At 35.8% G+C, this 144,179-nt stretch overlaps 2 protein-coding genes across 2 annotated transcripts; one reads left to right on the plus strand and one right to left on the minus strand.

The window, feature by feature from the left end:
* The first annotated feature begins 857 nt into the window (after positions 1–857).
* Positions 858–100,366, plus strand: LOC149806527 (intraflagellar transport protein 74 homolog). The gene is made up of 23 exons (XM_089954196.1): positions 858–953; positions 8,301–8,359; positions 9,655–9,701; positions 12,477–12,531; positions 13,611–13,688; positions 15,550–15,598; positions 20,640–20,738; positions 22,710–22,770; positions 27,629–27,688; positions 30,239–30,300; positions 31,653–31,731; positions 36,946–37,068; positions 38,977–39,010; positions 58,024–58,174; positions 60,682–60,761; positions 61,361–61,414; positions 62,927–62,967; positions 63,323–63,379; positions 67,493–67,613; positions 74,851–75,014; positions 83,696–83,821; positions 90,589–90,649; positions 99,754–100,366. Coding segments are annotated over exons 1-23 (1,782 nt in total). The 5' UTR covers positions 858–951; the 3' UTR covers positions 99,873–100,366.
* Positions 100,367–112,208: 11,842 nt separating this feature from the next.
* On the minus strand, positions 112,209–137,484 carry LOC149806528 (uncharacterized; the record flags this gene model as incomplete). The annotated part of the gene is made up of 7 exons (XM_089954197.1): positions 112,209–113,100; positions 113,562–113,799; positions 119,143–119,217; positions 124,863–124,895; positions 128,067–128,138; positions 132,531–132,707; positions 137,177–137,484. Coding segments are annotated over 7 exons (1,119 nt in total), but the record flags the coding sequence as incomplete, so codon positions are not given.
* Positions 137,485–144,179: the final 6,695 nt, after the last annotated feature.

Genomic DNA, 144,179 nt, shown 5'->3' on the forward strand with positions numbered 1-144,179 from the left:
GATGAAAATACCTTTTTTTTCAATAAATTGACCATCACAAAATAGGTTAAAATATCCATTAACTGTGGGGGAAAAGAATTATTAAAATAACCTTTATCGTTAAATAACTATGTTTGTTTTGTTTGTTTGTTTCTTTTTTTTTTTTTTAAAGTTGTTAATTGCTGGACGGAGTGGTTCAGGCAAAACTATCCAATGCTTGATCAAACACAAAACACACTTGTTTGATCATCCACCCTAATATATCGTGTGGCATTCGTACACATTACTCCAAGAAAGTCAAGGATAATCCATTTAGTTTCCTTGCAATGACGATGATGTCGTGTTTGACTTTGGTAAATACAGCAGAAATAGTTCCAACCATGGGTGCCATCACATAGGAGTCTTGGCCTACATCCGTAAAACTTAATAGCTTACCACTACACAGTTGCCCTCTCCCTCTCTCCATGGAACCGCGGGAGCCCGTGATTCCATCTAACTTATTAAATCCAAAATGTAAAGAAATATTATTATTTTTCTGGTTTGTAGAAAGAAAGATTTTATTATATTTATTATATTAGCTACACAAAATTAATTATCTTAAGGTAGAAGCAAATTCTAGTTCTAAAGAAAATCCCACCCCCACCGACAATGAAAAATAGGGTCAGCATATGAATTAATCGGTCAATAGTTGTTCGTTTGACTTTCTATTTACTATTTTAATGTAGCTTCTTTTCTCATTAGCCATCCAATACTCGTTATACATAATTTGTCACTATAAGAAAGCATATAGTATTCAGATCGGTGACGTTAAGTACAAATGTCCGTTCGTTAAGATTAACAAGGGAAACAACTCTTGCGAAACTCTTTAATTCTCGCGTCTAACATTTCCGCAATTCCAGAAAACATTCCAGTCGACTGTCGTTGTTCGGTGTTAATAGTTGTGAAATTTTTATGTTTAGAACTTGAGAAACCATGTAAGTCGTGCTCAGAAACTTTTATTAGTATGGCTTTAATGTTTATCCATTGTTAAACATGTTTAGATTGACATGAATCTTTTTGTTTTAATTGAAAAAGTTTTTTGAAGTGACACCTGTTTCCGTTGCTAATGAAGCTGTGTCTTGCTTTTCCCTGGTCCAGTAAATAAGACATCACCTTGCAGTGTTTTACAGGGGTGCACCACCACCCCGCCCTTTTAAATATCATTGCGAAAGTCTTATTTATAGGGCTGTGTGTTCTATCTTCACAAAATCGTAAAAATAACAACCGTTCCATCTCGAGAGAAAAGAGTGAGATGGTGGTATTTACCATTGACTATTTCTGGCAGAATTTCCACACCCTCAGTACGGTGTTTAATTTGGTATGTGGCTGAGTCAGGCTTTGTATAGGTTGAAGTGACTACAACACTTGCTGGTCATGGAGTTTATTTATTTTTATTAATAAACAGGAAACATACGGGTTAAACCTAAAACAAAACAGAACAAATACTAAATGTACAGTACTACAAATGAGACAAATAGAATACACAACCCGCATGCTAGTGTATGTATGTATGTATGTATGTAAAATGATTATTGTATGGTTCCTCTGAAGATGAGAGAAGTGCCAAGGGCTTTTGTTAGTTGGCGCATGGGATCAACATTAGCACCCTCTTCATGCACAAACGTGATCAGTCACTTGCTCACTTACATGCTCATTCATGACACACATGTACCAATTCCCAGATCCCATTCTGGATGTACCAGTTGGTGTTTCCAAGATGCCAAAGTCTGTGTAGAATTATGCATACTTTTAATTTTTTGGACAGCTGAGTCTGCATGGTTCACGTGTTTTTTGTTTTTTTATTGGGGAAATTCTTTCTAATTTGATCCGTTTCTGTGATGCAAGCATCATGTAGCATACAAACTTTCAAACAATGTTCAAGCAGTTGTAATGGAATTAGGTAAAGCTGCATAGAAATGTTAGCAGCCAAGGAGATTAAGATGCTTTTTTAATTGATTGTCAGTTCCTAATATTCATTTCATGAAAAGATTAATTTCTTGTTTGTGTGATTTTATTAACACTTTGTTAAACATTACTCAACAGAGTTTTAATCAATCATGTCCTGGCTCCTTGGAATTTTACCTTCCTTTTAAGATGTATACTCGCTGGAATTTTACTTACCTTTTAAGATGCATACTCATTTCATAGTGCTATGAAATATAGTCTATAAAAAGGATTGGTTATTTTAGCAAATTCGGTATGAGAAATGACAGCATATATTCCCTAATGCTCTTTTTGGCATGCTTTAAATCAGATGACCCCATATATCATTTAGTATGACAAATAAACTTTAATTTAGCATTCCTAAAGCTTTTCTTATATCTATCATGATTTGCTCTTTTTATAAAATAATTTCTCAAAGTGAAAAGAATTCAGTTGGGAAAAATAATGATGACATTGTAATAGCTTTGTTTACTTGTAAATAAAAGAATATTAGATTTAGCTTATGACTGTTTTTTTAAGCATCTAGTTGCCAATGTGCATATAGAAGGCTTTGAGGCACATCTACTAGATATGAAGGCCATTTTGAAAGCCTTTCACTTCTGCCAGGAATATTTTAATGGAAGAAGGGTCCTCTTTCTATCAGACAATTCCACTATTGTGGCTTACCTCAAATGGAAAGGCTGAACCAAGTCCCCAGATCTTTGCATCCTGGTTTGGTACTTTCTAAAGTGGTGTCATCAAGGATGACTAAGCATACAAGCAGATTCTTTGTCCCAGGACAATCAACTAATAAAGACAAAATGGTCTCTTCATCACTCGGTTTTCACTCAAATATGTGCCTAATGAGACTGTCCATTGGTGGACCTGTTTGCAGCAAGGTGGAATAATAGACTCCTAACTTGTCTCACCAGCGCTGGAGCCAAAAAGCCTGGGCAGTTGATGTGCTATCTATAGATTGGAACAGTCTGGATGCATATGATTACCCTCCAGTATTTCAGTATTTTTTATTCCAGAGGTGATACAGAAAGTAAAAGAGTGTCATCTCATCCTCATTGAACCATTCAGATGAGAGAAGTCAATGACTTCATCAATCTTGCAATGATATTTCTCAAAAAATAATAAAAATTTCCCTGCTCAAAACAACCACAACAGCAGTTGTTTCATTCCAACCCAGAAATAGTTAACCAACATATCTGGATCATTTTACACAGACCCTAAAAAATAGACTGTTCTTACAAGCAGTCATTGAGAGAATCAAGCAAGAAAGCCCTCACTTTGAAAGCATGCAAAGGCAAATGGCAAAGTTTAACACAGTAGTGTACAAAAGAACACATCATACCACTCCAGGTATCTATTACTCAGATAGTTTATTTCCTCTACTTGCTCTTCAAAGAGAGAAAGTCAGCACAGAGTATGATAAAAGGTTACTGCTCCACAATCACTGACATGTTTCACCATCATTGAAGAGTGGATATTGGGCAAAACAAAGACTTATCTGACCTTCTCTCCAACTTCGGTTATACATGGCCAAAAATATTGGCTCTATGCCCAAAGTTGAACCTATGGGTAATAACCTGGTTAAACAAGGCACTGTTTGAACCGCTTTTAAGGGCATCACTGTGTCACCTTTCATACAAGATCCTGCTTCCTCATTGCATGAGCAACGGTTGACAGAATTAGCAAATTACATACCCAGTCATGGACCCAAATTACATGCAGTTCCAACAAGACAGGTCAGTGTCACTCATGACATCACCCTCTTTTATCGCCAAGAACAGGCTTCTTTCCTTGTGTAGCTTGACCTTTATAATGAAACCACTGTCTCTTCTGGACACTTCAGCTCAAGGCCATGTACAAGGCCCAGTATGAGCTTTAAAGTGTCATCTTAATAGGACAGAGACTCTTTGTTGATGGAGATCATGACTATTTTTACCTCTCTAGAAAGAACAGGAAGATATATCAGCACAAACTCTTCATTCTGGATAAAGTGGGTTATTCACTTTGCGTATTGAGAAATAACCCGAGCTTAAATTAAATTATTCTGCGTTTTGGCTCACAAGCAATGGACACCAGCATATCATTTGACCAGGACTGTTCTCTAACTGACATTGTTCAGGCCTTAGGATGGAGATTGGAATCCACATTCTCCAGCTTTTGTCTCAGAGATCTTTCACCCCAAATCTTGATCTGGTAGGACCTGTATCCATGACACAGCATGTAACCTTTCCAGGTTACTTGACAGCTTCTTAAGACATGGCTTCATGATTCTGCTTTATTTGCTGGAGGAAAATTTTTCATTATTTGAAACCGCTCTGAGACAGATGGAGTCTTCCCCAGTTGGGTTATCAAGAAGCTGTCTCTGGGGTAAGGAGATGTATCTCCCTCCACCTTTTACCTATTATCCTAAGATATTATGACTGGGTAATGTATTTAAGAAGAAACCAATTTTTTCTAGTAAATGTAGACATCAGCACACACTGTATTTGAACAGGGAATACCTTACCTTTTCTTTTTTTCTGTCCTTTTTTACTGAATTGGCTGTTGGTGATCTCTAGTTATGCATGATTTGTTTGAGTGGGGAACTATATACAGTAATGCTCTGGTAGAGGTTACATTTAGAAAAAGCTCTAAGGCAGTTCACACCAATGTAAATCTAAACCATGTGGTCAGTACCTGTGTATGAGTTACGTTTAGAGGGATTGATACTGAATATATGTTAGGTTAATAACTTGTGAACTAGATTGTTTATCAAAAGAATTAAACATAATAAAATGCATTTGGTGTTTGCTGAAATTTGAATACTGGAACATTTAGTGTTGTGGAAGTTGAAATACAGGTATTTTTGTAATGTCAGTATGGACTTGTCTATGTTTGTTATATTAGTGGAAGTTATCTAAGTCACAATACTGGTGCTCTAGTATTTTCTATATAATAATGCTCGCTACCTAGTATTATTCACTGTACCAACACAATTTCACAGTAAACTGTACCCTACTGAATAATACTAGACATTTAGTATAATTGTACCATACTGAACAGTACTAGACATCTGGTATTGTACCATACTGTACAGTACTATACATCTAGTATTGTACCATACTGAACAGTACTATACATCTAGTATTGTAACATACTGAACAGTACTAGACTTTTAGTATTGTACCATACTGAATAATACTAGACATCTAGTATTGTACCATACTGAACAGTACTAGACTTTTAGAATTGTACCATACTGAACAGTACTAGACTTTTAGTATTGTACCGTACTGAATAATACTAGACATCTAGTATTGTACCATACTGAACAGTATTAGACATCAAGTATTGTACCATACTTAACAGTACTAGACTTTTAGTATTGTACCATACTGAACAGTACTAGACATCTAGTATTGTACCATACTTAACAGTACTAGACATCTAGTATTGTACCATACTGAATGATACTAGACATCTAGTATTGTACTACACTGAACAGTACTAGACTTTTCGTATTGTATCATACTTAACAATACTAGACATCTAGTATTGTATCATACTTAACAGTGCTAGACTTTTAGTATTGTATTATACTTAACAGTACTAGACATCTAGTATTGCACCATACTGAACAGTACTAGACATCTAGTATTGTCTCTGGAGCCATGAGTACTGGTTATAATTGTAAATAGTACTGGATAATACCTCATAATATTGTCTAGTACATGTATTGTCAATATATCCAATTGTAAATGAAATACTGGTAGACCCTGCTCTGCCATCGCATAACATACTGCCAGTTCAGGAACTGGGTTTTTATTCTACTGACTACTAGTAACATATTGTATAGACCCAGATCTGCAGATACATTATACATGTCAGATCTGGGTCTATGCTATTTACAGTTGGATCTGACTTATAAACAACTATACATGATATGAGTATTTGTTGGCGAGATTTTGTTTCTCCAAAAATACTGGGCTGGAGTTATTTTTAGAGAAAAAATGTTTCATTCTAATATTTCAGATGTGTCCATTCTGAAATGGGAGACAAAGTGGTCATTGAAAAAAAATGCTAGAATCTTATATTTGATAACTGTTGTAATAGTTGTATACTTGTATGTCCAGTATTGTCAGTGATACTTGTATGTCCAGTATTGTCAGTGATGCTTGTATGTCCAGTATTGTCAGTGATACTTGTATGTCCAGTGTTGTCAGTGATACTTGTATGTCCAGTATTGTCAGTGATACTTGTATGTCCAGTATTGTCAGTGATACTTGTATGTCCAGTATTGTCAGTGATACTTGTATGTCCAGTATTGTCAGTGATACTTTATGTCCATTATTGTCAGTGACACTTGTATGTCCAGTATTGTCAGTGATACTTGTATGTCCAATATTGTCAGTGATACTTGTATGTCCAGTATTGTCAGTGATATTTGTATGTCCAGTATTGTCAGTGATACTTGTATGACCAGTATTGTAGCCATGTGCTACAGGTAATTTGTGTTAGTGATGGATAACTTGGGTTTGAGAGACTGAGGAGAAATCTTGTCAGACATTTTGGAGGGTCTCTTTCTGTTTAATTTTTGTTGACACATTTGAGAAATCTTGTAGTGGAAAAGTAAAACTTCCTTAAAAATACCTCTTGTCTTTGAGACCTCTTTCAGAGATGCCACTTTGATCCACGTTGTCATTCTTTGTTGACACATGGCATCCATATCTGGCCAAAACAGTATATATCAATCCTCCATCTGATTGTATGAAACTGAAAAATGCTGATCAGATCAAATGGCTCATTTACATAAATAATTGTTAATAATCACAACAGCCTCCATAGCAAATAACACATATTGCATGTCAGTTTATCTGATTCAGACTGTTCACACACTGATTTTTTAAGGAATGTGGACTTCATAGATGTTGTCATAGTTAATACCAGTATGCAGTCTAGCTGTTTCAGTGATCAATTGATTTAGGTTGCTAAGGGCAGTAACTCTGCAAGATGGCACTTTTCAGCATGGAATACAATAATCAACTTTGGCCAGCAAATATGCCTTGGTACTTGTATTTTAAAATGCTCATGGTGGTGCTCTATAGTTTCGTATTTTGCATAGGGTTAGAATTTTGATGAAAAAGAATTTTCCTGGGTTTTCTCAGTGGTTATACTAGCTATTTAAAAAAGACCTTGTATATCTTAGGTATAATTCAAAAGACCTTTAATTCCCTTTATTTTGGTGTATGATTGATGGCTCTAATATGGGTTATAGAGTATACAGCTTGGCCTTACTCCTGAAGTGCACCTTTCAAAAAAGTGGTCATTTTCACTTCCTGAACTTCAGAGGTAAATTGTATTAAAACAAGAGCTGATAACTTTTTTTCACATTATATATGTTTGGTAATTCATTCATTGCACTTTCAGAAGATGGTATTGTTTAGTCTGGCAAAATTCATTTTCCCTATTTTAATAGCTGCTATGGATAGTGTACTTTAGACTAATTCAGTCTAATTTTTTAGCATAAGGAGCACTCATTTTAGTTAGCAGCATGCTTAGATCATGTACAATTTCCAAAAGTACAATATCCAAAGAAATATCATCCACATTACATTAATGTAGCATAGAGGCATGCCAGATGCAAACAACTTCACCTTATATACATCACTCTTTCAAAAGTACATAATAACTGGTGAGCGCCCCCCATGTATCCCCCTTTCATATTAATGATCTCAGTCAATGTATGGCTTTTTTGTAGTTAAATTTAAATGTTTATACATTCATACAGTATATGAATAAGAAGAAATATGGATCAAACCATGCACAAAATAGACTCATCATGCCAGTAAACCATAGTGTTAGCCTAGCTAATAAGGATGATTTGCCTATTCCAGCATTTTCTAAACTTTACTTATAAAGGTCTTGCAGGCTTTATTTCTGGAACTGTTAAAGCTTCGGGTTTGTATAAACATATGGTGAAATAAGACAATGTTTGTGTGAGACACAGAAGAGTATTGTAGACTTTTCTATTTTAAAGGTGAGACACAGAAGAGTATTGTAGACTTTTCGATTTTAAAGGTGAGACACAGAAGAGTATTGTAGACTTTTCTATTTTAAAGGTGAGACACAGAAGAGTATTGTAGACTTTTCTATTTTAAAGGTGAGACACAGAAGAGATTGTAGACTTTTCTATTTTAAAGGTGAGACACAGAAGAGTATTGTAGACTTATCTATTTTAAAGGTAGCCATTTGATGACTTAATGTAGATGATTTTCTAAAACATTTTTTACTGATGTTTAAAATATTTTCATTCCCCACATTTCTGTCCACAGTTTAATAGTTACTGTTTTCTTCTCTCTCAGGAATCTACCACCAACCAGTGTAGGTAGGCCCAAGACGGGGGCCAGGCCTTTGGGTACTGGTAAGCAGTTTATCAATCACAGCATGCTTTACTACCCTTGTTGTACTTACTTTTGTTTTCACTTTATTACATATGATGTACTTGCTTTTCTTTTCATTTACTACCCTTGTTGTAATTGTTTTTCTTTTAATTTACTAAAAACATCAGTCATTAGTAATCATTGTTATTTTAATGATATGTAAGATGATTTATTACTAAGATTAACTACCATTATTCTACTTTATAACCCTAATTAATTCAGTTAGAGTTGTTATTGGAGAGATTTCTCAATAGTCGCCACACTTATTGTGAGAAAAACCAGACTATCACGTCATACTGCCTATGCATGTGTGTGTTTGTTTATAATGCCTTGGTTCAAGATAGGAACATCAGGCCTTTGGAACATGATTGTGGGGGTAGGTTTGGATATGTACACATTGATATTAGAGATGGGTTAGGAGTAAGGGTTAGTTTTGGATTTAAACTTGAAATAACTCCAAAATTATGTGACCAAAATGTCCAAGAAATGGCTTGTTTTGTGATCACTGAGCATGATAACTGACCAAAGTGTCAATACATGTTGGGGGTGCATGGGCAGGGGGTTTAGAATGAGACCCCATGGTCATGCCTTGGGTGTGGTGGAAAGGGGCAGCGGGTTAGAATGAGGTGCCTTGGTCATGCCTTGGGTGTGGTGGAGTAGTGCAGGGGGTTAGAATGAGGTGCCTTAGTCATGCCTTCTGTCCTACTTGTGTGGCCTCAGGGTGACAGCTTAGAAATCATTGAGACCCTCAATCTGTGATCACACTTACTGAGTATTGAAAAGTGAAAATAATATGTCCATTATATTAGCTTTTATAAAAGATTGTCAGGAGAAAAATAAATATCCAGGCTTGAAAGAAAAGTTGAAAGGAAAAAAGGTTTGAAAGATACTTAAAATGTAAAGTTATGCTATGATAGCTTGCATTTATTCCAGCACATTTAAGTTCTATGTGAGTTATGAATATTTTAAACTTTCTATGAAAATATTGATTGATGACATTATAATGTAATTATATTATGATGATGACTAAGAAATATTTGCTTTACTTATGTTCATACAATTATCATCCACCCATCCATCAGTATATATATCTCTCCATCTAAACATAAACACTTTCAAGTTTGAATACAATGAATGTGATTTGGGATTTGAATTTAGGGTCATCGATTTTGAGTTGGGTGCACGGGACACACCAAATGTCTTGTTATTATTATCTGATTACTGTTTTCATTTTTGTAATCACTTTTACATATCAGATATATACATTTTTTTACAGCTGCAGGGAGGCAACCTGGCACAGCAACAAGACTGACAACTGCAATGGTAACTAACTGCCAAAACTTTCTAATTTATACTTACCTTGATTTGGTCTTGTCCAGATATATGTCACTGGGAAGTTTGTCATCAGAATTGCTCAAACATTAGATGGTGAGAAATAACATTTGGTAGGCATTTCCCTCTGTATGTATATGGTACATATAGACTTCATTCTATTTCAAACATTATAGATTTTTCATTTATTTTTTCTTCTAATCTTTGGACATGGATTTTTTTCAGTGGAAACCATGTTGGCATTATTATGCAAAAATTCATTTGGTTAGATTGAATTTTCATGCTAGCTGAATGAGTTTCAGAGATTTAAAATAATGCATGTATCGTTTTACTCATCTTGACTGAGTGCAAAACCACTTGACCTAATGAAAATTAAGTTTGATACGCACATTTCTGTTAATATGAATTTTTTTCCCAAGTTTTTCAGAGTTTTTGGACATAAGAGTTCATTGTTTAAATTTTGTTACTACCATTACACAAAAAACTGCTTACCAAAGGCAGATGAGGGTTGGAGTCAATATATGGATGACATGGTTAACTTTGTGTGGTATAATATGACTTTTGGGAGTTTTAGCACTGTTTTGGATATTGGGACTTTTTTATTTTTTATCTGCGGTGAAGGCATTCATAAACACAAGTATAGTCCCATATATTTTGATATAATGTGCTGTCCAGATAATGAATTTTACAGAACAAAATGGGGTGTTTTCTAGAACTTAAATATTGAGGGAAAATCTTCCTTCCATGCCAAAGAAATGCCAGTATGTCTTTATGTTGGACTGATTCATGAAGAAATATATATGCTGCTAGTAAATGCATGGGAGCTTAACAAGCAATAGAATCTATATTTTTAAGAAGATTTGTATACTGTTCATGGAGGTACACTCTGTTGGTACAATTTTCATTGTCATGACAAATAGTACATTATCAGTTGTCTACTTTCCATATGTACAAAACTGACATTGCACAAACCTAGTTATCACTCACAAAGCATTGTGATAGTCCGATATTGAATACCATATATTTATGCAAGGAAAACCAAATACAAATATTGCATGGTTTATTAGCTAGAACCATAGATGAAGATCAAGCCTCATTCTGATGCAATGTGAAGATGACAATTGGTCCAGAATTACAGATCTCATCAAGTTGACAATTGGTCAAGAATTATAGACCTCATCAAGATGACAATTGGTCCAGAAGTATAGATCTCATCAAGTTGACAATTGGTTCCAAACTATAGATCTCATCAAGGTGACAGTTAGTCCAGAAGTATAGATCTCATCAAGTTTAGGTGAGAAACATTAAAAGGATGAATGACCATGCATCAGATTAAAACTGAAGTAATCAAATGTATGGTTCATAAGTTATGTATGATTGCCAATGCCAGTGTTTGATTTGATTTGAGTTGGTGCTGCAGTTGTTGATAAGTATTACTGAGTTTGACTTAAGCAATCCTAAGTCCTAGAAAAGACCCTTAGTCAATTAATTATTTTAATAAAGGACTAGAAATGGGTCCATAAGACAGGGATGTATCAGGGATATTCTGATTGTCATCCATTCATGTTCTAACTCCTATTAGTAGACAGTGTTTGGATGAACCTTTAAGAAAATGAATGCACTATCCCCCCCCCCAATGTTTAGTGGCATGACATGCATTTTGTTTCCAGCTTGTAATGGTGTCTTAATCTCATACAGTCTCATTCAGCTATTGGCTGCACATGTGTGTGATGGTGTCCTAATCTCATACAGTCTCATTCAACCATTGGCTGCACATGTGTGTGATGATGTCCTAATCTTTTACAGTCTCCTTCAACCATTGGCTGCACATGTGTGTGATGATGTCCTAATCTCATACAGTCTCATTCAGCTGTTGGCTGCACATGTGTGTGATGGTGTTAAAATCTCATACAGTCTCATTCACCTATTGGCTGCACATTTATGTGATGGTGTCCTAATCTCGTACAGTCTCATTCAACCATTGGCTGCACATGTGTGTGATGGTGTCCTAATCTCATACAGTGTCATTAAGTCATTGGATGCACATATGTGTCATGGTGTCCTAATCTCATACAGTCTCATTCAACTGTTGGCTGCACATGTATGTGATGGTGTCCTGATCTCATACAGTCTCATTCAGCCATTGGCTGCACATGTGTGTGATGGTGTCCAAATCTCATTCAGTCTCATTCACCTTTTGGCTGCACATGTGCGTAATGGTGTCCTAATCTCATAAGTCTCATTCAGTCATTGGCTGCACATGTGTGTGATGGTGTTCTAATCTCATACAGTCTCATTCAGCCGTTGGCTGCACATGTATGTGATGGTGTCCGGGGCCCCGAGTGGCCGAGTGGTCTAAAGCGCTCACCATTCCGGATCACTGCCATCTCACCTCTGTCTGCGTGTGTTCGAGTCCAAGGCTCAGCTAACATGGGTATGTGGGAAAGCCTGCCAGTAGCTTCTCGTGGGTCGGTGGTTCTTCCCTGGATTTTCCAGGGTTCTTCCTCCACCAGTTATACTGGCCGCCATGTATAGCCTATCTTGTGCTGAAAAATAGCATTAAACACTAGAACAACAACAACAATGTGATGGTGTCCTGATCTCACACAGTCTCATTCAACCATTGGCTTCACATGTGTGTGATGGTGTCTTAGTCTCATACAGAGTGTTACTATTTATGACATGTCCAAATAAAGTATCTTTTGTGCACAATTCATTTATTGTATGATGAGATGAAATGGAGTCATTCTAGGATTTGTCTTACAGAACCCAGGAACTGCAAGACCTGGTACAAGGGGTGGACAAGCAGCTGGAGGAATGGGTAGGTAGTAATAATGTCACCCAGAAATAGGCCATTGTAAATTGAGTATGCCAGTCATCTATTACTATATAACTAGCAATTTACTAGAAAGCCTGTTTCTGAATTATAACTTAAATTTTTTGTAGTTAAATTAAAATTAATTAAATTTACTCTTTTAGGTTTGATTGATTATGTTTAATGAATTTATGAGTAATTTTATTCCTTTCTTTAATGAATCCTGCTAAAGCTGTAGTAGTGAGTAGTGTAATTAGCCGCTTGTCATCATTATAACCTTTTGCCTCAACTTTACTAAAGTATGGCTTTTATTTATAGTGTCATTACTTGTAAGATGCATAACTGTCCATCCAAGGCAAATGTTAATGGGAATTCATTTTTGTTGTTTTGGTTGGCATGAATTGTCATGATTTTCTGAACAAGGAAAAAAATGAATGCCCTTGGATTAAAGTAAAAATATACTTTGGGTTCTTTCTTGTTGAATACTACCAGGTTTAAATGAGAATTGTTTTAATCAAAATAAGATAATCACTATATATCATATAATACTGCATGGATAAAAAAACAGTTCTTTGCATATTTTGCAACACTTTGGTCCCAGACCTGATTCACAGGTCTGGCTCATTCGAGGCAAAGTGGTCATACATACATGATCAAATATCGTTTCACTTAGCATCTGAACTATTTGAAGAAAAAAATTTGTAAAGGTGGTATAACTTGTATTATCCGAATTAAAGACATAAAGATTTTACCATTATGATTTTTAAAACTTAAAGCTGTTGGCCTAAAAACTTGCATTGGGACTGAGTTGCTTGAAACTTTTGTGGTTTCAGGCAAAATGAAGCCTTATGATGGGACTGTATGTTATTTTTCAGATGTAGATCATTTGAGTGGCTGATGCTTATGCTGTCAAAGTTTTTACTGCATTTCATTTTTTATTACTAGTGTCATAGAAGCTTAGCTGGAAGAAACAGTTTGGATTCCAATTCTTCCAGTATTTTACTGTATGTGACAGTAGAGAGTTTGCACTCTTTGCATTTGGGTGTGCATTATACAAAAATAGTATTGCTTTATATTCTTACCAGCCTTGAATGCCCAAGTGACAGTGGTAGACAGGCCCATGACACAGCAGGGATTAGGTGGCATGAAGACAGGTGTTAAAGGTAAGTCATTTAGTCTCATCTGCAAAATATACAATATATATGCTCAAGTTGGATCCAGTATCAAAAAGCATAGATCCAGATCATCCATAGCTTGATGTGCAGGTATATCTGGTAATTTTAAATCCAGATCATCCATAGCTTGATGGTCAGGCATATCTGGTAATTTTAAATCCAGATCATCCATAGCTGGATGTGCAGGCATATCTGGTAATTTCAAATCCAGATCATCCATAGCTGGATGTGCAGGCATATCTAGTAATTTTAAATCCAAATCATCCATAACTTGATGTGCAGACATATCTGGTAATTTTAAATCCAGATCATCCATAGCTTGATGTGCAGGCATATCTGGTAATTTTAAATCCAGATCATCCATAGCTGGATGTGCAGGCATATCTGGTAATTTTAAATCCAGATCATCCATAGCTGGATGTGCAGGCATATCTGGTAATTTCAAATCCAGATCATCCATAACTGGATGTGCAAGCATATCTGGTAATTTCAAATCCAGATCATCCATAGCTTGATGTGCAGGCATATCTGGTAATTTTAAATTCAGATCATCCATAGCTTGATGGTCAGGCATATCTGGTAATTTCAAATCCAGATCATCCATAGCTTGATGTGCAGGCATATCTGGTAATTTTAAATCCAGATCATCCATAACTTGATGTGCAGACATATCTGGTAATTTTAAATCCAGATCATCCATAGCTTGATGTGCAGGCATATCTGGTAATTTTAAATCCAGATCATCCATAACTTGATGTACAGGCATATCTGGTAATTTTAAATCTATATCATCCATAGCTTGATGTCTCAACATAATCATTGTCAAGAAGACAACTAACTGTAAAAGGTCTCAACATATTCATTGTCAAGAAGACAACTAACTGTAAAAGGTCTCAACATAATCATTGTCAGGAAGACAACTAACTGTAAAAGGTGTCAACATATTCATTGTCAAGAAGACAATTAACTGTAAAAGGTCTCAACATATTCATTGTCAAAAAGACAACTAACTGTAAAAGGTGGATGTTTATTATCTTATAGTATGTTACTGTCCTTTTATCATAAAATATCAATTATTAGGTTATAGTTTTTGCATAAATCACCATTTGTTTGTACCCTTGTACCGATTTCAATAACAAAAATTATTAATCTGATAAAAACTGCACAGTACTTAGTCATTTCATTCATTGGTTTATTATTTATAACCTGACTGTAACCAGGGTGGCTCTAATACTGTCATCATCTGCAGGTTTATGCTTAACAGAGTTTCCATACTAACACAGCACCATAATGCATACACTATGGGCAAGTCTATTTTCCTTAGACAACAGAGTTCATCCTATTCAGTAACTGCCAGATATATCCATAAATTACTATACGGTTGAGAGTTATATCCCTTTGCACACATGTAATTAGAAATTACACTGCTTGTAGTTGTCATTATTTTCCTATGCTTGATTCAACATTGTATATATCAGAAGCAGACAGCATAGTATTTTCCTTCTATATACATACATGTGTAGTCATGCATCAAACCCTTCACTGAAAATGGACTTGTCCAGGAACTCTATAGGACTGTTGAGCAGGATCATCTTTCATGCTAATAGCTTCCATTTGGTATGAAATGCACAGACAATAACTGTGTTAGGGCTCCCTGGTCATAATCAGATTTGAAATCATAAATCAATGAATAAACTAAGTTCTGTGCATTTTTTATATCTCATTCTCATTTTTTAAATCTGTATGGGGGGGGGTTTTACAAACAAATGGAGAGGTTTATTGAGACTAATGTAACTTTTAAAGTTATTATTTTACTCTTATATGTATGTTATTTTATTTTCTTCTCCAGGTCCTCAGAGACAAGTGCAAGACAGAACATACTATCTTGGACTCATCAGGTTGTTTATGAATCTGTGTTCCTCACTTTTTATAGAAAAGGGTAGACATTACATTGGGCCTGTTCATACATCCTGCCATATTTCTGTCCTTCCAGACATCAACTCATCCTTTCTTTTCAACTTTTGGGATCAAGACAGTAACTCCCGTAATTATTTTTGGGTTTCAACTAATTATTTTATACAGCTCAGTATTGATGTGGCCTTAGCTGAGTTCAGTTAACATGGTATTGAAATGGCCTTGGCTGAGTTCAGTTAACTCAGTATTGATGTGGCCTTGGCTGAGTTCAGTAATCTCAGTATTGATGTGGCCTTGGCTGAGTTCAGTTAACTCGGTATTGATGTGGCCTTGGCTGAGTTCAGCTAACTCAGTATTGATGTGGCTTTGGCTGAGTTCAGTTAATTCAGTATTGATGTGGCCTTGGCTGAGTTCAGTTAACTTGGTATTGATGTGGCCTTGGCTGAGTTCAGTTAACTCAGTATTGATGTGGCCTTGGCTGAGTTCAGTTAACTCGGTATTGATGTGGCCTTGGCTGAGTTCAGCTAACTCAGTATTGATGTGGCTTTGGCTGAGTTCAGTTAACTCAGTATTGATGTGGCCTTGGCTGAGTTCAGCTAACTCAGTATTGATGTGGTTTTGGCTGAGTTCAGTTAACTCAGTATTGATGTGGCCTTGGTTGAGTTCAGTTGCCAGCATTCTGCACCATCATTTACCAGAGTTATACCTCCAGTTGTTGGATGGTAGTGATTGTACAAGGGTTGGACAAGCAGCAGGAGGAATGGAAATGTAGTAATAATATCTGCCACCCAGAAATGAGTATACCTGTCTGTCATTTATCAATATATAACCAGAAATGAGTAAAGCAGTCTGTCATTTATCAATATATTACCAGCATTCTGCACAATAATTCACATAGTTATTTTTGGATTTCAACCCTGTTTGGTTTGCAGCTAGATATGGATGAGACCTTGGCTGAATTTGATTGTCAGCATTTTGCATCATTGTTTATTGGATTTTTAGAACTCAGTTGTTGGACCCACCCTCCTTTTTCTGAACAATAACTTCCATAATTATGATTGGATTTTACCAAAATTTGGTGTGAAGGTCATTACTGAGGAGATTGTGGTTGCACATTAAATTGTCAGTGTACTGAATCATATTTAAGAGTTATAGCCCCTGATTGCTGGATTCACCCATCTTTTGTTCCAGCCAGTAATGCCTATAATTATTATTGAATTTCAACCGTATTTAGTATGCAGTTAGACATTGATGGGACCTTGGCAGAGTTTGATCATCAGCATTCTCCATCATTGTTAGTAGAGTTATGACCCCTGATTATTAGAACCACCCATTTTTGTTTCTCTGCAATAACTTCTTGTTGTTTGATTTCAACTGAATTTGGTATGCTGCTTGATATTGATGAAGCCTTAGCTTAGTATGTTTGGAAGAGTTATAGGCCTTGATTTTCCAACTCACCCACTTTCTTTCCTGCACAATCAGTCCTTTTATTGTTTGATTTTGACCAAGTTTGGCAAGCTGCCTGATACTGACAAGACCTTGGCTAAGTTCACATTTTGTGTAATCCTACTTTGATGTTATAGCATCTGATTGTTAGACACACCCCCACACACCAGTTTTGTTTTCACACTATACCTACCTTGATTATGATCATTATTTCAACCAAATTTTGTATGCAGCTTGATTTTCGTTTGACCTTATCTGAATTCATGTGTCAATATTTTGCATTAATTAATAGTCAGACCCACCCATTTGCTTTTCTGTACAAGAATCTTGCATTGAAGTTGGGAGGGGATATAGTGTATTACCCACTCAGTCATGTATTTTGTCATTGAAGTTGGGAATGGATATAGTGTATTACCCACTCAGTCATATGTTTTGTAAATGAAGTTGGGAGGGGATATAGTGTATTACACACTCAGTCATGTTTTTTGTCATTGGAGTTGGGAATGGATATAGTGTATTACCCACTCAGTCATGTTTTTTTGTAAATGAAGTTGGGAGGGATATAGTGTATTACCCACTCAGTCATGTGTTTTTTAAATGAAGTTGGGAGGGGATATAGTGTATTACCCACTCAGTCATGTGTTTTTTAAATGAAGTTGGGAGGGGATATAGTGTATTACCCACTCAGTCATGTGTTTTGTCATTGAAGTTGGGAGGGGATATAGTGTATTACCCACTCAGTCATGTGTTTTGTCATTGAATTTGGGAAGGGATACAAGGTTTTACCCATTCAATCATGTTTTTTTGCAGTTTATTTGTTTGTTCATTCATTCATTACCATCTCAGATGTTCACTCCCATTATCTCAGATCCTATTTCACCTACACTTGTGAACGTTAAAGTAAACACCTTGTTATTATTGGATTTTAGCTAGATTGTGTATGCGAAGCCAAGAAAAGTGGGGGACATCAATTCTTGGAATTCACTGTTTTTGTTTGTTCTGATTTCAAAAGAATCACAGGAATTATTTGACTCTGCCAGTGCATGCATGTAAGCAGGTGTGTGGGTGTTTGTGTCTGCATGTATATATGCAGGTGTGTGGGTGTTTCTGTCTGCATGCATGTGAGCAGGTGTGTGGGTGTTTGTGTCATCATACATGGGAGCAGGTGTGTGGATGTTTGTGTCTGCATGCATGTGAGCAGGTGTGTGTGTGTTTGTGTGTGCATGCATGTGAGCAGGTCTGTGGGTGTTTGTGTCATCATACATGTGAGCAGGTGTGTGTGTGTTTGTGTCAGCATACATGTGAGCAGGCATGTGGGTGTTTGTGTCAGCATACATGTGAGCAGGTGTGTGGGTGTTTGTGTCTGCATGCATGTGAGCAGGTGTGTGGGTGTTTGTGTCTGCATGCGTGATCATGATATATCATGCAACCAAATTTTTTAAGTTTGAAACCTTGTCTCTTAGTCACAAAATTCTCATAATACTAAATCTGCTCAGTGTTAGAACTCCAAATTTGAAACCAATACTTATTTTTGTATCTCAGTATCATAGAAAATACTGATACTTATTTTTGTATCTCAGTATCATAGAAAATACCGATACTTATTTTTGTATCTCAGTATCATATTTAATTGGCTCCAGGTATTCATATCAAGATGCATCCATTAAGATCGTTACAGTATATTCAGGACTCTGCTCTCATTTACTTGGACATATAGAAGATCTGATTTGTTTAAATTTGAGCTTACCAAATATACTCACATATAAGTCAAGTCCAAAAGCAAGCAACATAGATCCTCAACTACTATACATAATGTGCCAGCAGATCAGGGTCTGTATTATATGTTCTTTTAATTACTCCTAACAAAATCAGGGACCCGGATCTGCCAGCACATTAAGCAATGTCAGATCCTGGTCTGTACAACTTGCATTTGTACTTGAGATGTGAGTATACATGGTAAGTCTATAGTTTTGCTTAGATACATTCATGATAATGGTGTCAGGGGATTTGTTGGAGAGTAGTCCTAGAATTTTGATCCATAATTTATGGTGGGACAAGCAAGTCAAGAAATGCTGATACATAATGTCCTAGAATTTTGATCCATCCTTTTATTGTGGGACAAGCAAGTCAAGAAATGTTGATACATAATGTCCTAGAATTTTGATCCATCCATTTATGGTGGGACAAGCAGGACAAGAATGGCTGCCAGGAATAAAATAAATTAGAGAGTGTGGTCAAATGGTTGCAGTACTATACTTATTTGATTTCATGTATAACACCCACCTAACAGCATCAACATCAATCTGCTATTGCACAATGTGTCATTAGCACATTATCTTTGTTATTTAATCTATGAATGAGTCTGAATACACAACATATTTGAAATAAATGTTTTCAAAAATGAAATGGGGCATCAGTAAATTTATTGGATTCATGTGGTACTGATTTTCAAAGATTTCATGCACGCAAGCAATTCAGTAAATTAGTACCCATAATTAAATGTCTTTGTGAAAAGTGACCTTTGTGGTATGCATGCAGATATTGAAGTACCAGTAAAAATGGAATTTTCTAAAATCCATGAAAAGGAATCCCCCCACCTTTACCAATATTATTGAAAAAGAAAAAAGCAAATTAATTCAGAACCTTTTTTCTCACATTGTATTGTCCAATATAATGTAAGTATTGTCCAATATTATGTAAGTATTGTCCAGTATGATGTAAATATTGCCCAATATGATGTAAGTATTGTCCAATATGATGTAAGTATTGTCCAGTATGATGTAAATATTGTCCAATATGATGTAAATATTGTCCAATATCATGTAAGTAATGTCCAATATGATGTAAATATTGCCAAATATGATGTAAGTATTGTCCAATATGATGTAAATATTGTCCAATATGATGTAAGTATTGTCCAGTATAATGCAAGTATTGTCCAATATAATGCAAGTATTGTCCAATATGATGTAAGTATTGTCCAATATGATGTAAATAGTGCCCAATATGATATAAGTATTGTCCAATATATGTAATTATTGTCCAGTATGATGTAAATATTGTCCAATATGATGTAAATATTGTCCAGTATCATGTAAGTAATGTCCAATATGATGTAAATATTGCCCAATATGATGTAAGTATTGTCCAATATAATGTAAGTAATGTCCAATATAATACAAGTATTGTCCAATATGATGTAAGTATTGTCCAATATGATGTAAGTATTGTCCAGTATGATGTAAATATTGTCCAATATGATGTAAATATTGTCCAATATCATGTAAGTAATGTCCAATATGATGTAAATATTGCCCAATATGATGTAAGTATTGTCCAATATAATGTAAGTATTGTCCAATATAATGCAAGTATTGTCCAATATGATGTAAGTATTGTCCAATATGATGTAAGTATTGTTCAATATGATGCAAGTATTGTCCAATATGATGTAAGAATAGCCTAGATGAGGTTAAAAACCCAAGAATCAAACACCTTAGAATCTTTTATAATATTCAACACATCTGTTTTTTATTCTAAATGTTAATTTTTAATGTAAATGTTTTAATTGTTTTTCAGAGGTAAGATAAATGACCTAAATGCTGAGATAACCCGATTGAACAAAGACATTGAAAATACTACAGATGAGAATTCAAGCTTCTTGACTTATGAGAAGAGGTATTTGCTTTTATTCAAAGCCTTGAAAGTACTCTGCAGCATCTATTATATAGTATTCCCATGAATAGACTGAGATAATTGCTTTTATTCAAAGCCTTGAAAGTACTCTGCAGCATCTATTGTATAGTATTCCCATGAATAGACTGAGATAATTGCTTTTATTCAAAGCCTTGAGAGTACTCTGCAGCATCTATTATATAGTATTCCCATGAATAGACTGAGATAATTGCTTTTATTCAAAGCCTTGAAAGTGCTCTGCAGCATCTATTGTATAGTATTCCCATGAATAGACTGAGATAATTGCTTTTATTCAAAGCCTTGAAAGTACTCTGCAGCATCTATTATATAGTATTCCCATGAATAGACTGAGATAATTGCTTTTATTCAAAGCCTTGAAAGTACTCTGCAGCATCTATTATATAGTATTCCCATGAATAGACTGAGATAACTGCTTTTATTTAAAGACTTGACATTACTCTGAAGCATCATTTATATAGTATTCCATTGACTAGACTGAGGTAATTACATTTATTCAAAGCCATAAAATTACTCAGCAGCATCTATGATATAGTATTCCACTGAATTTATTGAGATCATGGGAACATCAGTATTTCACTGAAAAAAATTAAATGGTTTCTCAACATGGTTCAAGAATGAAACATTATATTAATAGGATTGTCCATATGCTAGCATCATGTTAATTATTTACTTAGTATAGTCAGAATGTCTTCAGCCAGCCTCCATATAATTGACTTTTTTTAGATTAATATTATTAATATATCAAATGTGTTTAATTGTTAACAGTTGGGTCAATTCAGGGTATTATGGTAAACTTTCATTAGGTTTGGTATCAAAGTTTTCACAAAATTTCACTTCTCACATGTATATTGTCTTCATGATGTTAAATCTTCATGGCAAAAACTGCAAAAAATGGGGACCTTTTCATCTCTTATGATCAGAATAAAATTATCAGTTTAGCTGATTGTTTGATTTTGTTTTTCAGTCAGAATTATTCCACTCTTATTAAATCCAGCTTGTGAACTTGCAAAAATTCATTAAAAAAAGAGCTAACACCCATATGGATGTAATTATCACAATTAGCATTTCTCTAGACATAAGTTTTTAAAAAATCTGACTGGCAAGCTTTCTTAATTTCATCTAAAACAATTGATGCACATTTTTGCTTTTTATTTATATTTGACTTACCTAAATCCTTTATGTATATTTGACTTACCTAAATCCTTTATGTATATTTGACTTACCTAAATCTTTTATGTATATTTGACTTACCCAAATCTTTTACGTATATTTGACTTACCTAAATCCTTTATGTATATTTGACTTACCTAAATCTTTTATGTATATTTGACTTACCTAAATCCTTTATGTATATTTGACTTACCTAAATCCTTTATGTATATTTGACTTACCTAAATCCTTTATGTATATTTGACATGTTCTTTGTCTGGGATGAAGATTTGGCTACCCATTGACGGATGGATTAAAGATTGTTATCCATTTTGTATTTTCTGTATGCATCTCATTTACTCTAACTCAGTAAATGTTTACAATTTTCTTTATGAAACATAATAAATAAAGTATTGGCTGAAAAATGTTTTGTTTTGGTACCTTTAGCTTTGTTGCATCTAGAGCGAATTCAACATTGACAAAGTTACTTAGGAATGCATTATATGTGTGAAAATCGAGGGTTTAGTACCTGGTATATTGATGACAGTTAAACACAGAATTGAAGGTTTAAAATCCAGGTGAGAACCCTAATATTTCTTATTTTATTTCATGTTTTATTGGGGGGGGGGGGCACATAGAAGATAGAAAAGGCATTAAACATTTTCTGAAACTTGGGGATAAAGATGTTAGCTTATGTCTCATTGGCATGCAAGTAAATGGGTTTTTTTGAGGAAAACACATAACTATGCATTGACTCAAAGTATTTTCTTTTTGATTTAATAGGGCAGAATCTCTTGCTTCAGAAATTAAAGATCTACAAGGGGAACTCGGTGATTACAACACTGTAAGTGATGTTTTCATTAACACTAAGTGATGTTTTTATTTTCACTCTGGGATCTTGACCTGGCAGTCTGTTTACTGTGTTTGCTCATGTATAATGTACACACAGTTAGACCATGAAAAATGTACACACAGTTAGACTATGTATAATGCACACACAATTTGACCATGTCTAATGTACACATGGTTAGACCAGGCCCAGTAATCATGAAAATACCAAGTAAAATTGAACTAAGGCTCAACATTCCAAATTTTAGAAACATACTTAGAATTTATAAAGGTATCACTACACTAATTGAGCCAATCAGTTTCTTATTGAATCCTGTTGTAGCTTCTAAGAAAATCATTCATATTGTTTCTCTAATTTCTACAGAAGATTTGCTAAGCGTTGTAGCTTCTAAGAAAATCATTCATATTGTTTCTCTAATTTCTACAGAAGATTCGCTAAGTGTTGTAGCTTCCTAGAAAATCATTCATATTGTTTGTCTAATTTCTACAGAAGATTTGCTAAGCATTGTAGCTTCTAAGAAAATCATTCATATTGTTTCTCTAATTTCTACAGAAGATTTGCTAAGTGTTGTAGCTTCTAAGAAAATCATTCATATTGTTCTCTAATTTCTACAGAAGATTTGCTAAACGTTGTAGCTTCTAAGAAAATCATTCATATTGTTCTCTAATTTCTACAGAAGATTTGCTAAGCATTGTAGCTTCTAAGAAAATCATTCATATTGTTCTCTAATTTCTACAGAAGATTTGCTAAGCCATGAAGAATATTGCTGCATTCAAAAGAAAAAAGCATTAAAGCCTAAACAGAAAATAAAATGTTTATTGAGCTCAGGCTTTTGTTTCAGATGACAGGATAAACAAGCATGGTTTGGCTGGTTCTGAAAATGTCACTTGCATAAATAAATTCCAGTTATTTCTTTTAGATTTGAGAACTATAAGCAAGAGATAATTTTTATGCACAGAATGTTTTGTGACTGTGGAATCAGCCTGACCCTGTACTCACAGACCAGTGCAAAATTTGAACTTGGGTCAAAGCACCAGATTGAAAAATCATATGTAGAATATCTGAATGTCATTGAAATTTGGTGAATATATCTATTCAACTATGCCAACATTTTATTAGCTATATATCTATTCAACTATGCCAACATTTTATTAGCTATATATCTATTCAACTATGTCAACATTTCATTAGCTTTCTATCTATTCAGCTATGCCAACATTATTATTAGCTATATATCTATTCAACTATGCCAACATTTTATTAGCTATATATCTATTCAACTGTGCCAACATTTTATTAGCTATATATCTATTCAACTGTGCCAACATTTTATTAGCTATCTATCTATTCAACTATGCCAACATTTTATTAGCTATGTATCTATTCAACTATGCCAACATTATTATTAGCTATATATCTATTCAACTATGCCAACATTATTATTAGCTTTATATCTATTCAACTATGCCAACATTTGTTTAGCTATATATCTATTCAACTATGCCAACATTGTTTTAGCTATATATCTATTCAACTATGCCAACATTTTATTAGCTCTATACACTCTTCACTGTTAACCAATCACAGATGGCATTACAAAAGTAAAGCTCATTTTGTTTTGCTGATAAAATCTCATGCTCAAACTCAAAACTCAAAAGTTTTATGATTTCCAGGAGTGACCCTGCAGTCACAGAACAGTCAGTGTGCAAGAATTTAAAAATTCTGTGAGATTCCACTTGCTGCAAATGAAGCAGTAAGAATGATATTCAGATATCACTATCTGAGGAAACATTTTGAGTCTGAGACTGAGTTTTGTTCTTCAGCTAATTAAATGTGATGTTACAAATGTAAAGTTCTTTGTGATCAGCGGACACAAAATGTCAAGCTCAATCTCAGTCTCAGAAATGTTGTGGTTTCCAAGCCTGGATTAGAATTCATATAACTTTGGCTTGAGTTTGAGCTTGAGATTTTGTTTCAACCAATCATAAATGATGTTACTTCTGAATGTTTGTTTCTAATTGGCTAATGGTGGAAACTCAGTTTCAGAATCAAGCTCAGAGTTTTATGATCTCATGGCATATGCCATCGCCTAATGTGCCAGTATGTGGCACTTAATATTATTACTGTTCATTATTCATATGACGTCAGTTAGCAGTATATACCCTCATCAGCTGGTGTATTGTACAACAGCAGATTAGATCAACACAGTATGCAGTATGATGCATTTTATACATGAGATAATATGGTACTAAGTAAGCAGTGATAAACATGATATAATATGGTAGTAAGTAAACAGTGATAAAATATGCTAGTAGGTAAGCAATGACAAAACATGAGATAATATGGTAATAAGTAAACAATGATAAAATATGCTTGTAAGTAAGCAGTGACAAAACATGAGATAATATGGTAATAAGTGAGCAATAATAAACATGTAATAATATGGTACTAAGTAAGCAATAATAAACATGAGATAATATAGTAGTAAGCAATGATAAACATGAGATAATATAGTAGTAAGCAATGTTAAACATGAGATAATATAGTAGTAAGCAATGATAAACATGAGATAATATAGTAGTAAGCAATGATAAACATGAGATAATATAATAGTAAGCAATGATAAACATGAGATAATATAGTAGTAAGCAATGATAAACATGAGATAATATAGTAATAAGCAATGATAAACATGAGATAATATAGTAGTAAGCAATGTTAAACATGAGATAATATGGTAGTCAGTAAACAATGATAAATCTTGCAGAGCTTTAGGTTTTTTTATTATCATATGAGCATGTTCCAACAAACATACAAAACATAGATGGCTGTATTGTACAAGAAACAAAAAAGGAAAACATTTAGATGGCTGTATTGTACAAGAATGTTTTCCATGGCTCATAATTATAATGCAGTTGTTGACTTTTCATCTGTTTCTTTTTATGCTGACTTTCATGCCTTTTAGAGCATTTGGTATCATGAAACAGTGATAGGTGTTGTGAGTAAATAAAATCAACAGCTGGTGGATATCCTATCATTTATTAAATTGTTCTATTATGTTTACAGCTGGTGGATATCCTATCATTTATTAAATTGTTCTATTTTGTTTACAGCTGGTGGATATCCTATCATTTATTAAATTGTTCTATTATGTTTACAGCTTGTGGATATCCTATCATTTATTAAATTGTTCTATTATGTTTACAGCTTGTGGATATCCTATCATGTATTAAATTATTCTATTATGTTTACAGCTGGTGGATATCCTATCATTTATTAAATTGTTCTATTATGTTTACAGCTGGTGGATATCCTATCATTTATTAAATTATTCTATTATCTTTACAGCTGGTTGATATCCTATCATGTATTAAATTATTCTATTATGTTTACAGCTTGTGGATATCCTATCATTTATTAAATTGTTCTGTTATGTTTACAGCTTGTGGATATCCTATCATTTATTAAATTATTCTGCTATGTTTACAGCTGGTGGATATCCTATCATTTATTAAATTATGCTATTATGTTTACAGCTGGTGGATATCCTATCATTTATTAAATTATTTTATTATGTTTACAGCTTGTGGATATCCTATCATTTATTAAATTGTTTTATTATGTTTACAGCTGGTTGAAATCCTATCATTTATTAAATTATTCTATTATGTTTACAGCTGGTTGATATCCTATCATTTATTAAATTGTTGTATTATGTTTACAGCTGGTGGAAATCCTATCATTTATTAAATTATTCTATTATGTTTACAGCTTGTGGATATCCTATCATTTATTAAATTGTTCTATTATGTTTACAGCTGGTGGATATCCTATCATTTATTAAATTATGCTATTATGTTTACAGCTGGTGGATATCGTATCATTTATTAAATTATTCTATTATGTTTACAGCTTGTGGATATCCATTCATTTATTAAATTGTTCTATTATGTTTACAGCTTGTGGATATCCTATCATTTATTAAATTATGCTATTATGTTTACAGCTGGTGGATATCGTATCATTTATTAAATTGTTCTATTATGTTTACAGCAGGTGGATATCGTATCATTTATTAAATTATTCTATTATGTTTACAGCTTGTGGATATCCTATCATTTATTAAATTATTCTATTATGTTTACAGCAGGTGGATATCCTATCATTTATTAAATTATGCTATTATGTTTACAGCTGGTGGATATTGTATCATTTATTAAATTATTCTGTTATGTTTACAGCTTGTGGATATCCAATCATTTATTAAATTGTTCTATTATGTTTACAGCAGGTGGATATCCTATCATTTATTAAATTATTCTATTATGTTTACAGCTTGTGGATATCCTATCATTTATTAAATTATTCTATTATGTTTACAGCTTGTGGATATCCTATCATTTATTAAATTGTTCTATTATGTTTACAGCTGGTGGATATCCTATCATTTATTAAATTGTTCTATTATCTTTACAGCTGGTTGATATCCTATCATGTATTAAATTATGCTATTATGTTTACAGCTTGTGGATATCCTATCATTTATTAAATTATTCTATTATGTTTACAGCAGGTGGATATCCTATCATTTATTAAATTATGCTATTATGTTTACAGCTTGTGGATATCCAATCATTTATTAAATTGTTCTATTATGTTTACAGCTGGTGGATATCCTATCATTTATTAAATTATGCTATTATGTTTACAGCTGGTGGATATCCTATCATTTATTAAATTGTTCTATTATGTTTACAGCTGGTGGATATCCTATCATTTATTAAATTGTTCTATTATCTTTACAGCTGGTTGATATCCTATCATTTATTAAATTATTCTATTATGTTTACAGCTGGTGGATAAACTAACTACAGATGAGGATATCCAAGATGTTGAATTTGATCTCAAGGATGTAAGTAAATTTATATAATAGTCATTACTGTTACCTTGAATACTTTCAGTGTCAAAATATTTCCCAGCCAGACAGAAAATTGAACTTGAACAAACATAGGCTCTGGCAAACAGGTTGCATTGCCCATAATTTTCCATTATTTTGGGTCCCAAACATATTATCTTGCCTAAATGGACATGGTGAGACATAGGTATCACTGTGAGACAATAGGTATCAGTGTGATATATAGGTATCACTGTGTTGATGGCATTAGTAATTGTTTTGTGTTTGCAAGTCAGATATAGGCAGGGTACATTAATTCAATTAAGCAGGTGAGACACCAGTTTTCTGGAACACTATAACATAGTACCTGTCATAAATTGTACTGAGAATTGTAAAGGTGAAATTATTTCCTGCTTTGCTACAAAATAACTGTAATGACAATGACATTATTAATAATCATGAAGTCCTATTCTTGCCAAATGTCAGTAATCATATATTTTCATAGATATGTGGATGAAAATAAAGCTTTTTTTTGTTAGTGACTAGCTTTGATGATGGCTTTAAAGATGGATGTTCTCCATTGCCAATTGTTATACTGTGCCAATGAAAGTTGCAGGGTATTATGGCTTACCATGCTCTGCCCTGGTTTGCTATGTGGGTGGGCATCTATTTAGATTTCTAGATGATAAATTAAATTCTGGTGAGATTTCAGTGCATTTTGGTACACATTTTCCCATGGCCCAATGAAGAACACTATTGATTTGGGGTCACTGTTGGTAAAAACAAAGACAGCCAATGCATTTTGTTTCTGGATGAGAACTTAAGTTCCAAAAAAAAAGATTTCAATGAAATTTAGTTCATTTGCTACTCTTAGCCCCCAAAAGAACCCTATTAATTTTGGGGTCAGTAGCTCCTTTGTCAAAAGTCACTGATGCAAAAAAATGTTATCTTTCTCATTCATTTCATTTCTGGATGAAAACTTAAGTTTTAGATAAAAGTAAATTGTGAAATGTAGTACATTTGCTCATTTTAGGCCCAGAAATAACTCAGTTTATTGATTCTTGGGGATGGAGCATGTTCTTTTAGCAAAATATATTTACACAGTGCTCCTATCACTAATCATGACATTTCCACTTTTGCACAATGGCAAACTTTCACTGACTAATATGATCAGCCTGGCAAAAATATTCTTTTTGTTTTGTTGATATATTTGTCTGTTTTGATTTCCCTTCCACTCCTGACTGCTGGAATTGGATCAATTTTTTATACCAATACCAGTAAGATTTATTTTTCAAAAGTTCATCAAGGCTGTCAACAGAGCATCAAATTCTTTTGATCCAGTTCAAGCATTTTTACCTGTGTTACAGTTTGCATCTGTATTTTTGTTTAATCTTTGACATTGTGAGTAGTGCTTTTTCAAACAGCAAAACTATAATTATTTTGTATTGTCTCATCTAATGCTGTATACATACTTATCAATTTTTTTTTATATAAAACAACAGTTTTTGAATAGCAAACAAAGATCTTTAATGGGAGGCTGAACTTTGAAATTTGCCACACTTTTGTTTTTCACTAAAGGATCAAGTTGCCCTTCTCTACCCCTGTTTAACCAGCTAGATGTCAGCATTATAGCCATCGGGTAGTTGGACTGCATCAAGTTTAGTCGGCAACACCTCTGTGGATTGACTAACAAAGAAGCAGTGTGTAAAACTAGAATTAGTCACTCTTGATTCCAATTTAGTCTATAAAACCTTTATTGATTGTCTGACAAGTAAACATTGTGTAAACTAGAATTAGTTACTTTTGATTCTAGCTTAATTTATAACACCTTTATTGATTGTCTGACAAATAAACATTGCGTAAACTGGACATAGTAACCTTTTGAATTCAACTTTGTTAAGGTATTTAATGAATAAATGATTGAAAGTTAGTTTTATATATTGCTATTTAACATATTCTGTGAATATGATGTCCATTTGCTTAGTATGTGCTGGTCCAAAACTGTCAAAAATCTGCCAGTCCTGTCTAGTAAATACAGGTATTTCAGGTCCTGTCCAGTAAATACAGGTAATCTGCCAGTCCTGTCCAGTAAATACAATTAATCTGCTGGTCCTGCCCAGTAAATACAGGTATTTCAGGTCCTGTGCAGTAAATACAGGTATTTCAGGATCCCTGCTTTAGGATCAGTGATACTAAAAAGTGCATAACTTTTTTTTCCAGAAAAGGTAGACTGTTTATCTTTAGTTATGATTATACATGTGTATTTTCATACAGAATAACCTTTCACTTCTTGGAAAAGTTTAGGACAGAAATAAATCCCAGTTGTGTGAAGATTGACCTGGTATGTAAGTGTATTTTCATATGTACTCAATGGATACTGCAAAGCAACAACTAACCTTATATTGATAGGGTATCATTTGCTGTTTGAAGTACTCGTGTTAGCATAGAGTGTGATGTGTAAGCAAAATCAAAAGCATAAATGCATCTGGTGTTCCATTGCAAAAACATACACATCTTATTCATGAGCAGATTATATTAATTCACTTTGCATTTTGTTTTTTCATATAGTTGAAGTCCCAGAATGAAAGAGAAGCCAAAAAAATTGAAGAACTTTTTGAAGTGAAAAAGCAGTAAGTAATTGAAATGTTTATCTAGTTTTTAATTATTTTTATATAAAGATCAATAAAGATAACCCCAGAACACTTAATTTTATCCTTCACCAAGTGCATCTATCTGTTCATACATTCTGTCAGTTAGGATGGCTATTTTTTGGCACACTGGCCAATTAAAAATCTGTAATTTGAAATCACATAAATATGAAATTAATAAGATTCCTATGTACTGACTTACACACATGCCTTGTTTACTATTTACTGACTTACACACTTGCCTTGTTTATATTTACTGACTTACACACATTCCTTGTTTGCTGTTTACTGACTTACACACTTGCTTTGTTTATATTTACTGACTTACACACATTCCTTGTTTACTGTTTACTGACTTACACACTTGCCTTGTTTACTGTTTACTGACTTACACACTTGCCTTGTTTATATTTACTGACTTACACACATGCCTCGCTTACTATTTACTGACTTACACACATGCCTTGTTTACTGTTTACTGACTTACACACATGCCTTGTTTACTATTTACTGGGGGCCCCAAGTGGCCGAGTGGTCTAAAGCGCTCTCCGTTACGGATCACTGCCATCTCACCTCTGTCTGTGTGGGTTCGAGTCTCGGATTCGGCCAATGTGGGTATGTGAGAAAACTTGCCAGTAGTTTCTCGAGGGTCGGTGGTTCTTTCTGGGGATTTCCCAGGTTCTTTCTCCACCATTAATACTGGCTGCCATGTATAGCCTATCGTGTGCTGAAAAATGGCATTAAGAAACAACAACAACAACAGCAACAACTATTTACTGACTTACACACATGCCTTGTTTACTGTTTACTGACTTACACACATGCCTTGTTTACTGTTTACTGACTTACACACATGCCTTGTTTACTATTTACTGACGTACACACATGCCTTGTTTACTATTTACTGACTTACACATATGCCTTGTTTACTGTTTACTGACTTACACACATGCCTTGTTTACTGTTTACTGACTTACACACATGCCTTGTTTACTATTTACTGACTTACCCACATGCCTTGTTTACTATTTACTGACTTACACACATGCCTTGTTTACTATTTACTGACTTACTCACATGCCTTGTTTACTGTTTACTGACTTACACACATGCCTTGTTTACTATTTACTGACTTACACACATGCCTTGTTTACTATTTACTGACTTACACACATGCCTTGTTTATATTTACTGATTTACATGCATGCCTTGTTTATAAAGGTTGAAATCTCCTTTCCTCCTTCTTTGTCTTGTACACCAACAGACAAATGCAAAAGTTTGCAAAATTGCATCTTCCTTATTTTTCCTTAAAATATGTTCTTTTTCTTCATCAGGAGAGAGGATACAATAAAACAGCATGAGAGAGAGCTTGATCAAGAGAAAAGGATGGCAGATAACCTCGTCAATGACATGGTTGGTATATCACAACATGGAGTTGAAAATACTTTAGTCCACTCTTTGCAAGTATCATAAACTCTCAGTTATTTTTACACTATTAAAATCAGCTAACAAACTTACTGATCAGCACAAGTATAAATAGGCAAAAATTAAAGCACTGGACATAGACACATTTAAATTTGGAAAACATCTGTTGATGACTAAGGCTGTAATGTTTACCAAAATGTTTGTACGCAGAATACAATAATTTTCAATATGTACATGGAATACAGTAATTGAAACTACGATATTAAATCGAATCAGTATGAGACTCAGTCCCTCCTTCCAATCTGCACATCAGGCTTATAGCTGACAGCCATTTATATGTAAGCCACTGTCAATATGAAAACTGTATCTTGTTGACCTTGACATTCTTTTTTTGGATGTAGGTCATTTACATCATAATATGACAGGATTCAGTTTATAATACATGTCTTTGTTGAATATATTGGACAATTTAGGTAAAGCATCCATAGAATTGTTGAGATTTTGCTGCATATACATACATGATGAAACAATCAATGATGTAAGGAGATGAACTTCCTTAACATTTGCATAATCCCCGATGTACTACTGGGGGAGATAACAAACAATGAATTTAATTTTCCCCCTGTCCCTGTAGCAAACATAAGAGTGTCTGCTATAACAACATGGGTTATCTGTATTTTGAAGCAAACATAAGAGTGTCTGCTATAACAACATGGGTTATCTGTATTTTGAAGCAAACATAAAGAGTGTCTGCTATAACAACATGGGTTATCTGTATTTTGAAGCAAACATAAGAGTGTTGCTATAACAACATGGGTTATCTGTATTTTGAAGCAGATTCCCATTTAACACTGATTTAAAAATGTTACTACAGCTATATAAAACTTCAAAAGAGCATGCAAATGAAATTGTATGCAGGAGAAATATTTTCATGATTATTTAAATTGACAAACAAGCAAATGATATTTGCATGGAATATAGGAAACTAAAGGGAAAATACTGGATCTGGTTAAACTTTTACTTTAGGACTTTAGAGTTGTTACAAATTGTTTGATTCAGTACAATTCCAACGAAAGTTATAATTCTTGTAAAGTAAATAAAAAGTGTCTTATTCAGGCCCATTCAGTAAATTTAAGATCATTCTTAGATCTTGTGCTAAACTTTAAAGTGAAATAAAATTAAAATTTTGAAATGAATGGATAATTTGTGGATTTCCACTTAAAGCTCTGCACTTTTGATGGATTAGGAAGCATATAATTGTACTTTAACTTCAACCGAATCTGGAACTACAACAGAACAATCATCTCCCACAGAATAGTCCCCTGAGATGGAAGCCATATCATCCTGATTCTAGTCTTCCTCTTGAACAAGAGAATGTACACCCTGTCTGGTTAGTCTGCTTACTTGAACAAGAGAATGTACACCCTGTCTGGTTAGTCTTCCTCTTGAACAAGAGAAGGTACACCCTGTCTGGTTAGTCTGCTTACTTGAACAAGAGAATGTACACCCTGTCTGGTTAGTCTGCTTACTTGAACAAGAGAATGTACACCCTGTCTGGTTAGTCTGCTTACTTGAACAAGAGAATGTACACCCTGTCTGGTTAGTCTGCTTACTTGAATGAGTAGGAGTGGAGTTTATGATGCTGTCCGAAGGAGTTAATGTTGCTTGAATGATAAACATTTATTAATCAGCAGACAGGATGGGTTTTTGGGAGTGTGTTATTTCGCTTTGCCTTAAAAGGGAGATTTATCTTTGGGGTTAAGAAATGTGCACATTACTGCAATGTTTTGAAACATGTCACCACTTCCAAGATTTTTGTATGTGATACATGTTTAAACTAGAGATGATTTGCCATTCTGCCAGTACTTCCCTTACTGTATGAGAGCTCCAGTTGGCACATGTTGCATTTAACCTTTTTCTTCTTCCCATCACCAAACTCAACTAAAGAAAAGTATTTACACACTGCAAAATGTCTTGTAGTATTGTTGATAGCTGTTGGACATGTAGTACAGTTCTTTCATCACATGTGTATGAGATATTTTCTGCATCACTGACAGCCAGCCACATGCATTTCATTTACACAGTTACTGCTTTTGTAAACATTACTGTGTAAATGTTGCAACTTTTATTGATGACCTGACTCAGTTTTCAGGTCGTTACAACTTTTCTTTTTTTCTCTTCATTTTTTGAGACCATTTTAGTGCAGTGAAACAAAAACCCTGTGAGGTAGACAAATTAAATTCTCCAGGTATGGTTACCTGTACATGTAGATGACCTGAATAGATTTTCTAGGTATGGTCACATGTACATGTAGATGACCTGATTAGATTTTCTAGGTATGGTTACATGTACATGTAGATGACCTGATTAGATTTTCTAGGTATGATTACATGTACATATAGATGACCTGATTAGATTTTCTAGGTATGGTTACATGTACATGTAGATGACCTGATCAGATTTTCTAGGTATGGTTACATGTACATGTAGATGACCTGATTAGATTTTCTAGGTATGGTTACATGTACATGTAGATGACCTGATTAGATTTTTTATGTATGGTTACCTGTACATGTAGATGACCTGAATAGATTTTCTAGGTATGGTTACATGTACATGTAGATGACCTGATTAGATTTTTTATGTATGGTTACATGTACATGTAGATGACCTGATTTGATTTTCTAGGTATGGTTACATGTACATGTAGATGACCTGATTAGATTTTCTAGGTATGGTTACATGTACATGTAAATGACCTGATTTGATTTTCTAGGTATGGTTACATGTACATGTAGATGACCTGATTTGATTTTCTTGGTAATTTTATATGTACATGTAGATGACCTGATGGACATATTTTAGATTTGTTCAAACTTCTTAATGTGCCCAAGTGTTTGCGATCTCCAGGGGCATAGTTAGTTTTTGCTTTATGTATGCCATGTCTTGCAGAAGGGGCATCTTGATTTGATCGTGTTCATCCATTCCAAAAAGCTTGTTATATGATTACACACAAAATCCATTTAATATAGACAAATAATACTTGTCGGGCATATTTCTATGCATATGTAGATCACTAGACTAACTTTCCCAGCCATTACAGCAGTTTTTAAACATTTTAACATATTTCTGAACTTTTGACATGTATATCTTTTTTACAAGAACTCCCTTGTCATGAATACTCCAAAACCACTAAATGTAGAAAAATTTCATTTGACATGCATCTTTGTATATGCATGCAAATGACCTGAATATAATTTAAAAGCATTACGTCAAGTTCTGAGTTTTCTTTATAACTTTTTAATATTTCATAATCCTCCCACAAGGCAGAACATATCATGTTATGACGTTGTCCATCAGTCATTATGTCCAGCCTTATGTTCCCTATTATGTTTCCAGCAAATAACTCTTCCAAACTTTCAAATAGCTTGCATTTGGTATATGGAAGAAGCCATTTGAGATCCCAAGGTCAAGGTCACTGTGATTGAAAGAAGAGAAAGGGTATGGCACAGTAAGATTAGTTCAGCATCACAGACTTGGACCAAAATAAAAATGAATGGCTTGCACAAGGGTTAAAAAAATCATATTGATTTTGCAGTCAAAACTTAAAGGGTACAATATCACTGATTGAAACAATAAAATTGGTTTATGCACAATAACTTTAGTTTCTGTATTACAGACTTGGACTAAATGTTCGGTTTGTGCTTGGTGTAAGGCAGAAGCCTATAAATTTGGGGGTCAAAAGGTTAAAAGTCATGATTATTGGCTGAAAATGAAAAATTTGGGTTCTTAACTACTACACTCCTTCAGCAAAGCATGTGTATGGTTTACACTTTATGTAATAAGGAAGCCTATTTATTTGGAGACCTACATGTTTCATAAATACAAATCCAGTTGTATCTTAACATGTACATTATATTTTAAATCTAATGTTTTCGATGCATCCACCAAAATCTTACCATGGCTGATACAGGGAAAATTCCATTTTGTTTTTAATTTATGCAATATCAGATCTTGAAAAATGTTTACATTTACATTTTTTTATTTTGCAAACTTTCGATGTTATAACAGCTACAACAAACTATTTGGCAATTTCCCTATACAGTATACATTAATTTACACAGCTACCACAAACTACTTTGAAATTTACTGTGATAAATACAGTATACTTTAATTGACATACCACATTTAAATTTCCCTCCATAAATACAGTATACTTTAATTTAGCTACTGCAGACCACTTGGAAATTTCCCTAGATAAATAGAGTATACTTTAATTTACAAAGCACATGTAAATTTCCTTCCATAAATACAGTATACTTTAATTTACAAAGCACATGTAAATTTCCCTCCATAAATACAGTATACTTTAATTTACAAACCACATGTAAATTTCCCTCCATAAATACAGTATACTTTAATTTACAAAGCACATGTAAATTTCCCTCCATAAATACAGTATACTTTAATTTACAAACCACATGTAAATTTCCCTCCATTAATACAGTATATTTTAATTTACAAAGCACATGTAAATTTCCCTCCATAAACATAGTATACTTTAATTTACAAACCACATGTAAATTTCCCTCCATAAATACAGTATACTTTAATTTACAAACCACATGTAAATTTCTCTCCATAAATACAGTATACTTTAATTTACAAACCATGTGTAAATTTCCCTCCATAAATACAGTATACTTTAATTTACAAAGCACATGTAAATTTCCCTCCATAAATACAGTATACTTTAATTTACAAAGCACGTGTAAATTTCCCTCCATAAATACAGTATACTTTAATTTAGCTACTACAGACCACTTGGAAATTTCGCCTCGATAAATACAGTATATATAATTTACAAACTACAACTTAAATGATGCAAATGGAATATCAATGGCTACTCTTAGCAGTGAACATTATTTTCCCCCATGAAGCCTGGAAATTTTAGCAGTATTGATGTTGCATTTAATTGTTGGCAGATTTATGTTTGAATGTTTATAATGATATCATACATAACAATATTTCAGTTATTAATTGTGATATTGTGCATTGCTCTCCATGTTCATCTTGATAAAAAAAAGTTCTAATAGAATAATATGTTGATGTGAATTTCTTTGCTCCTTTGGCTTCAGTATGACAGGAGTTTACTGTATTTGGCTTACCATGTCAACAGCTTTTGAATTTTCTGTTTTTCAGAACCCTGAAATGCGTCAGAGATACTTCCAGCTGAAGGACATGAACGAACACATGCTAAAACAACTGGAGAGTGGACAGCAAGAGCTTGATGTTCTAAATTCTAAAATTGAAAATTTGCAGGATGTAAGTATGGTGAAACTACTCCCTGAGTATTCAAGATCCCTGTTTATAGGAACTGCAATGTTTAGTCTGTCCTACCCTAAAAATTATGGAATTTACACAACCTATTCAGCTTTACTGTCCAGTCAGTTTGAAATGTTTGGTCCCTTTTATATTCAGATTAGGCAGGTTCCACTTGTGAAAAACAACTTATCCATAGTAAATAACAACTCATCCATAGTAAATAACAATTCGTCCATAGTATATAACAATTCATCCATCATAAATAACAACTCATCCATAGTAAATAACAACTCCTCCATAGTAAATAACTGATCCATAGTAAATAACAACAAATCCATAGTAACTTATCCATAGTAAATAACAACTCATCCATAGTAAAAAACAACTCATCCATAGTATATAACAACTCATCCATAGTTAATAACAACTCATCCATAATAAATAACAACTCATCCATAGTAAATAACTGATCCATCGTAAATAATAACTCATCTATAGTAAATAACAACTCATCCATTGTAAATAACAACTTATACATAGTAAAGAACAACTCATCTATAGTAAATAACAACTTATCCATAGTAAATAACAACTCATCCATAGTAAATAACAACTTATCCATAATAATTAACAACTCATCCATCGTATATAAAAATGTATCCATAGTAAATAACAACTCATCCATCATAAATAACAACTCATCCATAGTAAATAACAACTCAGCCATCGTAAATAACAACTTATCCTTAGTAAATAACAACTCATCCATAGTATATAAAAACTTACCCATAGTAAATAACAACTCATCCATCATAAATAACAACTTATCCATAGTAAATAACAACTCATCCATAGTAAATAACAAGTTGTCCATAGTAAATAACAACTCATCCATAATAATTAACAACTCATCCATCGTAAATTAAAACATATCCATAGTAAATAACAATTCATCCATCATAAATAACAGCTCATCCATAGTAAATAACAAATCAGCCATCGTAAATAACTACTCAGCCATAGTAAATAACAACTCAGCCATTGTAAATAACAACTCATCCATAGTAAATAACAATTAATCCATAGTAAATAACAACTCATCCATGGTATATAAAAACGTATCCATAGTAAATAACAACTCATCCATCGTAAATTACAACTCATCCATAGTAAATAACAACTCAGCCATCGTAAATAATAACTCATCTATAGTAAATAACAACTCATCCATAGTAAATAACAACTCATCCATAGTAAATAACAACTTATCCAGAGTAAATAACAACTCATCCATAGTATATAACAACTCATCCATCGTAAATAACAACTTATCCATAGTATATAACAACTCATCCATAGTAAATAACAACTTATCACTAGCAAATAACAACTCATCCATAGTAAGAATATAAGATAAACTTGGTTTGCCATAAAAATAATAAACGCTTATCACTGAATTTCTTTTACATTATTCATTAGGAATACTGTGGTCCATCAATGTAACAAACACTATTTGGTCCAGACTAACCATTTGTTTTGGCAAGGTGCTTGTTATTAAAGGGTACTCTATTCACGTTTATTAGACTATTATTAGACTTATAGAATCTGAGTAGGGCATTTGGCATCTCAGGAAATTCCTATAGTAAAAGTTTGTTTTATTTGTTCAGAGCTTATGTATATTGGAATAAATAATGAAGCTTTCAAGTTTGACTTTCATTTTGATCCCATGATTAATGTAATGTAAGTTTTGTTCTAGATACTTTTTCTTTATGAATTTTAAAAAACCCTTTTAATGGAGTGGTTGTGAGTCAAGATTCTTTTCTTAGTACTTGTTTACCAGAATTCCCATCATGATTAAAAGTAGTGTTCTTATGTAATTAGAAATGCTTTCCTTAATTTTATTTGCAGGAGTTGTCTGTGTCACAAGTAAAGCAAGAGGCAGGTAGGTTTAACCTTTCAAAAGGGTATTGTCATCCCACGTGAATATTTTTTGCATATAAAATGTCATGCATGTAAAGCCTTAGCTGCCATTAGAATATTACACATTAAGAAATCTTTAAAAGTATAATAGATTTAAAATGTTGAAATATATATATTGTATACTTTCAGGCACTTAAATATGTACAGATTTGAAGTTGGGTGGAATTGTCCATAGATTAACGTTAAAGTCTTCGTATTTGACAATATATTTAACTTTTCAGTTACATGCACAAAAGAATAAAGAAAGCTGACCAAGAAGCTTTTGTCCTTACGCTAAGGATTTCATCAGCAGACTGATGTGACCTCTACTGACTGTTAACATCACTCAGTGGAATGGTGAGTGATGTTAACAGATTGTCCCAGATATGCAGCAGGTTGTAACGGCCCCCATCCCTGTTCAGCATTGATTTGTGCACACAGGTGTAAATTGATTCCTTAATCCACCGCACAAACCAGGCTTGTTCTTGATCTAGGTTTTTTTATGGAGTTCCAAGTTATAATATGGCCATAATATGGCCAGGGCAAACATTGTGGATGTGTCTTGATACCTCAGACGAGCTTCAATGTTGATGAAGTCCTTAGTGTAAGGATGAAAGCTTTAGGTTAGCTTTCTCTATTCTTCCATGTATGTAAGTGAAAAGCTTTTTTGTTGTTGTGGGGTTTTACGCCATTTTTCAGCACATGATAGGCTATACATGGCGGCCAGTATTAATGGTGGAGGAAGAACCCGGGAAAACCTCAGAAAGAACCACCGACCCATGAGAAGCTACTGGCAAGCTTTCTCACATACCCACATTGGCTGAATCGGAGACTCCCTTCGCAGACAGAGGTGAGATGGCAGTGATCCGCAATGGAGAGCGCTTTAGGCCACTCAGGGCCCCATTTGAAAAGCTAAATACATTGTCGTCAGATATGAATATTACTACACAGTAAAGTTTTCACCAAAGTTAAAGTCTTCAAGAACCATATGGCTGAAGCTCATAGGGCAGGACAACAATGGTCAGGGAAAGATTTTAACCCTCAACCATCTGATACTAGTTCTGCAGATTTTAAATAAAACTAAAACAAGATTTAATGTACTAATAAAACTTGAATGACATTTCAAACCGCATACAAGTCATTTGAAAATGATAATTATATGTTTCAGACTTTCAAGTGTTGCTGTTTTCAAACAGTTATGATCAGTAGGTACTGTTTAAAGGTTACTGTGCATTATATGAAAAATTAGCAATTTTCATTTAGGTGTTTATTACCATAAAACAATGGGCATTTAGGTATTTATTACCATAAAACAATGGCCATTTAGGTATTTATTACCATAAAACAATGGGCATTTAGGTGTTTACTACCATAAAACAATGGGCATTTAGGTGTTTATTACCATAAAACAATGGGCATTTAGGTATTTATTACCATAAAACAATGGGCTTTTAGGTATTTATTACCATAAAACAATGGGCATTTAGGTGTTTATTACCATAAAACAGTGGGCATTTAGGTTTTCATTACCATAAAACAATTGGCATTTAGGTATTTATTACCATAAAACAATGGGCATTTAGGTATTTATTACCATAAAACAATTGGCATTTAGGTGTTTATTACCATAAAACAGTGGGCATTTAGGTTTTCATTACCATAAAACAATTGGCATTTAGGTATTTATTACCATAAAACAATGGGCATTTAGGTATTTATTATCGTAAAACAATGGGCATTTAGGTGTTTATTACCATCAAACAATGGGCATTTAGGTGTTTATTACCATAAAACAATGGGCATTTAGGTGTTTATTACCATAAAACAATGGGCATTTAGGTTTTAATTACCATAAAACAATGGGCATTTAGGTGTTTATTGCCATCAAACAATGGGCATTTAGGTGTTTATTACCATCAAACAATGAGCATTTAGGTATTTATTACCATAAAACAATGGGCATTTGGGTTTTAATTACCATAAAATAGTGGACATTTAGGTACTTCGTAGGGAGAGTCATTGCTTCTGGAGTAGTTTGGGATATAATTTTTAGCTCACCTGACCAGGAGAAGGCCAAGTGAGCTTATGATATGGCCTTTAGTCTGTCACATGATTTCTGTCAACAGTTGCTATTTTAATTTTCTTGTCAAAATAAACCAGACTACAGTGTCCTGACATGATGGTTTTTCAGATTTGTAGAAATTACACTGATCTACCATTATATATGGCCAGCATTATTAAAAGTTTAATATAAAAAAATGACTACTTTTTCAAAGCTGATGAACAGAATATGATTCAGTTTGAAAGAAAAGCACAGTAATAAAGGGATTTCAGTTTTGTATGAATGATGCCAGTCACCATCAAAAATGGACACAGTTACTAAAAATAGAAAACCCATCTGTCATTTGTCAACAGTTGCTATTTTCACTTCTCAAAATGAAAGACCTAGCAAACCAAACTTTGCATAACCCATCCCTGCATAAAGTCCTTTAAAATTTGTACAAATGATGCCAATATGTCATGGCATATGGCCACCATTGCTAGAATGAGAATACCTTCCAATGACTTCTCAAAAACATCTGAACAAAATTTCAACAAAATTTGACAGAAAGCACCGTGGCTTTAGCAGCGGGGGGGCGAATCCGACATTTTGTCCAATCGTTATTTTGCTTAATTATTACTTTCTGCATTCAGCGGATCCGGTGTAGTCAGCGCCTGGTAAAAAAAAAACGACGACGGTCCATCCTACACGACGGTAACGTCATTTGGTTTAATACACTTTTCTGCGCGCCGATCCCAGCGTCGTCAGCGTCCGGTAAACACAGCGACGACCGCGTCGATGTCATTTTCCCCCCTGCTGCTAAGAAGTTATTTACAATGAAAATTATTTACAACTAACCGAATATTTGGTCAAGTCCGATACGATATCGTGTCCGAGGATCATGTAAATTTATCGTTACAAATCCATGTGGGGTCGACTGAGCATGACTAAAAAAGTTTCGAAAACCATTAAAGTCCATGTCACCGCCACACCAAGTTTGCCAGATATTTCGTAGCGTGTGTGTATCAACGCCGTTGAATACAGCAAGAATATTACAGTTGTCTCTGATTACTTTTGGAATCTGAGTGTATCGTTGAGTGACATATATCACGTCGGTGTTTTTATGCCTGCCTCTGGAAAATATCCTAGCTGGGTTTTTTTGATTGTCTAACATAACATCATCGTACACGACTAGATTGTTAACGTCGCCATCAATATCATCAATACCTGGTGCATCATTGATATCTGTAATAAACTCAATAACATTTTTTTCAGCGATCGCTGATGCATTCTCGTTAAAATCTTTCAACACCTCGTAGCATCGTTGATCATCCATGCTAGGGGCGATTAAATACAACTTATCCCACTTCATCCATCTCATTATTAAATTGAGTAACAGTTGCGTCTTGCCGGATCCAGATGGTCCGATGATAATCATCCGGATCGAGTTTGGTAACGCTGCAACATGCTTAACTGGTTCTCTCGTTTTAGTCGCCGAAAAATCAATTATATTCATATCTCTATACATAAATTATGGATTTATATTGTGTGAAGTGTAGAGTGCGTACTGGCACAAATGATATGACAACCGTTACAACAAGAAATAACAGATCGGCACTTACTGGTAAGTGTGTACAATGCGGTACAAAGAAATTTAGATTTATTTCTGCTAGACCCGGGGATGCTTTAAAAAAAAGCGAGGAGGTGATATTGCAGCCAAGTTATCAAAACTCCCCGGAACACCGTGGGCAAAGTATCCAGGAGAAAAGCACCTCCCAGGATATAGCTACTGTGGCCCCGGAACACGATTAGATATCAGACTCGATGATCAAAATCAGCCCAAACCCGGTGAGTATCCAATAAACGCTATCGATAAGGCGTGTCATGCTCATGATGTTGCTTACTACAAAAGTAGCGATCTGCAACAGCGTCATATCGCGGACGTAAAATTAATTCACGCGTTAAATGCTATTCCTGATAAATCATTCAAAGAAAAATTGGCTTCATGGTTGGTAAAATCGGCTATGAAAGGTAAATTAATGATTGGAAGCGGAGCTTCTCGCGCTGGTAATTGAAAACGCTAGCGTTTATAATAACAACATGGAATCCATCTATTATTCTCCGAGAGGATACTGGAAAGGAAAGGCCGCAATTGGTAAGCTTGCAAGCGCTGCAAAGGTAACAAAGGCCACTGCGGCTAATTGGTTATCCAAACAGGCTATATGGCAAATTTATCTACCACCGCCTAAACAAATCAACTTTTCGCGCTTTGATGTCAGCGTACCTAATGAAGTTCATCAGGCTGATATACTATTTCTGCCGCATGACAACGGTTACAAATACGCGCTAACCGTAGTTGATGTTGTGAGTCGATACAAACAAGCGGAGCCGTTAAAAACAAAGTCAGCAACTGAAGTAGCCGATGCGTTTGAGCGGATTTACCGAAGGGGTCCTCTGCGCTGGCCAAATCTATTACAAGTTGATCCTGGCAATGAATTTCGCGGTGCTGTTTTATCAGCGTTGAAACATCATAACGTCGCGGTACGACGAGGTCATACTGCGCTACATCGTGATCAGGCAATTGTTGAACGATTCAATCGGACTCTTGCTGAACGGTTATTTGGGTATCAATACGCGAAGGAATTCATCCAAGAAAAACGATCTCGTGAATGGGTCAAAAGATTACCAGGTGTAATTGCAGCGTTAAATAACGAGATTACCCGAGCAATCAACATGAAGCCCAGCGACGCGATTAAAAAAAAGTATATACCCGGAAGATCAAAAATAGATAGCGTTTCCAAGCCGATTCTCGGCGATGTCACTGTTAGATATCTGTATGAACCAGGAGAGCTTGAAGGCGGTAAAAAAAAGAGCTACTGATCCTATTTGGAGTGTTACCACACATAACATATCAACGATAACACGATCAACTGGTAGACCACCGATCTATAGACTGGATTCAACTGCCCCACAGCGGGGGTTTACACGCGAGCAACTACAAGTGATACCTGACGATACTCAATTGCCCCCACGTGGCCTTAACTAGCGCCGTTGCGTCTATTGCACTCAAGACAGGTCAACCTTACATTGTTTTTGACATGACCGAGACTGTTATCGATCCTGTCCACGGTAAATTGGCGAGCGTCTTTATCCGAATAACGCCAGCGCATTACACAATTGCAACTCGCGCAGTGATTATTCTGTTGTTGTCGTAACGCAATTATTAATTCGGCATCAATATCAAAACGCCGCTGTTTTTTTTTATCCTGTTGGCGGTAACCCGAGAGTTTTCTATCAATGACGCTAGCATCAATAATGTCATCGTTGTCACTGGCTTCGTCAATAACAATTCTTCGAAGCTGATTCATTCTCCGTACTCTGAACACTGCAAGATAGACTAGATTTGACCATTCGATGCGATTATCAACTATCCAAACAATTGTATCCGTGATAGTCAATCCTTGCGAGGAATGTATTGTCGTTGCGTATCCTAGCGTCCACGGGGATTTATCAGCACGTAGCGCGTGCTCGACGACGCTGATATCAACGAGCACAATATCATTCAGCACAAGAATTTGTTTTTTTGTTCCTGACGCTGTCGGGCCCGGGATTTCAACTTCAATGTTCTGCCGCCGTGTGTCCGCGGGTCTATAACATAACGGCACTGGGCGCGTTGAAAACTTTTCCTTATGCAACGTAAACAACTTCCGCTGAAGTGTGTCTCTGACTATCTTTCTGCTCGCTACAATCAAATCGTTTGGTCTCCATGTTTCCCAGAATTCATTTAACGGCGTTTCCGGAATCACCTCGCGGATTATTTCACATTGAACTGTATCCGGCTGTAATCTGATTAATTTTTTAACCTCGCGCAGTTGTTCATCAAGTGCCCGGTAATCAGTATCGGTTTCTTCATAATAGTCCACAAAACCCTTTAACCAATCATGTGGACCCTCGCCGACAAATGGTGGTGGTTGGCCATGATCCCCACACATGATTACCGCTGTATTCGCGCGCAGCAACCACTCAATAAACATTTGTAAAGTATCTAACGAAACAGTACATATCTCATCCCAGATGATAACCTCAGGAATAAATTTTCCCCCCATTCGATCAGGAGTCCACTCACCGCCGCTGTATCGAAAAAAGCTGTGATAAGTAACGGCGTCAACATTTCGTTGTTTTATCTCTCGCGCTAGTCTATGGGTCGGTGTAAGCACGATTATACTTGCCCGCGTTCGAAATAATTCAATTGCCCGAGTCGTCTTTCCTGACCCGCCACAGCCACTTAAATAAACTGTTTTATATCTACAAATTGGATCAGAACACGGCGGTGCATTAGACCATTCTGACAATTTATCACCGCGTAAGTAATTATTTTCAACGGTGACATCTGCTGACGGGGAATAATCGCGTCGTATTTCATTTTTAATTCTCCATATACCCCAACTCTCGTCCGGACTAGTAAACTCGGCTATGTTTCCCTTGTACTTTACGTCTATGTAAAATGAATCAACGGCTACTCTAACCGCGGTGTCGGGAAATCTATTTATCATCGAGAATAAATTGATAGCGGCGTAACCCAGCATAGACGCCCTCAAATGTGGATATGCCGGGCTGTCTCCATCGGCGTAAGTAACAACTGTACCCAACTTTGTTCCATTGGACAAGAAAGCTGTTTTGCAGTTCACGTATCTATTTTTTGCCACTGCGTCCTTGATTACGAAATCATATTCTGCGTCATCTATAATCAGCCGTGAGCAATATCGTTTGTAGTCGCAGTTTTTTCCACCTTGTGTGAACTTACCGATTATTCTTCTACCGAGATCTTTTGCCTCGCGGTTTCGTTGGTTGAATATCTTTTTGGACCATTCGATGATATATTCCTCGTCGGCATCAATGTGTTTTCTGGACTCGTCAATTATGCTATCTAGACGCTCTGGTTCTGGTAACCAGACTTCAGTCTGCGACCGGTATGATATAATCGCGTCACTGACAATCAACGATACAAGCATGCTACAATCAATCATATACCGTAGCAGCGCTATTGGCAGCCACTTCTTTTCAGCCATGTGTCTACCGATCCAAATATAACAACAGCGATGAAGTCCTGCCGCGAATTCAAATGATACTATGCGAGCGAATCCGGTTAAATCAAAATCAGGCAGTGGTCCATTAATAGCAACACGAGTCATTTCATGCCTGGGGTGTCCAAATCGTTTGAAGTACACAGTGGCGGATCCATACCCGAGAAAACTCGCTGGATAACAGGCAACCATATCAACGGAAATCATAGCGTCGCGGTTGTATTCAGTGTTCCATAGTCCACCGTGATAATATTCCAAACAACTGGATTGTACATCCGGTAGAAATTCCTTGCGCGTTGGTCTCCACGCATTTTTCCTTGCTGCAACATGAGCCGCAACCGATGGAATCGTAAAACAATTTGTTAGCAGTTGTTCATCATGCTCTTCAGATTCCATGGCGGTTTTTTTCATCTTGTTGTGAAACGCTTCAGTGCGATATAATTCACCGTTTGGTCTTGCAAACTGATCAAAGGTATCCACATCGTTTTCAGCGCTGCGAAGTAACCACACTGATACAGGGTCGTTTTTACACAAGCAGGCAATAGCATCAAATAGTTTCCTCTCTGCGAGAAAACCATCCTCTCCCAGGAATTCCCCCGGGATATACTTTACTGTTCTATCCCGTGGAAATATTGTGACCGCGGGCGTCCACGCGTGTTCGTTATGATCAATAATTTTGATTGGGGCTCCATTTGATTTATACTTTGATTCGTATAATACTTCACCGGTTATCGTTGTAACGGTTATTGGAAATCTCAACGACGTTTCTAATTTCGCTATGTCGCTGATGGTTGCTCCTCGCTCGCGCACTGTCTCCTCCCATTGGTTTATTTTACTACGTCGTAAATCGGTCAGTTTATTTCCTCGACACGCATTTGTAAAATGCTCTATTACTCGTTCTGCTACACAATTTATCCCCGTTGACTGTTTCATCGGCGCTAGTTTTCCGATATCAGGTTTCTTATTTAACGGGTATATTCCATAGACAACTGCTGTTTCAGGATACGCTCGTTCATAGTATGGTCTGTCAATTCCGGTTAACAGCTCCGGCTTGGAGTCGCGGCTAACAATGACTGTTTTCTTGTCGCTGAGAACTGGTTCAAATTTATCACGTATGATCCAATTACCTGATTCCACCCGGACAATGAATTTTACTCTGAAGAAATACTTGCTGGAGCCAAGTTGTGATATTATCGTTGATGCGCGGTTGTCGTTCATGGTAGCATCAACAACGCCATCAATTCGAAATGTTGACCAACTATGAGATGCACCATCACGCTTGAATTCATCGATACAATCGCGTATTTTATTCAACAGGGTTTTATCGTTTATTAACGCTTTTAGCGCGTCCTTGAGGACTCTATCGAGATTGAATTTAATATTTTTCCAGGGCTTAATTGCTGCTAATCTCTCGAACTCATCCATATAATTAAAACAAGTATTTAAATAAAAGAATATAGTATAATGAATCACTGCAAATGGTTGATGATTGGGTCGACAACCCCGTGCAATAAATCATGTAGAGGTGAATTCTGCGGGTATCATTTACAAAGCGTTCGTAATGGTTCTCTTGGCCCCCTCCCGTGCTTGGTTTGCCACGTTGGTGTAAGAGGAAAATCGCAGTTGTGTATTAATTGTGGCGGCAAACGATACAGGGAACTAAAACGCTATTATGACAAGCGAATTAAAAACGCCGTCATTGACCCCACCGCTGACTCAGTCATCAAAACTCCTCAGGACTACATTGCAAGGTTTATAATTAAACCAAATAATGAATTAGACAAGTAGTATTATTATACAAATGAACCAAGAATTTCAGCCGCATCCCGTGCTCGTTAATTACGAGGCATCTCGCGACGGCGTTGTTAGAAATTGTAGACTGAAGAAGCCGGTTGGTACCGTAAATAATCGCGGGTATTTGATGTTTACTGCGGGAGGAAAAAGCTATTATGTTCACAGGATTGTATTTGAAGTATTTAACGGATTAATCGAGAATGGGGTTGTGATTGATCATATTAATAATAATAAGACTGATAATTCTCTTATAAACTTGCAAGCTATCTCGCAAAGTCAGAATACCAAAAAAGGCGGAACCGGTAAATACTCAAAAAAAGCAAAACCCGTAAAGTCATTTGATACAATAACGCACGAAGAAAAAACTTTTCAGTCGATGAATGAAGCCAGTAGATATTTTGATATTTGTGTGCCCGCAGTACAATTTGTTGCAGAAGGAATACAAAATTCAGCGATCTCAAAAAAGACCGGGCGCAGAATTCAATTTTCATATGTAACATAACTCGTGATGGTATATCACCGAGTGACAAAGTTACCGACAGTGTGAACGCTACAGTCTATTACAATTAATAAATTGTTTCTTCCGGAAGAAAACTGATGGAATAAATTGTCTTTACAAACAACTGTAATATTCTGTTTTATGTTTCATCGAATGTTAACACACCTCGGGATTGATACGCGGGGTTCATTTTGTAAAATAATTTTTTTTTTGATATTAGAAATAAGATGTTTTATAAGAATATGAATATCGAAGACATCAATAATATATTAACCGAGATTTTAAAATTAAAAAATCAAGGAATTGAATTATCTGATAAGCTTGATAACCAAAAAATATTGTCCGATTATGAAATTATTAACGAGCAATCAAAGAAAGGTCGATATACCTTGCCACGCGAGTATTCTTTTATAAAGCGATTACAATATACGATCAATGAAAACTTGTATGGCAATGACGTAAATACATTTATTGGACTATTTACTGCCGTTGAGACAGTACGAAAAAAACTCGGACAGGCTTTTGAACGACGTCGAGAAATCTCTAATAAAATTAAAAACATTAGAAGGATTATAGATGAAAACTCCCTGGAGCCCCTGGGACATATCCCCCCCGCCACACTCGGCGGGAAATTAGAAATTACGGAGCAATTGCAATAATGGTAGGCGAATCACTTACTACTCGGCTAGCCAGAGAGCGGCTAGTAGCGCTTAAAAAGTTCATACCGTTACGAGACAGGGTCCGAAAACAACTTCAAACGCGGCAACAACTACAAACTGATTTTGCTGTTGGAAGCGAACAGCTCTTTGCTCCGGTAACTAAAGCGACCAAAGATGTTACGGCGGCAACTGTGCCCGTCCTCGGTGCGCTTGAAAAGATAGCGGCTCAGACCGAGCAAACAAAAAAGTCTCTGGAAACACTCCCTGCGAAAATAGCGGTTGCTACAACACGGAGGCCGCCACCACTCGCTATAACAGACCCACAAGAACCTTATGTTACAATAGCCGATGAAGAAGAACTAGGCGCCACCGCAAGAGAACCAGAAGAAGAAATACCAGAAGAAATACCGGAAGAAATAGAGAAAGAGGGGAATATACCCCGTAATGTGCTTAAAAAGAGCACAATAGACACAATTAGAAATCTCGGCTACGAAGAATTAGTCGATTTTACTGTGACAAATTTTGCTAAGGACACACGAGATGAGCATATCAATAGCGGCTACGAGAAAAATATAAGGTCGTTAAAGGACTGGACAAGAATAGTATATTTGGCAAGTAAATATAAAAATGAAATACCACCGCGTGATAATAATTATATAATATTCCACAATAAAGTAAAAAGTGAAAGACCAAAGCACGGAAAAGGATACTCTGTTGGTAAAGACGTTACTTGTCCTGGTAATGTTCTCAGTGATATATCACGGCTAGAAATACTAATCGGAGGAAAACGAGCCGGAAATAACTCTCCGGAAATAATCAATGAGGCCGCTGATATTTGCAGGCGGTTATTTGCCGGTGGTATCATGGACATTAATGTATATCGAACGCTCATAGACGAGTTAGTGGATGATTAAAAAAATTATAAAATTGTCGTTTTTTGTCAGTTTTTGGTCGTTTTTTGTCAGTTTTTGGTCGTTTTTTGGTCGTTTTTTTGTCGTTTTTGGTCGGTTTTTACGGGTGAAAACCCCAGGAAATCATTTAGAGAAAATCGATGTTTTTTACCAAAAACCGGCAAAAACCAACCAAAAACGACCAAAAACGACAAAAATTGACAAAAATTGACAAAAAATGTGGATTTTTACTGCCGATGAAAACCCCAGGAAATCATTTAGAGAAAATCGATGTTTTTGACAAAATTTATGATTCGGTGGTGGGGAGGGGGGTGATCAACCACTAATTGGAAAACACTGGTGTTTTTTATAATAAAGATGATTATACACTACAACCATGATAAACCAGTCAGCGTCTATGTGGTAAACTCACGATTGCCCGTATACCGCGCGTGGTACGGAGACGGTCTCGGTAGCACCATTGCGGGGTTATTTACAAGAATGGCTCCAAAAGTGGCGCCATTAGCCAAACAATTAGGAATGAAGGCTATTGATGTTATTCGTGATAAGGGAATCAGCGCTATTGGAGATGTCGCCGGAAGGGCGTTTTCTGCAGCAAAGGACAAACTAATGTCGTTGGTGAGAAAAAGAAAACAGAAACCACCGGCGATGCCATCAACGACAGTGATGCCTGCAAATGTCAGTAAAGTAATAAATAACGCCGTGGAAGAAAAACTAGCGTCGTTGGTAAACAATAATCAAGATGACATCGCAAACATAATAGCGGGAAGTGGTTTAAAACGACGACGATGATTTAGATGCATCAGCGTATTATTAAATAAAATGTTTAAACGAACAGCTGACCCGGCGTTTGATATGGACGCACCAGTGCACAAGGATGATTCTGTCCGTAATTATCAATTTTATTCCTATCATGCAGTACAACCCAACATACGATCGCGAATTGAACTTCAAGTCCATGATACCAGTAAATATTTTTTACCGTGTGAAGCGTTTATTGAAATCGAAGGAGAACTTGTAACAGAGGCCGATACTCCTGCTGTACCAGCACCGTATCCAGATGGTACCAAAGTTGGCTTAGTCAATAACGGCGTAATGGCGCTATTTGAGAGCGCAAAATATCTCATTGATGGAAGAGAGATCGAGTCTATAGAACGCGATGTTGATGTGGCTACAACAATAATCGGGTTAGCAAGATATTCCGACGATTATACAAGATCAGCGGGTCCATCTATGATGTTTGCAAAGGATACTAGAAACACTGCTGGAAACTCGCAATTTGTGGTAAGACGACCAAGAAATAATGCTGATAGCGATAACGCTGATGTTGAGAATATGATTATAAACAGCGATCCTAATTTTAACATCGGAGCTGCAACACGCATATCAATGTTAACAGGGCCGCGTAGATCTTTCTCATGCGCGATTCCACTGCATCATATATTTGGATTTTGTAGAAACGTGCGAAAAGTTATCTACGGAGCAAAGCATACCGTGGTGCTTGTGCGAAAAGGTGATGATAGAAATGCAATTTGGAGAATTCCAGCGGATCTTGCGAATCCAAATAATGACTCTGGTAAAGTCGTTTTAACTAAAATATTATTGTGGATGCCAGTAATGACTCCATCCATTACCACAGAGGCACGATTGCTATCCTTTATGGAGCAGGGAGGAAAATCATTACTAAGTTGGCTAACAACAACAACAACAGATACTAAGCAATCAAATATCAATGGTATATTCACATGGAACCTGGCATCACAACAAGGCATTTCGGCTCCGCGTCATATATTTGTTGCGTTGCGGGATATGACGAGAGTTGATAATCAACTATCCAGCCATATGATATTTGATCGATTAGGCGTTACTGACGTCTCGCTGAGAATAAACGGCCAGCAGGAACCATCTGAGGATATACAACTTAATTACGGTCAAAACCATATTGCACGCGTGTACCATCGGTTGCTGTCGTATATGAGTCGTGATCAAAACGTCGACACTGGTTTGCAAATATCACAACATGATTTCAAAGAACTATATCCAATCTATTACTTTTCGCTGGAACATCTTGATTTAACAAGACAATCCGTCGTTGATATACACTTCCGAGCTAATGTAACTCGCGGCGTTATTACCGATTATAGAGCGGTTGCTGTCATTCTCAGCGATAAATCAATGCTGTTGGAAGGTGTTGGTGGACGAATGAGAATCGTTGATGCACCAGTGGAAAACATGTAATTGAAAACATAAACGCGTTTACAATAAAAATGTCGTATAATGTTGTCGGTGTAGAGTTGACCGATGGTCAAGTCAAGAAATTACGATCAAAGTCGGCTAAACAATGTGGAACCACAATAACGTTAAAGCCGTCACAGATGGCAGGTGGTAATCATAAGATATCGTTGACGGCGCGTCAAATAAAACATTTCAGTGATGCGATGAAGAATAAAAAGGGTGTTCAAATAGATTTTTCAGCTGCAGCGATTAAAAACATGGAAAAGACCGGTGGGATATTTCCGTTGTTAGCTGCGATTCCAGCGTTGATTGCCGCGGCGGCCCCAGCAGTGGCAAAGGCGGCAGCGTTAGGAGCCGTTGGTACCGCGGCGGGAATGGCATTGAAGAAGGCAACCGGGAAAGGCTATAAAAAAAAACGACCCGTAGCAGGAAAGGGTCTAAGACTACCGGGAACCCCGTATTCATGGTACTCGGGGAAGGGTCTAAGACTACCGGGAACCATTTATTAACTCAAGAGTCAATGACTCCAATGTCTAATTTTGATTTAATAGATGCCGCAAACGCATTAGCGATAACAAACTTCAGAGGTGTTTTCATGAGGGATCAATTACCGACACAACCAAGGAATATTGAAACCGGTATAATTAACCTCGATAAATCCTCCGGAGCGGGAACTCATTGGGTTGCATACGCAATTGATCCGCGTGCGATCGTCTATTTTGATTCATACGGGTTAGCCCCGCTAAACGAGTTCATGCGGTATATCCGGGCGTGTTCAGCCCCGGTTTTTTATTCCACGCTGCCAACACAACAATTAAGTGACCCACCGATATGCGGCCGTGAGGTATTGAACGTACTCGCGGCGATTTCATCATCGCGGAAACCATCTCATGTGGTTGTAAACGAATACACTAGTGGGGTCGTAGAGGCCCGGCGGGTTAATTAAAAACACTGTTTTTTTTTACAATAATAATGATTGATATCTGGGGACGACCGGTTTCGGCGCTGAAAAAATCCACGGAAACGCTCGCCACCGATGACATAAAAAAACTAATCGAGAATGAAATCGCTGATACGTTAACTTTAACCAGTGTTGACCCGGGCGAACTAGTTGTATTTCAAGACCGCCAGGGTAAACTGAAATCCAGTAATGTGTCGCTGAATGACGTTTTAATACGACAGCGTGATGCCACCGAGAACAATATCGCGTTGTATACCGATGACGGACGACTTAAATCAGGTGAATCCATCTTGACGATAAATGGAAAAATAAGTACACTTGGCGACAATTATATATCCGTGTCGGATTCGTTAAAAAATTTGTATGATAAATTTAACGCGCAAGCAAATCAGTTCGAGGGGATACAAAAGTCTGTCACCGATATACAACTCACTACTGCTAGTTTTTTTGGAACCCCGACGGTAACCGAACCGAATCTTGTGGGGATAAAAAGTACTATTTCGGAGTTTACAACGCTGTCGGGCCAATTTTACACGTTACGAAAAAATTTTAACAGGGCTGATAACACCATTGATAAATTCTTTGGTAAAAAAAATACCAGACCAGATGAAATTACAATAACTATAAATGATATCACTGCGTATAGACAGGAAATAGAAACAATCAAAACTGATGTTGAAGCGAACAAAAGGAGTGTAGACGCGCATAAACTGGAAATAGAAATAATCAAAACTGATGTTGAAGCGAACAAAAGGGGTGTAGACGCGACACAGGAAATAGAAATAATCAAAACTAATGTTGAAGCGAACAAAAGGGGTGTAGACGCGCATAAACGGGAAATAGAAATAATCAAAACTAATGTTGAAGCGAACAAAAGGGGTGTAGACACGCATAAACGGGAAATAGAAATAATCAAAACTGATGTTGTAACGAACGAAATGAGTATAGACACGCATAAATGGGAAATAGAAACAATCAAAATTAACGTTGAATCGATCAAAGGGAATGTATACACATATGGACAGGAAACAGAAAAAATCAAAACTGATGTTGAAACGATCAAAGCGGGGTTATACGTTCATATACAGGAAATAGGAACAATCAAAACTGATGTTACAGCGATTAAAAACAGACTACCGGAAATGACAAAAATAAAAATCCCTCATGAAAACACCATCAACACAGTATACACGATTCAGCATGAAACATTCACTTGGACTCCTACACAGAATACAGTAAAAATCACCGCAACTGTTAAGGGTATTTATCGATTGACACTGATTTCAATGATGCAGTTTAATATAACATCGTCAAGTTCATTCGGGTTTAACAATACAATATCAACAATTATAGACAAGGACGCAGCTGAACTGTTTACAATTAAAACCGATAATAAAAGTTTAACCAGTGCAATCATTCCATGGTATGTGGAATTTGTAGCGGATCTAAGTAATTAAAAACACTAGCTCTTTTAAAATAAAAATGACCACCAAGGTAATTGAATCAGAGGTATCACCGACGTCACATCAATATCGATTCAATACCGTAAAAGAATTCTCCGCGAATTTGAAAACGCTTTCCGAACAATACCGTATAAAAATTAAAAAATACCGCCGAAAAATAACCACCATCGACGCGGTCGTGTACTCGGTGTCAGGTATAGTAGCCGGTACCGGTGTTATTTTATCCACGGTGACCATGATGGCCCGATCGCTGTTCCAATCGCTATCTCCGCGGCGACAACAATTGCTGGAGTCGCCAACGCAATCACTAGAAAGATATCATCGTGTTCTCAGAAAAAACTCAACAAGTATACAGTAAAACATCAAATAGTATCCAACGCATACTCGAAATTATCCGGGTTGATCTCGTTGGCGATAGATAATTCGTTTATATCCGATGCTGAATTCTCCACGATGGTCCAGTTGCATGACTCCGCGATGTCAAAAATCGAGGATTTTCAACTGGAAGCTGGAAACCACGTGGCTGAAACCACTTCAATGGGCTTAAAACACTCTCCTGAAACCACTTCAATGGGCTTAAAACATTCTCCTGAAAACAAGCAGGTTGTTAATATTCGGTGTTGAAATTAAACACTAGAAACAGCGAATAATAATAATGTCGCTGAACCCCGAAGGGTTGCAATTACTTCAACGGATCGCGGAGAACACCACTCCGGTACAAACAAATATGATATCGATAACATCAACGAAGCCAGAATTCAGTGTAAACTTCCCTTCTCCGATTCCAGTAAAGGAAATAGCACTGGCAAAATTGCGAGTATATCACAGTTGGCCTAATATCCGAGCGGAAGCATTTAACGGACAACAACCTAATAACTCGCTGGTTTTTGCATGGACAAATAAACCCGATGGGACCCCAGACTGGAATGAGGTTACAATACCAACTGGGTCATACCAAGTAGAACAAATCAATAAAGAATTTCAACGCAGGATAAAATCGATCACAGGAAAAGAATCAAAAATCGATATTACGGTTCATGAACCGACGTTATCGTCGACGATTGAAATAAGCACACCGGGGTATATGGTTGATATTTATAACAGTTCAATAAGAACCATACTAGGTTGGCCCGAGAATCCACCTAATGAAATCCCCGCAGACTTGCACACGAATGCGCAATCGTATCATGAAATTAATCCCAGTTATCAAGATAAATTGTCTATTATGAAAAACACGTTATTACCCAGTTGGTTTATATTTCAAAACAGGAATGCCATGCAGTGGTATTTTCGGTATGACAAAACTCCTGAATCGATCGTCATATTAACAGTTATTTTAAATGATATCGATAGTTTTTTTATCGAGATTAATCGTAATTACCAATTGCAACTAGAACAACTACGGAAAACAAAAGCACGAAAACACGTTGAGGTGTTAAATCAACTTATATCAGACATGGAATATATTAATGAGCGAATCGTTAAAATAATATCCGATAACAACGATGATAATAAACAAAAATTCCTAACCGAGTATAATATCACAGAAGCCGATTTACCCGATTTCAAGTTTCCAGGATACAACGCGCCAGAACTAAGAAAGTCTCTTATTGATTTTCTCGGTCCATCAACTATCCTCAAACACGATAACGGAGATGGTGGTAGGCATATTGCTCCATACAATGTAAATATCGCATCGGTGATAGCAATCAATCTAGTGTGTGATGTTATCGAAGGGAGTTACCAGGTAGATACCAAGCAATCAAATCAAGCTCAACAGGGGTATATCCTTTATTCATTTTCGCCAACAGCCCCTCCCGGATTCTTAATCGTTGAGAGCCCGATTAATCCGGTCTATATGCGATGCCATAATCGGTTTTTAACAAGAATTAATTTTAGACTTACCGATCAGTCAAATAACCTAATTGATCTACAAGAGGAGGAGTTAGTGATCACTCTATTTGTGAGATCATTGTAAATAGCCCCTTAGCAGCGGGGGGGGGGAAATGACATCGACGCGGTCGTCGCTGTGTTTACCGGACGCTGACGACGCTGGGATCGGCGCGCAGAAAGTATTAATTAAACCAAATGACGATTGGACGACCCACCGACGACGACGTCATTTTTTTTTTACCGGGCGCTGACGACACCGGATCCGCTGAGTGCAGAAAGTATTAATTAAGCAAAATGACGATTGGACAAAATGTCGGATTCGCCCCCCCTGCTGCTGCTTTCAAGTCTATAAAAACAATTAATTATCAAATATGACCACCATTGCTAAAATTAGAAAAATCTTGAACATCTTCACTAAAACTGCTATACAGAATTTGAGTAAATTTTCTAAAAAGCATTCAGGCTTTTAATTCTTGTACAGATGATGCCATTCCACCATTAGATATGGCCATTATTGCTAAAAGAAAATATGACAAACTTTAAGTAAGTTCAACAAAAACCGTTCAAAGTATTCTTGCATGAAGTTCTTTTAAGTTTCTAAAAATGATGCCATTCTGTTGTCAGATTAAAAAAAGATCTTTCATAAGTTCTTCTAAAGAAACTACTTAACAGATTTGACTAAATATGACAAAACCTTCTAGCTTGGATGTCTTTCAGATTTGCACAGATGATTCCATAATTCTAACAAATATGGCAGTCATTACAATAAATTAGAAAAATGTATACACAACTTGTTTTATAAAAGGACAATAAACAGAACTGGACCAAATTTGACACAAAGTGTCATGGTACAGGGGTCTTTCAATATTGGATAAATGATGCTGATGTTCTATCAGACATGGATGATGGTACAAAAACTACAAAACCTTGAAAGAATTGTTTTCATAATAGCATTGCTATCACATTCAGACTACAAAAACAAGGGAACATTAGACAAGTTCACTATTTACCCCTTATATAATACACACTTTGTTGACAGATTATGCCAGTAGTTACATGGCCATCCAGTGAATACACGGTCACAGTATGTTTGCTATATCCTTCATAATATACACTCTGTTGACAGATTATGCCAATAGTTACATGGCCATCCAGTGAGTACATGGTCACAGTATGTTTGTTGTATCCTTTATAATATACACTCTGTTGACAGATTATCCCAGTAGTTACATGGCCATCCACTGAGTACATGGTCACAGTATGTTTGCTGTGTCCATTATAATATACACTCTGTTGACAGATTATGCCAGTAGTTACATGGCCATCCACTGAGTACATGGTCACAGTATGTTTGTTGTATCCTTTATAATATACACTCTTCTGACAGATTATGCCAAAAGTTACTTGGCCATCCAGTGAGTAGATAGTCACAGTATGTTTGCTGTGTCCATTTCAGTACGACTGTATGAGCAACTCCATGAGTTGGAAATGAAGAGGGACAGTTTATTGGAGGAGACCAAATCCACTGTTAGTCCTGCTGAAGAGAGAGAGAAACTGTTGAAACAGGTTAAGGAGGACAACCAAGAGATTGCCAGTATGGAGAGACAGTAAGTCTTACTTTGATCCTTTACCCTTTAGGGCTCTTTTCTATGTGCACATATATGCACTCACATGTGTAGGTATATTTTGTTTTGCATATGTATATGTATCTATAGGTATGCATGTGTGTGTGTGTGTATTTTTGATCTGTAATGTAATATATTATTTTCTGTTTTTATTGATTGCTGATCACATTTTAAATATGTAAACCTACATTGTGGCATGATGTATCTATTCATAACATGTCCTAGGAGACAGCATTGCCATTCACTATAGGTACTAAGATATGGAGCTGATTTGTGTGTGTGTCAAAAAGGTCCATAAATATATGTATAAGCTCACTGTGTATTTCATTATACATTGTATTATAGGACACTGTATTTCATTATACATTGTATTACGGGGCACTGTGTATTTCATTATACATTGTATTATAGGACACACTGTATTACATTATACATTGTATTATAGGACACTGTGTATTTCATTATACATTGTATTATAGGGCACTGTGTATTTCATTATACATTGTATTATAGGACACACTGTATTTCATTATACATTGTATTATAGGACACTGTGTATTTCATTATACATTGTATTATAGGACACTGTGTATTTCATTATACATTGTATTATAGGGCACTGTGTATTTCATTATACATTGTATTATAGGACACACTGTATTTCATTATACATTGTATTATAGGACACTGTGTATTTCATTATACATTGTATTACAGGGCACTGTGTATTTCATTATACATTGTATTATAGGACACACTGTATTACATTATACATTGTATTATAGGACACTGTGTATTTCGTTATACATTGTATTACAGGACACTGTATTTCATTATACATTGTATTATAGGACACTGTATTTCATTATACATTGTATTATAGGACACTGTATTTCATTATACATTGTATTATAGGACACTGTGTATTTCATTATACATTGTATTATAGGGCACTGTGTATTTCATTATACATTGTATTATAGGACACACTGTATTTCATTATACATTGTATTATAGGACACTGTGTATTTCATTATACATTGTATTACAGGGCACTGTGTATTTCATTATACATTGTATTATAGGACACACTGTATTACATTATACATTGTATTATAGGACACTGTGTATTTCGTTATACATTGTATTACAGGACACTGTATTTCATTATACATTGTATTATAGGACACTGTGTATTTCATTATACATTGTATTATAGGACACTGTATTTCATTATACATTGTATTATAGGACACTGTATTTCATTATACATTGTATTATAGGACACTGTGTATTTCATTATACATTGTATTATAGGGCACTGTGTATTTCATTATACATTGTATTATAGGACACACTGTATTTCATTATACATTGTATTATAGGACACTGTGTATTTCATTATACATTGTATTACAGGGCACTGTGTATTTCATTATACATTGTATTATAGGACACACTGTATTACATTATACATTGTATTATAGGACACTGTGTATTTCGTTATACATTGTATTACAGGACACTGTATTTCATTATACATTGTATTATAGGACACTGTGTATTTCATTATACATTGTATTATAGGACACTGTATTTCATTATACATTGTATTATAGGACACTGTGTATTTCATTATACATTGTATTATAGGGCACTGTGTATGTATTTCATTATACATTGTATTATAGGACACTGTATTTCATTATACATTGTATTATAGGACACACTGTATTTCATTGTAAATTGTATTATAGGACACACTGTATTTCATTTTACATTGTATTATAGGACACTGTGTATTTCATTATACATTGTATTATAGGACACACTGTATTTCATTATACAATGTATTATAGGACACTGTATTTCTTTATACATTATATTATAGGACACTGTATTTCATTATACATTGTATTATAGGACACACTGTATTTCATTATACATTGTATTATAGGACACACTGTATTTCATTATACATTGTATTATAGGACACTGTTTCATTATACATTGTATTATACATTGTATTATAGGACACTGTATTTCATTATACATTGTATTATAGGACACTGTATTTCATTATACATTGTATTATAGGACACTGTATTTCATTATACATTATATTATAGGACACTGTATTTCATTATACATTGTATTATAGGACACACTGTATTTCATTTTACATTGTATTATAAGACACTGTGTATTTCATTATACATTGTATTATAAGACACTGTATTTCATTATACATTGTATTATAGGATACTGTATTTCATTATACATTATATTATAGGACACTGTATTTCATTATACATTGTATTATAGAACACTGTGTATTTCATTATACATTGTATTATAGGACACTGTATTTCATTATACATTGTATTATAGGACACACTGTATTTCATTATACATTGTATTATAGGATACTGTATTTCATTATACATTGTATTATAGGTCACTGTATTTCATTATACAATGTATTATAGGACAAATGAATTCAAAGAGAAAATTGAACAGATTCAGGAAGAGGTCAGACAACTGGACATGGATATTGAGGAAAATCAAGGTATATTTTATCGGATAAGGATCTCTCTTGTTTTTTTCTGGTTTCAGCTTTACCAATCATGAATAATACAGTATTACTGATGGAAACCATTTAATTATATAGTTGAGTGTGAATCATAGAAATTTATTGGCAAAACAATTTTCATATCTTTTCTCTATTTGTTTATTTTCACATGTGCAAAATGTATTCTTATTTTTTCACACATTAAAATGTAAGATTTCCCATCATGCCATATGATGCTTGATTGTATGTGCCTACAGAAGTTACAGCAGCAAAAATGAGCACTTAATGAGCAATATCAAATAAATAGAAACTGCCTTGCATTTCAGATATGGAAATTAATTTTTGCTGAAGAAATCTGATTCAGTGCTATTCATGTATACATGAAGTTATTTCCCCTTACTTCCTTGACAACAAGATAAATGGTAAAACTGACATGTAATGGTTGGGAGATTCTTGGGATTGTACTCTTCCAGTACTACATTAGTCTGCTTAATAAAACTATATGCTGTTAGGATACGTAAGCCACAGGTGGGGGGTTAGGGTTGTCACTTCAGATCTTGGCATAAAACAATAATTAAACTATCTCTTGTTTTTAGGAGAAAGAAATCAGAAGTACAAAGAGCTGAAGAAGCGTGAAGAAACTATGGAAGGTACTTGGTTATAAGTAAGGTCCAACGGCAAACAACCCTGATTTGCCATCACATAATAGATCAACAGATCAGGGTCTATGTTTTGGGTTCTAATGATTAGTCCTAACATACTGCACATTATGCATGGCAGATCTGGGTCTATGCAGTTTCCATTTGGACTAAACTTTTACATGAGATAATATCTGTAGGTCACTGCTCTGCTGGCTTAAGTGATTAGAACATCCACCTTAGATGCAGGAGGTTCGAACCCTGGCCAATTCATACCAAGAACTTATAAAAAAAATGGTACTAGCAGCTGTCTTGTTTTGGCACTTAGCATTAAGAGGTTAGTGTTAGAACTGGTTGGCCTAGTGTCAGGATAATGGGTGAGACATCATGCTACATGTCTGCGGCATGATGCCTCAGTGCTAGACATCACTATAAACTGCCACACTGCAGACATCATAACAATATGACTGCAATTGTTTAAGCTATGTTAAAAATATTTTTAAAAAACATATTTTGGTAGGTCGGGTGCATATACTGCTTTCGATATAATACTTAAACATATTTTAATAACACATATTGCCCCTTTTCATCAAATCTCTCATAAAAAATATCTATTAATGGCACACTTTTGTTAACTCCAGCAAGGTATAGACTGTTAAAAGTAGCCTACAAAATCATATTTTGCTTTACATTCATTGATTTACTCTTAGTATGATGAATTTTAACCTCAGAAAATACACCCATATTATAATCTTTTATGTAAAAAAATAAAATCTCATGAAAGTACAACTTTCATGACCTAGTTAAAAACTGCACAAGTTTATTCACATGAATTGGATGTTGATTCAAGCCAAATAAAAAATTCTTAAAATTTTTGAAACAATTTTCTGATTCATTTTCGTAGTATGTTGAATAATTTTCCTATGTGATTATAATAGTTGTAAATTGACTACTATATTCTGAAAAGAAGAAAACTATATGTTTTGTAAATACAGTACTTGTAATTGCTCTTGCACTCATATCAGGACTGTTCCAATAAAATATACTAGGGATGCAGGGAAGGCACTTTTAATGCAGAGTAGTCATCCATAGATACAATTCAGAATTTTATATTATTTTCATATAAACAGTGTAATCTGAGTACCCTGTCATATATTTTTTTTAAAGTGCCTTTCCTGGGTACCATTTATGCTTAAATAGAACAGCCTTCAGACAGTAGGAAAATGAGACAGAGCAGTTATATTTCCACCAGCAGCATTGTCAGCAGCAATGGTTTTGTTAAGGTTTTGGTTCAGGTTTTTAATTTGCTTATATTTCCTAAACTCCTTTATGAATTGTTTTTACTAAAAGGCATAAATCGTTATGAAGCTAGGACACTACTTTCTGCAACACGATTGCTGTTCTGACCATGGGGTCAAGGTTACAGGGTTGAAAGACATTGGCTTAACATGCATGCCCTGGCCTCCATGGTTGTATCTTTTTTTTTTACCAGTTGCCATATAAGTATTATTCATGTATTTTCAGAGTTTCTGAACACTTTTGAAGAAACCAAAGCTCAAGAATTTGTATGTACCTTATCTTTTACTTTACAATTAGAATATTTTTAATTGTCAACTTGATGTTTGGAAAATATGTTGCCATCTGATATTTTGTGAAGAAAACATAGAAACTGTCTCAAGATTTGCAATAATGCTAATATAAATATAAATGCCTGTACAATTTTATTGATGACATTACAGTACAAACTTCTAAGGTTTTGTAACATAATTAATAAATCTTTTGTTAATTATTCTTTTTCATTGATTTTTATTGCAGATTTGCTGAAAATAATTGTATTTCAGATTTCTTGCATTCCATGTCAGGATCTCTACCTTGTATTTAATTCCAAGCCTTATTTGCTATTTTTTTTTCAAACTACAGCAAAGGATCGGAGAACTTGAACAAACTGTTGTCAGTGTCCTTGAGCATATCAGCCGGGTAAGATTTTTTTCTGTTGTTCTAAGATACTAGATACTAGTTTATTTTTGTTGGTGTCATTTTTCATGGTTCTGGGAAAAAATTTGTCAGTCTTCAAATTCTTTAATTTGAGAAGGGCCCTATTCTTTTCACAAAAGAATCACTCTTCATTGTGTCATTATATTGCTGGGTTTTAGCAATTACAAAATCCATGAAAATTGACAAGTAATTTATAGTACATGGGGAAGAGCAAGAAAGTAAAAAAGAACACGAGTAAGATGTAAGGCTCTAGTTCCTGCATATTTAGTGAATATTGTCAAATTGAAGAATGCTTCTTAGTCTGACATTGCCTTTCAGAAATCTAAAATAATGGAATCCAACACTGTTTTATTATGAGTTAATATCAGACTTTGGTTGGGGAATGAAATGAAAAACTGAAAACTATGAAGTAAGTAGAATTAAAAGTGATTTAAATAACTTCATAGAGTGCACCAATTCTTCTAAACTACATCCATCGACTAATGACCCTGACAGTTGCATTAGTAGTTGTCCCCCTGTTAGAAGCCCCCCCCCCCTCTTCTGAAACATGAAAGTGACTTTATTATAGGGGTGTTTTTTGTAAATGGGAATCAGGCAAATATAAGAAATAATAATTATGAAACCCTTTACTAATTTTGGAATTCAGTACTTTCATTAAAAGGTCACATATATGGTATTGAGTCAACATGATGAAAACTTCTATCATTTAAAATAATTATGGATGATAATCAGCATGTTCTCACAACTGTCTCAATAATATTTCAGTTACCATAATCCATCACTGATGGGAAATTTGAACACATTAGTGTAGTTGCAAATATGGGTTTACAAATAGTTTAACAATTACACATTGTCCAAATGTAGCAGCACACCTGCACATGATAGAGTTACAGATATGGGTCTACTTGTGATTTCAGATAAACAGTGTAGACTCTACTGTACCAGCACACTCATACATCATGTAGTTAAGATATGGGTCTACTTGTGATTCATCTGCACAGTGTAGACCCTACTGTACCAGCACACTCATACATCATGTAGTTAAGATATGGGTCTACTTGTGATTCATCTACACAGTGTAGACTCTACTGTACCAGCATACTCATACATCATGTAGTTAAGATATGGGTCTACTTGTGATTCATCTGCACAGTGTAGACCCTACAGTACCAGCACACTCATACATCATGTAGTTAAGATGTGGGTCTACTTGTGATTCATCTGCACAGTGTAGACCCTACAGTACCAGCACACCCATACATCATGTAGTTAAGATATGGGTCTACTTGTGATTCATCTGCACAGTGTAGACCCTACTGTACCAGCACACTCATACATCATGTAGTTAAGATATGGGTCTACTTGTGATTCATCTGCACAGTGTAGACCCTACTGTACCAGCACACTCATACATCATGTAGTTAAGATATGGGTCTACTTGTGATTCATCTACACAGTGTAGACTCTACTGTACCAGCACACTCGTACATCATGTAGTTAAGATGTGGGTCTACTTGTGATTCATCTACACAGTATAGACTCTACTGTACCAGCACACTCGTACATCATGTAGTTAAGATGTGGGTCTACTTGTGATTCATCTACACAGTATAGACTCTACTGTACCAGCACACTTGTACATCATGTAGTTAAGATATGGGTCTACTTGTGATTCATCTGCACAGTGTAGACCCTACTGTACCAGCACACTCGTACATCATGTAGTTAAGATATGGGTCTACTTGTGATTCATCTACACAGTGTAGACTCTACTGTACCAGCACACTCATACATCATGTAGTTAAAATATGGGTCTACTTGTGATTCATCTACACAGTATAGACTCTACTGTACCAGCACACTCGTACATCATGTAGTTAAGATATGGGTCTACTTGTGATTCATCTGCACAGTGTAGACCCTACTGTACCAGCACACTCATACATCATGTAGTTAAGATATGGGTCTACTTGTGATTCATCTACACAGTGTAGACTCTACTGTACCAGCACACTCATACATCATGTAGTTAAAATATGGGTCTACTTGTGATTCATCTACACAGTGTAGACTCTACTGTACCAGCACACTCATACATCATGTAGTTAAAATATGGGTCTCCTTATGATTTCAGATAAACAGTGTAGACCCTACAGTACCAGCACACCCATACATCATGTAGTTAAGATATGGGTCTACTTGTGATTCATATGCACAGTGTAGACCCTACAGTACCAGCACACTCATACATCATGTAGTTAAGATATGGGTCTACTTGTGATTCATCTGCACAGTGTAGACCCTACAGTACCAGCACACTCATACATCATGTAGTTAAGATATGGGTCTACTTGTGATTCATCTGCACAGTGTAGACCCTACTGTACCAGCACACTCATACATCATGTAGTTAAGATATGGGTCTACTTGTGATTCATCTGCACAGTGTAGACCCTACTGTACCAGCACACTTGTACATCATGTAGTTAAGATATGGGTCTCCTTATGATTTCAGATAAACAGTGTAGACCCTACAGTACCAGCACACTCGTACATCATGTAGTTAAGATGTGGGTCTACTTGTGATTCATCTGCACAGTGTAGACCGTACTGTACCAGCACACTCATACATCATGTAGTTAAGGGGCCCCGAGTGGCCGAGTGGTCTAAAGCGCTCTCCGTTACGGATCACTGCCATCTCACCTCTGTCTGCGTGGGTTCGAGTCTCGGATTCGGCTAATGTGGGTATGTGAGAAAGCCTGCCAGTAGCTTCTCATGGGTCGGTGGTTCTTTCCGGGGTTTTCCCGGGTTCTTCCTCCACCATTAATACTGGCCGCCATGTATAGCCAATCGCGTGCTGAAAAATGGCGTTAAGCCCTACAACAACAACAACAACAACATCATGTAGTTAAGATATGGGTCTCCTTATGATTTCAGATAAACAGTGTAGACCCTACAGTACCAGCACACCCATACATCATGTAGTTAAGTTATGGGTGTACTTGTGATTTATATACACAGTGTAGACCCTGCTCTGCCAGTATATCATGTAATGCCAATATGGGTCTACTTCTGATTTCCAATACACATTGTAGAACCTTCTCTCCCAACACATCACGAAGATACAAATATGGGTCTACTTATAATTCATATAAACAGTGTAGACCTTACTCTAGCAGCACACCTGCATATTATGTAGTTGCAGATTTGGGTCTGTCCTGTTTACATTATGGAGAACTTTATACATATATTAAATTGGTTATATATACAGTCCGGTAGATTCAACATATTATGCAACAAAATTTGTTTCAGATATAAAAGAATAGACATTTTGTTTATTTCATTCATGTAAGCAGGTTATGAAAACAATCTTTTTTCATCACTGTTGACTATAACAGTGTTTAATGGTGTAAAGAATAATAAAAAGAATAAAATAGATGTATCATAATTTAACTTAAAGATCACTCCGGTGGCCTAGTGGTTAGAGCGTCCTTCTTGAATGTGGGAGGTAGTGGGTTTGATCCCGGGCCAAGTCATACCAAAGACTTACAAAAATGGTACTAACAGCTGCCTCGCTAGGCGCTCAGCATTAAGAGATTAGTGTTAGGACTGGTTGGCCTTGTGCCAGGATAATGTGACTGGGTGGGATATCATGCTACATGTCTGTGACATGATTCCCCAGTGCTAGACATCACTATAAACTGCCACACTGCAGACATCATAGTGATATGACTGAAAAATTGTTAAAGCTTCATTAAAAATCCAAATCACACATCACACACATTTAACTTAAAGAACAACAAAATTTCTTTTTGTTCCTAACATACACTCAGATGCAGGATGTTGCAAATTCGAACCCTGGCCGAGTTATACCAAACACTTAAAAATGCGGTACTAGCAGTTGTCTTGCTTGGTGCTCAGCATTAAGAGGTAAGTGTTATGACACATTGTGTCAGGATAATGTGGCTGGGTGGGACATGATGCCACATGTCTGAAGCATGATGCTCCACTGCTAGACATCACTGCCACATGGTAGACCCCCACACACTCACACCACACACACACCTAACATAGCCTACTTTTCTTTATCATCAGAACATGGGGAGATTTCAGAACTTGCCTACACCCCAAGAGCTTGTATCCATGAAGGAAGATCTGGCTTTCAAAGAGGTAGAGATGAAAAAATCTGAATATACAACAGTGGGTCTGGCATCAGGTAAACAAGATACACTTTGAATTCATTTAATCTAATTGATATCAGTTTTTGTTTTTATTATTTTGTGAAACCATCATCTTCATTCATATATTCATTCACATATTTGGTATAGAGTACTTCCACAGAAAGCTCATTGTTTGTTGGATATCTACTGTATTTGCCAGCCTATAAGACGATACTTTTTTACCAGAAAATTATAGCTTTGTCTTATACTCCAAATAATTCTCCAAGAGTACGAAATATAATGTGCAAAAAATATTTCATTTTGGAGAAGAGATTATGTATGAATAAATATAGGATCCCACAGTGAGTATTTTAAATAATTAGATGATCGTCAGTATTAAAAATTAACTTTGATCAGATGTAATTGCACCAAAGCAGCATGCACCAGCAATGTACATTGTTTGTAATATACATCTTTTAATTTGATTATATATATTAGCATTAGAATTTACTAGTTAGAAGATGAATAACCATGAAAAAGAAATATTCCATCACAATTTTCATCTTGCACCTAATGATCAAAAAATCCACATGCCCCATTGAGAGAGAGAGACAGACAGACAGATGTCTTCACGATTGTAAATCTGTATTGTTCACTTACCTGATGACTGATTTTACTTGTATACAAGTGCAGTACCATATTCCATTATCAATTAATACCACTAGTTAAGTAATTCCTTCTAATTTTTGTTTCCACTTCCATTATTAAAAGAATCATATGGCTTTGTAGTGGTATTTATATGCTAATTAAATATGCTATGGATGTATTCACTCATTCCAAGATAACAACTGTTTGAGTTCAAGATTCTGCAGACCAGATCAGATTAGTGAGGCTACCAAAAGAGAAATGAGGCAACCCGTGGTTATTATGAATACCGTACCATATAGTTAAAGTAAATGCCAGGTGGTTACTATTGTACATTTCTCAACCAGTGACATTTTTGAACCTGCAGACCAAACCGAATACAATTTAAAGTACATCTAGCATGAGCAAAGATCAGAAATATTTGCCGCTTAAGTACAGGAAGAGTACACGCACTTTAAACAAAATCTTAATTGTTGGGAATAGAGAGGTTATTATACTTGCAAAGAAAATTAGACAGCATGCAAAATGGTTATTCTTAGGAGTTAACCTAATGGAGACTATATGGATACAACTATTGTGAATATTAAAACCCTGAAGGAGTATGGTATGTATTTTCATAGTTTACATTTTCTCTTTCATATATTAATGTTTTCTCTCTTTGACAAAAGCTTCAGCAATATGGGGGCAGTAAGTCAAAAACAAGGAACCAAAAAGCCACAAAGAGCTGAACTGTCTCTCTCTCATATGTTGGACCATATTTGATTTTGATCACAACGTGCAAAAAGAAAATTGTGATGGAATGCCTATGCCTCCTTCTCTCTGTATCTCTCAGCTCTGCCCCCCCCCACTCACAAATGCACTTTAGTATTAATGATGCAATTTCCCAATTGCTGGTAATCTGAAATAGCATTCAGTGATACTTTTAATATTTATGAAACCGGAAGTTATTTATAATTTAATTCCACACAGCATTGCAAGTTTTATCCTATCTGTAACTCAATAAATTTTCGAGTCAGCATTGTTACATTTAAAATACTTCTTGTGAAATAAATTAGGTACTTTTAGTTACATTTAATGATCCTGACTGGAAAGGTTACTGAGTTACAGGTAGGATAAAATTCACTATGCTGTGTGGAACAATGGAACAAAGTGAAAAACACAATCCAAGGTGTTGATCTGGTCTCGTCTTATACTCAGCATCTACTTATATAAGGATGAAGGATGGAAAATTTGCCAAATTTGCTGTTTCAATTTATACTCCTCATCGACTTATAGGCCGGCAAATATGGTAAATTTATGGATGGTAACAACTGCAAAATCTATTAAATTGGTACCCTGCCCTACCAAAATTAATTCATAGCATTTAATTAACATGTAACCTGCATTGAGATTAATCAGAAAATGAATAAAATAAAAGTAGATCCTTGATAGTTCTGAACTAAAGAAGCTTTTACATATAACTGATTTGAAAGGAATCTTCTTATTCTAATAAAATGTGAAGCTGTTCTACGAGTCCTGTGGAATTGTAAGTTGCTATCAAAATGTGTGTGTATTTTAAATTTATGTCAGTGCTGCAACACCTGCCCTCATGTTCATTAAACTATTTGAGGAAGAAATTCAAATTCAAGTTCCAACAAGTTTTGACAGTCCATAGATTTGATAAAAATAAAGCATGACTTGTGGATATTTTAACTTGGACCCCTCACCCAGACTTTCAAAGTTATATGACGTAGGTGCATCCTAACATAATATCAGATTTGGTTTTCTCCTTCAAATACATTCCCTGATCACATTAACATTAGTGATATAAATCTACTACCTCCTGAATCCAGCCCTACTAAAAAATCATCTTTGACCATCCATTTCATGCAAAGGACAATAACTCTTGCCCATTACCTCCCATCACACCACCAGGTATTCCTAGTTTTTATGCTTTGCTGTTATATTGAAACAAACATGAATTATCTCCCCAACATTCCAAGCTTGTTCTAAAAAGAAACTAAGTTAATTACTTGTCCTAGTATGGGTATTAAAAAAAATATTTAAAAAATTTTAAAAACTGGGATGAGTGATTTTAAAAGAAAGTTAGAGCATAAAAATACAAGAAAATAGTATTTTAATAAATTTGTGTTGCTGCTGTGAGTTTTGTTAATGTCACTCACAACTTAGCATGCCAATATTGTTATTCATGGTTTTGAGCATACGGCTTGCTCACCCATTAAATAATGGTTGTTTTTTAGAGTCTTATTAATATGCTGCATCATTCATTTATTCTTCTTGTTTTTATATCATCGTTTCAGTTAAACCTGTCAACAAAGTTTAATAAGTGCAGCAAAATCAAGGCTAAAGTAGATGTATACTTTGTGTGTGTTACATGTGTGTTACATGGTATTTGTTTATTTAAACATTTTTATTGGGTTTTGTTTTATCTTTTCAATTTAGTGAAACCAGTTGACGTAGTTTAAATAATGCAACAAGTTCAAGGCAAATGGGGACACACATGAATCGTGTTTTGCCTGTATAAATGTACTTCATCAGTATGATGCAGTGGGTGCTTCATATTGTATTTGTACATTTTTTGAGTTTGTTGTCATTTCATTGAAACCTGCTGATGAGGTGCAGTATGCAATAACTTCAAGACAAAGAAAAAGGATGACAACAATGCAAATTTTAAAAATTCCTATAAGTAATTATGATACAGTGGGGGAGTGTATCCCCAGTTTTAGGCAGTGCAGGTGGCATAATTACCCCCATATGTCTAAGCATAGCCTAAGAGTGTGTAAGTCAGAATGAATAGGGTTTTTACTGGGTGCATTGGATCTAGTTCTGTCTTGTCATCCAGCTGTTCCAACTTGGGGAATTGATTGATAAACCAGCCTGGTTGTCTGTGATATACATGGATCTTAGTTGTAGATCCTTCTGTCTTGCTGTACCTTTGGTAACATGTACTTTATATGATGGGGATTTTACTGGAAAATCCATCCATTATGCCAGTACTCTTTAATGCCAGACCAGATTTTATACAGCTGGCATCCATGAAGAAATTTTATCCTGTCAAAAAGCCATCTGTCCATGCAAGGTATCTACAGCCAATGGACCCGGCCAAATAAGGCAATAAGACCCATTTTAAAAGGATCACCTTTGCTGTTCATTGGCAAGATAGAGGACTAAAATTGATTGAAAGAGCTGTGCCATACAGCTGTACCTCTGTTTTTATACTGTCTTGTCTGCTGACCACATCACCCAGGGATTTGGATTTCAATCAATACTGTCTAGCTACACTTAAGATTTGATGCCGTATCAGCTGCTGACCATAGTGTCCACCTGTCTGGTTCTTGATCAATACCATTCATTCTTTACAATTGTCCCAGCATTAGACAAAAATATGGCAACAATACACATCCCTGCCTACATTCTATTAAGTGGACACAAATGTACTTACTGCTAGTTCCTAGCTAGTTAGGAAAATAGCTACCATTGCCTCTATGCTTGACATAGCATCATTTGCCATGTTTCACCTGACAGAAAAATTGGGTAATGATCATGCCTGGGAAGTGAGAGCCAGAATTGCTCAGGTAATCAATAATGCACGCATCACTCTATAGCAAATGTGTTGATCGCTTCCACCATTTTGGACTTATCCAATATGACACATATCTACATTAAATGTCTCTGCAGCTTCAACTTAGTCTGCCTTTAAGAATTACCACATTTGGGTCACCTTTTCTCTTTGGAGGGAAGATTAAAGAAATTTGGAGGCAGTCAGCAAAGGAATTGCCTCTCCAACTTGCCATTCCAACCCACTCTGGCATTTTTGGGAACAATTCATAACAAATAAATACAACTTATTCCTGGCAGACAGTTTCCAGGAAAGGACAGTTCATTCATACAGAATGATCTCACAACACATTGTTCTTTCTTCAGCTGTGCTCACTGTGGGGACATCCTACAATAGACCTGTGTGCAACAAGGCAGGATCATGAGTTGCCCACCCTCGTCTCCCCGGTTCCAGACACAGAAGTGACCTTTATGTTGGAATGCAACATTTCATTCCAAAACACAGAAAAAGCTGTTGGCTGGCAGGCAGTCAACGTTCTCGTGCTTTCATCTCATAGATTTAGCTTTACAGAGACAAACTCTGAATCTGTTGGGTCCAGATGACCACCAGACCCAATTAAAAGTCAACACAGCCTATTAGCTTCACTGGATTCGCCAGTGAAATGTTTAGGTAAGATTTTAATACTCATCCTTTTAACTGGGTAGAGGTCACAATTACATTTACCTTAGGTTTTGCTGTATATCAATTAGGAAAATATGTTATCGTTCACTTGCGGAATCCTGCCATATTTCCCAACACTTGCGGAATCCAGCCATATTTCCCAACACTTGCAGAATCCAGCCATATTTCCCAAGAAAGATACCCAAGGCAGAGGTTAGATGCTCAGCATTCCCTCATCATCTTACCTATTGTCCTAGCATTGATGTTATTGGGAGTGTATTTAATGGAGAATGCAATTTGTTATAGTAAACTGTGTTTCTATGAAAATACTTACCCGATCACCATGCAAGCATCCTTAGTCACATATTGCTCAGCTTAAAAACTACACACCTGGCAGTGGCAAGAGGAGTCATGGGCAGGAGTCATTGCCCTTTGTTTATATGAAATAGATGAAATAAGATTATTTTCATCTATTTAGTAGGACTGGATTGGGAAGGTAGTATGCTTATATCCCAGACATTAATGTGATCAGGTAAGTATTCTCAAGCTCCCAACTGAACCAAGATGAGCAGAAGAGTTCTTACCAATTAATGAAGGGTTGAAATTTCTGCTCAGGCTGTCTTTTTCTGGGTACATTGGGTTATCCATGCTGCTTATGAGGATCTAATCTGGGAACTGCAGTTCTTATCCACATGCATTCAAGAGGTTCAGGCTGTCACCACTATCATAGTATTTAAGTACAACTGCTCGATGACTTACATCATCAGAGACCTTTCATCTTAAAGAGCTTAGTGGGACAATACTAGCAGCTATATACTTTCTGACTTGTTTAGAGATGCTGGTTTTTCTGCTTCAACAAGATTTGTACAAGTTAGGTTTTTCTCCAGACCATGCCCATGCATAAACCATGTGCTAACCTCAGTACATGTCTCACATGTGATTGTATGCTGCTTCACATAATTTAGGAGACCAGATATCAGGGCTATAACTCCTCATGTTACCTATTCTCCTAAGTTATTACATTCAGGTGACATATTTTTGTAGAAGGAGCCAATTTGTTTAGTCAGCTTTGTTTCTTCAATAATACTTGTCCAATGATGATGTGGGCACACCCTCCATATATTTTACTGTAGTTACATCCAAGGAAGAGCATACATCTCAGTAACTGATGAATGGACTGGATTTGATGCCATTTGAAGACCACTCTTGTCTGCCTTTCTGCTTGGCAGGCAGATGCCATTTTGGCAAATTTTCATTCAAAGAAAAGTTTGATAAGGTTGAATTTGTGAAGATGTGGGTGTTCACCAAATGATCGGACAAGTTTTATCTATGAAACACTCTAGAATTTGGTTTTATTTAATGTCAATATTCATGTCATTGTGTGCATCTGTTTGTATCTCTTTGTGTTTAAGTAGTGATGATATATAATAATGCAAAGTTTAATGGCTAGATTTTGGTGAGTAATGTATTATATTCTTGAAAGAAACCATGCATTTTATTCAAATTTGATTTACAGGTCATTTGTTTCTGGCATTTATGCATAGGATTCTTATTGTAACTTGAACAACATGACTTAGTTTGGTCTTTGCATCACTTAGTTTGGTCATTCACTTTGTGCCTGCACACAATGTCATCAGTTAGTTTGGCCATGCACCTTGTTCCTGCACACAATCCATACACTTAGTTTGGTCATGCACTTTGTGCCTGCACACAATCCCATCACTTAGTTTGGTCATGCACTTTGTGCCTGCATACAGTCCCGTCATAGGTGTTTTCTTTTTAAATTGCTGTACACTTGTAAAAAGGAAGGAAATCTTGTGTGTCATTTTCGTCACTTTAAAGTGAGCCTTTTTTAATTTAGATCATTCTTGTGCTGATTTTTGCCTTTATCAACAACCTGTTCTTGTCTGAGATATAAAGCAATGCCCCATTGTCATCATTAGTCACTAATGACTAATGCCCCTATTGTCATTTTCATTAGTCACTAATGACTAATGCCCCTATTGGCATCTTCATTAGTCACTAATGACTAATGCCCCTATTGTCATCTTCATTAGTCACTAATGACTAATGACCCTATTATCATTTTCATTAGTCACTAATGACTAATGACCCAATTGTCATCTTCATTAGTCACTATTTCCTGTGGCCTCTAAATACCAAGTAATTACAATTTTGTCTGATCATCGGTCATTTTCGTCGTTATTGACTTGAGTATTCATACCCTCTCCACCCATATTGTCTTCCTACCCCTCCCATTTTTTATATCTTGAATTCAGCCTTGTTTTGATCCAAATCAACTGAAATATGATCAGGTGCTTTTAGAATTAGGTGTTTCATCATGGCAGTCTAATTTAATAAGTTATTCAATGCCTGTGCAAGAATAGGAGAAAATTAATTTTCCACAATGCGCTGTATGATCCTTCCAGAACATGAGAAACTGACACAGGACCTACAGAAGGTAGAGACCCTGGAGGAGAAAATCAAAACAGAGCTGTCAGTGCTGAAGGAGAAAATCAGAACAATGCAGGAGGAACTTGTTACATACAGTGACCTTGACAAACTCAAACGACAGTCAGAGGAAAAGAGAAAGGTAAAATAGATCATATGAAAATGTTATGGTGAATATTTGATTGATATAAACTCATTATTTTCAGTGGTGTCAGTATTCATTGTATTGGAAAAATTTACATTTTTTGTTCTTACATAAATTTGTGGATTGGGGAAGGGTTCAGTTTGTTTCCACAGATGAATTTATTATTCCTTGGATCTTTTAATTTGTGGTTTGTAGCATCCTTGAAATTTGGTACCCTACAATAAAGAGTGAATTCACCATATTATGCTGGCATTGACTTTATTATATCTAGTCCCTCTTTTATTAAATCGGACTTCAGTAATAACAGACTTTAAGCCTTTCAGAATTAGATTTGGTGTCAAGTAAAGTTTTATTACAGAGGAGCCTGAACATATCAAGTTGGGAGAAACATTTTGTCAAGGCACTGTATTGTCAGTAAATAGTATACGCTAATTTTTAGTATATGCTAATTTTTAGTATATGCTAATTTTTACTATATGCTAATTTTTAGCATGCCTTCATTCAATCAAAATCTTTTTTTATGTTTTGCTTTTTAATTTTTTTATAAAGACAACTTGATATTCCTTATGAAGAATATGGCTGGAGTATACAGTAAAATGTAGACTATCTGAATGCTGTCTATCTGGATTATTTACTATTATGGACTACTACCTTAAGTCTTTAGTCGCTACATTGTACATCTGTGAATGATTCTAATATGCCAATCATGACATGCGAGTCATGCATTGATTGATGTATATGACTTTACCCAACATGTAAGCCATGCATTGATTGATGTATATGACTTTACCCAACATATAAGTCATGCATTGATTGATGTATATGATTTTATCCAACATGTCTTTCACATTGAGCTGGGATTAGCCTTGCACCAATTCTATTTGAGCTAGCATCAGCCCTCAACCCAAAATACACTATAATGCTGAGATCAGCCTAGCACCATTTGGAAATCAGTCTTTTAGCATTTTTCCCCAATCAGATACTCATAAGCTATACTAATAATGTAAAGGTCATGCCCATTAAATACATTACTTTCACAGTTTAAACAGGAAAATATAACAATATTTTCTTCATGCTGGGATCAGCCTAGCTCTATTCCATGAATCTAGGATCAACCCAAAATACACTCTTATGCATGGATCAGCCTAGCTTAGATTTAGTAAAGATGGGATCAGCCCAGAATATATTAGCATGCATGGATCAGCCTAGCTTAGATTTAGTAAAGATGGGATCAGCCCAGAATATATTAGCATGCATGGATCAGCCTAGCTTAGATTTAGTAAAGATGGGATCAGCCCAGAATATATTAGCATGCTGGGATCAGCCTAGCTTAGTTTTAGTAAAGATGGGATCAGCCCAGAATATATTAGCATGCTGGGATCAGCCTAGCTTAGATTTAGTAAAGATGGGATCAGCCCAGAATATATTAGCATGCTGGGATCAGCCTAGCACATAGTCTACTTAAAGGAGACTAGAAATCAAAATTTTCCTTTTACGTATGTAATTCTCTCCAGATTTTAATCCGACTGTCATGTTTATAAATTACATATCATAAGCGGGTAGTGATTTTATTGCATGGAAGATACCACGATTCTGTAAATTGCCAAGTTTTTCCGAGTTTTGATGAGACGACAGATCACGTGGTACCGTGACGCAATACTAGCCAGTCCTCGAATACAAACATAAACATTGGTGAGCGAGGCAGACGGAAGGAGACCACATTTGGGTTGCACATTCAAAACTTGAATCTGCAGTCTGATATAATAGTTTATGTACCGAACTGGTCAGTACTAAAAGAAATTTATTAGGCACAGGCCCTGGGCTGGTGACTTAAATAAACTCAAGCCCTGACTGAAATTCCACAAGCCTGGAGGAGTTCATACCTGTCAACTCTCAAACCGGGAGAAAAACCTCTTGATTTTGGGGGTATTTCCTCATCTACATCCCGATCTCGTAATATCTCTAAATTTTTTGCAGCGAAGTCTCAATTATTACATTATGTCTGTCAATTTTCATTTGTCAGAAGAAAAAAACCCAACCCCAAACCATTTATAAATAGATATAACATATGCAATCCACAGTCTAAACTGCTACACTGCAGACATCGTAGTGATATGACTGAAAAATTGTTAAAGCTACGTTAAAAATTCAAATCACATGCACACCCGTCTAAATCCGGCACTGGACGAAATAATTAATATCACACAACAGTTTTTTTCTTTTTTTCTTCTTCAGTAAATAGAACGTGAAAATTAAACATTATTCAAGTAAATTTCAGATGTTTTTAAACAACTACAACAGTACTATAGTATAAAAAAATTAAAAGAATAAAATTGTCACCAATTAGCTTAAATGAGTGATCACTGTGAAATTTTCTCTGCAAACAAAATTGCATCTCCTTTTCCGCCGAAGAAACTTGGCCAGTTAACACCTGACATTCCTCTACCATATATGTAAAGTTTAATTACCATGATTAAATTACAAGGAATAAAACAATATACCATGCAGTATATGTGGCCCTAAAGAACTAATTCTGAATAAATATTTTGTTCAGCAAACAGTGTTACATGCATTAAGACTTAAACCTGAAGTCCATGGCATTGTAAGTAACAACAAAATAGGCATCGTTTATTTTGGCAATCAATTGCTGGTGCTTACACATACACACACTGTCAAACATGGTTTCTTTGAAGTTTGTCCGAAGGGCAGTCCTTTTCACAAGATCAATGCAAGGATAAGGAGTCTGTTCATTAGTCACACCGGCTTTATTGTTTGCGTACTTAAATTAAAACTTTAGCTATTTTGCAATTTAGCCAGAGCTGACCAGAATAGGCAAAATGGGCTTGTCCTGGAGGAATAATAAGGCATATCACATGGAGAAAAGGTACGTCCCATGGGCGCTCGCACATTGGGGCAAGGGGTTGGGGGTTGGGTCAATAGTGTCTCTCCCCCCCAGTTTCTACTGTCAGCCATTTAATGTGAAACTTTGACCTCTTTTCTTTTAATCGCTGCTATTTAAACTGCCCAAGGAGTAGTTTTATATCAGTTCCAATCATTACAGATTACCGTTTATACATACTACATGTATAAAAAAAAATTTTTTTAAATTTGTAATTTTTATAAAATTACTGAAAATTGTGTTTTCTCGAAACACAACAGGTTTAGAATATTATTTTTGGCAAAGCCTCCATTTGATTAAAATCAAATCTAAATTTCACCTAGGACAGTGGTGATTTGATTTAGATTGTGCCATGTTAAGGTATGTATGTCAACATCTTGAAAATACATTTACTCATTATGGGCCCCGAGTGGCCGAGTGGTCTAAAGCGCTCACCGTTACGGATCACTGCCATCTCACCTCTGTCTGCGTCGGTTCGAGTCTCGGATTCGGCTAATGTGGTTATGTGAGAAAGCTTGCCAGTAGCTTCTCATGGGTCGGTGGTTCTTTCCGGGGTTTTTCCGGGTTCTTCCTCCACCATTAATACTGGCCGCCATGTATAGTCTATCTTGTGTTGAAAAATGGCGTTAAACCCTACAACAACAACAACAACATTTACTCATTTCACCAGCGCGATCAAAGTTTCCTCAGGCAAACAATTTTTGTTTCAACAAACCTGACGGGCACCTCACTTTGAATTCAGGATGGGCCGGAACTAAAGCCAGAGGGGCCCAGGGTGTCGGGCTATCAGATTTATTTTTAGCACTGCTGGTGTAGATAAAAGATCTGTGAATTGATTGTTGGATTTTGTGGTCACTTGCTCGGCCTTCTGCCTATTTTCGTAACTCGCATGTTTAACACTTTTCCCAGGATTTAAAATATTCAACGTTATGTCTGGAAAAGCGCCAACTTTTAATCTAGGCCTAGCATTTGCGTATCCTTGAGCTGCCATTTTTTCAGAATCCCTCTCGTAACAGTTTGAGAAATGTAACGAGCACATAGTGCTGTATGGTGTTGCTTTGAAATCGACTCGTTTGTAATAATGTATCCATTCTTTCATTATTCCTTTATCTTTCAGAAAAGAAAAAAAATGTTGTCCACAGGCTTTTCTTAATGTTCTATTACACCCGTAAGCAACGCAAAACGGTATTTTCTTTTACTCTGGCAACTCCCACTTGGGCTGCTGGAGTCGCTACTATGACGTCACATCCCGAAAGTAACCAAATAGGCACGGAAATTTTGCATACGAGGTCACGGAAATTCAGCTCCTAGAAGATAGGCCAATATTTTAATATTGGCATTATGGTCGCAGATGATACTTCAGAATAAGGTTTTCTGCTATAGTACTTTTATTATTATTCTATATTTCCATTGGTTTCTGGTCTCCTTTAAGCTGGGATCAGTCCAGAGTACCCAGTAATGCTGGGATCAACCTAGCACCGATTGGGAATCAGTCTTTTACACTGAGCTGGGATCAGCCTAGCACCAATTCTACTTGAGCTGGGATCAGCCCAGAATACACTGTAATGCTGGGATCACCCTAGCACTGATTGGGAATCAGTCTTTTACATTCAGGTTCTAGCCCATGAGTAGACCCTACAGAGAGAGCCAAATATTTTTTAAAAATATTGAAATTAGGTATTTATGTTAGTTTATTTATGAATTTGATGTAGTAGAATATTGGTAATAATGAATAGTGGCATGTTTGAGAGAAATTAGGGAGAGAGTGAGTGAGAGAGATGAATGCATATACTCATGTATCCTATATTTCTTACAATGCATGTATTACATCATTTCTTGTACAATTCATTATTCTTTTGTTGTGCATAAATTGGATAAAATCATATACATCAGTCAATACATAACTTACATGTTGGGTAAATTCATATACATCAATAATGTATTACTTCAAGACCACATTCACTGACCAAAGGTCAGTTTTACCTGTGGGTCAGTAATCTCCAGAGTGAACTATGTTTTATTAGTGCTTACAAAGAGGACTGTCAAGCATACTGTGGGCATATAATGCATCTTTCATGGCATTTATGTATGTTTTCTTTTAATTTTTTTCCACTCCTGAAAAATAATGTTGTGACTTGTGTCTTTTATTTAAACAATTTACATTTTGTATGAATTGCAATAATAGTCCTTATACTTTGGTGAAGGCTTAACTGTGTAGTAATATTATTCATATCTGACAGTGTTTTTTAACTTTTCAACCATCATACACAAACAATAATAAGAAAGGTAACCTGAAGCTTTTGTCCTAAAGACTTCATCAGAAGACTGATTTAGTTGACTGTTAACATCGCTTGATGGAATGGAGAGCATATCTGGGAAAATCTGTTAACATCGCTTGATGGAATGGAGAGCATATCTGGGAAAATCTGTTAACATCGCTTGATGGAATGGAGAGCATATCTGGGAAAATCTATTAACATCGCTTGATGGAATGGAGAGCATATCTGGGACAATCTGTTAACATCGCTTGATGGAATGGAGAGCATATCTGGGACAATCTGTTAACATCGCTTGATGGAATGGAGAGCATATCTGGGACAATCTGTTAACGTCGCTTGATGGAATGGAGAGCATATCTGGGACAATCGGTTAACATCGCTTGGGATTAGATACTTAGTTCAGAATGCACACCAACCTATACATTTTCAGTAATTTTATATTGCTTAGACACTTAAATATGTATATATAAAAAAAATGCTCAAACAAATTTCACGTGATTATTGTTAAGCAGAGAGTGTATCATTATCATGCTTCTCACTGACAAGACTGCTTTCAGTGGGGTCTTTTTAATGTCTTCTTGATGAGTTTAAACTTATTATTTTTATTTTTTTGTGTATTAATGTTTAAGAGACTGGACTTGCACCATTTTAACATAATGACCTAAAATTTGGCACTATCATATGCTATAAAGGTTTTGTAAATTTTCTTGCAATTATTTTTAGCCTTTTAATATTTTGTGTTCAGAATTTTCTGCATCAAAAAATAATTGCATTGAAATTCTTGCTAAGTACTAGTTCAGAAGCCCCATATTATAATCAGTATGACAGATGACTAGGGTATAGTCATGGATCGGATCGAAGTGGATTCACATGCTGTATATACTCACTTATAAGTCAACTACAAACAGCAAAGATACTGATTTGCCATTGTATAATGTGCCTGCAGTTCAGGGTCTGTGTTGTATGTTCTACTGATTACTCCTAACAAACTGCATAGACTCAGATCTGCTGGTGCATTATATAACAGTAGATCTGAGTCTGTGCAGTTTGCAATTTAACTGATCTTATATGCAAATATATATGTGGTATATTATTTCCTACTTTTTTCACTCAATTTCAGTTCTTGACTGATGATAACCAATTTTTACTGGGGTTTTTTTGTGTGATTTTTCATACAGCATACTCAGTAGTGCATTTAAAAGTCTATAGCATGATGTGACACCATTTATTAAGCAGTAAATTTGTACAGCCCCAGTGGGCAGCAATAAATGAACAAGGAATGTGTTTTTGTTTGTGCAGCCCCAATGGACAGCAAAAATAAATGAACAAGGAATGTGATTTTGTTTGTACGGCCCAATGGACAGAATAAATGAACAAGGAATGTGTTTTTGTTTGTAGGGCCCCAATGGACAGCAATAAACGAACAAGAAATGATTTTTTTTTTGTATGGCCCCAAAGGACAGCAATAGATGAACAGGGAATGTGTTTTTGTTTGTTGGGCCCCAATGTACAGCAATAAATGAACAAGGAATGTGTTTTTGATTGTATGGCCCCAATGGAATGCAATAGATGAACAAGGAATGTGTTTTTGTTTGTATGGCCCCAATGGACAGCAATAGATGAACAAGGAATGTGTTTTTGTTTGTATGGCCCCAATGGACAACAATAGATGAATGAGGAATGTGTTTTTGTTTTTACGGCCCCAATGGACGGCAATAAATGAACAAGAAATGTGTTTTTATTTTTACAGCCCCAATGGACAGCAATAAATGAACAAGGAATGTGATTTTGTTTGTATGGCCCCAATGGACAGCAATAAATGAACAAGGAATGTGTTTTTGTTTGTATGGCCCCAATGGACAGCAATAAATGAACAAGGAATGTGTTTTTGTTTGTATGGCCCCAATGGACAGCAATAAATGAACAAGGAATGTGTTTTTATTTGTAGGGCCCCAATGGACAGCAATAGATGAACAAGGAATGTGTTTTTGTTTGTAGGGCCCCAATGGACAGCAATAGATGAACAAGGAATGTGTTTTTGTTTGTAGGGCCCCAATGAACAGCAATAAATGAACAAGGAATGTGTTTTTGTTTGTAGGGCCCCAGTGGACAGAATAAATGAACAAGGAATGTGTTTTTGTTTGTATGGCCCCAAATGGACAACAATAGATGAACGAGGAATGTGTTTTTGTTTGCATGGCCCCAATGGACAGCAATAAATGAACAAGAAATGTGTTTTTGTTTGTAGGGCCCCAATGGACGGCAATAAATGAACAAGAAATGTTTTTATTTTTACGGCCCCAATGGACAGCAATAAATGAACAAGGAATGTGATTTTGTTTGTATGGCCCCAATGGACAGCAATAAATGAACAAGTAATGTGATTTTGTTTGTATGGCCCCAATGGACAGCAATAAATGAACAAGGAATACGTTTTTGTTTGTAGGGCCCCAATGGACAGCAATAAATGAACAAGGAATGTGTTTTTGTTTGTAGGGCCCCAATGGACAGCAATAGATGAACAAGGAATGTGTTTTTGTTTGTAGGGCCCCAATGGACAGCAATAAATGAACAAGGAATATGTTTTTGTTTGTAGGGCCCCAATGGACAGCAATAAATGAACAAGGAATGTGTTTTTGTTTGTAGGGCCCCAATGGACAGCAATAGATGAACAAGGAATGTGTTTTTTTTTGTAGGGCCCCAATGAACAGCAATAAATGAACAAGAAATGTGTTTTTGTTTGTGGGGCCCCAATGGACAGAATAAATGAACAAGGAATGTGTTTTTGTTTGTGGTGCCCCAATGGACAGCAATAAATGAACAAGGAATGTGTTTTTGTTTGTAGGGCCCCAATGGACAGCAGTAAATGGACAAGGAATGTGTTTTTGTTTGTATGGCCCCAATGGACAGCAGTAAATGGACAAGGAATGTGTTTTTGTTTGTAGGGCCCCAATGGACAGCAATAAATGAATAAGGAATGTGTTTTTGTTTGTAGGGCCCCAATGGACAGCAGTAAATGAACAAGGAATGTGTTTTTGTTTGTAGGGCCCCAATGGACAGCAGTAAATGGACAAGGAATGTGTTTTTGTTTGTAGGGCCCCAATGGACAGCAGTAAATGGACAAGGAATGTGTTTTTGTTTGTGCACACAAAAGACAAAGTTATTGATGTAAGTTTTGAAAGTGAGAGCTTATTTATCAGCCGCATATTTCATAAGTTCATGTTACATAGCAACAGGTTTGAATCTATTTTTATCTTTTGATCACATTGTGCACATAGATTATGTGCTTATTTTTAATTACTTTTCTACAGAAACTTCAGAAAGGCCATTATGCGCAGAGACTCTGTACTTATTTGTAATGCTTTTTTCTTCAGAAACTACAGGAAGGCCATTGTGCACAAAGATTGTGTAGTTAATTTTAATGCTTTTTTCTTCAGAAACTACAGGAAGACAATTGTGCACAAAGATTGCGTAGTTAATTTCAATGCTTTTTTCTTCAGAAACTACAGGAAGACCGCATAATTCTGCAGAAAAGGAGAGACACATTCAAGAAGGTTATGCAGCAGCTGTCTGCCAAGTATGAAGGCCTGAAGACTCAGCTGAATGAACACGAGACATTTATGCAGGTTTGCAGATTATTTTGAACACAATGTTTCATTGTTGTAACTTTCAGTTTGGTTTACAAGCCCAGTAAAAACTAACCATAGAAGGTGAAATCAACAATACAGTTTTTCTTTATTATTCATTTTGAATGTATTATCCACAGATATGCATAAATTTTATGTCATTAATTCTTATTTTTTCTGAAAGATTTTATAGTACAAAATGACTTGTAATGAAAAAATGAAACTATAAACACTAAACAAATGGGAAAGAATATCCCCCTGCCTCACCCCATTGTATAATAAATAACAAAGGGGAAAGAATATCCCCCTGCCTCACCCCATTGGTTGCATGGAAAGTGCTGGATATTACACTTCCCCATCACATATAGTACATTTGTTTGCCATACCAGTTAGGTAAAGTATGAAGTATGTAAACAGGTATTTTAATATCAAGCAGCTTTTTAAAGAGAGTCCAATGATCTACCCTATCAAATGCCTTACTAGTATCCAAAAAGCATGCAAACACTGGGCTGCCATATTCTACATAATAGCTGACAGTTTCCTTAAAGGCATATAGGCATAAATCTGTTGAATGTTGCTTTTTAAAACCAAACTGATTATAAGAGATTTTGACTTCACATCTTTGTAGTATGATGCATTCAAATATTTTTGAAACAATAGTCGTAAGAGCTATAGCTCTATTGTTATTTTTTTCTGCAAGGTTACCAGTTTTGCTTTCAGTAGCAGTATAATTTAACCTTTGTGAAATCATCTGAAATCATCTGGAACAAAGTTGTGTACAAACATAAAATTAAATAAAATCAACAAAATCACATGAAGTCTAGTATCTGAAAATTTATATTTATAAAAATTCTGATCCTGAACATTTACCTCTGTTTTGCCTTGTTACTGCACATTGGATCTCATATAGTGTAATTACCTCAATATAAGCATAAGGGGTATTCAATGCTGAAAGATCACGCTTCTTATTTGATTCATTTTTAATGAGTAAGTCTTCAAAATGATTTTTTCCACATGTTGCATATATTACTTTGAGCATGGTTCCCATCAATGCAGATTGGTAGTTTATTGAAAGTTCTCATAGTATTTTGTTTAACTTGCTTCCAGAATTCACATTGCTCGAAATTTTCAAATTTTTGTAGTAGCGAATCTGCTCAATGTTTTACTTCCTCCTTCTTATGCAATCTAAGAGTATACTTAAATTATGCTCTTGTTTGGTGCATTTGGTTACTGTGATGGCCATGATAAGATTTACCATTATCACGCTACATAAGGTAAGGATTTTGTGCAAAGCCATATAGTTCTTTGACAGTGATTCCAGCCTAGTATGACCACATTTGGATTTACTAGTCAAAGCTTTTACTGTATTTGTATAATCCATTGATGGGTGCATTGTGATGACATCACCAAATTTGAATATTCCTTGCATATTTAATCACTTGTGCATCAACATTGCACATAAATTACAAATTTAGCCATTCCTTGACAATCTGTAAAAAAATTCAAAATCCTTGTTAACTCATTAACCCCTGGCACTGCGTTTAGTAGGAATGTACTGCCAAGCTCTGTAGCATCAAGGTCATTTATGATACACTAAAGTGGGTGGTATTATAGCAAGATAGACAGATGTAGTTCTACAATGATACCAAATAATCTGGGCGTTCTAGTTGCAATACAAAATACAGATGGAAAAACCCAATTTTTGGACCCGAATTTTTCACCCAAAATTTGCCCATGGTCATAATTCAATTTTGTGTCTGCATTTGAGACTTTTTGGCCTCAGATGAAAGGAATATTACCAGGTTATTGAAGTGTTATGCCAAAATAAACATTATTGGAAATGTTACTTATTACTGATCCATGAGTAAAGTCATTTTCTGATTGTCTTCAATTCTGCATACAATCGTTGCTCAAACAACGTGTTTTTTCTTTAACTGCATATACAGACATGCAGCAGATGGTTGATAAAAGATTCTCACAATTTAATAAATGTCAAAAAACGAAAGCCGCCAACATGTTTGCTGGGCTTGGTGGTGTTATTAGATGCAATCAGTCGACCAGTAAATAATGTCCACTTTAATGCTGGAAATTGAAGGGGTATGAAATTGTACATGCATTCAGCTTAAAAGAAAAGTATAAAAGAGACTCGTGACCATTGCAGGCCTACTGCACTTAGTTCTCTGGTTTTACATGTGTATGGTGTTTGTTTATGAACTCGTTATTAATTTCCTATAATTTATAAAAATATTTTGCTGTTATAGAAAAGCAAGTTCACAAAGGCAAGTCATTCTCAGCACTTTGCTCAATGATTAGTATAGTAGTTTTCAAGTTTCTTTCAAAAATCACAAAATCTGAAGTATAATTTATATCCATGCTGAAAGCATGTGTTGATTGTTAATTATTCTTGCTGTAGTCTTTCAAAAGAACAGGCATTCAAGCATTAATTATTGGATAAATGTACACGGAAACACATATGAGAAAATTTTAGCAGTATGAAATTTGTCCAGACACCATTCATAGACCCTGGAACGTAATGACCTATACACGTGCTTCGTCTTTCTTAACCTAATTTTGCTGTTAATTATTCCCAATGAATTCAGACACATAATGTGACAAAATTATAGAATAGTTTAAATATGTATGCATTTTTTGCAATGGAATTACATGTATTATGGATTAATTGCAAGCCTTGACGGTTCGATATCAGATGGCAAGTAAACTGTGTTAATACTCTCTTCATGCTGTATATTAGAAGTTGAATTCAGAAACAATGATCTGGGACAAAATTATTGAATATTGTAAATCAGTGTGCAAATTTTCAATGGAATTAAATGCATTATGGATGAACTGCATGGCACAATGGCATGATAGTAAACGGTGTTGATACCCTATTCATCATATACACTAGACATGAATACACGTATATGTGCCGATGAGTTGTTCTCTGAAAAAAGTAAAATACTGTAAAACACAGCATTAACATGACCCCGATATTAACACGATCCAATTTTTTTTACCCCATTTATCATGTTATAGTGGGGCTTCCACTGTATCTATTAATCTGGGATCACTAAGGTGTTGTACTTATATAATCCTTAAGAGAGATTTATGGTATAGTACCCCAACACCTCTGTAAGGTCTGCCTGTATGAATATCATTAGAAGATTCAATCGGTGATTCCCCTGATCCATAGAACTAGTTGTGTATGGATGAGAGACAGTCTAATTCACTATTGAGTAGCCACAATTCTTGTTAGAAACAAATATTGAAAATATCGCATAAAGTTCTTACATTTTGTATATTTCTTGTTAATGAGTCCAATTTGTGGATATTTTGTTCAATTCTGACTAATTGTAGACTCTTAACTAATGTGTTTCTTGGCCACAAATCCACATTCATCATCGCACTGTGCATAAGGTTATCACATGTGATTTTGAAGCTCGGATAGGTATTGTATTTCGTTTGTCATTTTTCCACCTGGGTTGGCTTAGCTCCAGTTTAATGCTTAATATGTGAGGAAATGTCAGATTCCTTTATTTCATGGGCAATTCTTGTCACGAATATGCATCGCTATTGCATTGGACACACTGTACGCAAATTTGAGGATGCTGCCTTTCCAATGATAACACTTCCATGCCTTCTTGGAAACTGGTTTGTGGATTGGAAATTTGTAAGCTTATTATGTTGTCATTGATTTGTGTGCGATTTTTATGTGCAAATGCTGCCCTACAGAGGTTGTTGTTCCACCGAGAACTTGCAATTTTAGCAAAGGTTTTATCGTTTTCCAAATCCTCATCTGGGGCATTGGTGTCTTCTGAAGATGTGATCATATTCAATGCAGTTGTGCTGTGGTTAAATTCACTGTCCACTGATTTATTATTATCCTGGATTTCTGCTGTTGTATCCCATAAAGCAGAGCAGGTCTTGTTTGCACTAATCAAAGTCATGTTGCTGTTTGAGTCAGTGCGCTGCATATCTAGATGTGTGCTACTATTAACAGTTCTTTCTGTTGAATGACTGGATTCAGGGATTCTTCATTGACATACATAGTTGACTTATCAGCTCATGATTTGCTGTACTGTAGCCTCGGTTTGCAGATGAATTCTCAGTGAGTTCAATGTCAGACTGAGCCGTGTTCGAATTGTCAACATGAGGTGGCAATGTACTTTTGACTGTTGAACATGGCTGAGTTTGTTCACATAAATGTTACATTGTACATAACGTATTCACCTGGACTGACTTAAGTATGTCCACTGAATGTTTCACATTTTCCATGTCCTTCAATAAAATTGATATGTCCACATAATTGTAAGATACAGGCGGCAACTTTGATTGATCCAATGCACAAAAAATCTTGGTATGTCATTTGGGTCTGTGGACAGATATATATTCAAAATATCTTTGATATTGTTTGTAGATTTATCTGTTCCCTTCCTCTTTATCATTCTCTCGTCTGTTTGTACAACTGAGAACAGGGTCCATTTCGCTGCCTCAATGTCACTGTCACAATACATGTCCACACACAGTTTCACAATATAATCATATGGCAGTGAGTTCATTTTGTTTTGTACAAAACAAAGCATCTCACTCACCATTATTGACAGGCTATCAATGAACCACTGTTGTTGACAATCTGCCACCATACTTATAGGGCTTCTCTTCACCCTAGGAAATCTTTTCAGCACACATTTCTTACAAAGGAATAGATCTCCCTGAGACAACCAGTAGAGGTTCCACAATCTTCACACTGCATGTCTAACTTAAAATTTCAATTGATAGGTTAAGATAACAGCTAAATATATTTAAAACATTATCACATCTATTTGAAAACAATACTATCATGATATCATCTGGTCATATATTTCATGCATATATTGAATGCACTGTATGACAGAATCCAACTGAATACACTGTATGACAGAATCCAACTGAATACACTGTATGACAGAATCTAACTGAATGCACTATATGACAGAATCTAAATGAATATACTGTGCAACAGAATCCAACTGAATGCACTGTATGACAGAATCTAATAAAATACACTGTTTGACAGAATCCAACTGAATACACTATATGACAGAATCTAACTGAATATACTGTGCAACAGAATCCAGCTGAATGCACTGTATGACAGAATGCACTGTATGTTGTTGTGGGGTTTAATGCCATTTTTCAGCACACAATATGCTATGCATGGCAGCCAGTATTAATGGTGCAGGAAGAACCCAGGAAAACCCCAGGAAGAACCACTGACCCACAAGAAGCTTTCTCGCATATCCACATTGGCCGAACCTAGACTCAAACCCACACAGACAGATGAATTGTATGACAGAATCCAACTGAATACACTGTAGGACAAAATCTGAGTACACTGTGTGACAGAATCCAACTGAATGCAGCGTATGACAGAATCTAACTGAATGCACTGTGTGACATTATCTAACTGAATGCACTGTATGACAGAATCCAACAATAACAACAACAAAGTCAATAATAATAATAATAATAATGACTTTATTTTTAAAGGCTGCCTTTGTGGAGACCTTATTGGCTGAGGTGTTTGTCCCCAAATATTTAGCTGACCTTGCCCCATGGATAAATAATTAGCCCAAGTCATCTGTATTAATTAGCTCAGAGGAACTGTTATGTGTGTCTACATTTTTTAAGTCCTGGTACATGATTTTATCTAATTTTGGTAATTTTTCATGGCCTTAAATTGTAGTAATTTCTTATTATCTTTAGTTAGATTTTGGCTATGTGACTAGGGTCTGTTTTAGAAATACTATGAGTGTAAAATTACATAGGATCTATAAATAGATGCTTACGTATATGTTGACAATTACTATTAGTCTTAATAATAAGACTTGTTGATGACTTTGGTTTAATTTCTCACTGGCTGGTGGAATTTGGACAGTTATAGAAGAATTAAGTAATTACCCATTGGTTGGGCTAGGTCACATGAACAGCATGATCTGTCATGTGGGAATATGTTGTGAAATAAAGTTGTAATAAACAGGTGTATATAAGGAAAGAACTGAGCAATCAGATTCATTCCTATTTTGGAGTCATTCTCATTCATGTGTTCCTGTTGTGAGTCTGCAGATATGTTTTATATTTTACTTAGATTTGTGTTTTACTTAGATATTATTTTTTAGAGGGAAAACATTTGCTTGGACTGTTCAGTAAAACTTCACAGTGCTTATTATTTGGACTATAATATTATTCTAGAACTCTTGTGAATTATTCAGAGGAGTTACAGACAGTGCCATCTTGACATCATGATTCTTGGCAGACCAGTACATTTTTAAATTTATATGAAACTTTTCTTTTGGACTTCCATAGAACTTGATCAGGATTACTTTGGATTTGCTTTATAATACTGTAAGTTCGTCGCACATTTTTATTTAAATCATTGATAAATTATTTATTAAGTTTGACAAAACTTGATGCTTTTGCTTCTTTCTGTTACTTAATGACCATAAAGTCGTAACGGGAACACATGGCTTTACTGAAAATATGTGGAGTTTACTTTTTCTTGTTGAATGTCACATAAACTATTGTACAGTTGGCAGCTATTTGCTTATTGTGTTGATCTATGGCATTTATATTGTCAAAAGAGTACTTTTTTATACATTCATCACTGAAGCAAATTTTCCATTAATTTCAGTAATTGTTACAAATTTATAGATGCTTAATCATTAATAAATAGTAAAAAGTTACCACCCAGCACCAATTAACTAAATCATGTTAATTTCCTTTTTCAGCTTGGCAACCTTGAGAGAAAATGGCAGCATCATGAGCAGAATAACTTTGTAATGAAAGACTGTATCCTTTCTAAGACAGAAATTCTTTTAGCTCACTTTGTTACAACACATCCAGTTTAGTCCACCAAAGTGAGAAAAATGTAGTACTCAATTCAGTATTGTTTACTCAGTCATTTTTCATTTTGATTCTGTAATGAATCCATGATTATGCTAACATGATAAGGGCCTGAAATTATTATCCAAGAGTTAGGTCCCTTATCAACATGACAGCTAGGTTTTCTATTGTCAGCTATGTCTCTCCCTGGCACTGGGTAGTTCCAGTACTTTCTTACTTAGCACTGGGTAGTTCCAGTACTGTCTCTCTCTAGCACTGGGCAGTTCCATTACTGTCTTTCCCAAGCACTGGGTAGTTCAAGTACTGTCTCTCCATAGCATGGGGTAGTTCCAGTACTGTCTTTTCTTTGCACAGGGTAGTTCCAGTAAAGTCTCTTCCTAGCACTGAGCAGTTCCAGTAAAGTCTCTTCCTAGCACTGAGCAGTTCCAGTACTGTCTCTCCCTAGCACTGGGCAGTTCCATTACTGTCTTTCCCAAGCACTGGGTAGTTCAAGTACTGTCTCTCCATATCATGGGGTAGTTCCAGTACTGTCTTTCCTTAGCACAGGGTAGTTCCAGTACTGTCTTTCCTTAGCACAGGGTAGTTCCAGTAAAGTCTCTCCCTAGCACTGAGCAGTTCCAGTACTGTCTTTCCCTAGCACTGGGCAGTTACGGTACTGTCTTTCCGTAGCACTGGGTTGATCCAGTACTGTCTCTCCATAGCATGGGGTAGTTCCAGTACTGTCTTTTCTTTGCACAGGGTAGTTCCAGTAAAGTCTCTTCCTAGCACTGAGCAGTTCCAGTAAAGTCTCTTCCTAGCACTGAGCAGTTCCAGTACTGTCTCTCCCTAGCACTGGGCAGTTCCGGTACTGTCTTTCCGTAGCACTGGGTTGTTCCAGTACTGTCTCTCCATAGCATGGGGTAGTTCCAGTACTGTCTTTTCTTTGCACAGGGTAGTTCCAGTAAAGTCTCTTCCTTGCACTGAGCAGTTCCAGTACTGTACTTCCCTAACACTGAGTAGTTCCAGTACTCTCTCTCTCCCTAGCATGGGGTATTTCCAGCACAGCATATGCATGTAAAAGTTTTGAAGCAGACAAGAATTTGGAAAGTTATTCAGGTAGAGCATTTTTCATATACAGAATCAGAAAAAGAATAGAGCAGTTGTAGAATTTACATGTACACGAGTTATTTCTGTCTTAAGGAACGAATCAATGATGGTTATATCATTTTATATTTGGAACATTATTTTTCATTGATAAGTGAGTACAAATGGTTGCAATTATCTGGCAGGGTTATATTACTGTTACTGCATACTTGTATGATAACTGGCAACAGTTGAATGACAGTATCACATTACAGTAAATATGTTTTCAACCAGAACATTTCCAAAATCTTGGAGGTTCTTGTCTAAATTCTTGAGAAAATTAGGATGCATTTGATAAAAACTATTTACTTACATATCTCTTCAAAGAAACTGTCTGACACTGCCATTTCATACAGACAATAGTAGACAACATCATTGACTGCCATTTCATACAGATAATAGTAGATTACATCATCGACATTTCATAAAGATAATAGTAGAAAACATCATCGACTTGGTCAGACCATCCTTGCTCCTCACTATGATAATTTGGAGAACAAAAAGTAATTCAAATAATTTTGGACATAATCTTTATTTGTAACTAGATGGATGTAACTGTCAAGTGGAGAAAAAGGTTTGCACATGTAAAAATCTGTATTAATCACCAGCAATTTAACACAGTAAACTTGATATACCCAGTACCAAATTGATCTAATAGTGTATAGTGGTCATGGGCATTCACCGTGGATAGTGGTATAGGTCCATTCAATTCTACTCAGGTATCATGATTAGCTTTGTTATTTGATACAGCTAGGTTGACAGGATAGGATTCATTTTAATGTAATTGTAAAAATTGTATTTTTTTACTTCATTGAGTTGCCAAGGATGTATCATTTATTTAGAACACTTAGCCATTATACAGCTGTATCAAATGATGTGTACACAGAGCCAGTGGCCATTATACAGCTGTATCAAATGATGTGTACACAGAGCCAGTGGCCATTACACATCTGTATCAAATGATGTGTACACAGAGCCAGTGGCCATTATACAGCTGTATCAAATGATGTGTACACAGATTTACAGCAATATATGAATTTTACAGGTCAGCAGCTGTTAGGTCACTTTTTTAAAGTTCGTTGGGTTGCTTCTGCAACAGTAAGGGTATATATTAATTATCATGTCTGTTTGTCTGTCCATCCTTCCATCTGTCAGACAATCTGGTGAATGCAACAAATCCATCAGCACTTTTATCTATTCATGTTGAATGTGGTCATCAAATGAAGATGTGTAAATCTGCCAATCTTTTACTACCCACAATTTTTTTAATAGCTCTCTTTTATTTGTATGCTGAATACATTATAGGACAGAATCTTGCAAATGTGTCTGATCTGTTTCCATTGGAAATTTGAAGAATGTTATGGTCATTGTATGAAAATGTTCAAGTTGACAAATCACTTTGTTCATCCAGTTTGATTTATTGCCTTTACACATGCAGCTGAATGCTGTGTTTGACAGAATTTAGCAAAACACAGTTAAGTCTGGGTTTTGTTATGTATTGCTGTGTTTGACAGAATTTAGCAAAACAGAATAAGTCTGGGTTTTGTTATGTATTGCTGTGTTTGACAGAATTTAGCAAAACACAATAAGTCTGGGTTTTGTTATGTATTGATGTGTTTGACAGAATTTAGCAAAACAGAATAAGTCTGGGTTTTGTTATGTATTGCTGTGTTTGACAGAATTTAGCAAAACACAATAAGTCTGGGTTTTGTTATGTATTGCTATGTTTGACAGAATTTAGCAAAACAGAATAAGTCTGGGTTTTGTTATGTATTGCTGTGTTTGACAGAATTTAGCAAAACACAATAAGTCTGGGTTTTGTTATGTATTGCTGTGAAACAGGACATGATCATTATCTGAAGATGCACTTGCTGAAAAATGACTATGCTTCTAGTTTTTAGTATTGGTCTGTATGTAGTGTACTTAAATGGGTAATTTTACCAAATCACTATGCTTCTAGTTTTTAGAATTGGTCTGTATGTAGTGTACTTAAATGGGTAATTTTACCAAATCAACAGTTTGCATTTCATTCACATTTGCACTTGAGCAATCATTGTATTATTTGCATTTATGGTTTCAGGAATGCATTCAGATTTTGTGTTTATTACTTCCACTCATCAGTTCTATTTGGTTTTGAATGCTATTACCGAAGTCAATATTTCCATTTTAGACAGTGCTTTTGCATCTTCTCTTATTGAAAATAAGATTTAATGAAACAGAAAATGTGCAAAATTTAATGGACAGCATTAGACATATCATCAGTTAAATATATTAGCAACTGCAAAACATGTATAAAAAAAATTTGCAGTGTATTTGTCTGCATTTTTTATACATCTATGCTGGTCATACACAAGACGAGCTTATGAGATGGTCTGTTGTCCGTCCAACCGTTAACACAAGTATGTTATCTCTACTGCTCCTAAACTACATGGAGAATTTTGCCATGAATCTATAGACACACAGTCATCTAATTGCCTATAGACACAGTCATCCAATTGCCTATAGGCACACAATCATCTGATTGCCTATAGACACAGGCATCCCATTGCCTACAGACATACAGTCGTCTGATTGCCTATAGAGACAGTCATCCAGTTGCCTATAGACACACAGTCATCCGATTGCCTATAGAGACACAGTCATCCTATTGTCTATAGACACAGCCATCCAGATGTCTATAGACACACAGTCATCTGATTGCCTACAGAGACACGGTCATCCAAAAGCCTATTGATACAATCATCCAATTGTCTATAGACACAAAGTCATCCTATTGTCTATAGACACACAGTCATCCAATTGTCAATAGACACAGTCATCCAATTGTCTATACACACACAGTCATCTGATTAACTATAGACACACAGTCATCAAATTGTCAATAGACACAGTAATCCAGTTGTCTATAGACACACAGTAATCCAATTTTCTAAAGACACAAAGTCATCTAGTTGTCTATAGACACACAGTCATCCAATTGTCTATGGAGACACGCAGTCATCCAATTGTCTTTAGACACACAGTCATCTGATTGCCTATATACACAGTCATCTGATTGCCTATAGACACACAGTCATCCAATTGTTTATAGACACACAGTCATCCAGTTGTCCCGGTTTGTCCGGAATGAAAATGTATGTCAGTTATGGTCATCTTGAAAATCTTGTTATCATTACTGCTTCTGAATGGAAAGTAGTATTCCTATGGGGTTTTCACCAGAGTAATTCTTATGATGTCTGGTTAGACCTAAATGAAAATGGAGCCAATCTGATGCCCAATGTAGTCACTACAGTAGCCATTTAAAAAATCTTGTTGCTAATCCTCGTGAATGAAAAGTACTGGTGCCATCACATTTTCACCAGAAGACTTCTTGTGATGTATAGTTAGTCCAAATGATGATAGAAAATTTCATTTCATGATGGCCATTTGAAAATAGTTTAACTGTATGTACTTCTGGGAAGATTTCATTGCATGGTGGCCATTTGAAAATAGTGTTATTGTGTCTACTTCTGGGAAGATTTCATTGCATGGTGGCCATTTGAAAATAGTTTTACTGTATGTACCTCTGGGAAGATTTCATTGCATGGTGGCCATTTGAAATTAGTGTTATTGTGTCCATTTCTGGGAAGATTTCATTGCATGGTGGCCATTTGAAGATAGTTTTACTGTATGTACTTCTGGGAAGATTCCATTGCATGGTGGCCATTTGAAAATAGTGTTACTGTGTCTACTTCTGAGAAGATTTCATTGCATGGTGGCCATTTGAAGATAGTGTTGCTGTGTCTGCTTCTGGGAAGATTTCATTGCATGGTGGCCATTTGAAAATAGTTTTACTGTATGTACTTCTGGGAAGATTTCATTGCATGGTGGCCATTTGAAATTAGTGTTACTGTGTCTACTTCTGGGAAGATTTCATTGCATGTTGACCATTTGAAAATAGTGTTATTGTGTCTACTTCTGGGAAGATTTCATTGCATGTTGACCATTTGAAAATAGTGTTACTGTGTCTACTTCTGGGAAGATTTCATTGCATGGTGGCCATTTGAAAATAGTTTTACTGTATGTACTTCTGGGAAGATTTCATTGCATGGTGGCCATTTGAAAATAGTCTTACTGTATCTACTTCTGGGAAGATTTCATTGCATGTTGGCCATTTGAAAATAGTGTTACTGTATCTACTTCTGTGAAGATTTCATTGCATGGTGGCCATTTGAAAAGTGTTACTGTGTCTACTTCTGGGAAGATTTCATTGCATGGTGGCCATTTGAAAATAGTGTTATTGTGTCTACTTCTGGGAAGATTTCATTGTATGTTGGCCATTTGAAAATAGTGTTACTGTCTACTTCTAGGAAGATTTCATTATATGTTGGCCATTTGAAAACAGTGTTACTGTGTCTACTTCTGAGAAGATTTCATTGCATGGTGGCTATTTGAAAATAGTGTTATTGTGTCTACTTCTGGGAAGATTTCATTGCATGTTGACCATTTGAAAATAGTGTTACTGTGTCTACTTCTGGGAAGATTTCATTGCATGGTGGCCATTTGAAAATAGTTTTACTGTATGTACTTCTGGGAAGATTTCATTGCATGGTGGCCATTTGAAAATAGTCTTACTGTATCTACTTCTGGGAAGATTTCATTGCATGTTGGCCATTTGAAAATAGTGTTACTGTATCTACTTCTGTGAAGATTTCATTGCATGGTGGCCATTTGAAAAGTGTTACTGTGTCTACTTCTGGTAAGATTTCATTGCATGGTGGCCATTTGAAAATAGTGTTATTGTGTCTACTTCTGGGAAGATTTCATTGTATGTTGGCCATTTGAAAATAGTGTTACTGTCTACTTCTAGGAAGATTTCATTATATGTTGGCCATTTGAAAATAGTGTTACTGTGTCTACTTCTGAGAAGATTTCATTGCATGGTGGCTATTTGAAAATAGTGTTATTGTGTCTACTTCTGGGAAGATTTCATTCCATGGTGGCCATTTGAAAATAGTGTTACTGTGTCTACTTCTGGGAAGATTTCATTGCATGGTGGCCATTTGAAGATAGTGTTACTGTATCTACTTCTGGGAAGATTTAATTTCATGATGGCCATTTGAAAATAGTTCTACTGTATGTACTTCTGGGAAGATTTCATTGCATGGTGGCCATTTGAAAACAGTGTTATTGTGTCTACTTCTGGGAAGATTTCATTGCATGGTGGCCACTTGAAAATAGTGTTACTGTATATACATCTGAATGTATGGTTTTGTGAACTTGGGATTAATAAACAGCATCTTATTTAACTATGACATTCAGTATGTATACCACAGTGCCATTTGGAAAATCTTGTTAGCACTAGATCTCCAGAATGAGTGATCATATCAGCATTGAGGTTATCACCGAAAGACTTATTATAATGTCTGGTTGGTTATAAATGAAAATGGTGCCAACCTGACTTCTAATATGATTGTCACAAAGGTTGTCTTGCAAATCCCATCAACTATACTTCTCCTAGTTAGTTGGTCTTGTTGACATTGTGCTTTGACCAAAAATCTCCTTATGATGTCTAGCTAAATAGAAATAGTGCCAATCTGAAATCCAATATGACCACCATGGCAGCAATCTAAAAAAAGTCGTTTTGCTCCTATTAAACTGACAGTCACATCAACATAGTTTCCACCAGAAAGCTTATGGTGCTTTCTTGTTCCTAGATGAAAATGGTGCATAGCCAACATTCAATATGTCTACCACACCAGCTAATATAAAAATGTTTATGCCGATGAATATCAAATGATGGTTTCAGTACTTTCACAGTCAAGAGAAGAAATGGTCTTGTTTTCAGTTCCTGGAAATTGTATTTAGCCAGTAGAGAATCAGTCCCTTGGTACTCTTGTTATTTCTGATTTTTATTGTTCTGAAATGGTGATGAAGTTATCACATCACTAGCAATCATAAAAGCATTTTCATGGCTTGGAAGTATTTAAACTTGGTATTTTTACCATCCCTGTAATTTTCCTTCCAAACACACCATGATGTTGTAAGCCATTTTTTTATTGACAGAATGCTAAATAAATTACCAATCAAATAAGTCAAAATAAAATTAAGTAGGTTGTACTTGTGCAATATATTTTTAAACGCTTGTTCCTTCAAAAGATTTGCGACTGAATACCCAAGTTTCATTTCCAAGATGCATACACTTATTGCTGTTTTTATCGGAATCTTATGAAAGAAGAAACCTTGTGAATACAACTTATTTTGCTCTTTCTTGGTATTTTGGGGGATATGCTGTGAAATTTAGAATTTATTATGGTCATCACCTACAAATCCTTGCTCTATTCATGCAGTTTTCATTTTGCTGTGGAACCTGACACATTCTGTAGCTATCATTGTGAATTGTGACCATTGTACTGGCACTCTTCCTGGACAAGGCTGGAGAGTCGGTGGTATGGTACAGATTACACAAGCTAATTGTTCACCATTCAGCTAGGTTATATTTTTCTTTCTTCACTGTTGACTATTTAAAATGTTACTTCTAGTGAATGTAGGGGCCCTGAATGGATGAGTGGTCTAAAACACTCACTTTTACCAATCCTGCCATCTCAACTGTCAGCATGGGTTCGACTCTCAGGCTCAGCCAGTGTGGGTATGTGAGAAAGCTGCTAGTAACTTCCCATGGGTCAATGGTTCTTTCCAGGATTTTCCTTGTTCTTTCTATACCCATTATACTGGCTGCCATATATAGCCCATTATACTGGCTGCCATATGTAGCCCATTATACTGGCTGCCATATATAGCCCATTATACTGGCTGCTATATGTAGCCCATTATACTGGCTGCCATATATATATAGCCCATTATACTGGCTGCCATATGTAGCCCATTTTGTGCTGAGAAATGGCATTGAACTCAAAACAGCAACTAGTGTATGTACTGAGGATGATCAGTTAATGAGACATTTTAAAATCAATAGTTGATAGATGTGATCAACTTGTGCTTACTCAGAGATGACATTTTCTTCCCTGCAGTCATATGGAGTAATTTGTGTTACGTGAATAGAACATGGCATAGATTTCTTCCCAGTCATATGGAGTAATTTGTGTTATGGGAATAGCACATGGCATAGATTTCTTCCCAGTCATATGGAGTAATTTGTGTTATGGGAATAGCACATGGCATAGATTTCTTCCCAGTCATATGGAGTAATTTGTGTTATGTGAATAGCAAGTACATGGCATAGATTACCTTGCTGTTGATTCAACTTCACCTCTGTACAGATGAGTAAAGTAGACATCAAGCACTGACAACTAGCTCATAAATTAGGCATGAAACATTCATGTCCACAAAAAAGAAAAGTTGTTAGGATTGGATTTACACTGCATAAATTAATATTTCCATGTTTTTACAAATGGTAACAACAGAGTAGATAATTAATTGGGTACTATCCCGACAGAGCTATCATTGTACATTTAAGCTCTTTTTTTATGCAGACTCTTAACAATTCATCAAGATGAAAGGAACATTTGAAAGTATAAACATGAATATATATTTAATGGTCTCCTCTTTTGATGGTTATTGGGGCTACCTTGTATTTCATTACAGTAGAACATTTTGTACATTTTACTTGGGTCTGTTCTATCACAATAAAATATAGAATTTATATACTCCAGAACATTTTATTAAGTTTCAAAATAACTAGATTGAGTCATGCAAAAAACAATGTCTACAGATTTTAGTAGATCCCATTTTTTTTAAACTCTGGCTAGTATTTCAAGCATTTTTAATGTAGAATATCAGTTAAAAATTGTAGTACACAAAATGAATCTGTGTCCCTTTGTTGTTGCCTTAAATCACAAAAAGAATCTACTTTTGTCCCATTGTTGTTGCCTTCAATCACAAAATAATTTAATGTTGTTCCTTTGTTGTTGCCTTAACCATTACACCAGTCATTTCAGCAAAGACCGCAGAGTGCGACTACCATCCAATTACTAAGAAAGTTTACTCCTCAATCGACCAATACAATGCCATGCTTCAGGCACAGATGACAAATAACCCCAGTATGTAATGACAGGAAGATTCTATTTTGTGATGAACATGGACACAGATGACAAATAACCCTAGTATGTGATAACCCTGAACACAGATGACCAATAACCCCAGTATGTGAACAGAACCTTGAATCAAGAGGACACTGCATTGATATTATCATCCATAACTAGTTATTAAAAATTCCTACTTGTAACATGGCTGGCAATGGCAGTCATTAATCACATATCAAAATATGAAGGGCATGAAATTCTATATATGCTTTGTTTGATATTTATAGTAACAGATTGAAAAATTAAATTGGTGTGATCACAGCTTCTATTGTAGCTTTAAGACACAATGTTAATTTAGAACTTTATAAATAATCTTGGGTGGTGTCACACTTTTTATTTAAAAAATCAAATTTTAGAAAACTCAGATGAAGATCAAAAAGTCACTTTTAGTATGGTACTTTTTACGAGTTGACATTCCATCCAAAGATCTTCATGATATAAATATTCTTTTAAGAATAAATGACTTGTTTTCTTCTTTGGAAATGTATGGATGAGTGTATGGATTGCCATAGTGCCCGCATTCCCCCCCACCCCCACAATGAAAGAACTAGCACAAGATGAATTATCCATTTGTCAGAGAAGTAATTACATGATCATTCACCACTAATAGGTGCTATTTACAGTTTTAAGTCTTGTAGCCAGAATTAAATTAGAATATGCTGGAAAAAAGTTTTACTTGCAAGTAAAACCAGACTACCAGTAAAGGGTTTTTAAAGTATTTGGTTGCGCTTCATGATAGATGAAATGTTTTCAAAAATTCATGAGAGTTACAGGAATTATTTCTGCTTCTCTGAAGCTTGTAATATCTTGAAACAATCGAGATCTGCATTATTATTCAACTTCCTAGTTTACAAACTCCAGTTATTATGCTCAATATATAGAGTTCAAATATATGAGAGTTGGATTCCTTGTATGCATCATTTACTGACAGAGTTCAAATATACCACAGATGGACTCGATACACATCAGTGACACCAATTCAAATATACCACAGTAGGACTCCTTGTGTGTGTATCAGTGACAGGAGTGCTTTTTAAAGCTTTCAGAGATTTTCAGACCGATATATTTCTACATTTTGAGGTCGTATTTTTATGTACAGTAATGTGAATCCAAAAGTATTAAAATAGATAGCTCTGCTCTTTGTCATCTCAGAATTATAATGCTACAGTATTACACACCGGATTTACCTTGAAAATATTTATCATGTATACCAATTTACTATTACGGTTGATTCTTACTGCCAAATATTTGTTTTGCTCAAATTTGTGAAGATGTATGTAATGTTTTATCACACATCAGCACAATGGTAGCTATGTGGTGCCAACTACACAGGCTCGTATTGTACCTAGTTATTATATAGTACATGTATGACGTCAATTGTCAGCAATGATAGTTTTTTGATTTCTCCGAGTAAAATGATTGGTTTTTGTCAGGGTCACTCTGGGTGTACATGATCTTTAACAAGTACCTAATTTCTACAAGCTTCCAGAAAATGATAACGTGACCCCATTTACGTTTTAGAAGACAATATAACCTCAGTTTTGGAGAATTATTTTCCGTAGAGGTTGGGCTGTTACACAAGAAGTTTATGTTGTGCTGTTTGGAGTTATTTCAAAATTATTTAGATTCAAAAGGATTACATTTTTTTCTTCCTGAAAAGTACATGTGCTTATGTGAGATTCTTAATCAAAGACAGTTCTTGTTATAAGAAATTTATTTAGGTTTCTAAAACTGGAGTGACAATTCTTGTTTCTACAAGGAACTGTTGACTTCAACACTAGTTTACAGCATATGTCATCATCTTCCATCTTGGGACTCGAACTTGAAATCATTAGAGCATTTTGTTATTAGTACTTCAAATATTTTATTAGTGGATTATTCTTGGATTAGTTTTGCATTTGATTCTTAAAACATAAGTTCATATTTTTTCATTTTAACAGAATTTTCCAGGGAAACAAGTTATTATATTTTTGAAAGCTTGTTGTTTTCACTCTTTCTTGTATTAGTTTATTCGAGCCTAAACACGTAACATAATAGTTTCCCACTATTTCATGTAAAGTGTTATACAACTATTTGTCCCAATCAGTTTCTGTCTCAGCAGCAATTGCTTTTCCATTTGTAGGTAATTTCCTTGTAAAAGGTAGGGGTGTCTTTGGTTTGTACAAGTGTGCAACTTGGAGAGATGTGTGAGAATACTAGAATCCATCATATGCACTGGCACAGGAAGGGAAGGTAAATCCAACGGATGTTGGCGACTTCCTTGAACCAGGAAATGCCCATATCTTTATTGGTATTAATGATCTGAATACTTTCCTATGCTGGAAGACTCTGGTCCCTGCGGTGCGATTCATAACATGGCAACTTTAATACCGAAGAAAATTAAAGAGACGAGGATGTTGATTCATTATTCATTCTTCCTGCTTCCACAATGGAGCATGCTTCGAGTTAAATCACGTACTTTTGGCCATTACACATAATTAGGGTGCTTGGTGCCTGCTATGCAGTTTGGATGAATGTCTGAAGAAGCCTTTGTATTGCTCAGTTTGCCAAGTTATTGTGCCATTGCTGAATATATGATAGCATTTATAGTCTCTCAACGAGACTTAAGATGAACTCTCCAAAAAGAATTTCATGGATTTCTGGATAAAACCATTTCGTTTTTTTAACTGTGCTGAAACCAATTCAAGACTTTCTTGAGCAACAAGATTTTCAAATTATTGGATGTAAGATTGACACCATTTTTATGTAGACAAACTAGATCTCATTATTGATGGAAACTCCATTCCAATATGAATATTCATCCAAGAGGAGTGGTGATAAGGAGATTTTCAAGATGACCATCATGGCATTAGCACTTGCCCAGCTGGAAATCACAAGTCTTTTGGTGAAAACATGATATGACCATCAATTCTGCAGGAATAGAATAAGATTTTTACGCGTGTTTGTGTGATTTAGATTTTTAACATAACTTTAACAATTTTTCAGTCATAGTGCTACGATGTCTGCAATGTGGCAGATTATAGTGATATCTAGCAGTGATACATCATGCCGCAGACATGTTGCATGATGTCCCACCCAGTCACATTATCCTAACACCAGGCCATCCAGTCCTAACTCGTAATGCTGTGCACCAAGTGAATCGGTTGTTATTACCATTTTTATAAGTATCTGGTATGACTAGGCCGGGGATCAAACCCACAACCTCTAGCATCAGGGGTGGACGCTCTAACCACTAAGCCACCAAAACAGTAAGATTTTTAAGATTTTCAATATAGCCACCATGGTGATCATGCTGGATGTCATTTCCATTCACAACTAACACCGTCAGAAATATTCTGTTTCCACTTATTAGGAGTAGTAACAAGATTTTAATGTTGGGACTGGTCGGTCTATTGTCAGGATAATGTGACTGGGTGGGACATATGCTACGTGTCTGCAGCATGATGCCCCAGTGCCAAACCAATATCTCTTTTTGACCAAACCAGCTTTGCAATCATTCACCAAGTTCAACATGTACGAGTCATTTCAGTAATGCTTGCAATCCAGTAGCAAGGATTTACACCCAGTCTAACCAAATTGTTACAATATTTTGAACCTGCGGAGTGGCATCCATTTTCATATATGTAACCAACTCAACATCCTAACAAGTCTTATGGTGGAATTCATAAGGAGTAGCAAACTGAAGAATTGTTTGAAGATGGCTGCCACCCTGAATGTCATATTGACATGGTCCATTAGGAAAACAAGGCCTCGTTAGAAGCCTTTCACTGAAAGCTTTGCCATGACAACCCTTCCTTCTCGAGTAGCAATGATTTTCTAGATGGCTGCCATGGTGGTCATATTGGATGTAAGTGCTGCACAAACATGTGACCAGCTAAGCAACACAAGAGTAAAAAAAAATCATTGATATGATCAACCATTCATGAGAAGACTTCTAGTAAAAACACCATGTTGATGTGACCATCCATTCAGAAGTATCAACAAGATTTTCAAAACGGCTGTTATGGTGTCCATTTTAGATTTTCGAGGCATCATTTTCATTTAGGACCAACACTACATCTTGCGTCTAGTGGTGAAAAAAACTATCCCTTTCAAAAAACAGTCCAACTAGGATCTTTCATTTGAAAAATGTGGCCAGTGGTGTGATTACAATAGGCCAACTTCATAGTAAGAGATCGTTTACCGAGTCCATTTAACACGTTTGCTTTTAGATTCTCATCTTTCGGATCAACCATACTTTAATAAAGTTAAAAGTCTACAACTTCATGCCCCCTCCACCAATACTATAAGCGTAAATCTTGCAACACTTCAGCTTCCATTTCTCCTGTTTGGTATTTTTCTTCTTCCTGCAATTGTGGAATCCAATTTTTCATCATCGTAAAGAGTTAGACTCTTATGTCAAAGGTTCAATACCTGCGCAGGCCAGCCTGCTTCACCAGTCTCATTGTGCCCATGGGAAAGACACTTAGCTTTTATTGACTCAGCATATAGCCAATAATGTGTTGAAAGTACTGTTAAAATCAATTAAGAAATGAAGAAACAACTGCATCAGAAGATTCGTTCTCTGTTCTGCTTGTCTTATTTTGTGGGTTTTACCAGCTTTTCTTTAGAGTTATTATATCTGCAGCTATATTTTTCACTTTCACTATCAGAATTAATATAGGGTAAGAAATCTGTTATCCATCATACCACATAAAACTCTTAGTGAAGTTTACAAGAGTTTACGAATGATACAAGGCACATCATATCCATCTGCAACTGCTTACGCATACTGCCAAGACCACTACTCCTTTTCATTCAAATTGTTAATAAAACGTTTGCAATTCAGTCACATGCCAAGTTTAAGTTTACTAACACCTCAGTCAAGAAAGATTATGAGATATAGAGTATCAGCGTACCAATGCCAGCCAATTTTGCAGCAGTCCATCTGGCAAGTTTGATTTTTTTGGCATATCAAGTAAATTAAATCTACAAAGTTTAGAATTTTATGATATTAATATAAATTTTAGAAATGAAGTGAAAAGTGATGATGAAACTTTCTGATGACCACTCGTGAATCTGGGCAAGATGATAAAAAATATTTCTGATGACCACTCATGAATCTGGGTGAGATGATAAAAAATAACTCAACCTACATGTAGCTCTAAATTCTGTTTTGCGTTGATGTGATGTGAAATAGCTCACCAGACTATCCAGTCGATCTTCTTACATATCCACTTCGATCGTTCCCTCGATTATATGATGAAATAATTCTATCATTTAAAAACTAATCGTATATTTATAATTCCAAAAAGAAGTGCATCTTCCTGATGTAATGTATTATCCCAGTTGTTCATTTATCAAATATTTGTTTTTCCATGTTCGGAGGCTCGTGTCATTCTGTTCTATATATAATAATTACAATGAGGACTTTGTATAGCGCCTAATCTTTAGAAGCTCTAAGCGCTTTACAACATTAGACACACCTATAAGATAAAAAAACATAATATTACAAAAACAAACAACATGAAATTAGAAAAACATTAAAACATAAAAAACATGCTGAGAATATTTCAGGTAGGAAACATTAGGTCTTTAAGTTTGTTCTTGCAGTCGAAATGAGCGAGTTTTGAGAGCCCTTTTGAATGTGATCACTGTGTCTTTGTGTCTAAGTTCAGTGAGCAATTCCTTCCACGTTTCTGGGCCCTGGTATGCAAAAGAACGCTGTCCATAGTCCATATGACTGTTTTCATAGTGGGAATAATGAGTATACGATTGACAGAAGAGGAGCGTAAGTATCCTGCTGGTGTGTACACATGGGTGAGGTCAGATAGGTATGCTGGACTAGAGTCCGACAGTGAAATGTAGCACAGAGAACAAATTTTGTGTTTGATTCTGGATCGAATGGATAGCCAGTGTAGGGTACAGAGCAGCGGGGAGGTGTGATCTAATCGTGGTACTCTAAGTATGATCTGAGCCGCTGTGTTTTTAACTTTTTGAAGTTTCTGGAGTAGATATTGAGATGAACCAGACAGAACCGAGTTGCAATAGTCCAGTCTTAAAGTACTAATGAACACACAAGTGTTTTAGTGGCATCAACTGAAAGATATTTGTGAATTGAGCTGATGCGTCAGCTCAAGATATGCAGCCTTGCATATGTTCATGACGTTGGCACAATGTGAGAGTACTGCTCAGATCTCTATTTATTCCATCTATTATTTCACACTTTATTTTAATAGTTACTCGATCCGAGCAACAATAAAGAGGGAGATCATCCTCTAAATAAAGATAGCCAAATAAAGCAGACATCTTGTAAGGTACAACCTCATAATACCATACCACCAGTAGCAACCACTACAAATACTCGAGTAATCCTCTGCAATTTTACTGTGTGGAAAAAAGTTGAGAAAAATCGTCAGCATCACTAGCAACTGAAATAGGAAAGTTCCTTTCTAATTTAAATTTAGTAAAACACAAACTTCAGATTGAATTACAACAAGGTTCTCCGTTATTTAAAAATTCATGCTGTGTAGTTGCTGAAGCAGAAAGCTGATGTTTATTATCATCATTTCGTTTTAGGTCTTGGGCAACTGCATGCCCAGTAGCAAAATCAATTACACAATTTGCAAAATTTTCTCCTTTACTTGATGGTTTCACAAATTTAAACTTGAGGGCATAATTGTCCTTCCATTTCTGCTTTCTTTTCTTTGCTGGAGAAAATTTAGAATCCTCCCTTTTTGCTATGACTAAGACATACCCTGAGAGTGAATGAACCAGATTTTAGAACTCTATCTACATCCAATACATTTACTCTAAGAATGGAACTGGGTGACCATTCTAAAGAGAATGAATTTTTAACATGAAAAACGTACACCAATATTCATGACCAAAAATAAAGAACGAGTTAGACAGCAGCTATGGCTTGATTATGCAGCCATTCTGCATTGAAAATTATGTGCAGCTGAAAACATCCAAGGTACCCCAATAAAGCTGGTTTGGTTTCCTGACCAACTCCACATATTATCAACTCATTCGGCCCCAGAGGTTTTTATAGTTTTCGCCTGAAATGCGAGTAGGAAAGACATCTTGGGGGCTATTTCTGAATACACCATAATACGTCGACTTTCAACAGAATTTCCATGAGACTAATGCCAAGTTGTATTAGAAACATCATTATCCATTTGTTATTTTGCTTGTGCACGAGCAGAAGGGTAAAAGTTGTAAATTTTTTTTGCTTAATGGATCCATCATTTTCGTATGGAGACCGCTCTATATTCCATATGCCCACCTTATCCTAGTTTTTGCAAAGGTTCACCTGTCTGTGTGCAGTTCAGACCGGTCTGCCTTAGATCTGAGGCCAAAAGGTCTAAAATCCAGACACAAAATCGCATTCCGACCACGACCGAATTTTGGGCAAGAAAAAGAAAAAGGGTCCAAAAATGAGGTTTTTCCCTCGGTATTTTGTAGTGCAACTAGAACTTCCCCATTATTTGGTAACACTGTAGACCTACATCTGTCAGCTTTTTTTGTAATATCGCCCACGCTGGTGTATCTTAAATGACCTTGATGCTGGAGTGCTCGGAAATAGGATACAGCCGAATCACGCCTACAGGCGGGATTGGGGCTGAATGAGTATAGCTTGGATCCAAATCAATCATGGACAAGCCAGTATCCAGAATGTACCTCGGTCACATTTCCATAATCTCTGCTTTTACTCTCGAAGTCTCTGTTTTGAGTGCCATTTCCTCAAGACTTTCAGCAAAATTATAACGGTTGGCAGGATGGAGTCTGACATGCTGGGAAGGAGAGGATAGTGCAGCAATTTAAAGTAAATGCATTTTAAAATTAAAAATGGATGCACAGAAAGTATGGGTGAATGATAAGCACCTGGATGGAATATAAAGTTCCAAGCAATCTGTGAAATAAAATCTGCTAAAGGTGGCAACACAATCTTGTTGGAACTTGTCACAAAACTGAACAGTCTTTTTATTTATACTTTGACCACCCAAAATAAAGTTTTGCATGCTGTTCATGCCATCTTCAACATACAACAAAAACTTGCAGACTTGTACACATTTAATACAATTTCCCTTTAATCATGAACATGGGTAACCTATCAATGGATCAATGGGTACCAGGCATGTTTACTAAAATGTTGGCAGCAAAAAAGATAAACTTGACACAGCAACAAGACTGATTCTAGTGCAAGATATCAATGCAAGGATGGGAATTTTCTAGATAAACAAATTTAATTATCCCTACTTTAATTAGGTCACAATTATCATTTTCTGAAAATGTAATTTTCTGTTCTAGAAGATTCTATGGTCAGAATCAAGACCATCCTTTAACTCAGGCAAACATGTTTATATCGGTGTGTGATTTGGATTTTGAACACAGCTTAATTTTTCAGTCCTATCGCTTCAATATCTGCACTGTGACAGTTTATAGTGATGTCTAGCACTGGGGCATCATGCCGCAGACACATAGCATGTCACATTATCCCGACACCAGGTCAACCAGTCCTAAAACTAAGCTCTTAATGCTGAGTGCTAAGTGAGGCAGCTGACAGTATCATTTTTGAAAGTCTTTGGTTTGACTCTGCTGGTGATCGAACCCATCTCCCACATCCAAGTGCATACCAATGTTGACAGTTTCCACATAACATGTAATTACATGTAAGAATTATCTCCCTTTGTTTATGTTGGAAGCTCTCTGCTTTGGTGGTGCATTTCTCCCCCAATATGAACTTCTCTCATTCAACCATATTTTTATTAATAACTGAGAAATATTAGCCATGTATTATAATAATAAATGCCACTGGTCAGTTCCACAGTGAACTTTATTTTGGACAATGTCAAATACTAAATACAAATGTTTAACAATCATTAACAAAACCCAACAAACAAAAATTAAATATACCAAACAGTATATAAACTTGTTTATGTTAATTGTTTATATTGCTATCATTTATTCTTGTCTTGCATTCGAAGCAGAATCAGTCACGTGTTAAATTTCAATTTGGTTGGAATTACTTCTTAAAATGATTATTTGCTAAATACAAAAATGCTCCAGAACATTCTTGGACTAAAACATTTGGAACTAGTGAATTCAGGCAAGGATATTTTGCATTATTATCAAGATTCATCAAAACACTTGGCATATCACCAGATTCCAGGCCATTGTCACATTAGCATATTCAAGAGTATACGTAAATCAACACATTTAATACTTGGAACCCCACTGAAACTGCGCACATTTGGACTTGTGAAAGAGCTTTTAGTATTATTTAGCTTTTCGATTCACAATACTGTTAAGTTCTTTTTAAATCTTTACTTTGTATTCTGGTTTATCAATTGTCTGAATTTACAGAATTTGTTGGTTTTCACTCTTTTCTCCTACTTAGTTTAACTTCACAGAATCGTAACAATTGTGAAAAGATTTTCCAGATGGCCAAGACCAACATCACAATTTTGTAAACTCCTCATGTTGAATTATTCTGGAGGAGCTGTGACAAGACAATGTATAGTTGGCCAAAAATGGACAATGGTGTTGATCTGATGAAAACCATGGCAGCATTACTCAACATTCAGATCTTCAAGGCTGCCACTGACAGCCAAACTGGACATCAGATCAACCATTTACATTCAGGATAAATTATAAATCAGTCATTAAGTATAAAATCCATGGTGATGTGACCATCCATTCAGGAGGAATAGTGACAAGATTGTCAAGATGGCCACCATGGCAGTAATATTTGATGTCTCAGACCTGCCAAACCTGACAAGACCATCTCAATAAGGCAGCCAATTTTCCTTTCCGCAAGTCTGGACTACTTTTCAGTAAAGTATAACAAAAGATGAACTGCTACTGTAAAGCTGGAAAATGTATTTCAAAGTTCGTTATTCAAAATATGCAATAAAAGTAAACATTGGAGTGTGGTTCTGAAATCGGCAACAGGAAAACTGCAGGCCAAATTGACACTGCTTCCCTTTTCAAACAGTTTACAGCCATTTCAGTTCTCTTACGAGTAATGGTACCCAAGAAATGAAAGTCTGTTCATCCAGTCATGCAACTTCTTTGAAAACAGGTCAAATCTTATCGTCTATTCGTTGTGCTAAAGAAAGACAAGACAACTCTGACAAATTTGTCATTCCTTGGCAAGCATTGCTTGAAGTGTGAGCTGAAATGGGCAGATCACAATATTGAAATAAATTGGAAAGATCACTGAAAATTTGCACCATTTTTGAGTTTTGTAACTATGCCCTCATTTAAACTTTGCATTAAATTTTAAATCCATCCAAGATGCAGATTTAAACTGAGGCATCAGTTTGTCCAACAATGTCAGTTTTTAAGCACGGATTTCTTCATCAAGTTATGTAGGATTCACTTTGACAGCACACGTTTCTGACCATCTTTTCTACACAAACCTCAATGCTTCTTCACTTAGTGAAATCAAATATTAACCTGGATAGTCTTTGATAAATGTTTGCTTTTCTAACTATTTCTTTTACTTTTAATTCCCCTGCTGACAATAGATCAAAAACAGATTATCATTAAGAAGATAAAAAGACATTGCCCCATTTTATTTGTTGCTGATCCTAGCCCTGATCTTCCCCCAAGTGAACAAATTCATTAAATTTGTCATCTAATTGAGCTGGTTTTGCACAGCACTTGGTACATTATATACAGTAATCATTATAATATATATAATGTTTATTCAACAAAAAAATACCTACCTACCCAAATTTTAAAACCAGAGCATTAGTAAATATGTATATAATTCTTTTTTTCCACCTGACTGACGACATCCTATTTCTATTGTGGCAATATCAACACATGAGGACAAGCCTTTTTTTCCACCTACCTGACGACATACTATTTCTATTGTGGCAATATCAACACATGAGGACAAGTCTTTTTTTTCCACCTAACTGATGACATCCTATTTCTATTGTGGCAATATCAACAAGTTAGGTATTTGCCCTGATGATCAGTCCTATCAATAACCATTCAACATGCGACTTTTACCTTGTCCAAAACAAGGCAAGGATGATGCTGCATGTGCCATTTATGTATTGGATTATATGGTTCAATTACACAATTTTGCACTTTCATCGTGTTTAAAATGAACCAAACAACTTTTCACACTCATTTTTGCAATACAGGAAATGAATATGGCAATCAAATCAAAACCAGGCAAAGAGGATACTTAATTTTACAAGTACAACTGCATCACAGTTATCAAACAATTTAGCCCATTTAATAAAAAAAGCTGAGGACACTGCACTCAACTTTAGCATGTGCCTGGACTGTCACTCCAATACTTCAAGAAAACTGACCGCTATGTAGTCCAGGTTAAACAAACATAAGCAGTGTGTACATGTTAGGAACATCTTGGGATGAGAGTGCCATGCATGTGGGTCACTTTGCTGTGAAAAAAACGAAAAAAAAAAACGAAAAAAAAAAAAAACAAAACGCATGTGTCTTGCTCCAATTCCAGTACTTGTTTGCTGCAAAACTGTCACCCTGATCCCCTTGAAAGATTTTGATTACTTGTCGAGTCTGTGCTTCAATTTCAATTTTACTTTTCCGATTTCAATTTGTTTTTAAACCCACTGCCAACATACACAAATTGTATTTGCCTCTCTCAGTTACCTTTAACACCAAAAGTTTTTGTGAAGCAAAAGGGTAATGGAACAAAAGGGACGTGAAGACTGCAACAGGTTTCAGGTACACATGAAATTCAATTATAATTTAGAGTTGTAAAGAAATACAAGTTGCAGTGTGCGACCGAGTTCGGCTACAACTCTTAAATGATGTAGATTTACAACTGGACATGGCCAAGGCATTTAAGAAAAAAGTCCAGTAAAATGCGTGATAGCAACCAAGATGCATAGAATCATATCAATTAATAATTTTAGTTCATGCAGAGCTCAAGTAATAAACTTGCAGCACATACCATGTTTTATCATGGCCCACTCATTTTCAAGTTCAACAATTCTAGGAATAACAATGAATATAGTGTGCCAGAGCTAAACACCAACATAATCAAGCATCAACTAATGTACATACATGCTGCTTTTTTCAAACCAACTCAAAACTTGCCTGGAATCTAACAAGAAAGAACAGCAGCAAGGCAATACACATTTAAATGCTTTAATTTGTGCAAATGCCATCACTGTCCTGGGAGGTAGTACAAAAGCTCACCTCTACTTAGTTCATGTGAACCAAAAAAATATAAATTATTGCAATTACTTTATTACCTACAGCCATTTCATCTTTGCAGATGATGCAATTCGTGGATGATTAATAGAACAATAAACTTTGTTTTCAAAATTTTTAATGGTATTTTCTTATAATAACAAAATATGCTGCAATCAATTTCTTTCACCCAGGCAGATACATGTAACCAACATTGAGGCTAATTTGGGGAGTTGTTATTTTCATCAATGAGAAAGAGGAAGTTGACTTTTTCACATGCCATCAAAGGGAATACCACTACTAATGTAGTGACTAGAAGTATGATGTGCATGAACAGAGTAGTGAATAATAAATTATAAATTATACAATTACCTATGAAAATTTAGCACAAGTTATTATAAGCACTAAGGAACAGTAGAAGCAGAATTGCAGTTTCCAAAACTGCAGCACAGCACTGTTATTTTCCAAACTGCAGTAGAGTAACATTCTTTCCAACTGCAGCAGCAATGCCTTCTTTTCCAACGAATCAACTGTTCACTTCCTCTGAAATGATCCAAATTTTTCTAATGATGCTGAACCATTATCAAACTTGTGTCAAACCACAAATGTCATTAACATTTAAATGGATGAATGTAAGTACACAAAGTAAGCAGTGTCCAAGAATCCATGATGATTAATTAATAAAGTATACTTGCTCAATCTTGGCATAAATCTGAACCATGATCAATGCTAACTGATAGAAATGCCAAGTCCTCCATATCAGACTGGTACAAGAAACCATTATAAAATGTTCCTAGCTTATGCTTCAGTCTTGACGAGTCTAGGAAAGTCCTTCTCATCATCAAATCGTGGTGCAGCTTCTTTAGCTTTCCTATCGCCACGGCCACTACCTCTGCCACCCATACCTCCACGTGGTCCTCTTGGCCTCCTGCCACCACGGCCACGGCGAGGAGAATCGCTGAATGTGAACTTGATATTGTTGATGATCTGCTTGTTCCGATCCTCCTCCTCCTCCTATAAAAGAACAATTCATTATTACCAACATGCATGGTTCCACTACTCAAGTAGCCATGATGATGTCAGGTTGGGTACAAGGTATTATAATACAATTATGTGCAAATAGGTCCAACAACTGCCAAGAAAAAGTGGTGTGAATTTTCAAATCTACAAGTAAGCATGAGACTAAGATTGTTTCTTGTATCTGAACTAAACAGAGTATTGAAGAGTGCAATGTGTGCTCATTTACTTCAAGGTAATCAAAAATCTATGTCACCTGTAAAGGGTGCAAAACGAAAATTCAGTGCCATTACCGGGTTCATGCCACCAAGTATTTACATTTATACTTTAAAAACTTGCAAAACATGCAACTTTAAACAAAAAAGCAGGAATTATTTCTTTCCTCTCATATAATTGTTTTACGAGAACTCAATGTTCTGTAGCTGTCGGGACTAAAAACTTTTTTTACTGCCACTTACTTCGTCAACCTCCTCCTCCTCTTCATCTTCCTCATCCTCCTCGTCTTCCTCATCCTCCAATTCACTCTTCCTATACTCACGACCCTTCTTCCACTGAGGATTGTCCTCACCCTCCCCAGGCCTGCGAATATTAAACAGGGATTTCATGCGATTCTTCTCTTGCATCTTCTTCCATTCATCAAGGGTCATTTGCTTGGGTGCAGCATCTTCCTCCACCGGGGCAGATTCTGCACTTTCACTGGAAAATGTATGTAAAGGATCCAATGTTATGTTGTGATATTAAGCCCAATTTGAAAAACAAGTTCCGTGTTCCACCTACTATCCCAAAATCAGGGGAAATCGGGATTTCACTAGGACAAAGAAAAGCGCTGCAGAACAATAGTGGCGGTTCAAAATAGGAAAAAGAAGAATCTCATTTGCTCCAACAGTTGTCAATTAAATTTTATCATCTGATCATACATGGACCCATTCACGTGCCAACATTTCACCAGTATCTCAAATTACCAATAAAATCCTCGGCACATTTCATCTGAAAAGAAATTTTTATATTTTTGTCTTCTACCAATTTTTGTGCTGGATTATATTTATTTTCAAACCAACAATTCATTGATCAAATGCCAACATATTTCTGATTTTTAACCTGGAATATTAATTCGCAGAGATTCAACCTAAAAATTACACTACACCAGCAGCTATCTGATTTTTACAATGAATCATTGCATACTACAAGCCTTTAATGTTGAGAATGTAAATGTGTTTATCAGTGTAAATCAACTGTCAATTTTAAATTTGTACTGCCTTTGTCAACACCTGTAGATGGATGTGCAAAGACATATAGACAAAAATATTCCCAATTCCAACCAATGACGTAGAATTACACTCTTTAATTGTATTCCATTTTACGTCAAGGTAAACACTGGGTTTAATAAGATAAAGACACGAGATGGGGGGGGGGGGCAGCACACAGGACCAAAAATCTGCAAGAAACCCACAATCCTGTGCTCAAGGTGCAAAACTGCACCTCATAATTTAAACAAAATGTTTAGCAATTTCATTGAATAATGCACTTGACATTTTATCCAAGAGAAAACAGCTCCATAAATCCTGCTGGCAACTTGAACTGTACCATGGGCTTCTCAATATAAAGCCTTGTACTAAATTCAATTTCAATCAATGAACATTTTAGAGTTGGTGAGCAGAAATAAGGAGAAGCAAGTTCTCCAACAGGGGTTATAGCTGTGTTCCAAGAAAAAGGGAAAGGAGACAACTGAGAGCAATAAATTATATGCCTACCCCTGGTTTAATAGTTCTCTATGCTGGCAATAGTAATGACCAATGGGTAACAATGACCTAAACTGTTAGTCAAGGTACATGATCCTAAGCTACACGTACTGTGCAGAAACCATGTATTGGTCAAGAACTTGATCTACAACAAAAGTTATTCCATGAAAAAAATCAGGTCCCTGAAAAAATATCAATTGGCCACTTGTATACCACAAATGCAAGGCTTTCACAAATTTAGGTTAGAAACTGGGTACCAAAATTATAATGCAAATTTTTTAAAAATTGCCTTGACCTTTGAATACCCAAAATCCATTTGCAAAATTTTAATATGAAATACACGTTTTTTTAAAGTAGAAAGACTGACCTTTTACACTGATTTCTACAATCAAGAGCTCTTCCTTACTTGAGTTAGTGACTTTACCTTCCAACCCATAAATCAATAGGCATCTATCTTATTAAATGTTCAAGTCAATCACAAACTTTGAGCAAGGTACATGGCTGAAGACATTTTTAAACATTCTGGGCTCTTTCCTTACCCAAAATATAACAATTACAAAAGAAACTATTAAGGTTTATGGATATTTTGTAAGATTGTTTTTGGGGGTTTTTTTTCGAGTCCGTAACCTTAGCCTTTTAAACAGATGTTGTTGCCCCAACTAAAAGCCCTCAGCAAAGGTTGATAATTGCAAACATTTAAGAATTTGTTGTGTTTAAAATGGAAGTGGCAACAGATGGGCTGAAGACGACAAAATATGATCCATCGTGTGGCATTCATTAGAAAAGAATTTTGACCAAGGTCATCTAAAGCTTATTTTTATCTTTAAGTAAATGACAAAACAAAAATGATGGGAAAATTTAAAATCAACCAGGGAAAATAACAGTATCAATGTTTACAAAAAAATGATTCTCTAACACCATTTTTTTTCAGCCCACAACAGGCTGACTATTATGTGACAGCCAGTTTATTTGCTGCAGGAAGACATGGGTATAATGATATTTCTGGTGAACAAGTATTTAAAAGACATTTCCTGCCAATTTTCAGGCTTGCTCACGAAAGTTCACCTCGCAGTTCATAAAAGATGAATTAGATAAAACACTCAAGCAGGCTACCTTATATTCTATGAAATGTACAATTTGATAGTACCAATTAGAAGATTATAGTTTAATAGATCCGATGCCACACAATATTTGGATAGCATGTTTCATATAGGTCTTTCTCATTTTTTTATAATTGTGTACGTGCCTAACTGAAATTTTAATTAATTTCTGTATTCAGGGTTCCTGCCACAAATTTTGAAAAATATTTAAGACCTTTTCCAGACTGAAAAATAAAAATTTCAAGACCTAATAATGTGAAAAGTTTATAGCCAACATAATGCTCTGGAAGACCCTATCAAGGCTTTGAAGTCGCCAGCTTTTTCCCAAAAGGATTATAAACACTCTGTCCAGGCATTCTTTAAAAATCTGGCCCAAACTGACAGGCAAAAAGATCAGTCCAAGAACGACAAATCAAATAAAATGCAACGAAATTAAAATGAATACTCACAACACAAAACTTAATAAAATAATCCATGAAACAGTTCTAATACAGATTAAAAGAGCTGAAATTCAATGATCAGTTTTCAGTTACTACTCAGTATCAAGTGTTCTGCTTCAATTACCAATTTAAATACAACAGAAACAAACCAATACAGACATAAATGTAATATGAAAGGGAAATGATATTTAAAAAGTAAGTCATTGTAACCCAGATGTTAACCATTGCCCTTTAGGCTGTATACTGTCTTCTCCAGTTGCAACTCCAGTACTTTTTCTAATGGTGGCATGTGTGTGCATGGGGGATTTGCCCACTTAAGGGGGTGGGGAGAACAAAAATGAGGGAGAGGACAAAATGGCCATAGTTCACAATACAATATTTAGCCAACTGTAACAAGTTTGGAAACTGTTCCTTAAGTTTATTATGCACATTTTTACATGCTCATGGTTAAGGTCTTTTCAATGCTTTAGCCCCAAAATAAGGTATTTTTTTTACTAACACATAGCTGCCAACCCCTGATTACAAAATACTGACTGCTTGTGACAAAATACTTATTTTTAGGAAATTTTAATGCATGTGTAACTATTTACAACACATACAACCATCAGTAAAGTAGTAGAGTTTTACATAATTATTTAATGTCAAAGATGCATGTGTTGTACACTTGTACCTTCTGGACAAACACCATGTTCCATTAGGTACCCAATCAGAAGGTGCAAGAGTGCAACACACTCAAGACACAAAGGAAACTTTTCTACACCTTATATTTTTTCCATTCATTAGTGATTCGAAAACTCACACCAATTTTATCAATTCTGTGATTTTCTTATTGAACTGTTTTCGTTCTAGCATAGGAGTAATCCTTGGCGATTTTACTGTCTGGAAAATGTGTGCAAAATAAATTGCCAGACACCAGTAACTGAAAGAGGAAGGTTCATTTCTAAAAGAAATTTAATAAACCGAATTTTGATTGAATTACATCAAGGTTCTCTCTGGTATTTATATACATCGCAAGTTCAGGCTGAGTTGTGTATGATCAAGCTGCAACCTATGTTCATTAGCTTTTACGTGCTTTTCCATTTCATGGGCACCTCCATGCCCAATAGCGAAATCACATTAAACAATTTGCAACAGTTTTCTCGTTTACTAGATGGTTTCACAAATCTAAACAAATCCTTCCAGTTCTGTTTTCTTGTCTTTCCTAGAGAAAACTGAATATTCTGCTTTCCTATTCAACATGATTAGAAGCAGAATATTATGAGCATGAGATATAGTGACAGCGGTAATTGTTTCCAAAATCAAATATGGTGGATAATGACAGGCATGGTAGCCTTGATTTTTAATGAACCAATCATACTGTAGAACTATATTCCTATATACATGCAATGCATTTCTATCAAAATGGAGCTGAGTGCTTGTTCTGAACTGAAAATTACACAGAAATGTATTATCTTTTAAAATTAAAAAACTTATTTCTATTCAAAAAAAAACGTACACCCGTATTCAGGTCCAAAATACAGGACAAATACAGAAACAAATGGGACACTTGGCAGCTATGCTAACATAAGCTCTGCTTATGTTTCTAAAATCACTTGTTTTGATACTATTTACTTCATAATTTTAATTTTAGATTTTTTATGAAGTTGATGTGAACCCTTCAAAGGCTATATGTGGCTATGCTCAAGGTATTTTGAATGATGCATTTTTAAGAACTTTTAACTGTGTTGTTGTTTTCTTTTTTCAATCATAAAGATATTATGCCAAAAGATGATTAAATTTTTTCCAGAATTTGGAAATTTAAAATCATGTAAAAATATAATCACTTTTTATAGTACACTAAATTAAATAAATCTGTTATAGTCCTGAATTTCTTCAAGTGAATTAAGAAGACAGTGAGAACACATCCTCATGGTATTCCTCTCTAGGATAATTTTGTGGTAAATCATCCCCGAATGTAAAACAGTTCACCTTGAATTGATTTACTTTGAAGAAAAAAACAACAGCAATCCATGTGAATCAAAAAGTATAAATCCATGTTACTATTCATTGCTTAAATTGCACTCGTTCTTGTACTGGTAAACTTGGTAAATAAAATATTCATGCATTACATTAAAACACTCCTCAAGGATAAGACAGAGTAACCAGTGAAGTCCTGAGATTCTGCTAACAATCGCCAAATGATTAGTCCAGAAATTTACACCGCTTATGCTGGTGATCAGACCTATTAAAATTACATATCTAGTGTTTAAAAGTTATGAATTTGCTATATGGAGTATAGATTTTGGTTGAACATTTGCAGTGTGACATTTTCAAGCTTTCAAGTCAGTTCCTGTTCTGATTACATGCGTGATCCACTCAGTTCAAGCTCAATTTCAGTCAAGCTGCAGCAGCTAAAGTTCTCACCTATAACACATTTCTGGCTCCAATAATTTGATGTAATTCATGAATTTAAAATAAACTGCCATCACTATAATCAGCCAGCAGGCCAAACTGAATCTGAAGTAGCCGTGCAAGGATTGGACCTTTAAATCCTCCCTGATGTATGGTTCGACCAACAGAATGTCTTGTCCAGGACCCAATATGACAATTAAGGGAAAGAGTGTTAATAACATCATGCAAATGGGAACAATGACAAATTTAAGACTTTCCAGAATTCCAGACCTTAGCAGGAACCCTGTGCATTACTTGACTATACCTGAATGAATACCATTATAGTCAGATCAAGGAATGTCACGATGAGACCCTATATAAGGTATTTACTTGGGATCCTGGTTTTCTGTATCTTCTGCCTGGGCATTCCAGTCAGGGCTCTCCTCAACATCCTTCAGTTGCTCCCTGCAATAAGAGTTGTGTACAATGTACATAAAATTTCTGTTCCTACAGATTCCATTCTTACAAATGTAAAGTACACCACTTGTGACATGACATTAATAAAATACTGTTACAGAAGTTTTATTTTGATATCCCAATCTCTTCCTAGCATTGTAAAATTTTTGACACATTTTTAAATGTGAACCCTACACACATTATCATTTTTTTTTTTTAAATTAATCCTGCGCCTTGCATTAAATATCAATGCTTTTTCAAAATAAATTCAGAAACAAAACTTTGGAACTACTCTATCTGGGGCTTTCCATACAGAGCTGGCAATCTTGGTCCATTGGAGTGTGAACTGAAACAAGAACCTGGCCAAATCATTGCTCATATTCAGACTCGCATCCTATTTGGACTTGGACGAGACATCATAGGGAGAGTGAGGTGGGAGGTAGTCTTTGTAATACTATCAGGCATTTATTTCACAATTTAAATTAGTTTCACAATGCACGACTAACATTTCAAAAGCAATAACGCAGGCTGATGGTAATGACATAGTTAAATTAATGTACTTGCCCCTACAGTAGAAAAAACAGCTCCTGTATTTCAGTAAGGACTCCAGCAAGCTAGAAATCACTGGTAAAATTTAACACAATGTGGCCAAAATGTCAAGCTCACATAATACAACGGAAGTGCAATTCAAACAAGCCCAACAGGTGGCAACAGCCTCAATTTCATGGCAATGATTCTGACAAGGGACAATAAGCTCTCTTGATATTAAGGACAATTAGAGTCCAAATGAGAAACCCTTCAATTCCAACCTTTCCTTCTCTCTTTAAAAGAAGCCACATAAAACTGCAAAACTCGGCAAGGTACATATAAACAGTCTCTTCATTTTCAGCTCATAGATGACTGGACTTGTCATGAAATGAAGCTACAGGAGGTAACAGATTCTTGAACAAAACCCATCTTGGCAAAAACCTGTCATTATTATTGCTGAGCCTTACACAACCCTTTCTGACAGAAAATGCAGCACTAATACCACGGGGAATAGGAAAGGTCTTAAGGGTAGTTTTCAAAGATTTTTTAAGGGAAACTTGACAAAGCCCAAAGTATTGAAGATATTTCATATTGCTGACAAGTGGGAAACAAGCAAATGCTCAAAATACCAGATAAGGTCCTACAGGAGTTTGACCAAATGGAGAATGCAACTGTTTGACTGTTAGTAATGACTATACTTTAGGCCGGCCGGTCCGGGGGGGGGGGGGGGGGGGGGGGGGGGGGGAGGGGGAAGAGGGGGAGAAGGAGGAGAGAAGTGTGGGTGGGGTGCACATAACACACTTCATCTTCGAAATGAGAAGAAAATCTTCATCTATGCTCAAAGTGGGACAGCTTGGATTAACAGATTCCTGCTGCATCAATCAGACAATTTTCCATTTGGGAACAAGTCCAACATAGATCTCCACATAGTGTAACAAGTACCTCTGTTACCAATTAGTGCAGAGAACATTTCACACGGTAGATGTCTAGTTTTCTGGAGTTCATTGCTATTTTTTAACAAGTCTGCTTCAAGTTCTGCATCCAAAGGTGGGGAAGGCAAAGATAGCTCACGACTTGCCCACAACAGTTACAAAATAGGATCATCATGCTCATGACGGGTCCAGTCACAGTGGACCAGTAAAACATCTACTAGTCCTTTAAGTAATGGAAAAAGAGACTTGCAAGTGGCTGGCTGGTTAATGAACTAAAATACCTCCTTGTTAAGCATGACAGGCAGTGATATGAAGATCCCAAAAATTTGATCAAAACTGCACGCTTTCGGAGATGCAGGGTGTTACTGACTGAGGCGGTGATCTCCATCTAAATTGTTCCCCGTGTCAAAATATGAAGGAAGAAAGGTTCACATGTTGCAACTTCTGATCTTTCTTTCCCCTGACAAAAAAATCTAGGAATAAAAAGCTAAAATTTTATTGTCAGCTTCTCTCCACTACTTTTCTACAAAAGAAGTGTTAACATATTGGAACTATTCTCTCCACTACACCTTTCTACAGAAGGGTGTTAACTTCTTCCTTTCAACACATAATGAGATACTCAAACCATTTTCATTTATGACCAACAAGACATTGAGAGACCTGTTGAGTTGGGGTAATAACATTTTATGGATGGGTTCTCCTTGGTTACTGTGTTGGATATCACATTAGGACCATTTTCATTTGGTACCTACAGAACAGCTTCTGGTGAAAAAATGATCTATATGATGACCTGCCATTTTGCAGAAGTGGTAACTGGAACTTAAAGACAGACACAATCATCTACATAAAACATTTGATTAGCATCATTTTTCAACAATTCTCTAATCCAACTGTAGTCCATATATTTAAGGCAGTAATTGAAAAGGACAAAAAGCAAGGAACTGCACCGAAAGCTGGTAGATTAATACACTTTTCACAAGGTCTCGAGAAAAATTCACTGCAAAGTAAGGGGGGGGGGGTTGTTGTTAAGGGTAACTATGATATTCTGCTTAACTGTTCCACCACGAACTACCAGTTAACAAAGATTTGTCACAATGCATATTTACATATTAAAAGGCTTAGATCAGCTTTGTTATCTTTCTCAAGCATTTATGAGATTACATTTTAGAGAGCATGCAGGCACAATGCAATGCTAGACTCGTCTTCATTTCTACAACAGAAAAAATATCAATATGATGTAGTCCTAGAGGTAAGCAGGCATTTGGACAGTCTATACCAATTAATCTAATGATCCATCCTGCAGCAGCATCTCAAATGTCTCCAGAAATTCAATCAAGATCTTGAGAATTTCAACTTGCAAACAACTCCATTACTTTTTTAAATTGGGTGGTGGCTAAAAATTCAACATTCAAAGTCCAACGTTATCAGAAACAACCTTGCGTATTTTATTAGATTTTAGGTTAGTTTTAACATTAGTCAGACTAAATACTGTTCTCATTGTTTATGGTAACTAAGCCAATATGTTAAAAGTGCCGTCATTGTCAAAAAAGGGTACTGAAATACCCAATTAATGCAAATATAAATGATGTAACCGTTTCACAAGTTATCATTATCCAATTTGTCATGCATTGCCTTAGTAGCCAGAAAAGGATACATGTACTTTCAAGGCACAAATACAACTTGTCCATTTTCCTAGCCGCAGCTTGGTGTTTGGCAATAGTAAAGTGCTAAAAGCTATATGCAACCAAGGGGACCAACTTGGCATGGTATCTCTGACTGCCATCTGACAACTCGATGCAAGGGCAGTAAACTGTGTGATTAAGATTCTTAATAGTCATAACGCTACAATATCTGCAGCATGGCACTATGGCATGCAGGAGACGTGTAAATTTCCTACCAGGATGCAGTCTTCAAAGTTTCACTGCAAAACTGGTTTAGTGGTTATTATGTATGTATAATGTACACAGGACCATAACCATAAACTCATTTGGAGACACAGCCAGGCAAGCAACATGCATTCAGTACAAGAGGTAAAAATGTGCCCAAGAGTGCTCACATGAGCAACTCTGACCTAAAAGCCAACTGCAAGATCAAATGGCTGACAAATCTGGGTCAGTGGGATGCTTGTGTATACGTTTCTTCCATTGCTGTTGAAAACAAGTTGTTTTATGCTGTACAAATCTTTTCTAACTTCACGTCTAAGGCTTTAGAATCATTTCTCCATTAATAAAAGATCTTTCCATCAGGATTTGTACCAAATCTAGTCAAATTCATTTTTTTATACAACTTTTTGTCTCTTGTAGAAATGGTGACTACAACTGATGGAGACTGGCATTATTAGCATTAAAGCTCTTCAGTCAAGACACTTTTGAAATCTGAGGTGCGTCTTTTGATAATAAATGGTTCCAAGGTTTTTAAATATTGGAGGGAGGGGATATTGGTACCAACATTGTTGGTAGAAAATTTAAAATCGTGCTAGGATGCTTTCTTCAAAAATTATTGCTGGTCGCAGATTTGCAACAGTAGTTTAATATGGAAACAAATGAACACTTTCATTACAGACATCAAACAAGAATACTACGCATAGTGAACTCCTTCAAGAGCAAGAGTATTTCATTTCTGGTGAAAGCTGTGAACATTACTTGCATCCCCATCTTGCTAATTTAAGCATATTTATTCAGTTCAAATGTCCCACTGTATGCAGTGGACTCGATCTTAAATTTTTGTCATATATGATCTGCAGTGCAAATGGTGACCTCTTACTTTTCATGCAACACTAAGAACATACAGCAAATCCTGTAAAAATTTTGACCCTGTAAACACCAAAGAAAAAATGGGGGATGTTCAACTTGAAGGAAAAAAATTACATTTTTAAATATTCAAATACAAAGTAAAGCAATTTAAACCAGACTGGCTGAAGCCAAGACTAGAGAAGGCATGTATGTTTTGACAATGGCACTAGGCATCTTGCAAGACTGCAATTTTCTTTCATTTCAACAAAATATAGGAATGAACTCCCTTTTATTATTACGTTGGGAGAAAAATCAAATATTCTATTTAATTAATTCAACTTTCACTTTGAATTGCACAACAAGTTTCTTATTTCTTGATGTTCTATGATGTGGGTTTGTGCTGACGATGTTTGTCAATTTTCAGCATCTTTACATTACAAACGGGTCAAGTCAGTAATTTCAGATGTGGTCTTGAACTCAATAAGTAAAATCATGTACATATGCAATGTCAGCCCCTTTATCCCCCTCCCCAAGCGCTGTTAGAGACACTCCAAATTGTTGTCTTGGACATAGAATGGTTGAGATGCATCAAGGATATACATACATATACCCGCTTTTATACTCTGGGGCTATAGAACACCTTGGCTTTGTAGAGGACAGCATTTATAAAGTATAAAGTAGTAGGGAGATGTACATCAGAAGATCAGGTTTGAATATTTTCTACGCAAGAATCATTTTTTTTTAAATCCATGTCATTGGTTACAATGCTCTTGTTTCACTTCTGGCAAATTAAAAATGGTTAACAAAATCTGTACAGAATAGACAATTTGTAAACGGGGCGGGGGGGGGGGGGGGGAAACATAATTTTTACAGGATTTACTGCTAATGTAAAGCATAATATAATAACATCAATGGCTTTAATTCAAGACTTCTCAAACTTGTGATGGTACATGTTTCTATGCTTTTATGAAAGGACAAGGCAAGAAAAACAGCAACAGATATGGACTAAATACAGAAGAAAAATAAGAAAATTAGCCTAGCATCACCACTTACAAAAATATAGTAAAGACAGTATAAAATGTTACAGGGCCTGATATTAACATTCAAACCGACCCATTTGTCCATTCTGGCAAAGAGTGATGAATTCGCTCAAGATAATTTTTTCTTGCTAGAACACTTGCACCCAAGAGTACTGGTCTTAGTATAAGTGACCAGTATGGAATAAAACTGGTACAACAGCACAAGATAATTTAAAAATTTAAAAAGTAAGTTGTTCTGTCACACGCAGAGATTTATAAAACATTACAAGAATTGTTGGCAAATAGACCACTTTAGTAATTTCATTTCCAGCCTAGCATTTAATCTTTTCACAATTCATACCAAAATTTTTGTTTGCTATGATATCGTTACATGTCTTAAGAACTGATAATGTCAAGCCATGTAAACTGAAGTTAACACCTACTTTGGATTTCTCCAGTAATCCATCTTGGGCATTCTGGAAAAATGGAAAGAAATGTAAGCCCACACTCAGTATAATACTTGAGGAGACTTCATTTCTACCATTTAAAGCTTTACAGTCCTTCATTATTTCAACAGTTAATTTCATGTATCATTTGTAGAATACAATGATGAAATGTTTAAAAAGTAGGGCCCGATATCACTCGCTCAGATTAAAATTTTAAATCGGACACTTATGTACATGATCTCCTAACCTCTTACAGTGTTATTTACCGTATTACATATATCTTAAAAAAATAGAAGATAAAAGCAACCAACATGCAATCCCTCCAATCAGAATCAAAAATCTCATTGATGTACAGCCATTTATAAGTTTCATAATGTGTAACAATCGGTGACAATCAGATGCAAGCATCATTGTGTGCAGTTTTCACTAGTTATAGAACCTACGTATGAAAATGATAATGTAAGCTCAATGTGAAGGATATCCCAATGAATGTGTGGATCTCGCTCGTTACCGAACTTGTCCAAGATTTCAACACTATAAGCTTGTACTTCAAGCTATATTAAAAAACAAGTGAGAATAAAAGAGACTTCTATGATTTTAAAAAACTTAGGCAACCCAACCAGATGGAAAACACCTCATTAACATACATACATCCCACTTGTTGTCAACAAGTCGTTCATCTTAATGACAGAAGCCCATATTCCCAATTGGATTGGAAATCAGATCAGAAATGTGGAGTACAAAGTGATAATACACTATGGATGCAGTAGCGTACCTTAACAATATAGCTGAAGGTATTTGCAGTTAGTTTCTTACAGGGACTAGGGGGCAGATGTGAGTTGTCCTCGTTCGTTCTAAAATCAATTTCGCGAGTTTGCAGTCTTGTTTGCAGTTAATTCTTATCCAAAGTTCTTCATGCATGAGCAAAACAAATCACTCATACAATCAGTATTTCTTTTTTTGTGCTGTGCAACTCGTTAAATGGTCCCGTTCACACACGGACCCATTGTCAATATCTGTTGAACAAACAGCACACAAGCAATTAAATATCCTCGCATTGAAGGGTTCCTAATATTTTCCTATACCAGCCTTGATTGTCCAGCCAACAAGGCGTCCAAGGCCTTAAATATTTGGATTATTATTCTGAGCACATAAGCAACCGCAAGCGTTAATGAATATGCAAGCAACCCAGCATGCAAGCTACTTGAGATTTAAGTCCAGGAGGAGTTTCAATTCTTCAAATGTATCTTAGTTAAATTAGCAAATTTTTATATGGAACACATTTATAATTCAATCACTGCTGGTGGATTGGCATATGAACAAAACTAAAGTCAAACGATGCCGGAAATCTTTGGATCAAATTTTGTTTAATTCTGTTTGGTGGTTTATTAGCAGTTGTTTAAAGGTGTTTCAACATTTAGTACTGTCATTATTTGTATGAGCCGGAGACTTGAACCTGTGAAATTTGGTCAATTTCTGTTAAACATTTAGGGAAAAGATGAAAGTATGGACAAGCAATGCACAACAGATGAAGAACCATACCACAAGCTCACTTAACATTACTGTCGGGTAAGCCAACAATAGAAGAAAAAAGTAATTTTAAACCCCAATTTGAGCATTACACATGGGCCGCAGTGACGATTGTTGAGGAGGGGGTCATCCTTGCCATACAAGTGAAATGTGGGTCAGTCAACTACTTGTACATTACTAATATAAAGTATTATAGGCCTGATATAAACGATTTCACTTCAAACAGAGCTAAAACTAGTTTAGGATCCTTTGAAGTTAAGGACATAAAAGTTTCTTTGTATAGTCTTCTGCAGATATTTCTACTGGATCTCCTTAATCTAAACAACCTAATCACAAATCGGGTTCTTTGCCCTAAAATATTTAAAATCTTCATACAACAAAAGCAGACAAGCAGTCTTTAACAAGATCTTCATAGCCAGGCAGTAGATATTTTGTCAAAATGTTCAGAAGTACTTGTAAAGTGCACTTTGACCTTAATTACCCGAGTAGAGTTTAACTTCAGTTTCAACCCTATGAAGATCAATTTATTCTCACTATCTCTCAACTTAACAAACCCCTCAACGTTTTTCCTTGAATTTATTTTGGCAATGGCAATCACCTCTCTTGCCACATGACATTCTAATCAATACACATCTCCAATCAAGATAATGTTGCCATTCATTCCCCACCCAAGACCCTGAGTAAATGTTTATTTTTGGTCTTCTGTACTATTAAACTACTTTTCTTCTTCAGAAATATGTTATACCAATCGCCTTGAACATGTATACTTATTAGACATGCTTAAAAACTTCTAGAAACAACAGCTGGATCATACAGACCCCTGCATGACTAAATATGTGCAGTTTAAAGCATCTGATGCACTCTCGTAAATTTAGTCGGGGTTTCTGAACTAACACCAGTGAATCCAATACTAAACACACAAACAGAATGTAGACAAGCCACTATTTACATTTTGTAGCAACAATCACATTTCCATCATATTTAAAGGGTTGGAAGGTCTATAAACGATAGGTCACGGTCATAATTTCACCATCTGAAGTTTTGGGGAATCGATGCATTATGAATTTTTGTCAGAATAAAAAGATACCATATACAACACCAGTCCCAACAGAAAGATGTCCACAAAATTACATTTGATGGGTAAGCAAATATCACATGTAGTATATGTAGTTCTCTAGATTTACAAAAAACTGAGTATTGTTGGTGTTAAGCAGAATTTAAAGACCAGTAAAACATGTTTCAAGTTGTGGAAAATGTTCCATCATGATGTGCCTGCCATTGTTGGTTAAATGTGACAATTTAGATTTTTTAAAATATTATGGCAATCAAGGCATGGTCTGGAGCTCCACAATTTCTTGAAAATGATCTCAATCTGAAAACCATATCCTCATTGAGACTGAAGCATGCTTTGGAGAATTCAGTTTATTAGGATACAAATGAAATGGTACACCTTTTTAATGTTATCCTGTAATCTTTAAACATAAGAACAAAATCTGGGAAAGCGAATGAAGTTTGCAACATTTGGAAACAATTCAAAAATGACATTCAATTTTTAAAAAATAAAAACAACCAAAAGGGACTTTCTTGACATCGCACATATCATCTACGTGTCATCGCAGATCAGTCTCTCATACAGTTCCAAGATTTATATCACGGACTGTAGCTACTTACTCAAGATCATCCTTGACTGTACCCCAGTTGTGAGCTCCACTTCCTTCCTTCTTATCCACTGCTTTCACTCCACTGTACAGTAAAGAACTGTTAATTTGTAAGATGTTGTCATCAAAAAAGATCAAAAAGTAAATTTAATAATAACAAGCAAATTATTCAAGACCTTAGAAATGTACAGTTTTCATTTCATACAAAGCAGGGGTTTAAGTGGTCCCAAGATTGCTCACCTGACTGACCTCTGCACAACAACCAATGCAAGAGCAGTTGGAGAGGAAATTGGAATTCAGTAGGATTCTCATACAGAATTTATTTCATTCTCTTCATTGCATACATTAAAAGAAAAACTATTTCAAGGTTTCTAGACTTTTGCCTCTGCATATTTGATGGCACATCAGCACCATTTGTCAAAAGGATTCCATGTCAAACAATTTTCATTAGTTTGCTAGAACTTTTTCAGTGGTATTTGAGATGGGTTTCCATTTTAACTGCAGTAGTAGTATCAGATGGCAGACTGTTCTTTAAGCAAGGATACATCAAACCTGGCCATTCTGAGGCAGGAGTGGGGTGGGGTGGGGGCCTTCATAGTTTTTCTATTTCATTAACGCAGCAATATTTCTAATGTCAGAATATTATTGTACAACTTTAAAGCCCTTTATTTCAGGAAAATGTGAAATTTTGCCAAACAAAAAGAAATCATTGATACAATTTAGATGGGGATGGGGGCAGTGCTTCCAGTAGTTTAGTTGCCCGACTGAAAGACCATCATGCAAGCCCTTCTGCTCTCTGACCAGAAGAATTTAAGAGGAATGGTGACCAATGCAACCTCGCCTCTTCCATCAAGTCAAAAAAGTGATATAGAGATAACGTGCATCTTCACATACCCTAGTTTAATGACATTCAAATTAAGTATGCATAGTTGCAGTTTACAAGATATTACAACTACATCCAGGTAAAGTCAAAAGAGCAGCAACTTGCACATATCAAATTAAGTTTTATCTTTGCATGATCATAATATGCACAATGCTTCAAAGCAATCCATGAAATTGACAAGATGCATTCCATCAAATAATACATTCATTTGCAATGCAAAGAGCAAATATTTGTAAAATATAAATAATGAATCGATGCATTCTGTTGATGTGCACATTCAGATGATTAACAGAACATTTACAAAGTTTCATGGTGAGCCAATAAATTCTTTTACACTAGTTCGCAGTTGCAATATTTTGGGATGCAATGCATTAATTTGGAAGACAAATGGGCAATAATTCTTAAAACAAAAGTCCCCTAAGTGAGTTACACTGATATTCGAGATAAATTTCCATGAGCTCATCTAGATCAATTCTCCTAACTGCCTACTCGAGTGGCAAGACCTTATAATTAGCAACAGATATCTTTTGGTGGAAGCACTTTGTTTACATGATCGCCCATTTGTCAGCGATCAGGTAGGCAAAGTTTTCATTCAGTTCAACTGGTTATCATAATCATTCTGATCAAGAGGACTATTAGGTGGAGTAGCAACAAAATTTGAGATGGCTGCCAAAACATCATACTGCGTGTCAGGTGGACACCATTCTTATTTAGGGCACAATACACCTCACAAAAAGTTACTGAAGAAAACCCAATGTTCACAGTTTTCCATTTGGAAGAAGTTCAAGATTTAGATCACCATTGTAGTGGCCATATTAAAGATCAGATCCGCACAACTTTTACTCAATCCAAACTAGAGATCATACAAATGCTTTTTATAGAGAACTTTAAAGCTGATCTGAACATCGATTCAAGTGAAGTAGCAAAGATTTTCAAGATGGTCAATATGCTGGCTAAATTGGATGTCTTTGTGGCATCAACGAAGAAGAAAAAAACAAAAATACGTTTTTTTTATTCAGTGGTAATCATAACCAGATTTTCAAGATAGTGGCCTTAGTGGCTATTAATCTGTGATCTAGAGATATTGTGAAATTATGATAGCAGTGGGTGCAAGGTGAAGTTGATTAGATTTGCAACATGTACAATGAAGAGAATGTTAGTATACTCCTATGTTACTTTATGTAATGTGGCTGGAATTTCTTGGAATATATATATATATATATGAAAATTGTACATTATGTAAGCACACAGCTACCTAAAATGACTGCTCCAAGGTGATCCAAAGACAAACTGAATCCTAAAGCAAACTATTTTTTGCAGTTATTAACACAGGGAAAAGGAATTTTGTCAGACTAGACAATACCAGCTTCTGAAAGTCTAATGAATGAATTATATAATACACATTTTTTTAAAGTTATCAATTACTTCTGAAATCCAGGACCAAAAAAATATGACCAAAAAGCTAGCATTTCTTGAAAGGTACACCTCTGATGCAAGGCCAAGCCATATACTCTATAACCCACATCGCACACATCAATCATACACCATAACAGAAAAGTGAAGTTCTTTGAACAATACCCAGGATATACAAATCTTTATTATAAACAGTATAACCAGTGAGGATGTGGGAAATTGCTCTTCTTTAAAAACAAATATCTAATCCTATGCAAATATGGAACTGGGGAGCGCCACCTTCAGAATTCAGCAAGACCTGGTCAAATTGGAAGAGTTGAAAGGCATGTAGACTGGAACCAATTCCATTTAGAACCAGGTAAACATGCCAAGCCTTTTAATGCATGTGTAGTATTAACATTACCAGCCATACCAAGATTATCAGATCGCCCAAGTGGAAACATTTTCAGTTATGATCAACTATACATCAGGACATTAAAAATCAACTATCGACAATACTTTCTGTTCAGGGGGAGTAGCAATGAAAATTTATTTCAAGATGCCCATGTTGGCAGCAAGGCTGAAGTTTGATGAGCACTATTGTCATTCAAAACAAACTCGACACCAAAAGTGCCGTTATGAAACCCCATATGATTATTCTTCAGATGTTATGACAAGCTTTTGAAGATCAGGCGTAGCTGTAAAACAATACACTGTGCAAGGCCATGTAGAACAGGAGTATTACTGACAACAAACCATCTCATAATCTCTTCTAGTCCATGACTAGTATAGCAACAACAATTTTCTTCCCACTGAAAGTAACATATTTTGCTGTGAAGATGCACATACAGATACAAGAGATGGAGGATGGATAATAATACTGTATAAAAGTTATTTTAGTCTTCATAGTCTTAGAATTCATCTGAAATAGCATTTGCCGTCAATGGCACTCATTTTTATTAGCAAATACAAAAAAGGCTGTTGAGAATACTCGCTTGCTGTCTACAAATTAACCAAGTTACAGTTCTTAACTGAAAACCCCCCCCCCTTGCTAAATTTAATGTAGCATATTCCCTGCTTGACAAATCAGAAGTGTTGGTGACATAATATATAAACTTTGTGCAAAGGTCTTTAATTGTTAAGTACTTGAACTGAGATGCTGTCAGGGTGTGAGCAAAATATGTACTAAGTGATGCATGAGAACTCCTGCAAATTTAAAGTCGCACATGTGAAAATCTGCTGGCGAAGTATACAAATTATGATTAACTGCTCTTGTTGTGACCTTTTAAGGGAGGCAACTGCTTACACGTCATAATTATTTTATGCAGAATAAGAATGGTTCTTGAACTAAATACGACTTGCACATTATACCCTGAAACAAGCATTATGCTTAGCTTGAACCTTTCATCAAGGGAGTCTTGCAAATGCGCATTTAAAATATGGACTACTTAGAAAACCCAAAATGTCCAATTCCCCACATCGTTCATCTTCAGATTACGATTTCACTCAGCAAATACTGGCTGATGTAATTGTTTCTTTTCCTTCTCAATGAGAGCTTTCTTCCTTTCAAGCTGGTGTTTGTATTGGCAACATGCAGTATGCATAATCTGACAGGGCTACATCTGCTCTCTCATGCAAGAAATCTTTCTTCTTATAGCAATTAACCACTTTTTCGAGATGCCTTCTGAGATTTGATTTTTCCATGTGCAGCTTCTTTTGTAGGTGCTGCTCCAAACTCTTCCAACCATTATTACTAAATTCAGATCTTTTTTGCAGGTCACAAAATGCCAGTCCTATAGCATTCAGTTTTCTTGTAAACTGACCAACTAAATTTCCATGAACTTTTTTTGTTCCAGCCATTCCCATTTCGATACTTTTTTTAAAAAACCTTTATCCAAACTTTTTGTGTCATGGTCTCTAAACAACTCGGGATGCCACATTTTGCAAGCACGTTCCATTGCCATCAGTTTCCATTACATGAAGATAGATTGGATGAATTTAAACTCTGACCAATCAGAATACTCTTTATGTGAGTTCTGTGCTAACTAATATATGGAACAAATAATTTACATGGGTCACTGCAGATTGGGACCGAACAGATGATTTTAATATATAAAAAAACTATATCAAGAAAAGTCAGAATAAAAGCGGAATTCCACTTTAAAATGGAGAAAAATGATGACTTCCACCTTTAATACATACGTCTTATCACTGCCACTATGTCGTTCAAATTCCCTTTTCCCACCAAAGCCACCACGCCCACGTCCACGACCACCCCTACTCCTGGGACCACCTCTGCCTCTGCCTCCAAACCCACCTTCTGAACGCTCAGGCCTGTCACCTTTTGCAAATCCACCAAAACCACCCTCATTCCGCTCTCTGGAAACAAGAACACATTTCAAATAAAATGTGGGAAAGGAAACCTTCGATATTGGGCAGCTCATGATTGGCATAAAGTATCAATCCTTTTTTGAAAAGTACACAGGTGAAAATATATATAAAAAAACTCCTGGGTTAGTTCAAGCTACAGTTGGTTGATTTCAATTTGTTTAATTGAAAAAGAACAAAACACATGACCCAATGCAAAAATGATAACATACTAAATATGTTACTACAGTAAAAGGATTTTTAAAAATAAATAGATGCAGATCAGTTTTGCAATTAATTCCTATAAAATCCCAGGCGTATCCCTCAAGGGCGGACAGAATTAGCCATTATCTCTTGATCTTTGTTACTCTTTCTCAGCACCAAGGCATCATCATTTCCAAGTAATTTTCTTCCTAACGAAGTCCACAAAATAAAAAATGGAATTGTATTCCATAATTTTTTTTCCACAAAATTGGATGCATTCAGAGTACAAAAATGTCAGTAAATATGTACAATTCCACAATGGTTGACATCTCTGCAGACCACTGTATCTGGGTTGCAAATGAACATCTCCACTGATCCAGATCAATCATCTTTCCAATAATTATTATAACGTCTAGAACTGTACTCATGCCCCTCCCCACCATTTCGCCCTTTTAAAGTCCATGTTCCCAAAGACCTATAAAACATTGAATTTAGCACATCCATTTTTCCTGAAATGGTTTAAATGGGTTCACACAAAAGGCTATATGCCACCATGTTCTTGACATTGCAGAAGTAACCATATTCTCTTCATAATAACTCAAATTCAATATCATCAATCCAGAGTAAATGTTCCTATGCACATGTAACTCAGACAAATATATCATTGGGCAAGTAAAGGCATGTACCAATTTTATGAATAAAACTGACCATGGAACAATCATGTAGAATTCCCAACCCTCAAAAGACCCTTCCATCAAGACAGTCTAAATTCTTGCACAAATTTTAAAGGTAATGAAATTTACATTGCCATCTTAGAAAACATGCATTTGAAAAGTTCATAACTGTGACGCTGTAAAGGCAAGACACTACTAAAACGTTTGTCCAGTACACTTGTACCCTGACCAGAACAATTTCAAAAACTGCAGTTCAAGATCCCATGGAGGTCGACAGGTTCTGGCCAAGCCTTCTCCCGTGGCAATAATCTGCTCATTTCACATAACAGCAATCATCACCATGAGCAAAACTAAAAACATGATGAAACCATGTCCCAAAATTATTATTGTTGCCTCTCCAAGCACAGCATTTTTATACCTTTTGCCCCAACATGACATTTTATACTTATGTGCCAATGGTTTCAACTTTTCAAGAGACCAACTGTTCCCTTTGTCTTTAATGTTTTGGTTATACAATATTTTTGGAAATAAAAGACGTTCTATATGAAAGACATTGGCCAAATATCATGCATACTCCTGAAAAGTTGGTGCAATTGCCAAACAGCTTGCACTGAATTTAATTTGAAAATCGGGATCTGTATTAAACTGTACAAGCCAAGTGGTCATTTTATACAATTATTTCACACAGGGATCACTACCTACAATTTCAAAATTCAAAAAACATTTTTACTGGTTTTGTAATTAATGTATTCTGTTGGAGATGCCTTAATGAACAAAAAATGTCTTCTATTACTGGATGTTGATAAATGATTATAGTCTGAATATACCTCCCCACTTGTACCCCCCCCCCATTTCAAGAACGGAAACCATTAATGATCAAAACTGCACAGAACTCGTGTCAGTTCATTCGTTGATTTATAATTTCTAACCTGAATGTGACCAAAGTAGCCCTAACACTGGAATTATCTGCACATTTCAGGTTTAACACTTTCCATACACTGTTGCGTACATTATGGGCAAGACGATTTCCTCAGATAACACTGCGACATAGTTTAGCCTATTCAGCAACTGCCAGATAATTCCGTAAATTACCACAATAGTTTCGAGTTATATCCTTTGCCAAATCTACACAGAAATTACACCACTTGTTAAATCAACATGAAAGGCAAATGTGTAAGGATTCATTTGACATTGCCGACACAGTATTTTCCTTCTACATGCACACATGTACCATAAGGTAATACAAGACTTCTGTTGCAAGCTGAATTAAATACTTAGCAGTTCAAGAATTACAAAAAAAAAAAAAAAAGAATTTTATTTATTGTAGCCCAATATTTTAACACAATGAAGTAGGTCTAAAGTATGCAGTTGTGCCCAAATAATTCATTTTGTGAAGTTAATTTTTTACCACAGAATTTTATTTCATTATTAATTTTAGGTTATGTATAAAACTACATCCCAGATCATCATGTCTAAATTCAACGTCTAATGTTCAGCATGAACAGAGTATTAACACCGTTCACTTGCCTTCTGATATCGTACTGTCAGGGCTTGCAATTAATCCATAAAACATGTAATTCCATTGCAAAATTCGCATACATATTTAAACTATTCAATTTTATCACAAATCATCATGTGTCTGAATTCAATGGGAAAAATTAACAGCAAAATTAGGTTAAGAAAAAAGAAGCACATGTACATGTCATTACATTCCTGGGTCTATGAACGATGTCTGTACAAGTTTTATACTACTAAAAAAATTCTTGTTTCAGTGTACATTTATCCTATGCAAATGTCCAAAAGTAACACTTGTACGCCTATTCGTTTGAAGAACTACAGCAAGAATAATTTACAATCAACACATGCTTTCATCGTGCATAAAACTTTTACTTCAGATTTTGTGAACACTGTAAAAAAGGTGTGAAAACTACTACAGTAATCACTGCGCAATGTGCAGAGAACAACTTGCGTTTGTGAGCTCGCTTTTCCAGAACGGTGAAATATTTTTAAGAAAAATAGGAAATTAATAATGAGTTCATAAATACCATGCACATGTAAAACCAGAGAACTATGTGCAGTAGGCCTGCAATGGTCACACGTCACTTTTACACGTTTTTTAAAAAGCTGAACGCATGTACAATTTCATAACATTTCAAGTTCTAACTAATAAAGCGGACAGTATTTATTGGTCAACTGATTGCATCTAATAACATCGCCAAGCCCAGCAAACATGTTGGTGGCTTTCATCTTTTTTGGATGATTATTAAATTGGGAGAATCTTTTATCAACCACCACATTGTCTGCTATTTGGTTGTCACAAAGATGACTTACCAGTTTTACTCACAGATCAGTAAAAAGTAACATTTCCGATAATGTTTATTTTGACATAACACTTCAAGAACCTGACGAAATTATTAAACTTTACAAGCACCATGATCATATTATATTAAAATCCATGCGCTAACTGTTCCTCAAAATGTTGATAAACGCTTAACACTATTTCATGCATTTAAAATTTCAGTAATCACCATCATATTGGATATGAATTCAAAGGCGATCTTTTCCCCAAAATCATAATAAATTATTATACACTATTTCACATATTTTTTCATGTGCTAATGAATTTATGAAATTTCGGAAGCCACGCCATGACCTCGTATCCGAATTTGCACTGTATTTCTTTATTCTGTCACCTTGGCAACTTGCATTTTCCCTGGCTTCTTTAATCAAGCTAAGATTATTTTAAAAATCAGTTACGTCACCTGTGGGGTATTCCTTTCCTTCAAAGGAACATGAACATATTGCAATGTTCAATATCGGTAGCTATGAACCTGATGATTTTGGCACAATACTGTTTGTCCTTAATCTCACAAGACAGAATAGGCTAATCAGAAAAAAGAAACAGAAATATATGAATCAATTTTTTATACGATTCCAACATTACAATTCTGCAAACCAATCCCAAGACAACATTTCAGCATCAAGGCGAGACAGTCCAATGGAGTTGATAACACATTTTAATGGGGGAAAAGGCCCCTTCCCTATACAATACCATACATCTCTCGCCCCACCAATTCTTACAAAAATGTCCAAGTCAAAGTTTAGAGTTTTTTTAAAAACCAAACTATAAGGCAACTATGTCCCAGTAATATCTAACAACTGTAAGCAATAAAGAAACCCATTATAATGCAGCCTAAATTTATGCAAGGGAAACTTAAATAAAAATCAGGCCAATAATGAGCTTTATTAACATTGGATCAATGGCAGTGCTCAATGAAATGGATCGCACTAAAAGCTAGGCATGTCCAAATCAACAACTGAGCTAGGTTGCATTACTGTGGCAGTCCCTTTCCCCAAAATAGGGACGAAAAATTCACAAACTTCCTCCAATTAGGTGTCAGACATTTTTTTTGTATCTGAATGCTTTTATAAGAAAAAGGTGGAGCTTGTTATCTGTCCGACTATAAAGCTTGTTATCTGTCTGACTATATATAGCTTGTTATCTGTTTGACTATATAAAGCATACGCAATTGGCAAGAAGAATGTCATAGATCTCAAACTATGGAATATACAAAATGTATTAAAGAGCTTTATTTTGGGAACCTGTTGGCCTCATTATTGTCTTCTCTCCGTCGTGGTGGACGTCTATCATTTTCTTCCCTTGGCTCTCTGGGCTCTCTTGGCTCCCTCGGTTCTCTAGGCTCCCTAGGCTCCCTTGGTGGCCGATCACGCCCTGTTCTGGGTCTGTCTCTCGAGTCTCTGTCCCTTTCTTTCTCACTGGCCGACTTTGGGGCAGCTAGTTTTTCTGCAAGGAAATTTTCAAAAATGTTTTGCTCATCATCTGCTAAAAGATGGGGTCGAATCCCCACAAAACCAACCGACCTCACATTTAAAATGATGCTGTAGCTAAAAATGACATGTAATTACACCTTTGACACCATGATGTGACAAAATTTGTATCATCCTGTTTGTAACAAGTCCCAAATATGCCAGAAATTACTTAATGTCCAACAGCCCATCCCAATAATCAAGATCACCAAGATGACATCGGTGGTCTATATTGTTCTTTAGCAACAAAAAAAGCCATTTAGTCCTTAAGCCCAGCAGTGGTACAATTTGGGACAAGTGAAACATGTGTTCAGAACTATTCTCTTGTTTTGATTCTTCGATTACATTCCTACCCACAGGCATCAACACTGTACCGATGAAAATGCAATGTCCCAAAACCACTAGTCCATTGTTGCTGCCATATATGTCATGCTTATTTCAATGTCAACAAACAATAAATGTATGTCAAAAGAAGCCACAGGCCACAACTTGAACAAATGCTCACTTTTATGTTCATTTATGTCAACAAGATACCAGTTCTGACCCATACTTTGTCGTCTGTACAATGTTGCCACTGGGCTTTAATGTTACTAAGCATTAACTAAATGAGCCTTTGTTTGGTCTTTGTATAGTTTGGACTTTAGCATAGAATTCAATAATGCATGAATCTTTCATCCAAACAAGCCTGCTACAATCTGCAATAAAACAATACACCTTATCAAAGGAATTCTGCAGCAAACTTGAATAAAAGCAATTCATTTCCAAAAACAATTTGTGATAGGAACAAGTTTATTATACCATCAGCTGCCTTATCTGCTGGTGAAAATTTTTAATATAATAGCAAACATAAGATTATAAACTCCTGAAACTACACATCTTGCCATAAAGGAAAGTTTGTGAAAAAATTTCACTTGTACTTGGCGATTCACTTTGATAAATATCTTAATCTCCTTGGTAGCCTCCGCAAAAACATGTCTCGTGTACATCCTACTCCATGGCCACCCCCACCCCTTAGTGCACATGTGGTTATGATACAGTAGCATCCCTCAATCTCACACGCTATTTATTATGCAATTTCATACAGGTTCAGCAACCTGTCTAGACCAAGGAACCTAAGTAGTTTGTGTATAAGAAAAAAAAACCTTCAGAATAAAATCACAAAGAACCATCAGCCTAAAACAAAAAAAAGGGAAAAAAATTGAAGCAGAAATAATGGTGGTGCAAAAGTTTGAAGATAAATGGAGGAAAGAATTCCTTGCACTTACACAAAAAGCAGCTCAGAATGACAGCAAAAGCAAAAGGCATCCAATGTCAAAGTTACTGATCAAGGTCCTGCAAGATTTAATCAAATGTAAAAGGTCAATGACATTGATCAAGTAAGATACACACCACGTGTGACTGATTAAAAAATGACCAACTTGACACATCAGGAAAATACCAAGGTGTACAAACCAGAGTATCAGCAGCATACTATTGTCAAGAATGAGCTTGTAGCATGTGTTGAATCTGAGATGAGAAAAAAGATTTCCCCGATGTGATATGCTAATTTTTAAATACCTTTCTACAGCATAATATCCAAGGACAGATACCTCAAGGCAATGAAAAAACAAGGACCCTGATGATGCCAGGGCATCATTCCTTTGCTTCAAAAAAAAAAAAAAGCAACATTTCAAGACAAAAAAAAAGAGAGGCTGACTGAAATTAACTACTGCTTCAATGATCACTGAATGTTGTAGCATCTCCTCTCCCATCAAACTTGCATGATGAAAACACTTGGCATTACTATACCATATATACAAACATTAATTGCCATCTTGAAATTAAAAGCTGTTATTTAGTCACACTGGCTTTCTTACTCATTTAACTAACACCAACATTTAGCTCTTGTTATTGTGCAGCCTGTGGCTAAAGTGGACCTGGAAAAAAAAGCAATCCTTGGGGAATATAAGGAATGCAACAGAGAAATGGCACATCCTTCAAGAATTTCACATTGGACCAGGAAGATCTGTCAATATTTAATGAAAACAAGGCTTAAATACGTCGTTTAAAACAATATTTTGTCTCAATCTCTTACTTTTACTGAACCTCTCAAAATGAATTCTGAAAAGTTGACAGGTATGCATCTTACATTAAAGGACCCGGGATGATGGCACAGGTAATGTACTGAATAGTTCACAAAGTAGGTTGCAAGGCAGGCTAGACATCTCAAACTCAGAATACTGCATTTTACTTCCTGGTTTGGACTATATAAAAAATAATTCAATAACAAAATTAATCAAATCGACAATATTTTAACATGCAAAAAAAAAAATAAACGTGCAAACAATCTTAATCACGATGCCAATTACATGTATTGAACAAGTCAGAAAACTCACTAATTCAAGGTGTGTTCAATTATATGCCTCTCCGATCAAAGCGCTCTCACCGCAAAAAAAGTACCATTTTTAATGTGCAGAGATCATCTGAACCATAACTAATGAAGTTTACAGCAATCAAGTGCGCCACCATACAACATCCCGACATTATCTAGTCCTACAATGCAAGACAGAGCACATGTTGGTTTTGATATAGTGCTATTTCTTACTATCCAAATAACAGCCTTGTACAGCATATTCCAATGTCGTTATGAATAGTCCAAGTTTCAGGAATCTCACATTTGGCAGCATATATTGACACTTCCACTAATTTATGTGTAATTAATACACTTACTGTGCTGACGGAATGAAAATATGACAGGCAAATGGATGCCTTTTCATGTTCCCTTGACATACATTTGAATTTGTGTGTGCATGTAATTTGGATTTTTAATGTAGCTTTTAAAAAATTCAGTCTTATCGCTATAACGTCTGCAGTGTAGCAGTTTATTGTGATGTCTAGCACTAGGGCATCATGCCGCAGACATGTGGCATGGTGTCCCACCCAGTACCATTATCCTGACACCGGCCGGACCAGTCCTAGCACTAGCCTCTTAATGCTGAGCACCAAGCGAGGCGGCCATTCGTACCATTTTTGTAAGTCTTTGGTACGACTCGGCCAGGGGATCGAATCCACAACCTCAAGCATCCAAGGTGGATGCTCAAACCACTAGGCCACTGGAGCGGTCCATTTGAATTTGTTGTAATGCGACGGTAGTTGAGGTATGCCTAAGCATGTTTAAGCAGGTTCATGTGGCGATGTTTCTTGAACAAACGAAACGTTGCTTTACAGTTCCAATAGGCACAATACATTTTTTATTCGCTTTGTTAAAGAATAATATTTCAATTTAACCAGATTTTTGGCATTCCTCGCTTTCCCTTCAAATGAAACGTAGGCCAACAAAACTTAACAGGACCATTTCTTCTGTGAGGATTTTTATCAGAGAAAAAACAGAGTAAGCAAAGTCAGACTAAAACATTAAGACTTTACTTTGGGGACGTCCATTAATTATGTCAATAATTTTTACCCTCCCCCCTTGTCAACAACTGTCAAACTTTCAGTGACCCCCCAAATAAAATTCCCCCCCCCCCCCTTTACAAACAAAATATTTTATACGGCTGGCTTTTATGCTAAAAAATAGAATTATGGAAATTAAAAGGTCTACTAATAAATTTTAATGCATTTTTTTTTGGATTAACAGATTTCAAATTGACTACAACACTGAATTCATGAAAAAATCTAGAGTTTATATTCTAGCTTCTATCATCTTCCCATGGGGAAGCCAAATGTTCCTCAATTGTTATAATGGGCATAGTGGCTGATTCATTTATTTCTCGTAGAACTGATACACCCGACAAGTCAACATCTTCATCTAACCATTCTGTGCTTAACATCTCTCCATGAGCAATAATTGCCATCAGCTCTCTCTGTCTTTTGGCAGCCACTCGTATTGGCCAAATTCTTTGCCATTGAGGAGCATGTGGTAATTGCCTAGGCCCAAGATCGTGTTGTCGGTGCTGTTGAACAAGCTTCTTCAACAGGACTTGTGAAGCAAAGGTGACAGATTTTGCAGATTCGTTCAAGCAACGACAACTGAATGGAATGACAATATAGATCATATGGAAGAACTTTGAATGCCTTTGCCGATCGAGGTAGCATGTTATCAACCTTCAAAGACTGATTGAAGAAAAGAGATGGAAATCTGTGCAAGTCGCTCTCAGATGCATCTGGTGCTTTAAGGCCTTCACTAGTTTGGCAGACTGGAATTGGTGGTGGAATGAATCTATCGGCAATAATCTCGAAGGACAAGCTTCGAATCAGCAACAATTTACATCATGGCATTTTACAATTTGTAAAAAGTATTGACTTGTTCTTACATGGTTTTTGCACCAATCTTGATCCTTAGTTAGCAAATTTTCTGCCTCAAGCTCAGACACTTCAGGCACAATATACTCTGCCACTGTCGGAAAATTATGTATAGTTACTTGCGTCCATACTTCTGAATGTTTTGCCAACATATTTGAAATTTGATTTTTCCAATTCATCAATTGTGCGACCTTGCGAGTCAAGGTGGCTTCCAAAATGCTCATGTGGTAAAATTAGGCCTGACAGTTCTCGACTCAAAGGAACCATTAGCCTTTCTACAAGATTGAATGCACTCCTACCAGGTGCATTCATTGCAACGAACAACGCATCAAGGTTCTGCGTCACAAAATGATAAATTGCCACGTCACTTTTTTGATACCTCGGATTTTCATCTGGTCCACCATCCACAGACATAATAAGAACAGGCTCGACCAACTAGTTGCTTTGATCCTTAGAGATAACGTCAAACTCCTCCAATTCAAGCAGCCTTTCATAGTCCAGTCCATGAGCATAGGCTGACGATGAGCAACGCTTGCCTGACCTGATGGCTATGTACGTTGGGCCTGAATAAGTTACAGCTTCAGGTTTACCCAGACCATCTTTTTGGATTTCAATGCCAGCATAAACAGGCGGGATTAGTGTGTCTAGCTGCTACAACCCAGTCGTGATCTGGCAAAGTAATGCAGTATTCAACATGCACTAAAGTGGAGCCTGCTTGTTAGCTGCTGTCCATCCAATAGGGACTCTGGCTGATGAAGCATACTTCTCTCGGTCACAACATAGAGGCAACTTCCTCAAGGTGATTCACAGTAGTTGTACAAAATCGACCATCAATGTGCTTTGAGTGTGAATCATTTTGTGCTCAAATTAACTCCACTGGAACAGTTATATGACGTTTCCTTTCCGATGATAAACTTCATTTTGGCATGAGCCGAGTATAAACAGCACTTCTACTTATTTGAAAACCTTCATTCTTTAGTTCTGTTAATACATAGAAAGTTCTGACACTACGATAAATATCACTGTCTTCTCTCATGAGCAGCAGACCCATATAACGCAATGTCAACAATTGCTTTTAAAAGTAGTGGCTGATCTTCAATTGCTGGTTGACCAGCTTTCTGTTGGATCTTCAATTTATTGCTGATGTCTGGATTATATGCACAAATTTGGGATAAAGTTTCTTTCTTCTTTTTTCTGAACATCTGCTTTTCTTGGTCATATTTCTTCCTTTTCAGTTTTTTTTCTAGCTCATCAACCTTTAGTTTCTTTTCTTTAAGTTCCTTTTCCTGGTCTAAACTTAAAACACCACTGTCCTTTCGCTTATACAAGCCAATCAAGTCGCTCTTGAAGATGTTTATCTGATCCTGCAACTCGTCTTGGTCTTTTGTTTTCTACTTGACAGATTTTGCTTCACAAGAAGTACTGGATGGACCAGATTCTAAGTCGATTTCATTCTGGTCTTGTTTATTAGTTTTTGTTTGATATTTCACAACTTCTTGTTCAATTGTTACATTTGTAGACGATTTACAAGGATGTGCATCTTCATTCTTCATAGCCTGACCTGCCCAGAAGCTCATCAATTTCCCTTATTTTTCTGTGCTATGGCAGCATAACTTTTTAATATAATGAATCTACTTTTGCTGGCAAATTATCCTCTTTCTTCAATTTATTCCAAATTTCGGTGACTTCCCTTTGACAATCCTGCTTACGCTTGTTAGGAAATGCCTTTACATAGGCTTCAAACAACTGGTGACAGTTTGGTTTGTCCATTCTTGATCTAATAAAAAAATGCAAAATATTTAAGAAGTTCTTTTATTTTAAATTTTAATAATAAATTTGTTTTAGTTTATTAAAATAACAATAATAATTTAACAATATTTAATAATTTTGAACATTCCCAACATTTACTGTATTTGTGAGATTTCAAATCAGTCCCAGATTATCTCAATTGTGTGCGGAGCCAGCCCAATATTTGTAATCATATCTTTCATCTGATTTTTGTCCGCCTGCTAGTAATTAATATATTTACATAGACTGGCATTTGTGTGTGGATGGCAAGTAAAATTCATCTTCTTTCCACTCAATTAAATCCTTCAGAACATCCACATTTTCTGTACTAATGGTTATTATCAGTTCAGAACACCTGCGTCTCTATCGTCCGATGACCCTTTATTAATCTGACACACGCGTGGAAGGCAGCATCACCCCGCTACTTCAGATTGTAAAAAAAAAACTTACTTGTTGGTTAATTCAATAAGCAGGAGGAACTACAATCAACAAAACGATGGCCAATTCCTTTTTAAAAATGTATCCAGATGAAATAGTTTGCTGAAATTTCAAAGAAAACATTACCTTTGAAGCACCGACTGTTATGAAAACGCACTAAGCAAATGTAAAAAAAAATCAATCTCATTCATGCAATACAATCACTTGATGTTGCCGCCGCAATAAGAAATGGGCATTTGTTAGATTCTCTAAAGCTGGCCTTTAGCGGGGA

Source organism: Sinohyriopsis cumingii, chromosome 1 (genome assembly GCF_028554795.1).
Source record: "Sinohyriopsis cumingii isolate HCF-2022 chromosome 1, ASM2855479v2, whole genome shotgun sequence".
NCBI classification, from domain to species: domain Eukaryota; kingdom Metazoa; phylum Mollusca; class Bivalvia; order Unionida; family Unionidae; genus Sinohyriopsis; species Sinohyriopsis cumingii.

Excerpts from the sequence above, each read along its gene's own strand:
- LOC149806527 (XM_089954196.1), top strand. Across the intron at positions 20,739-22,709 it reads TTCTTGACTTATGAGAAGAG|GGCAGAATCTCTTGCTTCAG; the intron begins GTATTTGCTTTT and ends TTGATTTAATAG. Across the intron at positions 60,762-61,360 it reads GGATATTGAGGAAAATCAAG|GAGAAAGAAATCAGAAGTAC; the intron begins GTATATTTTATC and ends TCTTGTTTTTAG.